This window comes from Sinohyriopsis cumingii, unplaced genomic scaffold, assembly GCF_028554795.1.
Source record: "Sinohyriopsis cumingii isolate HCF-2022 unplaced genomic scaffold, ASM2855479v2 utg002303l, whole genome shotgun sequence".
NCBI lineage: Eukaryota > Metazoa > Mollusca > Bivalvia > Unionida > Unionidae > Sinohyriopsis > Sinohyriopsis cumingii.
Window position 1 is genome coordinate 1,429 of NW_028316182.1, and position 144,179 is coordinate 145,607.

General features: G+C 36.9%; 5 protein-coding genes across 6 annotated transcripts in view; all 5 read left to right on the plus strand.

Annotated features, from left to right (window-relative positions):
- Positions 1–13,578, plus strand: part of LOC149770806 (uncharacterized) — a gene marked incomplete at its 5' end in the record, with an annotated part of 14,883 nt that extends 1,305 nt beyond the window's left edge. Inside the window, 11 exons of the mRNA XM_089949089.1 lie at positions 1–6,741; positions 7,004–7,342; positions 7,632–7,785; positions 8,101–8,288; positions 8,695–8,912; positions 9,431–9,542; positions 9,927–10,035; positions 10,295–10,485; positions 11,164–11,500; positions 12,497–12,690; positions 13,022–13,578. The exon at positions 1–6,741 is cut by the window's left edge and continues 1,305 nt beyond it. Coding sequence (XP_089805215.1) covers positions 1–6,741; positions 7,004–7,342; positions 7,632–7,785; positions 8,101–8,288; positions 8,695–8,912; positions 9,431–9,542; positions 9,927–10,035; positions 10,295–10,485; positions 11,164–11,500; positions 12,497–12,690; positions 13,022–13,318 — 8,880 coding nt within the window. The remainder of the gene's footprint in view (positions 6,742–7,003; positions 7,343–7,631; positions 7,786–8,100; positions 8,289–8,694; positions 8,913–9,430; positions 9,543–9,926; positions 10,036–10,294; positions 10,486–11,163; positions 11,501–12,496; positions 12,691–13,021) is intronic.
- A 7,514-nt stretch (positions 13,579–21,092) lies between these two features.
- On the plus strand, positions 21,093–48,764 carry LOC149770807 (uncharacterized). The gene is made up of 30 exons (XM_089949091.1): positions 21,093–21,166; positions 22,082–22,135; positions 22,453–22,613; positions 23,569–23,811; positions 23,964–24,116; positions 25,472–25,670; positions 25,885–26,140; positions 26,424–26,589; positions 27,310–27,489; positions 27,818–27,967; positions 28,160–28,732; positions 28,976–29,310; positions 29,632–29,814; positions 30,436–30,697; positions 30,982–31,129; positions 31,351–31,608; positions 31,919–32,173; positions 32,643–32,880; positions 33,183–33,402; positions 33,888–41,933; positions 42,196–42,534; positions 42,824–42,977; positions 43,293–43,480; positions 43,887–44,104; positions 44,623–44,734; positions 45,119–45,227; positions 45,487–45,677; positions 46,356–46,692; positions 47,683–47,876; positions 48,208–48,764. Exons 1-30 carry the CDS (start codon positions 21,115–21,117, stop codon positions 48,502–48,504), a joined length of 14,271 nt encoding a protein of 4,756 aa, XP_089805217.1. The 5' UTR covers positions 21,093–21,114; the 3' UTR covers positions 48,505–48,764.
- A 7,529-nt stretch (positions 48,765–56,293) lies between these two features.
- Positions 56,294–83,886, plus strand: LOC149770808 (uncharacterized). Its single transcript, XM_089949090.1, has 30 exons — positions 56,294–56,360; positions 57,276–57,329; positions 57,647–57,807; positions 58,763–59,005; positions 59,158–59,310; positions 60,666–60,864; positions 61,079–61,334; positions 61,618–61,783; positions 62,437–62,616; positions 62,949–63,098; positions 63,291–63,863; positions 64,107–64,441; positions 64,763–64,945; positions 65,567–65,828; positions 66,113–66,260; positions 66,482–66,739; positions 67,050–67,304; positions 67,774–68,011; positions 68,313–68,532; positions 69,018–77,063; positions 77,326–77,664; positions 77,954–78,107; positions 78,423–78,610; positions 79,018–79,235; positions 79,754–79,865; positions 80,254–80,362; positions 80,621–80,811; positions 81,490–81,826; positions 82,805–82,998; positions 83,330–83,886. The coding sequence occupies exons 1-30, from the start codon at positions 56,309–56,311 to the stop codon at positions 83,624–83,626; spliced, it is 14,271 nt and encodes a 4,756-aa protein (XP_089805216.1). The 5' UTR covers positions 56,294–56,308; the 3' UTR covers positions 83,627–83,886.
- A 7,385-nt stretch (positions 83,887–91,271) lies between these two features.
- On the plus strand, positions 91,272–118,900 carry LOC149770809 (uncharacterized). Of its 2 annotated transcripts, none has more exons than XM_089949092.1 (30): positions 91,272–91,370; positions 92,286–92,339; positions 92,657–92,817; positions 93,773–94,015; positions 94,168–94,320; positions 95,675–95,873; positions 96,088–96,343; positions 96,627–96,792; positions 97,466–97,645; positions 97,978–98,127; positions 98,320–98,892; positions 99,136–99,470; positions 99,792–99,974; positions 100,596–100,857; positions 101,133–101,280; positions 101,502–101,759; positions 102,070–102,324; positions 102,791–103,028; positions 103,329–103,548; positions 104,034–112,079; positions 112,342–112,680; positions 112,970–113,123; positions 113,439–113,626; positions 114,034–114,251; positions 114,770–114,881; positions 115,266–115,374; positions 115,633–115,823; positions 116,502–116,838; positions 117,819–118,012; positions 118,344–118,900. In XM_089949092.1, exons 1-30 carry the CDS (start codon positions 91,319–91,321, stop codon positions 118,638–118,640), a joined length of 14,271 nt encoding a protein of 4,756 aa, XP_089805218.1. In that variant the 5' UTR covers positions 91,272–91,318; the 3' UTR covers positions 118,641–118,900. The 2 variants fall into 2 exon arrangements, with proteins under 2 accessions (XP_089805218.1, XP_089805219.1); XM_089949093.1 differs by having other exon boundaries at positions 116,502–116,772.
- A 7,588-nt stretch (positions 118,901–126,488) lies between these two features.
- LOC149770810 (uncharacterized) overlaps positions 126,489–144,179 on the plus strand; it is a 24,669-nt gene continuing 6,978 nt past the window's right edge. Inside the window, exons 1-20 of the mRNA XM_089949094.1 lie at positions 126,489–126,567; positions 127,483–127,536; positions 127,854–128,014; positions 128,970–129,212; positions 129,365–129,517; positions 130,873–131,071; positions 131,286–131,541; positions 131,825–131,990; positions 132,715–132,894; positions 133,223–133,372; positions 133,565–134,137; positions 134,381–134,715; positions 135,037–135,219; positions 135,841–136,102; positions 136,390–136,537; positions 136,759–137,016; positions 137,327–137,581; positions 138,051–138,288; positions 138,591–138,810; positions 139,296–144,179. The exon at positions 139,296–144,179 is cut by the window's right edge and continues 3,162 nt beyond it. Coding sequence (XP_089805220.1) covers positions 126,516–126,567; positions 127,483–127,536; positions 127,854–128,014; positions 128,970–129,212; positions 129,365–129,517; positions 130,873–131,071; positions 131,286–131,541; positions 131,825–131,990; positions 132,715–132,894; positions 133,223–133,372; positions 133,565–134,137; positions 134,381–134,715; positions 135,037–135,219; positions 135,841–136,102; positions 136,390–136,537; positions 136,759–137,016; positions 137,327–137,581; positions 138,051–138,288; positions 138,591–138,810; positions 139,296–144,179 — 8,970 coding nt within the window. The 5' untranslated portion in view covers positions 126,489–126,515. The remainder of the gene's footprint in view (positions 126,568–127,482; positions 127,537–127,853; positions 128,015–128,969; positions 129,213–129,364; positions 129,518–130,872; positions 131,072–131,285; positions 131,542–131,824; positions 131,991–132,714; positions 132,895–133,222; positions 133,373–133,564; positions 134,138–134,380; positions 134,716–135,036; positions 135,220–135,840; positions 136,103–136,389; positions 136,538–136,758; positions 137,017–137,326; positions 137,582–138,050; positions 138,289–138,590; positions 138,811–139,295) is intronic.

A 144,179-nucleotide genomic window follows, 5' to 3' on the forward strand; every position in this document is an offset into this window, starting at 1 on the left:
CAAGGATGGTCCATCCAGAACAATGGCAAAATAAATCTTATTTTGCCATCTTTAAATCTAGAGACCACGTGGGCTCATTCTAACACACCGTCATCAACATCATCGTCTCTTACTAGTACCTGGGGTAAAAGGAAAATATACATCAATTTCAATGGAAAACAAGCGATGTCCTTCCCAAGAGGAACGGCCTCTGCAACGCTAGAGATACAGACTCCTTTTGATCCTATCACGGATCTTTCACTGAAGATGACACATGAGCATAACTCGGGAAGTATCACCTCTAATCTTGTTGTAATGAATCAAAGGTCACGTGTCCTCTATATTGATGTGAACCACCAGTGTGGAAACGGACAAATTACGTCTGCCTTCCAGTTTTCCAATCCAAGGTTAGGTGCCTCACAACTGAATATTGACACACAATACAAAAGTTATCCTGTCAACCTACATGGTGTTCTAGTAATAGCTTCAAATAGCATCATATCCCTCGATGTTTCCATCAATAACAATGGCTATACGTCGCTTGAACTGAAAACACCTATTAGCGGGTACGAAAAGGTATCACTGCAGACCAGCGTGAAATCGGAAAACCAGGAAAACGTGTTCGCTGGAGCTTTATCGTTTAGCTCGAACAATAAATTCACAGCAGAAACACGGTACCGATTTGACTCTATCAAGAGATTTAACATGGTCATCAAAACACCCTATTCATCTCTTCAAAGTGTTCAAATTGATGTCAGAGGGCAAGGATACATTTCATCATTTTCTGCAGATGCTAGCGTTGAGATACTCCCTGTTCTTAACAGGGTTTCACTTTCGGGTAGATTGAATACTCTGAATGGACTGTCATGCAAACTTAGACTCGACACACCTTTCCGTCAACTTCCATACCTTCAGATAACAGCTAATACTGAAAAACCAGGGGAAATGAGAACATCGGTGTTGGAGATAGAATACATGCCAAGGAAAGTTTTGAAACTGGAGTCTGTCTACAACCTGAGTGATCTGCGGAAATTTCAAGGAACATTCACATTGACGACGCCATTTGTAGGATTTGATTACTCCAATTTCAATTTCACACATGAGGGCGAACAAAATAGAAAATACAACCTGGCTATAAATTTTGATACACTCTCAGACTTTAAAGCAGAAATCCTTCTTCAAACACCAATAGATGGCTTTGAACAATCATCAATTTCTCTCGTGCATACAGGCTCCCTAGGAGATTTTGTAAGTCGTGCAGAGGTGTCCTATGGACGAGACAAGAAATATAGCGCTGAGGCAAAGATTAACATGAATCCTTCCACAAATATTGAACTGACTTTATTAACTCCGCTACAGGACTACAGGGTGTCTCAAATATTATTCACAAACAGCGGGGACAGGTCTGATCTCAAATCACATGCTGAAATTCTCATCAGTGAAGATAAATCCACATTGGATTTTACATTATCCTCCAGAGGAAATGTCATGACTAGCCTTGTCATTACAAGTGCATATTTTGCCCCCGTCAAGGCTTCTTTCTCACACCAAGGACCCATGACTAATTTTAATACCAGGATGCAAGCTGAGTATGGACGGCAGAGCATCTTTGTCCAAGCCAAACTGAACGCTGCTTCTGGTGTGACTGGAACATTGATGCTGAGAACACCATTCAGGCGCTTTGAGAATCATCAACTGACGTTTAGCTATGATGGAACACCCACCAATTTCCAGTCCTCAGCAAAATACGTCTTTAATGCTGAGAGTGTTTCAATCGACCTCTCTATTGCAAATGAGCCAGCCACAACTGGTACTGTGACAATCAAAAGTCCATGGTTTAAGCCAATCCTTACGTCCTTTACATTGGAAAGGACACAGAAGAACATCCACGTCGCTGCACTAGTAAACTACGACAAAAAGAAAATACAAGCAGATGCTAGGCTAGACGTTGAAGACAATATCCATGCAAGTGCTTCCCTTACAACTCCATTTGAGGGGCTGGAAGAACTTACCGCAACATTTGATCATTCGGGATCTCTGAAAAACTTTAGATGCCGAGGCGAGCTTGGACGACCTGATGAAAGAATAGAAATCAGCGCTAACTTTGACGCGACCAGAGATTTAAGTGGTTCTTTCTCATTTTCGAGTCCCATTTCTGGCTATGAAAACATCGGAGTTTCCTTCAAACATGTCGGTGGAGTGGACAACTTTAATAGCGAAGCTACTATTATTGTAAATAGAGACAGCATTGAAGGACGATCATCCTTTAATATAAGACCTGCTTATTTGGATACCTCTGTTTCCATAATTTCGACTTTCTCATCTGTACCGAGACTTCAGTTCCGCTTGAAGCATAGTGGATATCCCAGCGACATGATCAGCCATGTGGAAGCAATGATAAATAATGACAAACATGAAGCTGATATCACATTTAATATGAATAAAGGAATAACGGGAATTATCACTGTGAGGTGCCCCTTCATTAATGACATTGATCTTATTATGAACCACGCAGGTGACCTGACTAACTTCAGAAGTCATTTAGACATTACTCTTGCTGGTGTTAAGAAGGTGGACATGAATGCAGCATTGAGCACAGGGCAAGAAATAACTGGTGATCTATCTATTGATTTGCCAATTCGAGACTTCAGAACTTCTCGTGTGTCCTTCAAGCATGCAAAGAGTTCAACAGAGATGAGAAGCCATTTTGAAATCCTTGTAATGAATAAGGAAACTGTAGGAGATATCGCTGTAACAATCTCTCCGAATATAGAAGGGAGTGTTTCGCTAAAGAATCCATTCACCGAGGACATAGCATCATCATTTAAATTCACTGGCAACAGCAAGAAATTCGATTCAAGAGCTGAATTATTGTATGGAGCAGTCCAACAGTTAAATATTGGTGCTTCGATGGCTGTAGCTCAGAGACTTACTGGCAAGCTTTCTGTGCAGTCGGTTTTCTTTAATCCAGTGGAAGTTTCTTTAGAGCATGAAGGTCAACTATCTAACTTTCAATCTGGTCTACAGATGTCCTACGGAAATAATCGACTGACCGGTAAAGTCTCCTGCACAACCAATCCAAACATTGAGGTCGACATTACCATCACAACACCTTTCACAGGGTATGAAAGAATTAAAGCTGCTACTAACTACCGTGGTAAAATTTCCAATTTCAACAGCCACGCAGAAATTAGCGTCGGAAATAATAAACATGAAATGGACATCACCTTCACGACAGAGCCGAGACTTCGTGGATGGATGAGCGTAAAATCCCCATACTTCAGTGATATTGAAGCCAACATAGACCACGCAGGTGAAATAACCAACTTCATGACCAATGCTGGATTGACCTACGGTACCAATACTCCTGTTTTGTTACGGAGCAGTTTTGATACCAGTACAAAGATTGACTTCATGTTCACTCTGAGAGTTCCTTTTGTGCAAGACATAAATGTAGCCATCGAGAAAAACGGAGACCTATCTGATTTATCTTCTCACGGAGAAATATCTGTTGGTGACAGAAAAATAGAGGCTGATATTTCATTCAACAGAAAGGATAAGTTGGCTGGAAGTCTATCGCTTCGATCAACAATGTTCAAACCCTTCCAAGCATCCTTTGAACATGCAGGAGGACTTTCCTCTTTTAAATGTCACGCGGACGCAGGCTTTGGCATGGAAAAGACAGAAGTTGATGTAACATTTGATACCGACGAAAATATCGAGGGCAGTCTAAGCATTACCTCCACACGTTTTGAAACAATTAGTGTCACTTTCACGCACTCTGGACCTCTCAATGCATTCAGAAGCCATGCTGAATCATCTTTTGGAGATAACAAAGTTGAGAGTGATATTCAATTCAGCTGGAGCAAAATTGTAGAAGGACGCTTGTCTCTCCAGTCACCATGGTTTAGTCCAATGAAGGCCTCTTTCGAACACAGTGGATCTGTATCAAACTTCAAAAGCCATGCTGAGGTTACCTTGGGGTCAAAGAAAACATCCGGCGACGTGAGTCTGAACTTGATTGGAAAAATAAGCGGAAGTCTGTCGGTTCAGTCACCAGGTTTCGACAATGTCATTGCTACCCTTGAATACAATGGTGACATTTCTAATATGAGATCGGAGGCATCACTGTCCATTGGAAACAGAAGGTTTAGTGCAATGACTGTGTTCGCTACTCGGCCAAATTTCGACCTTGAAGTAGTTGTAGCAACTCCAATGCAAGGTTATGAGAGAACAAGCATCGTTATTCGCCATGACGGGTATCTGACAAACTTTAAATGCCACGCAGAATGTTTCATTGGAAACAAGAGAAGCGAAGGTGATTTAATTTTCAAAGTACAACCAAAATTGGAAGGGAGCATTGTAGTGAAGACTCCATTTTTCCAGGACACCAGCATCAGATTTGATGCTGCAACCAGTTCAGCAAGCCTTGAAGCTCACGCTACTGTGCTCTACGGTGGAGAGAGAATGTTTCATCTTGATGCTAACTACCAAGCAGACAACGTCATCATCGCAAACATCGAGATGACAACGCCTTTACAAGGCATTCGACAACTAGGGGGCAACTTTAATTTTGATGGAAATCTGAGGCGGTTCCAGACATCGCTTGAATTTAGAAAGGAAAACGAAAAACTGCTTTCCACTAGAGCCATGTTCGAAAATGATAATAAATTGAGCGGACAACTAAGCTTCCTTACGCCTGTCACCTCGCTACTCACTGGAAATTTTAACCACAATGGACACTTGTCAGACTTCAAATCAGACTTCGATTTCAACTATGGAGAGAAGAGAATGTATGCAAACGTAATGTTCAGAGCCTCGCCAACGGAAGGATCCATAGAAATCAAAGCTCCATTCATGAGCGATACATCGGGGTCTTTTAGACTCGATGGTCAGCCATCCAATTTTAAGGTCCATGTTGACGTAAAGGCTTTGGGAGAAACAGGTGCTACTGACATATCTTTCACCACTGATAACGGTATTACTGGGAACGTCAAACTGCAAAGCTCAATTCCATGTCTTGACAATATAGAAGGGTCATTCAGCCATACGATGGGTTATAAAAACATTGAATCCAAAGCTAAACTACAATACTCTCCCGGAAAAGCCTATGAAATAAATGGAAGGGTTAGTTGGAGAAGGATTCTTGAGGGAAACATCATAATCAAAAGCCCAATCGTCAACTGGGAACAGACCAGCATATCATTCAGACACCAGGGTAGCTTTCCGAACATTCAGACCCATGCGGAAATGATTCAGTCTCGGCAGAAATTCGAAATCGATGCCACTCTTGCCTTTGACCAGTCATCTGTAGGTGCAATTTCCATCAAAACGCCCATTGCTGACTTTGAAAACATAGGATTCAGTTTCAGAAGGGTCGGAGATCTCTCCAACCTCGTAGCAGAAGCAAAGGTCACCTATGCTTCACAAAAGACAATTTCAGGGTCATACAATCACAACATTATCGGAAACAAACTGCAGACAAAAGCAGTCTTTTCAACCCCATACACCGAGGACCTCACGCTCAGCTATAATCAAGATGGCGATTTTAACAACTTTGTCTCTACTCTTGAAGCCTACATGGGTAGCATGAATGGACTTTCAACAGAGCTGCTATTCAAAAACAGTCTCCAGACCATCGATTTTACATCTACGGCCACAATTATCCTCGAAGGGACGAGCAAATCCTCTCGACTGGCTTTGCATCACGAAGGACCGTTCAGTAACTTTAAAACCACTGCCTCGGCAAATTTTATCGGTAAGGAAGCAAAAGTCGAGGCCACACTAAAAAGTGATTCCACAATTCAAGGTTCAATATCGATTCAAACTCCTCTTGAAAACTTTAGGGACATTGGAATGTCCTTCGAGCATTCATGGAATCTTGGAAAAATCTCAACTCGTGGTTCCATCAAGTATGACGTGAGTAAAACGATCGGAGGGGACTTCAGCTATTACGGATATAATTGGCAGCAACTTCGGACGTCTCTCGAGGTAAGAACACCTTTTTCTGGTTACGAGTTCAACAAAGTATCATACGAGCACAACGGAAATAGAAACGGCTTCAGATGTAATGCTCAGATTGAGTGCGCACGCCAAAGCATAACAGCGCTGATTCAGGCCTCCAAGGTCCCAATGAATTTTGGGCTTGATGTAAAAACCTCGTTCCCAGGATATGAGGAGTTGGGCATGAAAGGTAAACTAGAATCTAGAACTGGAATGTATTCTGGTGAAGCCAAAGTCTCTTTGAGCAGAAATAGTGCCATATCACTATCTGGAAGCGTTGATCTGACTGTGACACCCATGACTGGCAAATTACAGTTAACTACACCATTCCAAGGATTTGAAACCATGGAAGCCAGAGTCAGCCACAGTGGGGAGTGGCGTAATTTTGAAACGACGATCTATCTGAATACTCCTGTAACCTCGACAATAAGCACTAGCCTCAGTTTTAAACACATAAATACCCGAAACGGTTTTACAAGCCAAGCGAGTTTGAACTGGGGATCTCCGGTATCTCAAATGATGGGCTACGAACTGCTGCTGGACAAGGAGACCTCCCGCTTGAAGGTCAGACTTCCTTCCAGAACGTTGGCACTGATGGGAACCAAAAGGACCAATAGTTATACCAGTCACACTGAAGGTTCCTTCCTCTGGGATGCTGATTCTGATGCAAACAAGAAAATTGCTTTTACAGCTGACATTACACCACAGGATGACTTCCTAAAAGCCGACGTGACCCTGATGATGCCGACCATTGGAAAGGTGAGCATATCTCGAAATGAATACGTCGGTTTAATTAGTGAAGAAGATTAATTTGAAAATTAAAATCTATTCAGTTTCTAATATTTCATTACGTTCTAACTTTTCATTTTCACTGTGTAATGGCAAATGTGTGACTTATTTGCAGTGTAATGCAATCGAATTTTTTATCTGACAAATTTGTTTCAAACATCATTAAATAAAAGATAAATAGCCAAGCAATAGTCGGTATTCATACAATGGTGTGGCTTCGTTTCATTTACAGGACTTTAAACTTGGATCGGAGATGATTTTGAACAGGGGAGCCGTCATTTTCGACGGGAAAACACAACTCTCCTTTTCCACGGATTCTAGAAAGACCCTCTCTGTTTTCACTCGTTTGGTTGATATGTCTTCCGGATATTCCAGCAAGAACTACAGCTTTTCTTTGGGAATAAGTCATCCCTACACCAGTGTCGATATCAGCCTTAAGAGTCATATTGGAAGCTCCAGTGACAGGATGTCAGCTGGTTTCGACCTCTCCTACCTCACAGCTCGCGGTGAAACTAAATCCATTGGCATTAATGGAGAACTCGACAGCGTCCGCAAACAAATGACTTTCAAGGTATGACTGATATTTCAGCTTCGAAATCAAGCTTTAAGAGTAGTTGTTATAAGGACTGGTTTAATATTATGTCAGTCATCTACCTTCAATCGTATGTAGCTAAAAGAAATTCTTCCAATCATTAAGAAGGCAATATTTTCCATTTCAACACATAACGTCTGAGTAGGATAAAGCAAAGATGTCTTCCCAATAACCCTTCAGTTCTGTAATCACGTTTTAGAAGATAATTATTGGACATTGAGGATGAGGTTATCATCATTGACTGAATGAACTATTTACAATATTTCAGGCTGATACCCCACTGAAAAACATCCAAATCTCAGGAAATGTTCGCACAGAGGCTCCTTACACAATTACTCTGAGAAATGCGTTCGATATGACCACAGAGTTGTCTCTTGATCCAGTAAGACGGGCCATCAATTTTCATATGAACTATGATATCGGTAAGAATATACAACGAAATTGTAGTTTTAGGATCTTGAGAAACTTAAATTTAGATTTCAAATTTTTACCATTCATTTAAGCTCTATTACGTACATTTTGATGATCCAAGATATTTTTTCCTTTCTATTTAACAATAGTAAAGGAAAATTCATGTATACCAGACTTACCTCGATAATTCAACAATAATAAACAGATTGGACTCTTTATACACTTGTTTAACTAAAATTGGTAATAAACAGTACGTAGATTGTATTTTCTTGATAGCGTAAACAACATGACGTAGCTTCCCATTTCGCTATTTATTTCTTTTCAAGACAATCCTCGAGATGCCCTCCAAGTCAGTGCCAGGTATATAAACAGTTCGGCTGCGGCAGCTGAGATTTATCACCTGACCAGCGGCGGCGGACGCATGACAGACGGCATGGTGTCTATTCGATTAAACACTTCTACCCTACTCCACAGCCGTATACACTGGAGACCGAGCATCCTCCGAGACCTTCAAGTATATTAATAACACAACCGTACCCATAACATCTAAACCATTCAAAAATCATTGTTTCGAATTATTTGTGAAAAAATTATTTAGCTTTATAGACATACAAATGATAACTCTGGTTCACAGATTTTCATACGAAATCACACCTGCCCGAATTTTCGTCATAAATTATTGATCTTTATAGGACAAACTTCTAAATTCGTGTAACTTACAGGAATCAATTTATTTTAGTATCTTATTTCTTCAAGGATCCTCTCATATAAAGGCGCTATTTTAATTTTATTTAATTGCTCCAGACATGTTCCGAACATGTCATACTCTCGTCTCTCTCAAATATTGATTTCTCAATTTCGTTTTATGTATGTTTGTAATTTGCATGTAAAACTCACAAGAATGTTTCTTTTATTACTAGAGTTTCATTAATGTTAAGTCAAAGAAGTACATCGTTGACTTCCAAAACAGTCTAAAGGAGCTGAGGAAAAATGTTGATGATGAGATTTACCTAAAATCCAGAAGGATCAGTCAAGCATTTGAGGAGGATACTGTGGCTTTCAGAGAGGATCTCAAGGCTCTGAGAACCATGTACGACAACAATGACTACCACCTTAAGGATATTATTGACAGCATTATGTACGTAGTTCCAAACAACACTCGCTTTTTATGATAAATATATGCGACCATCTCAATTAATATTAATTTAATATCCTTATAAATTAATATTAATTTAATATCCTTATCAATTAATATTAATTTAATATCGTTAGAGTCCTATTCAGATTGTTATAACAATCCATATTTCATACCATGTAGTTACGATTGGACACTTTTTAACGTATTCATAGAGTTTAAGCAGCTATGTTCTAACAGAGGAACCATCCCACTACACCCCACCTAATCCCTCATAAATACTACTAGTCTAGAATAATTTCTATCCTGGAAATAATTATAGGACTATCTAGGTAACTATTGTTACGGGATGTATCATAGCATTTGTTGAATCCTGAAACGATCTTGCATATGAGAAGATCAAATAATAACTTGGGACTTTTGAGTTTTTAACAGCGTGCTTCACAAATGTGATATCTTGTCTATTTGTTCGGCAACAGAATTCGTTTTCCACGCCTGTAATTTCTTTTCTTTTGCAACAGAATCAAATATCAGGAGCTAAACCAACTTTCTGTGGATTATCTAGTTTCCAGTAAGGAATGGATGGCTTATAATAGTGAACGAATGATGCATGCCATGGAAGAAAAACTCAATGTACGTTCTTTCTGTGTCCGAAGCAAAATCATAAATAAAAATTCTAAAATGGTCATTTTTAATTTGTTCCCCCTCTTGTCTTCAAATATTCGTAATGGTTTTTTTTGCTCTTCATATTTAATTTATTTTGCTCTTTTCTAGTGTTATTTGTCTTTCATTACTGAAGCTCCTATCTGAAATACGATATATGTGTATCTAAAGCACACCAGTTTGTTAATATTTATTTATGTTTAAGTCTAATTGCTTCTTTGTCGCAAGAACCCCCAAAATATAGATTTTGTTGTCTTTATTATAAAAGTTAATTAAAAGTATATATCTCAGTCAGTTTTCAATAAATTCCAGTTCACGTCGGAAAATATTGTGATGGATATAATCATTTTTCAGGTGATCATGGAAGAAATGCCTTCACTCTACTTTCAACTTCTTGATAAAGTGTCTCCACACCTGAGTCAAACTATTCAGCAACTTCAACTTTACAGAACGAAGCTGACAGGTAAGATATTCATGTATATGACTGATATAAATTGTTTTAAAAACCACCAAGCACAGACAAATAGTGTCAATAGCTTCATTCTCCCATCCTCAAAAATCAGTTTGTTCAATTGTACTGGCAGTTTATACCGAATGCTATAAATATACGGTTTACAGTTTAAATGTACATGTATAGTTCATTATGTATTATCTATTAAGATCTGTGAGTGTGATTTCTTCATTTTATAATAAAAAAGGTAATGTTTAAATATTTTTTGCAGGCCTTACCAAAGATCCACAAATCGGCTCATACCTTCAGAAGTTGCAGAGTTTCCCCATGAAGCAACAATTCACTGACATGGCTCACCAGTACAGCTCTGTTATCTACAACACTCACGAGCTTGTAAACAGTCACCTCACCAATCTGCTGGGAAGAGATAATGTCGACCTTTTGCAAACAACCCTTCAGCATGTGAGTCGGGCAATACACATTATGTTGACATCTTTCAGAACACTCTTCAATATTTGATTAGGTTAATATTGCTCTCATAGAGATAGCTCTTCAATAAGCGAGTAGGATAATAACACCTTATGTTGACCGTATGTTGACCTTGTGCAGGAGAAAAGGATACTTGCAATTATATTGATATCTTCAGCATGGCAGAAGGGCAATAATAATTTATGTTAACCTGCCATAGACCGATCTTCAACATATTGGTAGAGCAATAACAAGTTATGATGGCCTTTTGCACGGCATTCTTAAGCAGAGATGTGGTCTGCCCCATTCGCATGCCGTGGAAACTATCCAAAACCATAGCAACGAAATCAAGCAAACGTACAAAACGTACATTATCTATTTTACTTTCAAATGACTTCACTAGAATTTATTTCGCGATCGCATCTGACAGTTTAACAGCTGAATTTGAACTTACTTTCCTTTTGTTATTCGTATGTGTCAAATTTAAAATATTTCGTTTAGTACAAATCAAATCTTATCAAGTGATCAGACTGTTTTATCATATAATTAACACAATATCAATATTAATTTAAGTAGGATAAAATATTTCTTATTTTCGTTGTAACTTTCCTACCAAAAACCACAATGAATCGCATTCTTATACAATAATAATTGCCAAATCTCCCAATTCAGGGCAAGAACGCATACAAGTACTGGGAGATCGAAGAGCACGTGAAGCTCGTCATTAAGAAAATATATCTCACCATACGTCGAGCTGTGGAAGAGGAACTGACCTTCATGCAGCACTTCGTCAACTTGAGCAACAGTGGTATCACCGTATACGACCCTGTCAATGGTGAAATTCAAGCTGATATTTACCTTCCCATCCCTCTGGAATCACTTGACGCACTTCCTGTGTTCAATATGCGAAAGTATTCTAACAGGATCAACGGTTACCTGCCAGGTTATTTTGACACATCCTCCTACATCCCAGGCAGCGACTACAAAAATTGGCTCCCACCATTTAGAGGTAATTCACGACAAATATTCAATCACGTACATATATATATATATATATATATATATATATATATATATATATATATATATATATATATATATATATATATATATATACGTTACAATTACATTTACCTAGAGATAAGGAACAGTACTTTTTCTACCACATACGAATGATATGACATCAGAACGTTCTTTTCGGGCAAACATATATGTTGCTCTTTGAGTTCTTTAAGTAGCATCGTCTTTTCACCCAAAAACTGACTACGATCATTAAAAACAGAGCAACGAAAGTTCAGCTATTACATAATTATGTTTTCATCTGCACTTTATATAGCATCACAATAAATATAATACTTTGGAACAATAGTTAATATCACATGTATATAACTTAATTTCTAAAGAGTCATGTCTCCGTGAAACTACCTTGTTTCCTCACCGGTATTTGCTCTAAATGTCGGGGCACATGGCTATAATGAATTATAATGAATGTGTATTGCGATATATTTATTTTCAAAAAGCAAATGCTGTGACAGATCTGGATAATCCTCACCGTAATACAAGCTACAAAACATGTATAATTTTCCAGCTCAAATGTTATAATTGAATATTAAGGTAATTGTTTTGTACATTTGCATCAAACTTTATGCTCAGACTTCCAATGTTATCCAGGCTATATTGGCGCAGGTTTGAAAGAACAATACTTTTCCTGTTTTAAAATTATTTTATTTTGGTACAATTCAAGAATTTAGAACAGATCAAAGACTCGGTAGCAGCAATTTGAATATACTTCACAGAAAGCAACGACACTGCACTTTATAATGTTAATTGAAATTTTCGGTATTACTACGGAACTTTTAGTCATCAAATCTTACTTTAAAAAAAATAACTAAAGACGTAATGGTGTAATTGTCAGACCATATATGCCAAAATTTTGTAATTAGCTATCAGTAAGCTATAACATCATCATAAATTTAAATTCTCCCTTTCTCTTATGTTTTCCCAGGTGAAGCCACACTTGAAGGATCTGTAATCACCACCTTTGATGGCAAGACTTATACCTTGAGCAGTTCCTGTACCTACATCCTTGCCAGAGACTTCAAGAATGGAAATTTCTCCATCATTCTCAAAAACGATAATGAGAAAGAGATCATCATCATCTTCCAAGGCAAAACAATAGAGATGCTGAAAGGGGGAAAGGTGAGAAATATAAATCTCCCTGAGAGCAAAATTGTATCTGGTAAAATGTATTACCTTGATTTCAGTAGGAGAGGTTTTCATTAAGCAATGAATAAGAAGATATGGGCTAGAATTTCATGATATAGAAGTTAAATATAACGACCGCGAAATAAAGATCGTCATTGATATGTTATTAACATCATGGCATATAAAGGTCCCATATTATTAAAGAGTATGCCAATATTTGTTTCACATCCAGTTGCATTTTAAATAATAGTTAATTCAATTAAATTATTCTACAATTATTGATTTCTAGTAATGAATGAATTATTTGAAATGATTACTTTTCCAGATCCTTGTTGATGCTGAACCAAAGGATCTGCCCTACAGTTACAACAACGTCCTTATCAGCACCGATGGAAACACGGTCACGCTGGACGCCAAGAACAATTTCCTTATAGACTACAACACCTTACTGGATAGACACACGTTCACCATGAGCGGCTGGTACTACGGTAAAATAGCTGGTCTTCTTGGGTCGTATGACAACGAACCCAGCAACGACTTCGTTACCTCATTCGGCAAGGTCATTGATGACGAAAGACGGTTCAGCAGCACGTGGGAGGTCGGGTCCGGATCATGCCGTTGATCGCTAAAGCAAACCATTGAATGTCAAAACTAACAATCCTTCCTGACATTTGTTTTTCAGGGACACAAATACAAAACTGAAAAACTTGATTGATATTACGATTTTTGATTGAACTGAACGTTCGAAGAGACTTATTTCTCGTGAGATAGACGTCTGTTTTAAAATTGCAATTTCCAAATCCGAGCATTTTGTCATCTCTTGTGCATCAAAATTCATAATCAATAAAAAATAATAAATGTATTAAACTACTTGGAATTTCACTTGAATTTGTCACATTTTTCTTATTTTGATTCCTATTTTCTTTCCGACCTACGTCCTCACTATCAATCTTCTGTCTGGTTCGCACTATGTTGAATAGTGTTGGTAATGGCACACACAGATTCTTAGACATAGCTAACCAAATGGCAACTGGACGTTTTGAATAAAATGTTAACACTGCTAATAACAAATCTGCTCGCCACTGTCAATTTCCAACCTCCTTTAACGAATAAAAGTACTTGTTCCCTCTACGTATTGTATGCAAAGTAATTTATCCTCATGTAAACTTAAAACACATACATACATACATACATACATACATACATTTGCAAACGAGTGACTCTAATCAGGATATTACATTTCCCGAATATAGTTTTGGATTATTCGATTATCTAACTATTAGTCTATCCAAAATTGATTTTCTTTCTTTCTTTAAATCATTACTCAGGATATTAGGAATAGGTTTCTCAATGGTAAACTAATTTTGTTGGAATTATAATCTGCACAAACAATTACCACTTTTGGATTAAAACTGGTTTTGATCAAAACAGACGTTATTGATTTAATTTTAGCAAACGTTCACAACACTATTTTTAGGTGTCAACAATCAACACGTGAATTTGGATTTGTTAATGATCGTCCGATTTATTTTGGCAACTTAAGAAATATTTTAAAGATGACTTGTTTTCCCTCCACATAGTAAGGACAATATATATATATATTTTCGTGCTTGCGTGCCTAGGTCTTTGGCAAGTTAAATCTTTTATTTACTGGGGGTACTTTTCGCACCAACTATTTATTGATTACAATAACGCAGTCCTGCTTTAAACATAAATCAAAATCAATTATAAAATTTTTCAGATGCCTTAAAATATTATATAACGTTTAATTCTATGCTGATTTTTCATTTGTTTCAAAGCAGTTGTGTATTGGGCTTATAGTTCATTTTAAAAATAATTCTTTAAATAATTTATAAAATTGATTATTCAATTTCTTGGAAGTCAAAGGAATACGTTTTCTACTATCGCATTTTCTTATCTCCCAAGCAATTGTATTTCAGTGAAATAAACAGATTTAATACTTTCCAAATATTTCAGTTATAGTCTGTGGCTTGATATGATGAGATTTCCTCCTTTTGCATGAATATGTAAAAACCTGCTTAACCAATCATTGCGTTAGAACAAGCGATTTCACTGATCTGTATTTGATTGTTACAATGTGCTGTTGATGATACTTTGTTCATTGCTCCTAGGCATTGGTGAAAAACGGGGAAATCTCGTCGCAGTTAACCACTGTTGATACAGGAAAATTGTAGATGATTGGCGCCCGTGGCTTGTGAGGATGAGAGACGATAACTACTGAGAACTGAATGCATGCACAAGTCCTCATTTCGCTTATGTCTTCTACACGCCCTATCACAATCGTTATCTCTACGTTCGAAAACTCAGTTCAATCGTGTCTTGTCCTCATCTTTGATAACATCTATACGACTTCGCAACAATGGAAGATTTTGTAGTTGAGAGAGCCGTTTGCATTGGAAGTGATCCCAATTTGTTTGATAAAATAAAGCTGATTGTATAAGTTCTTAATTCTGTTATAATGTGATGGAATAGCTCTGCAAAACATAAAGTTGTGTCACTTCATCTCAGTTCGTTTAAGGTGCTTCTAAAGCGTCAAAAATCAGTCTTGTTTAAACCCGATATGCCACATCCTTCTTTTTTCTAACAGTGAGTTAAATGTTCTGACTGGAACGCTGACTATTCTGATTTTCCGTTTTGTTTTACTTACTTCGTCTTCTCTGAGAGATTTGATTTCCAAAGTAGAATAATTACAACGGCAGGCAATAGACAGAAGATATATTAATATCCAAGCTACTAACATTGGATGATAATTTATTAATTCATTTCCGAGTTCGAACGACGCTACTATCTTGGAATATTGTTTGTCTTGAGTTTTGAACTGTGTTTTGTTCCCTTTAGATATAATTCGACAAAATATCGTTTGTTTAAATTATGCATTAAAATTATAACATGCTCATTAATGTTTTGGACTAAAGTGTTACTCTCGAATTATTTCAGGACTCATACAAAGAGATTCTGGATTATATGATTGTACTACATCAAGACTATTAATACATCAACACATTCAAGACGATATTTAAGATTATTTCAGATTTAATTCACAAAACTGCAAATTCCTTTTCAATTTTCACTTCGTATTCTGAGAAATAAATTGAATTTAAGGATTTACTCAACTTGCTTGTTGCTTGTCTCACTTTGTTGAGTTACTTGGCTTAAGAACATAGAGTCTTAACAGTAGGATTGACTTTTCCCATTGTAAAACATATATACTCGACAGCACTATTCTCCCTCACACGTGACCTTCATCTTAACTCGTGTGCTATTATATGTTATCCTTTAACTACGAGCATAACGCAGCCAGAGTAGGGAAAACATCCTGATTCTCATCCACACTTGAACGTTCGTTCACAATAATCTAGACACGTAGTGACTGCATCACATTTACAGTCTAATTATAGATCTTGTTGAAGTTTTGTTTCTTACAATAAGGCCATTTCACTCTAATTAACCCAGTTAAGTTTATGACTTCTTTAGTTAAGTTACAGGTCGAAAGAGTGCTTGTAATAATTGTTTTGTTGGTTTTGTTTTTAATTCATAGCCTCGTTATTATTTCTGAAATCAATTCTAGATTAAAGCTGAATCGATGACTGTTTCGTTATTTTTTTATCTTAGGTATAACAGTGCATTTGTTGCGACCTCTTCATATTTGTATCACTGCGAAAGCTATCGGTGATACACAAGTCGGATCTGTGTATTGCCGTTAACATAACCGTGTCCACCATTGTTCTATTTCAGCTAACATGTGTCTGGCTCAACATTCTGACCCTCACGTGGATTATCCCCATCGTAAAGCTACGCATGTGAAAGATTACGTTAATCCACCAATAAAGGGTCAGCATGTCAGTATTGCTGGGAATATAGCTTGCATCCAATAGACACATTTAGGGATCACTGTGTCAGTTGTTTAAATATTAAATCTTTAATATACGTATCAAGTAATATATATATATATATATATATATATATATATATATATATATATATATATATATATATATATATATATATATATATATATATATATATGAGTTCTTATATATAACTTAATTGCTACATCAGATGTCGTCTAAGCACTCAACTAAAATGTGAAGACCAAGCTTACATGAAAGTTGACCCCTGTAAAAGACATTGTGCTGTAATTAGAGATGCTTTCTGATCGAAATGGAAAGATTGACACTAAAGCAATCTATTTACCAGCTACACCACTGATATAAAAGACTGGGAAACTTCGAGTGGGATGCCTACATCCGGGCAATAAGAAGAATGACAGTAAACATAAATGGCTGATCAAACAAACGGAAAAATATGTTCTTGACAAGACCTATTGCGTAGCATTCAAATAGAAAGAACCTGCTCTCCTGAAAAGCTTATGATGATTCCGGATTTTATGAAGAAATACATGTGCTGAACACATTAACATACGTTAGTAAATACACATAATAAATTAACATTTGTTTTAATTATTTTTCTTCATTTTTAATATAAAATTACTTTCGAATCATCGAATCCGTCTTCCTTTGTTCCTAATCACCCCTTGGAAGGTACATTAGAAGTCAAGAATGTAAATGGGTTGATATCATGTAATATAGTTGACTTTTACATTGACTTTTATGAACATGATAAACATAACAAGGTCATCAATTAATATATCAGTCAATCTGCATAAGTCTCAAGCTATCGTGCTCCATGAGTAGTAAAGATTGCACTATTTTTTCTACACTGTATGCAATGTTAACGAATTAGTTATTATTTTCTTTGGCTGCAAAGTTCAATTTCCATTGGATTGAACCTATCAAAAAAAATGACAACTAGAAACACAAGAAATGTAGTTTACGTGCTTTTGTAAGAGGGGTTGGGGTGAGAATGCACATGGTGTGCATCAAATAAAATAACATCACCTGGGCATTTACATGTATGCAAACGGCGTGACCAGTAAAACGTTTGTATGAAGAAAGAAAAATAAAAGTTGAAAAGAACAGACACCAAAACAAATTAGAAGAAAATATAAAAAAAATCTAACAGTTTTAAATTCCACATTTAGAGTTTCCATTAAGGTAAGACATATTAGCAGATACGATTTTAGACTTCTCTTGCAGCTTTAATTTGGCACCTAACTCATGCAGACAATTCAATTCTTGTTATCTCTGTTATATTTTATGGAATAATGTTGTCGGTACATTTGTCCGTCCTAGATAAATCCACGAGTTCTTTTTGTTAAAAACTCGAAACCTGCTCAGATGTTATGTGGATTGACATTACATTTATTGTAAATGATGCAACTTCAAAACAACGTTCTCAGTGATTTTCAAAATGATGAATAGTATCTGTATGTATGTATGTATGTTTGTATGTATGTATGTATGTATATATGTATGTATGTATGGATGGATGGATGAATGGATGGATGGACAGATGGATGGATGTTGTTAAGTAGGTGTGTGTGTGTGTGATTTGGATTTATACCGTAACTTTAACAAGTTTCGAGCCATGTCGCTATGATGTCTGCAGTGTGGCAGTTTATAGTGATGTCTAACACTGGGATATCATGCCGCAGACATGTAGCATCAGGTACTACCCAGTCACATTATCCTGATACCAGGCCGACCAGTCCTATCACTAAACTATTAATGCTGAACGCCAAGCGAGGCAGCTGTTAGTACCAAACTTTTTTATTCTTTGGTGACTCAGTCGATGTTCTAACCCGCTACCTCCCGCATCCAAGGCGGACGCTTTCACCCCTTAGGCCAGTGGATCAGTTTGTTTAGTAGGTAATTTCATTCGTATGTATGTATGTATGTATGTATGTATGTATGTATGATGTATGTATGTATGTATGTTTGCTTGCATGCATGCGTGCTTTCGTATGTATGAAAGCCTAATATGAAAGACTTATTTTCCTGGCGATATGTCTCGAGGAATGGAAAAGTGGTCTGAATTTCAAAGGTTAAATTTGTCTTACAATCAAAATAATTAGTCACGACACCCGAATCTGCTGTGACAAGTATGTCTGACTTTGGAGCGATGATAACGACATTTCCCATTGATTATCAGGCATGGTTGGGTGTGTGTGTGTGATTTGGATTTTTTAACGTAGCTTTAACAATTTTTTCAGTCATATCGCTACGATGTCAACAGTGTGGCAGTTTATAGTGATGTCTAGCACTGAGGCACTGATGTCCCACCCAGCCACATTATCCTGACACTAGGCCGCCCAGTCCTAACACTGACCCCTTAATGCTGATCCCCAAGCGTGGCACCTGTTAGTATCATTTTCTTGTTGTTGTTGTTGTTGTTGTTGTAGGGTTTAAATCCATTTTCTCAGCACACGATAGCCTATACATGGCGACCAGTATTAATGGTGGAGGAAGAACCCGGGAAATCCCCTGAAAAAAGCAGCGAACCACGAGATTCTACTGCAAGCTTTCTCACATACCCATATTTCTGAAGCCGAGACTAGAACCCACAAAGACAGAGGTGAGATGACAGTGATCCGTAACGGAGAGCGCTTTGGACCACTTGGCTACTTGGGACCCCCCAGTACCATTTTTGTCAGTCTTTCGTATGACTCAGCCGGCGACCAAGGCAGAAGAGGGGGTAGATATTCGTGTAGATAGAATGAGACATACGTAAGCTGATAGATAGTAAATAACTGTAGGTTAAGATATTCAAGAGGGGACATTTTAAGGAGGTGGTGGATAAGGAGCTAGGTATGTCGATTGAGGTCGTAGTTAGGTAGGTAGGTAAAAGCAACTAGTACTTAGCAATACCAGCGATTTATGTACATTAGATATGCAGACCACGCCAATTTGTATCTCAGCTACACCTCTGATGTGTCATATACAATGTGCCCTATTATTGGAATCATCTTGTATTTCTTTCGGATGGCAACTGACATAACCACTTTTATATAATCTAATCTTTCCAAATTGATCTACAAATGCGACAGCAATATTTTTAGATATTAGTACTATTTTTTGCCAACAACAGTTATAAAAGGAGGGCTGGAACATTTAATTTCACACGTTTATTTATTTCAACGCATCAAACATGACGTGACGTGTTTAATATTCCTGTAAAGACAATTAAGGAAATCAGCACATTTTATCGTACAAAATCTGGCACATAGCAAGGAGCTGCATTCATATATATATATATATATATATATATATATATATATATATATATATATATATATATATATATATCTGTGTGTGTGTGTGTGTGTGTGTGTGTGTGTGATTCTGATTGGAGATCCTATTACAGAGTTTGATTCCGTTGATTTAAATTAAAGCGAAGAACCCGGGTATTTGTCCTTTTATGACTATAATAATCCTCATTTAGTTCCAGGTTATTGAGCCAATCTTCAAAATTCTTGCTTGTTAAATAATCAATGGCTTCCTATAAGTGGCTTAGAAAATGACCTATGTTCGTTCAGCCGAGGACACCACAGAAGCCTGAGGAATCCAAAATATTAAAAATACCTAACATGTTAACACTGCACGCAAGAGAACTTGGGATCCGGCGCAGTACCTCTTGATTGCACTGCACCTATTTGCTTCCACAAATTTGTAACTTATTTATTCAGGCAAAACAGTTTTATATTTACTCGAAATTACATCATAAGGATGTTGGAATGCGGTTTTAAGAAATGAGACAAAGGAATAATTTGTAATTTGTTTCACGCTTGTCTAACGAAATGTTAATATATGATGAATAATCAATGTGTCTACATTTTTTTAAAATTTAAGTACGTAGTACATAAGTATCTTGCGAAATGAAAACTCATTTTATTCTCCATTATCATAAAACATAGTATTAGAAAATAACAAATTAAACAAAAATAAAATATTCTATCATATAAAAACATGGGATATATCCAATAATTTTGATATTTCTCAAAATCCAGCAATGTTTTTTAAACGTCAAGAATATTTTTAACTTTCTGATCCCGAGTACACACTAATTTAATCTTTATATTAAGGTTTTAATGAGCTATTTATACGAATCGTTCATCCATGCATCTCTCTCTCTCTCTCCACTTAAACAAATTGTAAGAAATAAATAAATATATTTTGTTGTTGATACATTTTTTGCTTATTCCTTCTCTGTAAACGGATATATTTTGATAGTTCAATATGGCGGTTAGACTTTGATTTTCATATGTTTAAGTGCGTCGATCACCACATATAATAATGTATGATCTAATATCTAAGTTACAAGGTTCTTTCTAATTATACAGATTATACACTATGATGCTGAATCAGTAAAATAAATAGGGCAGGTACTGGACTTTGATATACCGATTGTGTGCACCTCCACCTCTGGCCGACTATAAATCTAAGTTTTGTAGTAGCTCCTGTCAAACCCGAACGCAACAAGAGGCACCGCTGCTCCGAAATGGAGCTCACGCCAGTTTTCTTCCTCGCCCTTCTGTCGGGATCTTGGGCTGGTAAGTAATATACGATAAATAATATACGCTATTTCCACGCTAATTTATGTTGTTTTTCATTTAGCTAGTTTCTTTCTTTTCTTCGTTAGATGATCCCTGTTTATATGACTGGTAATTGTTTGCTTGGTTCAATAATGAATTTTTCTTCAATTTTAAACACAAAATGTTAGAATTCAAACAACCTTTCAAAGGTTGCAAGCACTGGAATTCCACTTCTTTAATTAATATCGCATGCTATAACTATTATTTAGCCACCTCTATCTAGTTTGTGGGTTTCTTCTTCGATTTGGTGTTTTCCTTTCATATTAGAATATCAAAAGATAACTTTGGAGTTTTATTCTTTTCGGCTTTACAGCACATTTATTTTCATCTTGCCATTAATTCTTTTCTGAATATTTCTCGAGAGACTGTGACAAATCTACTCCTCTTCACACACATAAGAGCTCCTTTTTCATCGTCTACTAAAAAACCGGTGCACAATTATGTTAGAATTAAAATTAATAAAGACCAAACACTGTCTAATACATCTAGTGAGTACACCCTTAATTTGGTAACAATCGGATTTTTTGTTGTTGTTTTTATTCAAGAACTAATTTATATAGAAATATACATAAAAACGTGTTTGTTTAATTTAGGCATTGCATTGTTGATTTCGCATGAAGGATATGGGATAACCTGTACCAATGTAAACTTCATGGCTGTAATAACGTAATATAATTTATCTTTATTGCTACAAATTTACTATTCTTAAACTTAAACTTTTCTAATTCTCGGTTTTGATGTAGCGTTTACTCTCCGAAAAGTACCCTAGTCAGAATGATAAGTTTGACATTTCAATAAAAATCATAATTGCCGCGTTAACTATATAATATAAATATATAAATATATAATAATTTAAAGTTTATTTATTTTCAGGTCCTATTACAGAGACAGTATCAAAACAAGACACATGTGCAATGACGTGTACTGGTAAGGTCCAAAGAATCATTTATAGCTTTTGGTTGCTATGTTACCCTTTATGCTATCATAACGTTTCCTTAAACAGAATAGATCAGTCATAAAATTAATTACCTTCGAAAGCAGACATGTTACTACAATACGGTCATCATTGTGCTACTAATAAATTGCCTAGTCAAATATCACAGACTATAATTTGAATGCTGTGAAACAGTGTATATATATCACACGTAAATTTTACAATCTAGATTTTTGTTTTTATTTAGAATCACGGCATTATACAACCTGAATGCTACCTCACATAAGGTAGTTCAAATTCACTTTTATAGGCTCAAGCAAATTCAGCTACAGATCCGGAACGACTTACATATACCAGTATGATGTGGACACAAAAACTGCAGTGATGGGATCATTTGATCACCACTCCGGACTGCGCATGTCTGCTAAAGTAATCATTGAAGTCCTCAGCCAATGTGAATTTGTCATGAGGGTAAGAATGGTTCAAACGTTAACAACCATCTTTGCATATTCGTTATATGTTATATACGGTAATCTGAAAAGAAAATCTATTATCAACCAAGCTTAAACAAAAACGAGTTCACAGTAAGCAGATACAGAGCTTCAGTTGCTGCACTTCTACAGAAAACTTTGGCTTTAATATTTAAATTTTGAATGGTATTCTCACAAGTGGAGCAGTAATCATGCGTTCTCACAATTTTAATGTATTATAATAGTATCCCTATACTAATCTTGTTTCTTATCATGTGACTTTCTTACGAGGATCCACTAAATGAAATAATGGAACATTTTATACTGTACATACATTATTCTTCCATGACACACAATAATCGTTAAACCTTAACAAAATACAAATTTCTAAACCTCCTTTGTAAAACTGTCTAGAGAAAATGTAATGATAGAACAATAGACAAATGGTTAATTTATCAACGTGAATCAGTTAATGATTAAGCTAATAATTTTCAGTTTATTTCTTCTGCTCGTTTAATATTATCTCTTTCAATTGATATAATATACCATGTTCTTTATTGGGCTCTCAACAAAAACATGAAAAATTATTAAAATGCCATGAAATTCTTTTGTAAATGATATCGTTCTTATCTCGATTTACCTGAAAATCTTCTAGCAATAGGATCTTAAAATGAACGAACATGTCACCACCTTCCCCTATCCACCCAAAGTACATTGAATACAAACATGCCCTGAGGCCATAAAACACAGAAACATATATTATCATAAAATCAGATAATTACGAATGCAAAGTCACTTGTAACAGGATCAATAGAAAATCTTTATCGCAACAATCGCTTATAGGGGCCTAATAAGAATACAGTCTCCCAGCTATGTATGAAAGAATCACCCGTACAATCTGTACAAACTAATTAACGTGGATTTCCGATAATTATGTGTGGGTCTTTTATTTTCAGCTCAGTAATGTAGTGCTATCTGAAACCAATCCAAACTCTCCCTTGGAGATGAGGACCATGGGCAGCGAGTTTTCAAGAGCCATGGAACAGAATCCTCTTCGCTTCTCCTTCCAGGATGGACGTGTTGAAGAACTATGCCCCACTGGTGGGGACGCACCTTGGGTACTCAACGTCAAGAGAGGTTTCCTGTCCACCTTCCAAAACAGCATGGAGGACCTTCAGAGGGACCAGAAAGTCAAAGAGGTACCGTTTAACTCGTCTCTCATCAAGCTTGTTCTTCAAGTCATCATTACAGGAAAATATTCGTTTGTGTTGCTAATATCTTTGCTATGCATCAACCAGATAGCAAACATCAACATTCACACTAGTATAATATATAACGTATATTTTTCCAGACTGACGTATCCGGAGTCTGTGACACAGAATACACAGTTGGAGAGGGAGACCGGTATCGCACAATTGTCAAGAAAAGCAAAAATCTGCTCGGATGCCGTAACCGTCAAGGAGCACAGACATCCATCCAGGGAGTCCCCTACACGACTTCCTCGGTAAACCAGGCATATCCTATTTCGTTTTTGTCAAATACAACTTCATAGGGCTACATAACAAATATTAATTTAAATATGTATTTAACATTTCTAGAAATTGAGTAGCCATTAGTACGTTTTTCTTCATTGCCTACGGTGACTCCTTTTACATAATATTACATTTCAAATAACTTTCATACCAAATCACCCATAGATATTTGATTCCTGCAACATCCGGGTAGGTTACCCAAAACACATTCGTATTGCGGTAATGCCTGTCAGTCCCTCCATATGTTTCCCAAGTGTTGGTTTACATACAGACGTAGTTGTGTAATGTCTTTTACTCCTCCTAAATCCTAAACAATGTTAAGCTAGACAAGATAGACATATGAAACATGTGTTTCTGGGTCGATTGTACCATTATTGTTTGATATTTTAATCCCGCCCCAGCAGTGGAACATAGGTGGGTATCAGTGATTTTGTCTAAATGTCAGATACTTCCTGAGTTGTATGCCTCAAATGTCTGGGAATTGTGCTAAATGAACCAAGTGTCAACACGTATCAGACTAGAATCCATGGACAATGCCCTGAGGTATATACCTACCGTCGGGGACTTAGTTTGTTAGAAATTAAAACTGTTCATTTCCCCAACTAAAACAATATATACACATACTGGACCTAGAATGGCAACTTTGATCTTGCCACTGACATTCAACCATGTTAATCTCTATCTCTCGAGACAGAGACCGGTGCCTGTAATTTTGAAACGATTGAGATCCATATACAAATAATACGTATCTAATGACTCGGGATGACAAAAGGAATATATACGATCCACTGCCATGAACCGCTAAATCACTAAATCCCCAATTCATGAAGACAAAGCATAGAAGCTATTGAGATCTCAACATTAAAACTATATATACATACATACACCCACACACAAACTGTGTACATACATCTGGGTGTATTGTTATTTTCAAAAAAGCTCTGTAGCTAGTTTTAGTTTAAAAATTATCAAGATGCACAACCACTAACTATATACATAATTATTAGGTGCGAAACAAAATACACATACTAATTTATATTTTCCTAACGACAGTCCTTACCATTCAGGGGCCTATATAACAGGGTTGATAATCCTGGTCGAGGTCAGAATGGGAAACAAATTAGTTGCGTATGTGACCTTTCCTCGTCGAATACATTCTTTACTTATTCTAATTGGATTTGAAATTATACTTTTCGAAAGGCATACATTAATATCTAGAACAATAATCTGTACACGTGTTCAAGCAGTTTTCCACATCTACAGAGATAGAACGATTACAAGTATTAAATCTGTACCTCTAATGGATGGCTTGTCTGCTGAATTGCAGGACATTCAGTCACTACCAGTTTTGCATGGAACCCACGAATGTGAGCAGGAAATCAACACCCGGACACAAACAATTAAAAGTGTCATTTGCAGGGAGTCCTACAAATTCCTCCCCTTCTCCAGGGAATCCAGTGGAGCTGTTACAAACAGCACGCAGAAACTGACATACGTAGAGGAAAGATCCGGGGTGTCAACACAAAGTAAGTGCTAATTGACACAATAGAAACAATGGATATACATGTTATTACAGACGTCAAGGCGTTAAATTTGCTATGCATTGGAAGGATTCTAATGCATATATTTTCCGTCCGAATATTGCATTTTATTATTTGTGATAAACATAAGCAAAACTCTAAACGAGCAATTATGTCATTACACATTAAGCATTGAATCACAAATTTTACTTGTCTGCAGGACCAATACAAGACCGAGCGACCTTGCTCTTTGAACACGTTAATGATATCGGTGGGTCTGATAAATTCAGGAAGGAAGTGGAAGGGAGATTGATCGATATCTGCCTAAATACCAAATCCGGAGTTCAACCTGAGACACCTCGCCTCTTCGCTGATATTGTCTACTCTATGAGAAAATTGGACGCAACATCAATCAGCCAGGTATATCAGGAAATTCAAAGAGGTTCCATATGTCCAGACAACAAAGAACGACTAAGGTGAGTTACCAATTTAGTCCCTGTTTTCATTTCAAGGTGAAAAAATTAACTTAGCACTGATATGATGTCCCATGAAGTTGATTCCTGCGTGTTATATTCCCTCTCCATGACATTGATTCAAACAATTCTTATTTGACTTCCTGTCTTGCATAAAAGAGACATTTTCTCTCAGTAAATTTTTGGTTCAACATTATCATCTGAACGATTACACAGCATTATCTGACATCACAAGCCAATGGCAATATGCCGTTCTTTTAATATTTTAATCTTTTATTCATCACAGTAAATATTTCCTTGATGCAATTCCTATGGTTGGAACAAGTTCGTCTCTTCAAATGCTTACTAGACTCATTTTGAACAAAGAAGTAACGGGAATTGAGGCAGAGATGTGGATGACTACCCTGGCATTCATCCAGAAGCCAACAAAGGAAATGCTGACCGAAATTAAGGTAGGTTAGACACCGAACAACATAACACCTAAATTATCAACCAAAATATTATATTAATATGCATAACACCTAAATTATCACCCAAAATATTATATTAATATTCATAAATAGTTGCTTCTGGTATTCACTTTCAGACAAGAATTGTAACCACAGTCCATGTTTGTTTTTATAACAATGCATTCTAGATTAAAACGGATGGCGTTTATCCAGACGATAAGTAGCCATGTTCCTAAATTTATGTTGAAAGCATATGATCTCTAATGAATGACTTCATACCTTGATGATAACATTTATGTTTCATGACATTCAATGAACTGCGGCAAACTCAAATTACCAGAGTTAGTTCAGCTTCAACACAGTTTCAATTTCTGGCTGATTATTATTAAGTGATTTAACGCTGTTCAAAAAGGGCCATTTGTGTAGGAATTTGATGCGATAGCGGTATTTGCGATTCATCAATACATGAAATTAGATTTACAACCAATTTTGACTTTCAGATTTACCTATAACGATTCTTGTTACAGATAAATCTGAAGATTAACAGTGGTATCCCTTTTGTTTGAATTTTATCTGAGAGAAAATGTGATTTTTATTCTGAATGTACTGACAAGTGTTATATATATATATATATATATATATATATATATATATATATATATATATATATATATATATATATATATATATATATATATATGTTTGCTTTCCAACTATCTTTAGCCTCTTCTGACAATGGAAGATGACAGTGGTAAAGCCATGCTTGCAGTGAGTTCCCTAGTTAATAGCCTCTGTCGCTTCAACGATGACTGCGACAATGATCCAGCGGTAAACGAGATTATTTCAACCCTCGAAAGCAAAATCGGACCTAGCTGTAGGGTCAACGAAGCTACGATGAAAACCGTAAGAAATACAATCATCAAAGCAATTTTTTGGAAATGTTTCAAAATATAGTTCTTCGTTTTTATCCCAAAAAAAATTCTTCTGGTTTCCTCCATCTGCTGGATAACACATTCGCATGTCATCTACATGTTCCCGTATATATTGTATCTTGATATGAAATCCGATGACGTGAACCTTCTTTTTCAAAACTATTCTGGTAAATGCAAATTCGAAAGGGTCTAATAAAGAGATTCTGTTCAAATTTTGATTCTCATTCCGAAAATAATACTATTTTTGCTATTCTTTTGCAAGTTAGAGGTTCTTATGAACAATTCAAATTTCATTCCAGATTCTACTGAGTCTGCGAGCCATTGGAAATGCTGGGCATGCACATAGAGCGATTCCGACCCTAATTAAATGCTTCACGCCGACAACCAATCCTATGGAGATCCGTCTATCTGCAGTTGAGGCCTTCCGTCGCATCTCCTGCAATGCAGATGTATGTTACCAACTCCATCTATATATAGATTATTTTCATAGAAACAGTACAAGTAATATAATTAAACTGGAGAAATCTTTTTCTTAACATCTCGTTATTTTTGTCTATAAGAGGAAAATTGGGACAATCTGGATGTTTCTTGCTCATCTATGAACATTATTTTTCCTAAAGAAAGTTATATACTTCTTTCAGTGGACAGCTATAGAAGCGTTGTACCAAAACAAAGAGGAAGACTCAGAACTGCGCATAGCTGCATATCAATCGCTGATGGAATGCCCATCAACAGACAGACTGGGCATAATCAAGAAGACACTTCAGACTGAGGAAGTCAACCAGGTTGGTTCTTACATATGGTCCCACTTGACCAATCTGATGGAGACCTCTGACCGCCACAAACAGGATATCCGCTCTATCCTGGAAGATGAAGCTCTTCAGAAGGAGTTTGATTTAGACAAAAGGAAGTTCTCCAGAAACTATGAGAAGTCTTTCTTCATTGAGAGGATGAACGCTGGTGCTAAGGTCGAGGGCGACCTCATCTGGTCAAGCAAGTCTTTCATCCCAAGATCTGGGATGGTCAATCTGACGGTCGATCTCTTCGGAAATACTTTAAACCTCCTGCAGCTTGGAGGAAGACTGGAAGGTCTGGAATACTTCATCGAGTCCTATTTTGGACCAAATGGTTATTTCGGTGAAAACCAGCAAGCCGCTGAGACTACTGCTATCAAATCGATCCGACCCGACAAGATCAGCAAAATTGACAGAAGGGTAAGTTTAACATCGTATCAAATTTTGCATCTTTTATCTATTTCAGACACCAAATAAATCAGTAAGTGATTGATTGAACAGAAGCCTTACTGATCAGATCTACGAAATGTATTGTCTGACAAGAGTGTTAGTAAATAGGCATTGAATATTATTTACCTTTTTTTTCCTCTTATATTAATACCACATATGTTCATAAACCATCGGCTCTATATATCACTTAAATTTGCTTCAATATCCAAACAGCTGAAGAGCACATTGGACGAATTGAAGGGATCTATATACATGCGGGTCTTTGGAAATGAATTACGCTACATGAACTTCAATGGGCAACAAACAACTGGTACCGGTCAAGATTTCGACCTTTTTGACATGATCAAGAAGTTTTCCAAAGGTGGCGACTATACCCTGAGCCAAAGCTTCATGTTCCTTGACAGCAGTGTTATCATTCCCACCAGTGCAGGATTCCCTCTAAACTTCACCGTGAATGGCACAGCAACAATCGAACTTAAGGCCAACGGAAAGTTCGAAATCCGAAAATTGTCCTCCGACTTGGAAATAAGCGGCCTTATACAGCCAAGGTAAATTAAGTAGAGCAAGCATATAAATCCGATCTTTGAATAATAACCCCTATCTTGTTCGGATTATTTCATTGATAATTAAAAATGTAATGAATTTCATTTAGTCTTCATCCTCAAACACAAAGTGAAAATGTATTCTCTCAATACCCGTGATCCGTATAATTCGAAGAAATTTACGAAAACACTAATCAATTCACTTATGATGATTTTCAAATGAAATGTACATTTATGAACGACATGCTATAATCATTAACGTTGCAAATAGCACTGAGGCAATTATGAATTTGCTAATGAATTGTTTCTCAAATTCAATTTGCATAGTGGAGCCATCGAACTTTCGAGCACGATGAGTGTTGATGCCTTTGTTACCAAAAGTGGTCTGAAGATGGTGTCTACTCTGCACACAAGCAGTGCCCTTCAAGGAAAGGTTCAGTTGTCTAATGGACGTGTTTTCGTTGCTGAGTTGGATATGCCTCAAGAGAAAATGAACATCATCAGTGTCAAGTAAGATTTCACTTTAAGTACGTATGTTATTTTGCAATATTGACATTGTCATGTTATATCACGACTGAGAAATGGGATCTCTCTTTTGCAAAATGTTTATCTACGGATGCGTGCCATTTCATTCATTAGTTCTTCTCGCCAATTAGTCAGTCATTGCATGTTGATTTAAACTACTTTTACCTCCTTTGCTAGATTTAGTATCAGTTTCACCGTACGTGCATTTTGGGACGATATGCATGCATGCTTAGACAACTAATTTTGTAATCTAGAATTTAACTTTTAATTGTAGTTTCTAAAGCTGCCTGATGGAAACTGAATTTTGAATAATTATCTGATGCTAAAAAAATTCTCATGAAAATTTCGTTACATTCTACACATATTTACCTATATATCATCGCCAAACTTCGTCTGGTGAAATCACTGCTAGTATGCTTCCGGGTTTTATGAGTGACACTCTCCGCCAAAAGCTTAAACTTATTATTGCAAATAACTTGTTGAATGTCCAAATTGAGACATTCATAATGATGATAGCTGTTTATGAAACCATCTAATTGAATGTAAATTACAATGTATTTACAATCTTTCGAGCTAAAGTCAATCGTTTCCTTTTTACTTCACCAGGACTGCATTTTTCTCTGTTCACCGTGATGTAGAGAAGGAGCAGCAGATGATAACCAATAATAGGCAAGCCAGAAGTCTTTGCTCCGGAGCCGATCTGTCAAAGGTCGTTGGTCTAGAACTATGCGGAGAGCTTGAGTTCCCTAATGCTTCCCTGGAGGCAAATGCTCCCTACTTCCCTCTCACTGGACCCGTTAGCATGGGACTGACCCTGTACAAGAGAGATGCACATACTGGGTACAGATTTCAGGCCAAATCAATACATGTAAGTACGGTGAAGCGAACGTAATTGTTTGACTCTTCTAAACCAGGATTTCAGCAACACGGAAATATAGTTGTCCAATTCCAATTAAATCAGTTTAGGTCATGCCATTATTCTAGTCAAAATGTATTATTATTATTATTATTATTATTATTATTATTATTCGCAACTATAGTGAAATTATAGTCAAAATGGAAGGTTACGTCGTCTACGAATTTCAGATCCAATCTGTAAAGTCTCCTGTTAGTAATATTATAACTTTCTCATCACTGCTTTTATTATTTCAGACAGGAAATGTCAATCTAATACATCTAAGTTTCGACACCCCAAGATCCAAAGTTAATAGAGCTCTGACTGCTGATTTCAGCTTGAACAAGAACGACATGACCCTCGACATGAGCTTTATAACTCCATGGAAAGGCGCTGATTTCAAAGGTAGATCAATCTTTCTTTGAAAACACTTCGATTCAGTTGTTTGCCTCGTGTCTTCCTTCATGTTTATTTCCAGTCACAGGTCCTTGTATTATGCAACTCAGAGGTGAAGTGTTTTGCAGAAAAATTTAATCATTCATACGCGATAATATACGTGTTTATTTCGGATTATGGATAATTTAATATCCTTAGGTGACCTAATTCTCTTTTCATAATTTAATTAGGAGCGATCACCAATGATGAAAACACAAAATCTCTTAATGGAAAATTGGTTTGGGATAACAACATGCGGTACCTGATAAACAGCCGCGTCCAGATCGATCGCAATGGAAATCAAGTGACTTACACCCCATCCCTTGAAATCCGTGTGCCAAACAGAGACACCGTCAGTCTGAATGGCGTCGTAAAATATAACCCATGGACTCTGTTGGACCTTGATCTTGCATTTTCCGGAATCACCATCCGACCATCCAACATAAAGGGTAATTAAATTGTTATTATTGGCAAATATAATTAGCAAAGTTCTTTTATACGTAGAGTACATATTCATGACTTACATAAATTACTGCATACCACATACCAAGAGAAACCATTGTGACTTCAGTATTTACCTGTAATGTTTACTTTCTCGATCTTAGTCACCATTTCAATCTATTTACAAAGCAATATAAATGTATTAAATTTAATTCTAGTCTCTATATTTTGAGTATAAGAGACACATGAAATCCACAGACGCCGTACATTTTGTAGCCCCTTAAATCATAATCAGAGACACCGGTTATTATTCTTTAGCCAACCTTGAGAGTAATTCTGGCATGGCGGGCATAAAAGGTAGCATCAGCGTCGGTAAAGAAGAATATTCCTTGGAAACCCGTATGCAGACAGAACGAAACAAAAAGGATCTGATTTACAGTCCCATTCTCTCTATCCGGACACCAAAAGGAGAGCTTGTTGCATTGGGAGGCTCCGTTTCATACCTAAAGGGGAAGGGATACAACGTCAACTTGGTTCTAGACAAAGCATTTGAGAAACAAGTCGCACTAAAAGGTATGCATTGCTGAAAGGCATTCAGCTCATGCTGACTGAAACGATTGTCTTTTGCTTAGAATTTATATGATTGAAAACTTCCATTGTGCTATTACAGACCGTGTGAAATAAAATCCACAAATTGTATACCGTGTTGCAAGGTCGCCGATATGACTTTGTCATACAGTTAAACCATGTAAGATCTATTGTGCTTAAGGTACCTCCAGCCATATGTTTATTGAATAATGCGACCTGCGTCACGGTATCAGGCACTTAATGCACAAGTACTGAATGTATGTGAAAAATATGCAGTTATGTTTCTAAAAATGTCACGGAGCGGTTGACCCCTGTGAAATGCCTCATAGTTTTAAGATTTTATATGGAAACCATTGTCATGATTCATAGCTAACTCTAAGCAAAATATCAAACATTTACCATCTAATTAACCCGAAAAATGTCGATTTCATAGAATATTGCTTATTCGTTTCAGGAAGGTTTTCAACAGATACTAATAAGAAGGGATCGTCAATAACTGCCAATATTGATGTCAAGTCAAGCCCCCTGGAAATGATCCTCAAAAGCAAATTTGATAAGAAGCCAGAGGGAAGTCTTTCCACTGATATTGACCTAACATATGTCATCAAACAATACACACGTAATAACATCAAATTTGTGTCCAAAATCATCAACATGAGTACAAAGACGCTGACTAAGGCACGAACTACAGCGTAAGTATGAACATTCAAGAAGGAAACCCTAATAAATTATCTTTATGCACTCTCTCCATTCGATATATTTTTTACTAAAAAGCAAATGAATAATTTGTGATAAAACTTTAACTCTCAGAGTATTTGCAATAATGTATCGAAAATAATAATTGATAAACAGTCCATTCATATGAAGTCCACCAGATTCAGGATAGTTTTCATATTGCCTCAGCATTTCAATCTCACATACGCCAATGTACACTGGCTGAACATTTTTGTTTTATGTCTTATTCATTATTTCCTTCTTTTTTTTTGTTTCTTAGAAACCTGAATGTCAAGAAAAATCCAGAACTGAACTTCAAGGCTTTAGTTGAAATGAACCACAACTATAAGCATAGTGAATTCGATGCAGATATAAATTACGGTCCAGACTTCAAGGATCCAAACCGAAGTATTGAGATGTCTGCTCAACTGAACCACGATATCAAAGGCTGGGCAAGCGCATCAGCAGATGTCAGTTTAAATTTCAAACACGTTGGGCAGGTCTGTTCATTTAGGAAAACAATCACTTTAAGCTACCTCTTACCTTCCTTACTATTTTTAAGTATTCATATTCCGACATTGTTAGTATGAAGTAAATGCTATCTAATTCATGAGTGGTTAAAATACAATAACTTGCTCAGTGGTCAATTTGTGGTTCTTCGCAAAGATACATGCAATCAAGGAATAGGAGCAACAAAAGCTATCAAGGAATTCGTAAGGTATTGTAATACAGATTTCGCAAGTGACGTACTCATATTACCAAACCACCTTTGACATCTTCGCATGAATAATGTTTTCAGTTAGGGTTAGTTTAGTTATATCAAAAACTTTTGATACGACAAAAATAACGTACAATTTGCATGGAAACCGTAACATTCATCAATGCGTAACTTTTCAAATATGTTACATCAATCGCTCAGTCTCTTTATGCATGTAATTGAAGTCAGTGTTATCTAGATATTTACTCATTAAATAATCTGTTACAGGGACTTAATTACCTCCTGAAAGGCAGCCACAAACACGACAGGCGTGATTTGGACTCGAGTGTGTACCTTCGAAGGGGAAAATCAACTATCGAAAGTAGCCTGCGCCTCAGCGACAAGACAAAAGACTTGATGAGCGTAACAGGTGAATTTGCATTGTCAATTCCTGGAACAGATCTGAAGCTTACAAACACCCTAACGCAGCCAGATAAATCAACCTATACCAACGACATGAATATCGATCTGGGTAAGACGTCCAAAAACAGCATTATTACGACTGTGCGACAACCTGATGACAAATCCATGCAAATATCGTCAGACGTCCAAATCAATGGAATGCAACCAGTGAAAGTTAGCGGTGAATATAATCTGAATCAAGGAGACCAACGAGTACAACTGGAGATGACAAAAGATCAATTGAAATATATTGTAAAGGTTACAGGACAAACAAGTCCACAGTATAGCATAGTAATGGACATGCAGTACCCAACTCGACACGTTATTGCAACTCTTGACGGATTACGCATGGGGGATTCCTACAATGGCAGCTTCGATTTGAAATGGGACGTTGACAGAGACGATAGTCGTTCAATTACATTGATTGGGAAAGGCCGTTTCACATCGATCAAAGGGTTTGAAGGCTCACTGACAACGAGATATCCATCCAGAGAGCTCATACTCAATGTGCGACATCTTGCTGACAACAAATACATCTCAAGCATAGACTTCCAGTGGGAGCCAAAGAAAGTGGTATCTCTCCAAGGAAGTTTAACTCAGCGTACTGCAGCAAAGAAATATCAGCTTGTCGGAGCTATTGGATTCTCCAGCCCCTTCAAAGGATATCGTGATGTATCACTGAAAGTGGGCCATAAAAGCGACCCATCCCAGATCACTTCTGATATAGACTTTGCCTGGAACCCGTCAAACAAGATCTCAACAACCATGTCACTAAAAGTTCCAGTGTCCGCTAAAAACATTGATGTAAATATCTTTGCCAAGACACCATTTGATGGATTCCAACAGATCAAGGCTAGTCTGGTACATTCCTTCAGCAATTCCTCGCAGACTAGTGCCCAGGTCTCCTGGGATAAAGAATTTGTCCAAGCCGATCTATCTCTCATCAGTAATGGGGACACTTCCAGTCGAGACTTGAAGGGACAAGTGGATGTCAAAACATCATCAAAATACTTCAAGATAATATCTCTCTCAGCTACACACAAAGACGATGGCCGGGCATATGATGATTCCTTGAGGTTGAATTGGAACAAAGATTCCTATGGTTTGGATAGTTCAATGATCCATGAGTGGCAAGGATGGTCCATCCAGAACAATGGCAAAATAAATCTTATTTTGCCATCTTTAAATCTAGAGACCACGTGGGCTCATTCTAACACACCGTCATCAACATCATCGTCTCTTACTAGTACCTGGGGTAAAAGGAAAATATACATCAATTTCAATGGAAAACAAGCGATGTCCTTCCCAAGAGGAACGGCCTCTGCAACGCTAGAGATACAGACTCCTTTTGATCCTATCACGGATCTTTCACTGAAGATGACACATGAGCATAACTCGGGAAGTATCACCTCTAATCTTGTTGTAATGAATCAAAGGTCACGTGTCCTCTATATTGATGTGAACCACCAGTGTGGAAACGGACAAATTACGTCTGCCTTCCAGTTTTCCAATCCAAGGTTAGGTGCCTCACAACTGAATATTGACACACAATACAAAAGTTATCCTGTCAACCTACATGGTGTTCTAGTAATAGCTTCAAATAGCATCATATCCCTCGATGTTTCCATCAATAACAATGGCTATACGTCGCTTGAACTGAAAACACCTATTAGCGGGTACGAAAAGGTATCACTGCAGACCAGCGTGAAATCGGAAAACCAGGAAAACGTGTTCGCTGGAGCTTTATCGTTTAGCTCGAACAATAAATTCACAGCAGAAACACGGTACCGATTTGACTCTATCAAGAGATTTAACATGGTCATCAAAACACCCTATTCATCTCTTCAAAGTGTTCAAATTGATGTCAGAGGGCAAGGATACATTTCATCATTTTCTGCAGATGCTAGCGTTGAGATACTCCCTGTTCTTAACAGGGTTTCACTTTCGGGTAGATTGAATACTCTGAATGGACTGTCATGCAAACTTAGACTCGACACACCTTTCCGTCAACTTCCATACCTTCAGATAACAGCTAATACTGAAAAACCAGGGGAAATGAGAACATCGGTGTTGGAGATAGAATACATGCCAAGGAAAGTTTTGAAACTGGAGTCTGTCTACAACCTGAGTGATCTGCGGAAATTTCAAGGAACATTCACATTGACGACGCCATTTGTAGGATTTGATTACTCCAATTTCAATTTCACACATGAGGGCGAACAAAATAGAAAATACAACCTGGCTATAAATTTTGATACACTCTCAGACTTTAAAGCAGAAATCCTTCTTCAAACACCAATAGATGGCTTTGAACAATCATCAATTTCTCTCGTGCATACAGGCTCCCTAGGAGATTTTGTAAGTCGTGCAGAGGTGTCCTATGGACGAGACAAGAAATATAGCGCTGAGGCAAAGATTAACATGAATCCTTCCACAAATATTGAACTGACTTTATTAACTCCGCTACAGGACTACAGGGTGTCTCAAATATTATTCACAAACAGCGGGGACAGGTCTGATCTCAAATCACATGCTGAAATTCTCATCAGTGAAGATAAATCCACATTGGATTTTACATTATCCTCCAGAGGAAATGTCATGACTAGCCTTGTCATTACAAGTGCATATTTTGCCCCCGTCAAGGCTTCTTTCTCACACCAAGGACCCATGACTAATTTTAATACCAGGATGCAAGCTGAGTATGGACGGCAGAGCATCTTTGTCCAAGCCAAACTGAACGCTGCTTCTGGTGTGACTGGAACATTGATGCTGAGAACACCATTCAGGCGCTTTGAGAATCATCAACTGACGTTTAGCTATGATGGAACACCCACCAATTTCCAGTCCTCAGCAAAATACGTCTTTAATGCTGAGAGTGTTTCAATCGACCTCTCTATTGCAAATGAGCCAGCCACAACTGGTACTGTGACAATCAAAAGTCCATGGTTTAAGCCAATCCTTACGTCCTTTACATTGGAAAGGACACAGAAGAACATCCACGTCGCTGCACTAGTAAACTACGACAAAAAGAAAATACAAGCAGATGCTAGGCTAGACGTTGAAGACAATATCCATGCAAGTGCTTCCCTTACAACTCCATTTGAGGGGCTGGAAGAACTTACCGCAACATTTGATCATTCGGGATCTCTGAAAAACTTTAGATGCCGAGGCGAGCTTGGACGACCTGATGAAAGAATAGAAATCAGCGCTAACTTTGACGCGACCAGAGATTTAAGTGGTTCTTTCTCATTTTCGAGTCCCATTTCTGGCTATGAAAACATCGGAGTTTCCTTCAAACATGTCGGTGGAGTGGACAACTTTAATAGCGAAGCTACTATTATTGTAAATAGAGACAGCATTGAAGGACGATCATCCTTTAATATAAGACCTGCTTATTTGGATACCTCTGTTTCCATAATTTCGACTTTCTCATCTGTACCGAGACTTCAGTTCCGCTTGAAGCATAGTGGATATCCCAGCGACATGATCAGCCATGTGGAAGCAATGATAAATAATGACAAACATGAAGCTGATATCACATTTAATATGAATAAAGGAATAACGGGAATTATCACTGTGAGGTGCCCCTTCATTAATGACATTGATCTTATTATGAACCACGCAGGTGACCTGACTAACTTCAGAAGTCATTTAGACATTACTCTTGCTGGTGTTAAGAAGGTGGACATGAATGCAGCATTGAGCACAGGGCAAGAAATAACTGGTGATCTATCTATTGATTTGCCAATTCGAGACTTCAGAACTTCTCGTGTGTCCTTCAAGCATGCAAAGAGTTCAACAGAGATGAGAAGCCATTTTGAAATCCTTGTAATGAATAAGGAAACTGTAGGAGATATCGCTGTAACAATCTCTCCGAATATAGAAGGGAGTGTTTCGCTAAAGAATCCATTCACCGAGGACATAGCATCATCATTTAAATTCACTGGCAACAGCAAGAAATTCGATTCAAGAGCTGAATTATTGTATGGAGCAGTCCAACAGTTAAATATTGGTGCTTCGATGGCTGTAGCTCAGAGACTTACTGGCAAGCTTTCTGTGCAGTCGGTTTTCTTTAATCCAGTGGAAGTTTCTTTAGAGCATGAAGGTCAACTATCTAACTTTCAATCTGGTCTACAGATGTCCTACGGAAATAATCGACTGACCGGTAAAGTCTCCTGCACAACCAATCCAAACATTGAGGTCGACATTACCATCACAACACCTTTCACAGGGTATGAAAGAATTAAAGCTGCTACTAACTACCGTGGTAAAATTTCCAATTTCAACAGCCACGCAGAAATTAGCGTCGGAAATAATAAACATGAAATGGACATCACCTTCACGACAGAGCCGAGACTTCGTGGATGGATGAGCGTAAAATCCCCATACTTCAGTGATATTGAAGCCAACATAGACCACGCAGGTGAAATAACCAACTTCATGACCAATGCTGGATTGACCTACGGTACCAATACTCCTGTTTTGTTACGGAGCAGTTTTGATACCAGTACAAAGATTGACTTCATGTTCACTCTGAGAGTTCCTTTTGTGCAAGACATAAATGTAGCCATCGAGAAAAACGGAGACCTATCTGATTTATCTTCTCACGGAGAAATATCTGTTGGTGACAGAAAAATAGAGGCTGATATTTCATTCAACAGAAAGGATAAGTTGGCTGGAAGTCTATCGCTTCGATCAACAATGTTCAAACCCTTCCAAGCATCCTTTGAACATGCAGGAGGACTTTCCTCTTTTAAATGTCACGCGGACGCAGGCTTTGGCATGGAAAAGACAGAAGTTGATGTAACATTTGATACCGACGAAAATATCGAGGGCAGTCTAAGCATTACCTCCACACGTTTTGAAACAATTAGTGTCACTTTCACGCACTCTGGACCTCTCAATGCATTCAGAAGCCATGCTGAATCATCTTTTGGAGATAACAAAGTTGAGAGTGATATTCAATTCAGCTGGAGCAAAATTGTAGAAGGACGCTTGTCTCTCCAGTCACCATGGTTTAGTCCAATGAAGGCCTCTTTCGAACACAATGGATCTGTATCAAACTTCAAAAGCCATGCTGAGGTTACCTTGGGGTCAAAGAAAACATCCGGCGACGTGAGTCTGAACTTGATTGGAAAAATGAGCGGAAGTCTGTCGGTTCAGTCACCAGGTTTCGACAATGTCATTGCTACCCTTGAATACAATGGTGACATTTCTAATATGAGATCGGAGGCATCACTGTCCATTGGAAACAGAAGGTTTAGTGCAATGACTGTGTTCGCTACTCGGCCAAATTTCGACCTTGAAGTAGTTGTAGCAACTCCAATGCAAGGTTATGAGAGAACAAGCATCGTTATTCGCCATGACGGGTATCTGACAAACTTTAAATGCCACGCAGAATGTTTCATTGGAAACAAGAGAAGCGAAGGTGATTTAATTTTCAAAGTACAACCAAAATTGGAAGGGAGCATTGTAGTGAAGACTCCATTTTTCCAGGACACCAGCATCAGATTTGATGCTGCAACCAGTTCAGCAAGCCTTGAAGCTCACGCTACTGTGCTCTACGGTGGAGAGAGAATGTTTCATCTTGATGCTAACTACCAAGCAGACAACGTCATCATCGCAAACATCGAGATGACAACGCCTTTACAAGGCATTCGACAACTAGGGGGCAACTTTAATTTTGATGGAAATCTGAGGCGGTTCCAGACATCGCTTGAATTTAGAAAGGAAAACGAAAAACTGCTTTCCACTAGAGCCATGTTCGAAAATGATAATAAATTGAGCGGACAACTAAGCTTCCTTACGCCTGTCACCTCGCTACTCACTGGAAATTTTAACCACAATGGACACTTGTCAGACTTCAAATCAGACTTCGATTTCAACTATGGAGAGAAGAGAATGTATGCAAACGTAATGTTCAGAGCCTCGCCAACGGAAGGATCCATAGAAATCAAAGCTCCATTCATGAGCGATACATCGGGGTCTTTTAGACTCGATGGTCAGCCATCCAATTTTAAGGTCCATGTTGACGTAAAGGCTTTGGGAGAAACAGGTGCTACTGACATATCTTTCACCACTGATAACGGTATTACTGGGAACGTCAAACTGCAAAGCTCAATTCCATGTCTTGACAATATAGAAGGGTCATTCAGCCATACGATGGGTTATAAAAACATTGAATCCAAAGCTAAACTACAATACTCTCCCGGAAAAGCCTATGAAATAAATGGAAGGGTTAGTTGGAGAAGGATTCTTGAGGGAAACATCATAATCAAAAGCCCAATCGTCAACTGGGAACAGACCAGCATATCATTCAGACACCAGGGTAGCTTTCCGAACATTCAGACCCATGCGGAAATGATTCAGTCTCGGCAGAAATTCGAAATCGATGCCACTCTTGCCTTTGACCAGTCATCTGTAGGTGCAATTTCCATCAAAACGCCCATTGCTGACTTTGAAAACATAGGATTCAGTTTCAGAAGGGTCGGAGATCTCTCCAACCTCGTAGCAGAAGCAAAGGTCACCTATGCTTCACAAAAGACAATTTCAGGGTCATACAATCACAACATTATCGGAAACAAACTGCAGACAAAAGCAGTCTTTTCAACCCCATACACCGAGGACCTCACGCTCAGCTATAATCAAGATGGCGATTTTAACAACTTTGTCTCTACTCTTGAAGCCTACATGGGTAGCATGAATGGACTTTCAACAGAGCTGCTATTCAAAAACAGTCTCCAGACCATCGATTTTACATCTACGGCCACAATTATCCTCGAAGGGACGAGCAAATCCTCTCGACTGGCTTTGCATCACGAAGGACCGTTCAGTAACTTTAAAACCACTGCCTCGGCAAATTTTATCGGTAAGGAAGCAAAAGTCGAGGCCACACTAAAAAGTGATTCCACAATTCAAGGTTCAATATCGATTCAAACTCCTCTTGAAAACTTTAGGGACATTGGAATGTCCTTCGAGCATTCATGGAATCTTGGAAAAATCTCAACTCGTGGTTCCATCAAGTATGACGTGAGTAAAACGATCGGAGGGGACTTCAGCTATTACGGATATAATTGGCAGCAACTTCGGACGTCTCTCGAGGTAAGAACACCTTTTTCTGGTTACGAGTTCAACAAAGTATCATACGAGCACAACGGAAATAGAAACGGCTTCAGATGTAATGCTCAGATTGAGTGCGCACGCCAAAGCATAACAGCGCTGATTCAGGCCTCCAAGGTCCCAATGAATTTTGGGCTTGATGTAAAAACCTCGTTCCCAGGATATGAGGAGTTGGGCATGAAAGGTAAACTAGAATCTAGAACTGGAATGTATTCTGGTGAAGCCAAAGTCTCTTTGAGCAGAAATAGTGCCATATCACTATCTGGAAGCGTTGATCTGACTGTGACACCCATGACTGGCAAATTACAGTTAACTACACCATTCCAAGGATTTGAAACCATGGAAGCCAGAGTCAGCCACAGTGGGGAGTGGCGTAATTTTGAAACGACGATCTATCTGAATACTCCTGTAACCTCGACAATAAGCACTAGCCTCAGTTTTAAACACATAAATACCCGAAACGGTTTTACAAGCCAAGCGAGTTTGAACTGGGGATCTCCGGTATCTCAAATGATGGGCTACGAACTGCTGCTGGACAAGGAGACCTCCCGCTTGAAGGTCAGACTTCCTTCCAGAACGTTGGCACTGATGGGAACCAAAAGGACCAATAGTTATACCAGTCACACTGAAGGTTCCTTCCTCTGGGATGCTGATTCTGATGCAAACAAGAAAATTGCTTTTACAGCTGACATTACACCACAGGATGACTTCCTAAAAGCCGACGTGACCCTGATGATGCCGACCATTGGAAAGGTGAGCATATCTCGAAATGAATACGTCGGTTTAATTAGTGAAGAAGATTAATTTGAAAATTAAAATCTATTCAGTTTCTAATATTTCATTACGTTCTAACTTTTCATTTTCACTGTGTAATGGCAAATGTGTGACTTATTTGCAGTGTAATGCAATCGAATTTTTTATCTGACAAATTTGTTTCAAACATCATTAAATAAAAGATAAATAGCCAAGCAATAGTCGGTATTCATACAATGGTGTGGCTTCGTTTCATTTACAGGACTTTAAACTTGGATCGGAGATGATTTTGAACAGGGGAGCCGTCATTTTCGACGGGAAAACACAACTCTCCTTTTCCACGGATTCTAGAAAGACCCTCTCTGTTTTCACTCGTTTGGTTGATATGTCTTCCGGATATTCCAGCAAGAACTACAGCTTTTCTTTGGGAATAAGTCATCCCTACACCAGTGTCGATATCAGCCTTAAGAGTCATATTGGAAGCTCCAGTGACAGGATGTCAGCTGGTTTCGACCTCTCCTACCTCACAGCTCGCGGTGAAACTAAATCCATTGGCATTAATGGAGAACTCGACAGCGTCCGCAAACAAATGACTTTCAAGGTATGACTGATATTTCAGCTTCGAAATCAAGCTTTAAGAGTAGTTGTTATAAGGACTGGTTTAATATTATGTCAGTCATCTACCTTCAATCGTATGTAGCTAAAAGAAATTCTTCCAATCATTAAGAAGGCAATATTTTCCATTTCAACACATAACGTCTGAGTAGGATAAAGCAAAGATGTCTTCCCAATAACCCTTCAGTTCTGTAATCACGTTTTAGAAGATAATTATTGGACATTGAGGATGAGGTTATCATCATTGACTGAATGAACTATTTACAATATTTCAGGCTGATACCCCACTGAAAAACATCCAAATCTCAGGAAATGTTCGCACAGAGGCTCCTTACACAATTACTCTGAGAAATGCGTTCGATATGACCACAGAGTTGTCTCTTGATCCAGTAAGACGGGCCATCAATTTTCATATGAACTATGATATCGGTAAGAATATACAACGAAATTGTAGTTTTAGGATCTTGAGAAACTTAAATTTAGATTTCAAATTTTTACCATTCATTTAAGCTCTATTACGTACATTTTGATGATCCAAGATATTTTTTCCTTTCTATTTAACAATAGTAAAGGAAAATTCATGTATACCAGACTTACCTCGATAATTCAACAATAATAAACAGATTGGACTCTTTATACACTTGTTTAACTAAAATTGGTAATAAACAGTACGTAGATTGTATTTTCTTGATAGCGTAAACAACATGACGTAGCTTCCCATTTCGCTATTTATTTCTTTTCAAGACAATCCTCGAGATGCCCTCCAAGTCAGTGCCAGGTATATAAACAGTTCGGCTGCGGCAGCTGAGATTTATCACCTGACCAGCGGCGGCGGACGCATGACAGACGGCATGGTGTCTATTCGATTAAACACTTCTACCCTACTCCACAGCCGTATACACTGGAGACCGAGCATCCTCCGAGACCTTCAAGTATATTAATAACACAACCGTACCCATAACATCTAAACCATTCAAAAATCATTGTTTCGAATTATTTGTGAAAAAATTATTTAGCTTTATAGACATACAAATGATAACTCTGGTTCACAGATTTTCATACGAAATCACACCTGCCCGAATTTTCGTCATAAATTATTGATCTTTATAGGACAAACTTCTAAATTCGTGTAACTTACAGGAATCAATTTATTTTAGTATCTTATTTCTTCAAGGATCCTCTCATATAAAGGCGCTATTTTAATTTTATTTAATTGCTCCAGACATGTTCCGAACATGTCATACTCTCGTCTCTCTCAAATATTGATTTCTCAATTTCGTTTTATGTATGTTTGTAATTTGCATGTAAAACTCACAAGAATGTTTCTTTTATTACTAGAGTTTCATTAATGTTAAGTCAAAGAAGTACATCGTTGACTTCCAAAACAGTCTAAAGGAGCTGAGGAAAAATGTTGATGATGAGATTTACCTAAAATCCAGAAGGATCAGTCAAGCATTTGAGGAGGATACTGTGGCTTTCAGAGAGGATCTCAAGGCTCTGAGAACCATGTACGACAACAATGACTACCACCTTAAGGATATTATTGACAGCATTATGTACGTAGTTCCAAACAACACTCGCTTTTTATGATAAATATATGCGACCATCTCAATTAATATTAATTTAATATCCTTATAAATTAATATTAATTTAATATCCTTATCAATTAATATTAATTTAATATCGTTAGAGTCCTATTCAGATTGTTATAACAATCCATATTTCATACCGTGTAGTTACGATTGGACACTTTTTAACGTATTCATAGAGTTTAAGCAGCTATGTTCTAACAGAGGAACCATCCCACTACACTCCACCTAATCCCTCATAAATACTACTAGTCTAGAATAATTTCTATCCTGGAAATAATTATAGGACTATCTAGGTAACTATTGTTACGGGATGTATCATAGCATTTGTTGAATCCTGAAACGATCTTGCATATGAGAAGATCAAATAATAACTTGGGACTTTTGAGTTTTTAACAGCGTGCTTCACAAATGTGATATCTTGTCTATTTGTTCGGCAACAGAATTCGTTTTCCACGCCTGTAATTTCTTTTCTTTTGCAACAGAATCAAATATCAGGAGCTAAACCAACTTTCTGTGGATTATCTAGTTTCCAGTAAGGAATGGATGGCTTATAATAGTGAACGAATGATGCATGCCATGGAAGAAAAACTCAATGTACGTTCTTTCTGTGTCCGAAGCAAAATCATAAATAAAAATTCTAAAATGGTCATTTTTAATTTGTTCCCCCTCTTGTCTTCAAATATTCGTAATGGTTTTTTTTGCTCTTCATATTTAATTTATTTTGCTCTTTTCTAGTGTTATTTGTCTTTCATTACTGAAGCTCCTATCTGAAATACGATATATGTGTATCTAAAGCACACCAGTTTGTTAATATTTATTTATGTTTAAGTCTAATTGCTTCTTTGTCGCAAGAACCCCCAAAATATAGATTTTGTTGTCTTTATTATAAAAGTTAATTAAAAGTATATATCTCAGTCAGTTTTCAATAAATTCCAGTTCACGTCGGAAAATATTGTGATGGATATAATCATTTTTCAGGTGATCATGGAAGAAATGCCTTCACTCTACTTTCAACTTCTTGATAAAGTGTCTCCACACCTGAGTCAAACTATTCAGCAACTTCAACTTTACAGAACGAAGCTGACAGGTAAGATATTCATGTATATGACTGATATAAATTGTTTTAAAAACCACCAAGCACAGACAAATAGTGTCAATAGCTTCATTCTCCCATCCTCAAAAATCAGTTTGTTCAATTGTACTGGCAGTTTATACCGAATGCTATAAATATACGGTTTACAGTTTAAATGTACATGTATAGTTCATTATGTATTATCTATTAAGATCTGTGAGTGTGATTTCTTCATTTTATAATAAAAAAGGTAATGTTTAAATATTTTTTGCAGGCCTTGCCAAAGATCCACAAATCGGCTCATACCTTCAGAAGTTGCAGAGTTTCCCCATGAAGCAACAATTCACTGACATGGCTCACCAGTACAGCTCTGTTATCTACAACACTCACGAGCTTGTAAACAGTCACCTCACCAATCTGCTGGGAAGAGATAATGTCGACCTTTTGCAAACAACCCTTCAGCATGTGAGTCGGGCAATACACATTATGTTGACATCTTTCAGAACACTCTTCAATATTTGATTAGGTTAATATTGCTCTCATAGAGATAGCTCTTCAATAAGCGAGTAGGATAATAACACCTTATGTTGACCGTATGTTGACCTTGTGCAGGAGAAAAGGATACTTGCAATTATATTGATATCTTCAGCATGGCAGAAGGGCAATAATAATTTATGTTAACCTGCCATAGACCGATCTTCAACATATTGGTAGAGCAATAACAAGTTATGATGGCCTTTTGCACGGCATTCTTAAGCAGAGATGTGGTCTGCCCCATTCGCATGCCGTGGAAACTATCCAAAACCATAGCAACGAAATCAAGCAAACGTACAAAACGTACATTATCTATTTTACTTTCAAATGACTTCACTAGAATTTATTTCGCGATCGCATCTGACAGTTTAACAGCTGAATTTGAACTTACTTTCCTTTTGTTATTCGTATGTGTCAAATTTAAAATATTTCGTTTAGTACAAATCAAATCTTATCAAGTGATCAGACTGTTTTATCATATAATTAACACAATATCAATATTAATTTAAGTAGGATAAAATATTTCTTATTTTCGTTGTAACTTTCCTACCAAAAACCACAATGAATCGCATTCTTATACAATAATAATTGCCAAATCTCCCAATTCAGGGCAAGAACGCATACAAGTACTGGGAGATCGAAGAGCACGTGAAGCTCGTCATTAAGAAAATATATCTCACCATACGTCGAGCTGTGGAAGAGGAACTGACCTTCATGCAGCACTTCGTCAACTTGAGCAACAGTGGTATCACCGTATACGACCCTGTCAATGGTGAAATTCAAGCTGATATTTACCTTCCCATCCCTCTGGAATCACTTGACGCACTTCCTGTGTTCAATATGCGAAAGTATTCTAACAGGATCAACGGTTACCTGCCAGGTTATTTTGACACATCCTCCTACATCCCAGGCAGCGACTACAAAAATTGGCTCCCACCATTTAGAGGTAATTCACGACAAATATTCAATCACGTACATATATATATATATATATATATATATATATATATATATATATATATATATATATATATATATATATATATACGTTACAATTACATTTACCTAGAGATAAGGAACAGTACTTTTTCTACCACATACGAATGATATGACATCAGAACGTTCTTTTCGGGCAAACATATATGTTGCTCTTTGAGTTCTTTAAGTAGCATCGTCTTTTCACCCAAAAACTGACTACGATCATTAAAAACAGAGCAACGAAAGTTCAGCTATTACATAATTATGTTTTCATCTGCACTTTATATAGCATCACAATAAATATAATACTTTGGAACAATAGTTAATATCACATGTATATAACTTAATTTCTAAAGAGTCATGTCTCCGTGAAACTACCTTGTTTCCTCACCGGTATTTGCTCTAAATGTCGGGGCACATGGCTATAATGAATTATAATGAATGTGTATTGCGATATATTTATTTTCAAAAAGCAAATGCTGTGACAGATCTGGATAATCCTCACCGTAATACAAGCTACAAAACATGTATAATTTTCCAGCTCAAATGTTATAATTGAATATTAAGGTAATTGTTTTGTACATTTGCATCAAACTTTATGCTCAGACTTCCAATGTTATCCAGGCTATATTGGCGCAGGTTTGAAAGAACAATACTTTTCCTGTTTTAAAATTATTTTATTTTGGTACAATTCAAGAATTTAGAACAGATCAAAGACTCGGTAGCAGCAATTTGAATATACTTCACAGAAAGCAACGACACTGCACTTTATAATGTTAATTGAAATTTTCGGTATTACTACGGAACTTTTAGTCATCAAATCTTACTTTAAAAAAAATAACTAAAGACGTAATGGTGTAATTGTCAGACCATATATGCCAAAATTTTGTAATTAGCTATCAGTAAGCTATAACATCATCATAAATTTAAATTCTCCCTTTCTCTTATGTTTTCCCAGGTGAAGCCACACTTGAAGGATCTGTAATCACCACCTTTGATGGCAAGACTTATACCTTGAGCAGTTCCTGTACCTACATCCTTGCCAGAGACTTCAAGAATGGAAATTTCTCCATCATTCTCAAAAACGATAATGAGAAAGAGATCATCATCATCTTCCAAGGCAAAACAATAGAGATGCTGAAAGGGGGAAAGGTGAGAAATATAAATCTCCCTGAGAGCAAAATTGTATCTGGTAAAATGTATTACCTTGATTTCAGTAGGAGAGGTTTTCATTAAGCAATGAATAAGAAGATATGGGCTAGAATTTCATGATATAGAAGTTAAATATAACGACCGCGAAATAAAGATCGTCATTGATATGTTATTAACATCATGGCATATAAAGGTCCCATATTATTAAAGAGTATGCCAATATTTGTTTCACATCCAGTTGCATTTTAAATAATAGTTAATTCAATTAAATTATTCTACAATTATTGATTTCTAGTAATGAATGAATTATTTGAAATGATTACTTTTCCAGATCCTTGTTGATGCTGAACCAAAGGATCTGCCCTACAGTTACAACAACGTCCTTATCAGCACCGATGGAAACACGGTCACGCTGGACGCCAAGAACAATTTCCTTATAGACTACAACACCTTACTGGATAGACACACGTTCACCATGAGCGGCTGGTACTACGGTAAAATAGCTGGTCTTCTTGGGTCGTATGACAACGAACCCAGCAACGACTTCGTTACCTCATTCGGCAAGGTCATTGATGACGAAAGACGGTTCAGCAGCACGTGGGAGGTCGGGTCCGGATCATGCCGTTGATCGCTAAAGCAAACCATTGAATGTCAAAACTAACAATCCTTCCTGACATTTGTTTTTCAGGGACACAAATACAAAACTGAAAAACTTGATTGATATTACGATTTTTGATTGAACTGAACGTTCGAAGAGACTTATTTCTCGTGAGATAGACGTCTGTTTTAAAATTGCAATTTCCAAATCCGAGCATTTTGTCATCTCTTGTGCATCAAAATTCATAATCAATAAAAAATAATAAATGTATTAAACTACTTGGAATTTCACTTGAATTTGTCACATTTTTCTTATTTTGATTCCTATTTTCTTTCCGACCTACGTCCTCACTATCAATCTTCTGTCTGGTTCGCACTATGTTGAATAGTGTTGGTAATGGCACACACAGATTCTTAGACATAGCTAACCAAATGGCAACTGGACGTTTTGAATAAAATGTTAACACTGCTAATAACAAATCTGCTCGCCACTGTCAATTTCCAACCTCCTTTAACGAATAAAAGTACTTGTTCCCTCTACGTATTGTATGCAAAGTAATTTATCCTCATGTAAACTTAAAACACATACATACATACATACATACATACATACATTTGCAAACGAGTGACTCTAATCAGGATATTACATTTCCCGAATATAGTTTTGGATTATTCGATTATCTAACTATTAGTCTATCCAAAATTGATTTTCTTTCTTTCTTTAAATCATTACTCAGGATATTAGGAATAGGTTTCTCAATGGTAAACTAATTTTGTTGGAATTATAATCTGCACAAACAATTACCACTTTTGGATTAAAACTGGTTTTGATCAAAACAGACGTTATTGATTTAATTTTAGCAAACGTTCACAACACTATTTTTAGGTGTCAACAATCAACACGTGAATTTGGATTTGTTAATGATCGTCCGATTTATTTTGGCAACTTAAGAAATATTTTAAAGATGACTTGTTTTCCCTCCACATAGTAAGGACAATATATATATATATTTTCGTGCTTGCGTGCCTAGGTCTTTGGCAAGTTAAATCTTTTATTTACTGGGGGTACTTTTCGCACCAACTATTTATTGATTACAATAACGCAGTCCTGCTTTAAACATAAATCAAAATCAATTATAAAATTTTTCAGATGCCTTAAAATATTATATAACGTTTAATTCTATGCTGATTTTTCATTTGTTTCAAAGCAGTTGTGTATTGGGCTTATAGTTCATTTTAAAAATAATTCTTTAAATAATTTATAAAATTGATTATTCAATTTCTTGGAAGTCAAAGGAATACGTTTTCTACTATCGCATTTTCTTATCTCCCAAGCAATTGTATTTCAGTGAAATAAACAGATTTAATACTTTCCAAATATTTCAGTTATAGTCTGTGGCTTGATATGATGAGATTTCCTCCTTTTGCATGAATATGTAAAAACCTGCTTAACCAATCATTGCGTTAGAACAAGCGATTTCACTGATCTGTATTTGATTGTTACAATGTGCTGTTGATGATACTTTGTTCATTGCTCCTAGGCATTGGTGAAAAACGGGGAAATCTCGTCGCAGTTAACCACTGTTGATACAGGAAAATTGTAGATGATTGGCGCCCGTGGCTTGTGAGGATGAGAGACGATAACTACTGAGAACTGAATGCATGCACAAGTCCTCATTTCGCTTATGTCTTCTACACGCCCTATCACAATCGTTATCTCTACGTTCGAAAACTCAGTTCAATCGTGTCTTGTCCTCATCTTTGATAACATCTATACGACTTCGCAACAATGGAAGATTTTGTAGTTGAGAGAGCCGTTTGCATTGGAAGTGATCCCAATTTGTTTGATAAAATAAAGCTGATTGTATAAGTTCTTAATTCTGTTATAATGTGATGGAATAGCTCTGCAAAACATAAAGTTGTGTCACTTCATCTCAGTTCGTTTAAGGTGCTTCTAAAGCGTCAAAAATCAGTCTTGTTTAAACCCGATATGCCACATCCTTCTTTTTTCTAACAGTGAGTTAAATGTTCTGACTGGAACGCTGACTATTCTGATTTTCCGTTTTGTTTTACTTACTTCGTCTTCTCTGAGAGATTTGATTTCCAAAGTAGAATAATTACAACGGCAGGCAATAGACAGAAGATATATTAATATCCAAGCTACTAACATTGGATGATAATTTATTAATTCATTTCCGAGTTCGAACGACGCTACTATCTTGGAATATTGTTTGTCTTGAGTTTTGAACTGTGTTTTGTTCCCTTTAGATATAATTCGACAAAATATCGTTTGTTTAAATTATGCATTAAAATTATAACATGCTCATTAATGTTTTGGACTAAAGTGTTACTCTCGAATTATTTCAGGACTCATACAAAGAGATTCTGGATTATATGATTGTACTACATCAAGACTATTAATACATCAACACATTCAAGACGATATTTAAGATTATTTCAGATTTAATTCACAAAACTGCAAATTCCTTTTCAATTTTCACTTCGTATTCTGAGAAATAAATTGAATTTAAGGATTTACTCAACTTGCTTGTTGCTTGTCTCACTTTGTTGAGTTACTTGGCTTAAGAACATAGAGTCTTAACAGTAGGATTGACTTTTCCCATTGTAAAACATATATACTCGACAGCACTATTCTCCCTCACACGTGACCTTCATCTTAACTCGTGTGCTATTATATGTTATCCTTTAACTACGAGCATAACGCAGCCAGAGTAGGGAAAACATCCTGATTCTCATCCACACTTGAACGTTCGTTCACAATAATCTAGACACGTAGTGACTGCATCACATTTACAGTCTAATTATAGATCTTGTTGAAGTTTTGTTTCTTACAATAAGGCCATTTCACTCTAATTAACCCAGTTAAGTTTATGACTTCTTTAGTTAAGTTACAGGTCGAAAGAGTGCTTGTAATAATTGTTTTGTTGGTTTTGTTTTTAATTCATAGCCTCGTTATTATTTCTGAAATCAATTCTAGATTAAAGCTGAATCGATGACTGTTTCGTTATTTTTTTATCTTAGGTATAACAGTGCATTTGTTGCGACCTCTTCATATTTGTATCACTGCGAAAGCTATCGGTGATACACAAGTCGGATCTGTGTATTGCCGTTAACATAACCGTGTCCACCATTGTTCTATTTCAGCTAACATGTGTCTGGCTCAACATTCTGACCCTCACGTGGATTATCCCCATCGTAAAGCTACGCATGTGAAAGATTACGTTAATCCACCAATAAAGGGTCAGCATGTCAGTATTGCTGGGAATATAGCTTGCATCCAATAGACACATTTAGGGATCACTGTGTCAGTTGTTTAAATATTAAATCTTTAATATACGTATCAAGTAATATATATATATATATATATATATATATATATATATATATATATATATATATATATATATATATATATATATATATATATATATATATATATGAGTTCTTATATATAACTTAATTGCTACATCAGATGTCGTCTAAGCACTCAACTAAAATGTGAAGACCAAGCTTACATGAAAGTTGACCCCTGTAAAAGACATTGTGCTGTAATTAGAGATGCTTTCTGATCGAAATGGAAAGATTGACACTAAAGCAATCTATTTACCAGCTACACCACTGATATAAAAGACTGGGAAACTTCGAGTGGGATGCCTACATCCGGGCAATAAGAAGAATGACAGTAAACATAAATGGCTGATCAAACAAACGGAAAAATATGTTCTTGACAAGACCTATTGCGTAGCATTCAAATAGAAAGAACCTGCTCTCCTGAAAAGCTTATGATGATTCCGGATTTTATGAAGAAATACATGTGCTGAACACATTAACATACGTTAGTAAATACACATAATAAATTAACATTTGTTTTAATTATTTTTCTTCATTTTTAATATAAAATTACTTTCGAATCATCGAATCCGTCTTCCTTTGTTCCTAATCACCCCTTGGAAGGTACATTAGAAGTCAAGAATGTAAATGGGTTGATATCATGTAATATAGTTGACTTTTACATTGACTTTTATGAACATGATAAACATAACAAGGTCATCAATTAATATATCAGTCAATCTGCATAAGTCTCAAGCTATCGTGCTCCATGAGTAGTAAAGATTGCACTATTTTTTCTACACTGTATGCAATGTTAACGAATTAGTTATTATTTTCTTTGGCTGCAAAGTTCAATTTCCATTGGATTGAACCTATCAAAAAAAATGACAACTAGAAACACAAGAAATGTAGTTTACGTGCTTTTGTAAGAGGGGTTGGGGTGAGAATGCACATGGTGTGCATCAAATAAAATAACATCACCTGGGCATTTACATGTATGCAAACGGCGTGACCAGTAAAACGTTTGTATGAAGAAAGAAAAATAAAAGTTGAAAAGAACAGACACCAAAACAAATTAGAAGAAAATATAAAAAAAATCTAACAGTTTTAAATTCCACATTTAGAGTTTCCATTAAGGTAAGACATATTAGCAGATACGATTTTAGACTTCTCTTGCAGCTTTAATTTGGCACCTAACTCATGCAGACAATTCAATTCTTGTTATCTCTGTTATATTTTATGGAATAATGTTGTCGGTACATTTGTCCGTCCTAGATAAATCCACGAGTTCTTTTTGTTAAAAACTCGAAACCTGCTCAGATGTTATGTGGATTGACATTACATTTATTGTAAATGATGCAACTTCAAAACAACGTTCTCAGTGATTTTCAAAATGATGAATAGTATCTGTATGTATGTATGTATGTTTGTATGTATGTATGTATGTATATATGTATGTATGTATGGATGGATGGATGAATGGATGGATGGACAGATGGATGGATGTTGTTAAGTAGGTGTGTGTGTGTGTGATTTGGATTTATACCGTAACTTTAACAAGTTTCGAGCCATGTCGCTATGATGTCTGCAGTGTGGCAGTTTATAGTGATGTCTAACACTGGGATATCATGCCGCAGACATGTAGCATCAGGTACTACCCAGTCACATTATCCTGATACCAGGCCGACCAGTCCTATCACTAAACTATTAATGCTGAACGCCAAGCGAGGCAGCTGTTAGTACCAAACTTTTTTATTCTTTGGTGACTCAGTCGATGTTCTAACCCGCTACCTCCCGCATCCAAGGCGGACGCTTTCACCCCTTAGGCCAGTGGATCAGTTTGTTTAGTAGGTAATTTCATTCGTATGTATGTATGTATGTATGTATGTATGTATGTATGATGTATGTATGTATGTATGTTTGCTTGCATGCATGCGTGCTTTCGTATGTATGAAAGCCTAATATGAAAGACTTATTTTCCTGGCGATATGTCTCGAGGAATGGAAAAGTGGTCTGAATTTCAAAGGTTAAATTTGTCTTACAATCAAAATAATTAGTCACGACACCCGAATCTGCTGTGACAAGTATGTCTGACTTTGGAGCGATGATAACGACATTTCCCATTGATTATCAGGCATGGTTGGGTGTGTGTGTGTGATTTGGATTTTTTAACGTAGCTTTAACAATTTTTTCAGTCATATCGCTACGATGTCAACAGTGTGGCAGTTTATAGTGATGTCTAGCACTGAGGCACTGATGTCCCACCCAGCCACATTATCCTGACACTAGGCCGCCCAGTCCTAACACTGACCCCTTAATGCTGATCCCCAAGCGTGGCACCTGTTAGTACCATTTTCTTGTTGTTGTTGTTGTTGTTGTTGTAGGGTTTAAATCCATTTTCTCAGCACACGATAGCCTATACATGGCGACCAGTATTAATGGTGGAGGAAGAACCCGGGAAATCCCCTGAAAAAAGCAGCGAACCACGAGATTCTACTGCAAGCTTTCTCACATACCCATATTTCTGAAGCCGAGACTAGAACCCACAAAGACAGAGGTGAGATGACAGTGATCCGTAACGGAGAGCGCTTTGGACCACTTGGCTACTTGGGACCCCCCAGTACCATTTTTGTCAGTCTTTCGTATGACTCAGCCGGCGACCAAGGCAGAAGAGGGGGTAGATATTCGTGTAGATAGAATGAGACATACGTAAGCTGATAGATAGTAAATAACTGTAGGTTAAGATATTCAAGAGGAGACATTTTAAGGAGGTGGTGGATAAGGAGCTAGGTATGTCGATTGAGGTCGTAGTTAGGTAGGTAGGTAAAAGCAACTAGTACTTAGCAATACCAGCGATTTATGTACATTAGATATGCAGACCACGCCAATTTGTATCTCAGCTACACCTCTGATGTGTCATATACAATGTGCCCTATTATTGGAATCATCTTGTATTTCTTTCGGATGGCAACTGACATAACCACTTTTATATAATCTAATCTTTCCAAATTGATCTACAAATGCGACAGCAATATTTTTAGATATTAGTACTATTTTTTGCCAACAACAGTTATAAAAGGAGGGCTGGAACATTTAATTTCACACGTTTATTTATTTCAACGCATCAAACATGACGTGACGTGTTTAATATTCCTGTAAAGACAATTAAGGAAATATCAGCACATTTTATCGTACAAAATCTGGCACATAGCAAGGAGCTGCATTCATATATATATATATATATATATATATATATATATATATATATATATATATATATATATATATATATATATATATATCTGTGTGTGTGTGTGTGTGTGTGATTCTGATTGGAGATCCTATTACAGAGTTTGATTCCGTTGATTTAAATTAAAGCGAAGAACCCGGGTATTTGTCCTTTTATGACTATAATAATCCTCATTTAGTTCCAGGTTATTGAGCCAATCTTCAAAATTCTTGCTTGTTAAATAATCAATGGCTTCCTATAAGTGGCTTAGAAAATGACCTATGTTCGTTCAGCCGAGGACACCACAGAAGCCTGAGGAATCCAAAATATTAAAAATACCTAACATGTTAACACTGCACGCAAGAGAACTTGGGATCCGGCGCAGTACCTCTTGATTGCACTGCACCTATTTGCTTCCACAAATTTGTAACTTATTTATTCAGGCAAAACAGTTTTATATTTACTCGAAATTACATCATAAGGATGTTGGAATGCGGTTTTAAGAAATGAGACAAAGGAATAATTTGTAATTTGTTTCACGCTTGTCTAACGAAATGTTAATATATGATGAATAATCAATGTGTCTACATTTTTTTAAAATTTAAGTACGTAGTACATAAGTATCTTGCGAAATGAAAACTCATTTTATTCTCCATTATCATAAAACATAGTATTAGAAAATAACAAATTAAACAAAAATAAAATATTCTATCATATAAAAACATGGGATATATCCAATAATTTTGATATTTCTCAAAATCCAGCAATGTTTTTTAAACGTCAAGAATATTTTTAACTTTCTGATCCCGAGTACACACTAATTTAATCTTTATATTAAGGTTTTAATGAGCTATTTATACGAATCGTTCATCCATGCATCTCTCTCTCTCTCTCCACTTAAACAAATTGTAAGAAATAAATAAATATATTTTGTTGTTGATACATTTTTTGCTTATTCCTTCTCTGTAAACGGATATATTTTGATAGTTCAATATGGCGGTTAGACTTTGATTTTCATATGTTTAAGTGCGTCGATCACCACATATAATAATGTATGATCTAATATCTAAGTTACAAGGTTCTTTCTAATTATACAGATTATACACTATGATGCTGAATCAGTAAAATAAATAGGGCAGGTACTGGACTTTGATATACCGATTGTGTGCACCTCCACCTCTGGCCGACTATAAATCTAAGTTTTGTAGTAGCTCCTGTCAAACCCGAACGCAACAAGAGGCACCGCTGCTCCGAAATGGAGCTCACGCCAGTTTTCTTCCTCGCCCTTCTGTCGGGATCTTGGGCTGGTAAGTAATATACGATAAATAATATACGCTATTTCCACGCTAATTTATGTTGTTTTTCATTTAGCTAGTTTCTTTCTTTTCTTCGTTAGATGATCCCTGTTTATATGACTGGTAATTGTTTGCTTGGTTCAATAATGAATTTTTCTTCAATTTTAAACACAAAATGTTAGAATTCAAACAACCTTTCAAAGGTTGCAAGCACTGGAATTCCACTTCTTTAATTAATATCGCATGCTATAACTATTATTTAGCCACCTCTATCTAGTTTGTGGGTTTCTTCTTCGATTTGGTGTTTTCCTTTCATATTAGAATATCAAAAGATAACTTTGGAGTTTTATTCTTTTCGGCTTTACAGCACATTTATTTTCATCTTGCCATTAATTCTTTTCTGAATATTTCTCGAGAGACTGTGACAAATCTACTCCTCTTCACACACATAAGAGCTCCTTTTTCATCGTCTACTAAAAAACCGGTGCACAATTATGTTAGAATTAAAATTAATAAAGACCAAACACTGTCTAATACATCTAGTGAGTACACCCTTAATTTGGTAACAATCGGATTTTTTGTTGTTGTTTTTATTCAAGAACTAATTTATATAGAAATATACATAAAAACGTGTTTGTTTAATTTAGGCATTGCATTGTTGATTTCGCATGAAGGATATGGGATAACCTGTACCAATGTAAACTTCATGGCTGTAATAACGTAATATAATTTATCTTTATTGCTACAAATTTACTATTCTTAAACTTAAACTTTTCTAATTCTCGGTTTTGATGTAGCGTTTACTCTCCGAAAAGTACCCTAGTCAGAATGATAAGTTTGACATTTCAATAAAAATCATAATTGCCGCGTTAACTATATAATATAAATATATAAATATATAATAATTTAAAGTTTATTTATTTTCAGGTCCTATTACAGAGACAGTATCAAAACAAGACACATGTGCAATGACGTGTACTGGTAAGGTCCAAAGAATCATTTATAGCTTTTGGTTGCTATGTTACCCTTTATGCTATCATAACGTTTCCTTAAACAGAATAGATCAGTCATAAAATTAATTACCTTCGAAAGCAGACATGTTACTACAATACGGTCATCATTGTGCTACTAATAAATTGCCTAGTCAAATATCACAGACTATAATTTGAATGCTGTGAAACAGTGTATATATATCACACGTAAATTTTACAATCTAGATTTTTGTTTTTATTTAGAATCACGGCATTATACAACCTGAATGCTACCTCACATAAGGTAGTTCAAATTCACTTTTATAGGCTCAAGCAAATTCAGCTACAGATCCGGAACGACTTACATATACCAGTATGATGTGGACACAAAAACTGCAGTGATGGGATCATTTGATCACCACTCCGGACTGCGCATGTCTGCTAAAGTAATCATTGAAGTCCTCAGCCAATGTGAATTTGTCATGAGGGTAAGAATGGTTCAAACGTTAACAACCATCTTTGCATATTCGTTATATGTTATATACGGTAATCTGAAAAGAAAATCTATTATCAACCAAGCTTAAACAAAAACGAGTTCACAGTAAGCAGATACAGAGCTTCAGTTGCTGCACTTCTACAGAAAACTTTGGCTTTAATATTTAAATTTTGAATGGTATTCTCACAAGTGGAGCAGTAATCATGCGTTCTCACAATTTTAATGTATTATAATAGTATCCCTATACTAATCTTGTTTCTTATCATGTGACTTTCTTACGAGGATCCACTAAATGAAATAATGGAACATTTTATACTGTACATACATTATTCTTCCATGACACACAATAATCGTTAAACCTTAACAAAATACAAATTTCTAAACCTCCTTTGTAAAACTGTCTAGAGAAAATGTAATGATAGAACAATAGACAAATGGTTAATTTATCAACGTGAATCAGTTAATGATTAAGCTAATAATTTTCAGTTTATTTCTTCTGCTCGTTTAATATTATCTCTTTCAATTGATATAATATACCATGTTCTTTATTGGGCTCTCAACAAAAACATGAAAAATTATTAAAATGCCATGAAATTCTTTTGTAAATGATATTGTTCTTATCTCGATTTACCTGAAAATCTTCTAGCAATAGGATCTTAAAATGAACGAACATGTCACCACCTTCCCCTACCCACCCAAAGTACATTGAATACAAACATGCCCTGAGGCCATAAAACACAGAAACATATATTATCATAAAATCAGATAATTACGAATGCAAAGTCACTTGTAACAGGATCAATAGAAAATCTTTATCGCAACAATCGCTTATAGGGGCCTAATAAGAATACAGTCTCCCAGCTATGTATGAAAGAATCACCCGTACAATCTGTACAAACTAATTAACGTGGATTTCCGATAATTATGTGTGGGTCTTTTATTTTCAGCTCAGTAATGTAGTGCTATCTGAAACCAATCCAAACTCTCCCTTGGAGATGAGGACCATGGGCAGCGAGTTTTCAAGAGCCATGGAACAGAATCCTCTTCGCTTCTCCTTCCAGGATGGACGTGTTGAAGAACTATGCCCCACTGGTGGGGACGCACCTTGGGTACTCAACGTCAAGAGAGGTTTCCTGTCCACCTTCCAAAACAGCATGGAGGACCTTCAGAGGGACCAGAAAGTCAAAGAGGTACCGTTTAACTCGTCTCTCATCAAGCTTGTTCTTCAAGTCATCATTACAGGAAAATATTCGTTTGTGTTGCTAATATCTTTGCTATGCATCAACCAGATAGCAAACATCAACATTCACACTAGTATAATATATAACGTATATTTTTCCAGACTGACGTATCCGGAGTCTGTGACACAGAATACACAGTTGGAGAGGGAGACCGGTATCGCACAATTGTCAAGAAAAGCAAAAATCTGCTCGGATGCCGTAACCGTCAAGGAGCACAGACATCCATCCAGGGAGTCCCCTACACGTCTTCCTCGGTAAACCAGGCATATCCTATTTCGTTTTTGTCAAATACAACTTCATAGGGCTACATAACAAATATTAATTTAAATATGTATTTAACATTTCTAGGAATTGAGTAGCCATTAGTACGTTTTTCTTCATTGCCTACGGTGACTCCTTTTACATAATATTACATTTCAAATAACTTTCATACCAAATCACCCATAGATATTTGATTCCTGCAACATCCGGGTAGGTTACCCAAAACACATTCGTATTGCGGTAATGCCTGTCAGTCCCTCCATATGTTTCCCAAGTGTTGGTTTACATACAGACGTAGTTGTGTAATGTCTTTTACTCCTCCTAAATCCTAAACAATGTTAAGCTAGACAAGATAGACATATGAAACATGTGTTTCTGGGTCGATTGTACCATTATTGTTTGATATTTTAATCCCGCCCCAGCAGTGGAACATAGGTGGGTATCAGCGATTTTGTCTAAATGTCAAATACTTCCTGAGTTGTATGCCTCAAATGTCTGGGAATTGTGCTAAATGAACCAAGTGTCAACACGTATCAGACTAGAATCCATGGACAATGCCCTGAGGTATATACCTACCGTCGGGGACTTAGTTTGTTAGAAATTAAAACTGTTCATTTCCCCAACTAAAACAATATATACACATACTGGACCTAGAATGGCAACTTTGATCTTGCCACTGACATTCAACCATGTTAATCTCTATCTCTCGAGACAGAGACCCGTGCCTGTAATTTTGAAACGATTGAGATCCATATACAAATAATACGTATCTAATGACTCGGGATGACAAAAGGAATATATACGATCCACTGCCATGAACCGCTAAATCACTAAATCCCCAATTCATGAAGACAAAGCATAGAAGCTATTGAGATCTCAACATTAAAACTATATATACATACATACACCCACACACAAACTGTGTACATACATCTGGGTGTATTGTTATTTTCAAAAAAGCTCTGTAGCTAGTTTTAGTTTAAAAATTATCAAGATGCACAACCACTAACTATATACATAATTATTAGGTGCGAAACAAAATACACATACTAATTTATATTTTCCTAACGACAGTCCTTACCATTCAGGGGCCTATATAACAGGGTTGATAATCCTGGTCGAGGTCAGAATGGGAAACAAATTAGTTGCGTATGTGACCTTTCCTCGTCGAATACATTCTTTACTTATTCTAACTGGATTTGAAATTATACTTATCGAAAGGCATACATTAATATCTAGAACAATAATCTGTACACGTGTTCAAGCAGTTTTCCACATCTACAGAGATAGAACGATTACAAGTATTAAATCTGTACCTCTAATGGATGGCCTGTCTGCTGAATTGCAGGACATTCAGTCACTACCAGTTTTGCATGGAACCCACGAATGTGAGCAGGAAATCAACACCCGGACACAAACAATTAAAAGTGTCATTTGCAGGGAGTCCTACAAATTCCTCCCCTTCTCCAGGGAATCCAGTGGAGCTGTTACAAACAGCACGCAGAAACTGACATACGTAGAGGAAAGATCCGGGGTGTCAACACAAAGTAAGTGCTAATTGACACAATAGAAACAATGGATATACATGTTATTACAGACGTCAAGGCGTTAAATTTGCTATGCATTGGAAGGATTCTAATGCATATATTTTTCGTCCGAATATTGCATTTTATTATTTGTGATAAACATAAGCAAAACTCTAAACGAGCAATTATGTCATTACACATTAAGCATTGAATCACAAATTTTACTTGTCTGCAGGACCAATACAAGACCGAGCGACCTTGCTCTTTGAACACGTTAATGATATCGGTGGGTCTGATAAATTCAGGAAGGAAGTGGAAGGGAGATTGATCGATATCTGCCTAAATACCAAATCCGGAGTTCAACCTGAGACACCTCGCCTCTTCGCTGATCTTGTCTACTCTATGAGAAAATTGGACGCAACATCAATCAGCCAGGTATATCAGGAAATTCAAAGAGGTTCCATATGTCCAGACAACAAAGAACGACTAAGGTGAGTTACCAATTTAGTCCCTGTTTTCATTTCAAGGTGAAAACATAAACTTAGCACTGATATGATGTCCCATGAAGTTGATTCCTGCGTGTTATATTCCCTCTCCATGACATTGATTCAAACAATTCTTATTCGACTTCCTGTCTTGCATAAAAGAGACATTTTCTCTCAGTAAATTTTTGGTTCAACATTATCATCTGAACGATTACACAGCATTATCTGACATCACAAGCCAATGGCAATATGCCGTTCATTTAATATTTTAATCTTTTAATCATCACAGCAAACATTTCCTTGATGCAATTCCTATGGTTGGAACAAGTTCGTCTCTTCAAATGCTTACTAGACTCATTTTGAACAAAGAAGTAACGGGAATTGAGGCAGAGATGTGGATGACTACCCTGGCATTCATCCAGAAGCCAACAAAGGAAATGCTGACCGAAATTAAGGTAGGTTAGACACCGAACACCTAAATTATCAACCAAAATATTATATTAATATTCATAAATAGTTGCTTCTGGTATTCACTTTCAGACAAGAATTATAACCACAGTCTATGTTTGTTTTTATAACAATGCATTCTAGATTAAAACGGATGGCGTTTATCCAGACGATAAGTAACCATGTTCCTAAATTTATGTTGAAAGCATATGATATCTAATGAATGACTTCATACCTTGATGATAACATTTATGTTTCATGACATTCAATGAACTGCGGCAAACTCAAATTACCAGAGTTAGTTCAGCTTCAACACAGTTTCAATTTCTGGCTGATTATTATTAAGTGATTTAACGCTGTTCAAAAAGGGCCATTTGTGTAGGAATTTGATGCGATAGCGGTATTTGCGATTCATCAATACATGAAATTAGATTTACAACCAATTTTGACTTTCAGATTTACCTATAACGATTCTTGTTACAGATAAATCTGAAGATTAACAGTGGTATCCCTTTTGTTTGAATTTTATCTGAGAGAAAATGTGATTTTTATTCTGAATGTACTGACAAGTGTTATATATATATATATATATATATATATATATATATATATATATATATATATATATATATATATATGTTTGCTTTCCAACTATCTTTAGCCTCTTCTGACAATGGAAGATGACAGTGGTAAAGCCATGCTTGCAGTGAGTTCCCTAGTTAATAGCCTCTGTCGCTTCAACGATGACTGCGACAATGATCCAGCGGTAAACGAGATTATTTCAACCCTCGAAAGCAAAATCGGACCTAGCTGTAGGGTCAACGAAGCTACGATGAAAACCGTAAGAAATACAATCATCAAAGCAATTTTTTGGAAATGTTTCAAAATATAGTTCTACGTTTTTATCCCAAAAAAAATTGTTCTGGTTTCCTCCATCTGCTGGATAACACATTCGCATGTCATCTACATGTTCCCGTACATATTGTATCTTGATATGAAATCCGATGACGTGAACCTTCTTTTTCAAAACTATTCTGGTAAATGAAAATTCGAAAGGGTCTAATAAAGAGATTCTGTTCAAATTTTGATTCTCATTCCGAAAATAATACTATCTATTTTTGCTATTCTTTTGCAAGTTAGAGGTTCTTATGAACAATTCAAATTTCATTCCAGATTCTACTGAGTCTGCGAGCCATTGGAAATGCTGGGCATGCACATAGAGCGATTCCGACCCTAATTAAATGCTTCACGCCGACAACCAATCCTATGGAGATCCGTCTATCTGCAGTTGAGGCCTTCCGTCGCATCTCCTGCAATGCAGATGTATGTTACCAACTCCATCTATGTATAGATTATTTTCGTAGAAACAGTACAAGTAATATAATTAAACTGGAGAAATCTTTTTCTTAACATCTCGTTATTTTTGTCTATAAGAGGAAAATTGGGACAATCTGGATGTTTCTTGCTCATCTATGAAAATTATTTTTCCTAAAGAAAGTTATATACTTCTTTCAGTGGACAGCTATAGAAGCGTTGTACCAAAACAAAGAGGAAGACTCAGAATTGCGCATAGCTGCATATCAATCGCTGATGGAATGCCCATCAACAGACAGACTGGGCATAATCAAGAAGACACTTCAGACTGAGGAAGTCAACCAGGTTGGTTCTTACATATGGTCCCACTTGACCAATCTGATGGAGACCTCTGACCGCCACAAACAGGATATCCGCTCTATCCTGGAAGATGATGCTCTTCAGAAGGAGTTTGATTTAGACAAAAGGAAGTTCTCCAGAAACTATGAGAAGTCTTTCTTCATTGAGAGGATGAACGCTGGTGCTAAGGTCGAGGGCGACCTCATCTGGTCAAGCAAGTCTTTCATCCCAAGATCTGGGATGGTCAATCTGACGGTCGATCTCTTCGGAAATACTTTAAACCTCCTGCAGCTTGGAGGAAGACTGGAAGGTCTGGAATACTTCATCGAGTCCTATTTTGGACCAAATGGTTATTTCGGTGAAAACCAGCAAGCCGCTGAGACTACTGCTATCAAATCGATCCGACCCGACAAGATCAGCAAAATTGACAGAAGGGTAAGTTTAACATCGTATCAAATTTTGCATCTTTTATCTATTTCAGACGCCAAATAAATCAGTAACTGATTGATTGAACAGAAGCCTTACTGATCAGATCTACGAAATATATTGTCTGACAAGAGTGTTAGTAAATAGGCATTGAATATTATTTACCTTTTTTTTCCTCTTATATTAATACCACATATGTTCATAAACCATCGGCTCTATATATCACTTAAATTTGCTTCAATATCCAAACAGCTGAAGAGCACATTGGACGAATTGAAGGGATCTATATACATGCGGGTCTTTGGAAATGAATTACGCTACATGAACTTCAATGGGCAACAAACGACTGGTACCGGTCAAGATTTCGACCTTTTTGACATGATCAAGAAGTTTTCCAAAGGTGGCGACTATACCCTGAGCCAAAGCTTCATGTTCCTTGACAGCAGTGTTATCATTCCCACCAGTGCAGGATTCCCTCTAAACTTCACCGTGAATGGCACAGCAACAATCGAACTTAAGGCCAATGGAAAGTTCGAAATCCGAAAAATGTCCTCCGACTTGGAAATAAGCGGCCTTATACAGCCAAGGTAAATTAAGTAGAGCAAGCATATAAATCCGATCTTTGAATAATAACCCCTATCTTGTTCGGATTATTTCATTGATAATTAAAAATGTAATGAATTTCATTTAGTCTTCATCCTCAAACACAAAGTGAAAATGTATTCTCTCAATACCCGTGATCCGTATAATTCGAAGAAATTTACGAAAACACTAATCAATTCACTTATGATGATTTTCAAATGAAATGTACATTTATGAACGACATACTATAATCATTAACGTTGCAAATAGCACTGAGGCAATTATGAATTTGCTAATGAATTGTTTCTCAAATTCAATTTGCATAGTGGAGCCATCGAACTTTCGAGCACGATGAGTGTTGATGCCTTTGTTACCAAAAGTGGTCTGAAGATGGTGTCTACTCTGCACACAAGCAGTGCCCTTCAAGGAAAGGTTCAGTTGTCTAATGGACGTGTTTTCGTTGCTGAGTTGGATATGCCTCAAGAGAAAATGAACATCATCAGTGTCAAGTAAGATTTCACTTTCAGTACGTATGTTATTTTGCAATATTGACATTGTCATATTATATCACGACTGAGAAATGGGATCTCTCTTTTGCAAAAAGTTAATCTACGGATGCGTGCCATTTCATTCATTAGTTCTTCTCGCCAATTAGTCAGTCATTGCATGTTGATTTAAACTACTTTTACCTCCTTTGCTAGATTTAGTATCAGTTTCACCGTACGTGCATTTTGGGACGATATGCATGCATGCTTAGACAACTAATTTTGTAATCTAGAATTTAACTTTTAATTGTAGTTTCTAAAGCTGCCTGATGGAAACTGAATTTTGAATAATTATCTGATGCTAAAAAAATTCTCATGAAAATTTCGTTACATTCTACACATATTTACCTATATATCATCGCCAAACTTCGTCTGGTGAAATCACTGCTAGTATGCTTCCGGGTTTTATGAGTGACACTCTCCGCCAAAAGCTTAAACTTATTATTGCAAATAACTTGTTGAATGTCCAAATTGAGACATTCATAATGATGATAGCTGTTTATGAAACCATCTAATTGAATGTAAATTACAATGTATTTACAATCTTTCGAGCTAAAGTCAATCGTTTCCTTTTTACTTCACCAGGACTGCATTTTTCTCTGTTCACCGTGATGTAGAGAAGGAGCAGCAGATGATAACCAATAATAGGCAAGCCAGAAGTCTTTGCTCCGGAGCCGATCTGTCAAAGGTCGTTGGTCTAGAACTATGCGGAGAGCTTGAGTTCCCTAATGCTTCCCTGGAGGCAAATGCTCCCTACTTCCCTCTCACTGGACCCGTTAGCATGGGACTGACCCTGTACAAGAGAGATGCACATACTGGGTACAGATTTCAGGCCAAATCAATACATGTAAGTACGGTGAAGTGAACGTAATTGTTTGACTCTTCTAAAACAGGATTTCAGCAACACGGAAATATAGTTGTCCAATTCCAATTAAATCAGTTTAGATCATGCCATAATTCTAGTCAAAATGTATTATTATTATTATTATTATTATTATTATTATTATTGGCAACTATAGTGAAATTATAGTCAAAATGGAAGGTTACGTCGTCTACGAATTTCAGATCCAATCTGTAAAGTCTCCTGTTAGTAATATTATAACTTTCTCATCACTGCTTTTATTATTTCAGACAGGAAATGTCAATCTAATACATCTAAGTTTCGACACTCCAGGATCCAAAGTTAATAGAGCTCTGACTGCTGATTTCAGCTTGAACAAGAACGACATGACCCTCGACATGAGCTTTATAACTCCATGGAAAGGCGCTGATTTCAAAGGTAGATCAATCTTTCTTTGAAAACACTTCGATTCAGTTGTTTGCCTCGTGTCTTCCTTCATGTTTATTTCCAGTCACAGGTCCTTGTATTATGCAACTCAGAGGTGAAGTGTTTTGCAGAAAAATTTAATCATTCATACGCGATAATATACGTTTTTATTTCGGATTATGGATAATTTAATATCCTTAGGTGACCTAATTCTCTTTTCATAATTTAATTAGGAGCGATCACCAATGATGAAAACACAAAATCTCTTAATGGAAAATTGGTTTGGGATAACAACATGCGGTACCTGATAAACAGCCGCGTCCAGATCGATCGCAATGGAAACCAAGTGACTTACACCCCATCCCTTGAAATCCGTGTGCCAAACAGAGACACCGTCAGCCTGAATGGCGTCGTAAAATATAACCCATGGACTCTGTTGGACCTTGATCTTGCATTTTCCGGAATCACCATCCGACCATCCAACATAAAGGGTAATTAAATTATTATTATTGGCAAATATAATTAGCAAAGTTCTTTTATACGTAGAGTACATATTCATGACTTACATAAATTACTGCATACCACATACCAAGAGAAACCATTGTGACTTCAGTATTTACCTGTAATGTTTACTTTTTCGATCTTAGTCACCATTTCAATCTATTTACAAAGCAATATAAATGTATTAAATTTAATTCTAGTCTCTATATTTTGAGTATAAGAGACACATGAAATCCACAGACGCCGTACATTTTGTAGCCCCTTAAATCATAATCAGAGACACCGGTTATTATTCTTTAGCCAACCTTGAGAGTAATTCTGGCATGGCGGGCATAAAAGGTAGCATCAGCGTCGGTAAAGAAGAATATTCCTTGGAAACCCGTATGCAGACAGAACGAAACAAAAAGGATCTGATTTACAGTCCCATTCTCTCTATCCGGACACCAAAAGGAGAGCTTGTTGCATTGGGAGGCTCCGTTTCATACCTAAAGGGGAAGGGATACAACGTCAACTTGGTTCTAGACAAAGCATTTGAGAAACAAGTCGCACTAAAAGGTATGCATTGCTGAAAGGCATTCAGCTCATGCTGACTGAAACGATTGTCTTTTGCTTAGAATTTATATGATTGAAAACTTCCATTGTGCTATTACAGACCGTGTGAAATAAAATCCACAAATTGTATACCGTGTTGCAAGGTCGCCGATATGACTTTGTCATACAGTTAAACCATGTAAGATCTATTGTGCTTAAGGTACCTCCAGCCATATGTTTATTGAATAATGCGACCTGTGTCACGGTATCAGGCACTTAATGCACAAGTACTGAATGTATGTGAAAAATATGCAGTTATGTTTCTAAAAATGTCACGGAGCGGTTGACCCCTGTGAAATGCCTCATAGTTTTAAGATTTTATATGGAAACCATTGTCATGATTCATAGCTAACTCTAAGCAAAATATCAAACATTTACCATCTAATTAACCCGGAAAATGTCGATTTCATAGAATATTGCTTATTCGTTTCAGGAAGGTTTTCAACAGATACTAATAAGAAGGGATCGTCAATAACTGCCAATATTGATGTCAAGTCAAGCCCCCTGGAAATGATCCTCAAAAGCAAATTTGATAAGAAGCCAGAGGGAAGTCTTTCCACTGATATTGACCTAACATATGTCATCAAACAATACACACGTAATAACATCAAATTTGTGTCCAAAATCATCAACATGAGTACAAAGACGCTGACTAAGGCACGAACTACAGCGTAAGTATGAACATTCAAGAAGGAAACCCTAATAAATTATCTTTATGCACTCTCTCCATTCGATATATTTTTTTACTAAAAAGCAAATGAATAATTTCTGATAAAACTTTAACTCTCAGAGTATTTGCAATAATGTATCGAAAATAATAATTGATAAACAGTCCATTCATATAAAGTCCACCAGATTCAGGATAGTTTTCATATTGCCTCAGCATTTCAATCTCACATACGCCAATGTACACTGGCTGAACATTTTTGTTTTATGTCTTATTCATTATTTCCTTCTTTTTTTGTTTCTTAGAAACCTGAATGTCAAGAAAAATCCAGAACTGAACTTCAAGGCTTTAGTTGAAATGAACCACAACTATAAGCATAGTGAATTCGATGCAGATATAAATTACGGTCCAGACTTCAAGGATCCAAACCGAAGTATTGAGATGTCTGCTCAACTGAACCACGATATCAAAGGCTGGGCAAGCGCATCAGCAGATGTCAGTTTAAATTTCAAACACGTTGGGCAGGTCTGTTCATTTAGGAAAACAATCACTTTAAGCTACCTCTTACCTTCCTTACTATTTTTAAGTATTCCTATTCCGACATTGTTAGTATGAAGTAAATGCTATCTAATTCATGAGTGGTTAAAATACAATAACTTGCTCAGTGGTCAATTTGTGGTTCTTCGCAAAGATACATGCAATCAAGGAATAGGAGCAACAAAAGCTATCAAGGAATTCGTAAGGTATTGTAATACAGATTTCGCAAGTGACGTACTCATATTACCAAACCACCTTTGACATCTTCGCATGAATAATGTTTTCAGTTAGGGTTAGTTTAGTTATATCAAAAACTTTTGATACGACTAAAATAACGTACAATTTGCATGGAAACCGTAACATTCATCAATGCGTAACTTTTCAAATATATTACATCAATCGCTCAGTCTCTTTATGCATGTAATTGAAGTCAGTGTTATCTAGATATTTACTCATTAAATAATCTGTTACAGGGACTTAATTACCTCCTGAAAGGCAGCCACAAACACGACAGGCGTGATTTGGACTCGAGTGTGTACCTTCGAAGGGGAAAATCAACTATCGAAAGTAGCCTGCGCCTCAGCGACAAGACAAAAGACTTGATGAGCGTAACAGGTGAATTTGCATTGTCAATTCCTGGAACAGATCTGAAGCTTACAAACACCCTAACGCAGCCAGATAAATCAACCTATACCAACGACATGAATATCGATCTGGGTAAGACGTCCAAAAACAGCATTATTACGACTGTGCGACAACCTGACGACAAATCCATGCAAATATCGTCAGACGTCCAAATCAATGGAATGCAACCAGTGAAAGTTAGCGGTGAATATAATCTGAATCAAGGAGACCAACGAGTACAACTGGAGATGACAAAAGATCAATTGAAATATATTGTAAAGGTTACAGGACAAACAAGTCCACAGTATAGCATAGTAATGGACATGCAGTACCCAACTCGACACGTTATTGCAACTCTTGACGGATTACGCATGGGGGATTCCTACAATGGCAGCTTCGATTTGAAATGGGACGTTGACAGAGACGATAGTCGTTCAATTACATTGATTGGGAAAGGCCGTTTCACATCGATCAAAGGGTTTGAAGGCTCACTGACAACGAGATATCCATCCAGAGAGCTCATACTCAATGTGCGACATCTTGCTGACAACAAATACATCTCAAGCATAGACTTCCAGTGGGAGCCAAAGAAAGTGGTATCTCTCCAAGGAAGTTTAACTCAGCGTACTGCAGCAAAGAAATATCAGCTTGTCGGAGCTATTGGATTCTCCAGCCCCTTCAAAGGATATCGTGATGTATCATTGAAAGTGGGCCATAAAAGCGACCCATCCCAGATCACTTCTGATATAGACTTTGCCTGGAACCCGTCAAACAAGATCTCAACAACCATGTCACTAAAAGTTCCAGTGTCCGCTAAAAACATTGATGTAAATATCTTTGCCAAGACACCATTTGATGGATTCCAACAGATCAAGGCTAGTCTGGTACATTCCTTCAGCAATTTCTCGCAGACTAGTGCCCAGGTCTCCTGGGATAAAGAATTTGTCCAAGCCGATCTATCTCTCATCAGTAATGGGGACACTTCCAGTCGAGACTTGAAGGGACAAGTGGATGTCAAAACATCATCAAAATACTTCAAGATAATATCTCTCTCAGCTACACACAAAGACGATGGCCGGGCATATGATGATTCCTTGAGGTTGAATTGGAACAAAGATTCCTATGGTTTGGATAGTTCAATGATCCATGAGTGGCAAGGATGGTCCATCCAGAACAATGGTAAAATAAATCTTATTTTGCCATCTTTAAATCTAGAGACCACGTGGGCTCATTCTAACACACCGTCATCAACATCATCGTCTCTTACTAGTACCTGGGGTAAAAGGAAAATATACATCAATTTCAATGGAAAACAAGCGATGTCCTTCCCAAGAGGAACGGCCTCTGCAACGCTAGAGATACAGACTCCTTTTGATCCTATCACGGATCTTTCACTGAAGATGACACATGAGCATAACTCGGGAAGTATCACCTCTAATCTTGTTGTAATGAATCAAAGGTCACGTGTCCTCTATATTGATGTGAACCACCAGTGTGGAAACGGACAAATTACGTCTGCCTTCCAGTTTTCCAATCCAAGGTTAGGTGCCTCACAACTGAATATTGACACACAATACAAAAGTTATCCTGTCAACCTACATGGTGTTCTAGTAATAGCTTCAAATAGCATCATATCCCTCGATGTTTCCATCAATAACAATGGCTATACGTCGCTTGAACTGAAAACACCTATTAGCGGGTACGAAAAGGTATCACTGCAGACCAGCGTGAAATCGGAAAACCAGGAAAACGTGTTCGCTGGAGCTTTATCGTTTAGCTCGAACAATAAATTCACAGCAGAAACACGGTACCGATTTGACTCTATCAAGAGATTTAACATGGTCATCAAAACACCCTATTCATCTCTTCAAAGTGTTCAAATTGATGTCAGAGGGCAAGGATACATTTCATCATTTTCTGCAGATGCTAGCGTTGAGATACTCCCTGTTCTTAACAGGGTTTCACTTTCGGGTAGATTGAATACTCTGAATGGACTGTCATGCAAACTTAGACTCGACACACCTTTCCGTCAACTTCCATACCTTCAGATAACAGCTAATACTGAAAAACCAGGGGAAATGAGAACATCGGTGTTGGAGATAGAATACATGCCAAGGAAAGTTTTGAAACTGGAGTCTGTCTACAACCTGAGTGATCTGCGGAAATTTCAAGGAACATTCACATTGACGACGCCATTTGTAGGATTTGATTACTCCAATTTCAATTTCACACATGAGGGCGAACAAAATAGAAAATACAACCTGGCTATAAATTTTGATACACTCTCAGACTTTAAAGCAGAAATCCTTCTTCAAACACCAATAGATGGCTTTGAACAATCATCAATTTCTCTCGTGCATACAGGCTCCTTAGGAGATTTTCTAAGTCGTGCAGAGGTGTCCTATGGACGAGACAAGAAATATAGCGCTGAGGCAAAGATTAACATGAATCCTTCCACAAATATTGAACTGACTTTATTAACTCCGCTACAGGACTACAGGGTGTCTCAAATATTATTCACAAACAGCGGGGACAGGTCTGATCTCAAATCACATGCTGAAATTCTCATCAGTGAAGATAAATCCACATTAGATTTTACATTATCCTCCAGAGGAAATGTCATGACTAGCCTTGTCATTACAAGTGCATATTTTGCCCCCGTCAAGGCTTCTTTCTCACACCAAGGACCCATGACTAATTTTAATACCAGGATGCAAGCTGAGTATGGACGGCAGAGCATCTTTGTCCAAGCCAAACTGAACGCTGCTTCTGGTGTGACTGGAACATTGATGCTGAGAACACCATTCAGGCGCTTTGAGAATCATCAACTGACGTTTAGCTATGATGGAACACCCACCAATTTCCAGTCCTCAGCAAAATACGTCTTTAATGCAGAGAGTGTTTCAATCGACCTCTCTATTGCAAATGAGCCAGCCACAACTGGTACTGTGACAATCAAAAGTCCATGGTTTAAGCCAATCCTTACGTCCTTTACATTGGAAAGGACACAGAAGAACATCCACGTCGCTGCACTAGTAAACTACGACAAAAAGAAAATACAAGCAGATGCTAGGCTAGACGTTGAAGACAATATCCATGCAAGTGCTTCCCTTACAACTCCATTTGAGGGGCTGGAAGAACTTACCGCAACATTTGATCATTCGGGATCTCTGAAAAACTTTAGATGCCGAGGCGAGCTTGGACGACCTGATGAAAGAATAGAAATCAGCGCTAACTTTGACGCGACCAGAGATTTAAGTGGTTCTTTATCATTTTCGAGTCCCATTTCTGGCTATGAAAACATCGGAGTTTCCTTCAAACATGTCGGTGGAGTGGACAACTTTAATAGCGAAGCTACTATTATTGTAAATAGAGACAGCATTGAAGGACGATCATCCTTTAATATAAGACCTGCTTATTTGGATACCTCTGTTTCCATAATTTCGACTTTCTCATCTGTACCGAGACTTCAGTTCCGCTTGAAGCATAGTGGATATCCCAGCGACATGATCAGCCATGTGGAAGCAATGATAAATAATGACAAACATGAAGCTGATATCACATTTAATATGAATAAAGGAATAACGGGAATTATCACTGTGAGGTGCCCCTTCATTAATGACATTGATCTTATTATGAACCACGCAGGTGACCTGACTAACTTCAGAAGTCATTTAGACATTACTCTTGCTGGTGTTAAGAAGGTGGACATGAATGCAGCATTGAGCACAGGGCAAGAAATAACTGGTGATCTATCTATTGATTTGCCAATTCGAGACTTCAGAACTTCTCGTGTGTCCTTCAAGCATGCAAAGAGTTCAACAGAGATGAGAAGCCATTTTGAATTCCTTGTAATGAATAAGGAAACTGTAGGAGATATCGCTGTAACAATCTCTCCGAATATAGAAGGGAGTGTTTCGATAAAGAATCCATTCACCGAGGACATATCATCATCATTTAAATTCATTGGCAACAGCAAGAAATTCGATTCAAGAGCTGAATTATTGTATGGAGCAGTCCAACAGTTAAATATTGGTGCTTCGATGGCTGTAGCTCAGAGACTTACTGGCAAGCTTTCTGTGCAGTCGGTTTTCTTTAATCCAGTGGAAGTTTCTTTAGAGCATGAAGGTCAACTATCTAACTTTCAATCTGGTCTACAGATGTCCTACGGAAATAATCGACTGACCGGTAAAGTCTCCTGCACAACCAATCCAAACATTGAGGTCGACATTACCATCACAACACCTTTCACAGGGTATGAAAGAATTAAAGCTGCTACTAACTACCGTGGTAAAATTTCCAATTTCAACAGCCACGCAGAAATTAGCGTCGGAAATAATAAACATGAAATGGACATCACCTTCACGACAGAGCCGAGACTTCGTGGATGGATGAGCGTAAAATCCCCATACTTCAGTGATATTGAAGCCAACATAGACCACGCAGGTGAAATAACCAACTTCATGACCAATGCTGGATTGACCTACGGTACCAATACTCCTGTTTTGTTACGGAGCAGTTTTGATACCAGTACAAAGATTGACTTCATGTTCACTCTGAGAGTTCCTTTTGTGCAAGACATAAATGTAGCCATCGAGAAAAACGGAGACCTATCTGATTTATCTTCTCACGGAGAAATATCTGTTGGTGACAGAAAAATAGAGGCTGATGTTTCATTCAACAGAAAGGATAAGTTGGCTGGAAGTCTATCGCTTCGATCAACAATGTTCAAACCCTTCCAAGCATCCTTTGAACATGCAGGAGGACTTTCCTCTTTTAAATGTCACGCGGACGCAGGCTTTGGCATGGAAAAGACAGAAGTTGATGTAACATTTGATACCGACGAAAATATCGAGGGCAGTCTAAGCATTACCTCCACACGTTTTGAAACAATTAGTGTCACTTTCACGCACTCTGGACCTCTCAATGCATTCAGAAGCCATGCTGAATCATCTTTTGGAGGTAACAAAGTTGAGAGTGATATTCAATTCAGCTGGAGCAAAATTGTAGAAGGACGCTTGTCTCTCCAGTCACCATGGTTTAGTCCAATGAAGGCCTCTTTCGAACACAATGGATCTGTATCAAACTTCAAAAGCCATGCTGAGGTTACCTTGGGGTCAAAGAAAACATCCGGCGACGTGAGTCTGAACTTGATTGGAAAAATAAGCGGAAGTCTGTCGGTTCAGTCACCAGGTTTCGACAATGTCATTGCTACCCTTGAATACAATGGTGACATTTCTAATATGAGATCGGAGGCATCACTGTCCATTGGAAACAGAAGGTTTAGTGCAATGACTGTGTTCGCTACTCGGCCAAATTTCGACCTTGAAGTAGTTGTAGCAACTCCAATGCAAGGTTATGAGAGAACAAGCATCGCTATTCGCCATGACGGGTATCTGACAAACTTTAAATGCCACGCAGAATGTTTCATTGGAAACAAGAGAAGCGAAGGTGATTTAATTTTCAAAGTACAACCAAAATTGGAAGGGAGCATTGTAGTGAAGACTCCATTTTTCCAGGATACCAGCATCAGATTCGATGCTTCAACCAGTTCAGCAAGCCTTGAAGCTCACGCTACTGTGCTCTACGGTGGAGAGAGAATGTTTCATCTTGATGCTAACTACCAAGCAGACAACGTCATCATCGCAAACATCGAGATGACAACGCCTTTACAAGGCATTCGACAACTAGGGGGCAACTTTAATTTTGATGGAAATCTGAGGCGGTTCCAGACATCGCTTGAATTTAGAAAGGAAAACGAAAAACTGCTTTCCACTAGAGCCATGTTCGAAAATGATAATAAATTGAGCGGACAACTAAGCTTCCTTACCCCTGTCACCTCGCTACTCACTGGAAATTTTAACCACATTGGACACTTGTCAGACTTCAAATTAGACTTCGATTTCAACTATGGAGAGAAGAGAATGTATGCAAACGTAATGTTCAGAGCCTCGCCAACGGAAGGATCCATAGAAATCAAAGCTCCATTCATGAGCGATACATCGGGGTCTTTTAGACTCGATGGTCAGCCATCCAATTTTAAGGTCCATGTTGACGTAAAGGCTTTGGGAGAAACAGGTGCTACTGACATATCTTTCACCACTGATAACGGTATTACTGGGAACGTCAAACTGCAAAGCTCAATTCCATGTCTTGACAATATAGAAGGGTCATTCAGCCATACGATGGGTTATAAAAACATTGAATCCAAAGCTAAACTACAATACTCTCCCGGAAAAGCCTATGAAATAAATGGAAGGGTTAGTTGGAGAAGGATTCTTGAGGGAAACATCATAATCAAAAGCCCAATCGTCAACTGGGAACAGACCAGCATATCATTCAGACACCAGGGTAGCTTTCCGAACATTCAGACCCATGCGGAAATGATTCAGTCTCGGCAGAAATTCGAAATTGATGCCACTCTTGCCTTTGACCAGTCATCTGTAGGTGCAATTTCCATCAAAACGCCCATTGCTGACTTTGAAAACATAGGATTCAATTTCAGAAGGGTCGGAGATCTCTCCAACCTCGTAGCAGAAGCAAAGGTCACCTATGCTTCACAAAAGACAATTTCAGGGTCATACAATCACAACATTATCGGAAACAAACTGCAGACAAAAGCAGTCTTTTCAACCCCATACACCGAGGACCTCACGCTCAGCTATAATCAAGATGGCGATTTAAACAACTTTGTCTCTACTCTTGAAGCCTACATGGGTAGCATGAATGGACTTTCAACAGAGCTGCTATTCAAAAACAGTCTCCAGAACATCGATTTTACATCTACGGCCACAATTATCCTCGAAGGGACGAGCAAATCCTCTCGACTGGCTTTGCATCACGAAGGACCGTTCAGTAACTTTAAAACCACTGCCTCGGCAAATTTTATCGGTAAGGAAGCAAAAGTCGAGGCCACACTAAAAAGTGATTCCACAATTCAAGGTTCAATATCGATTCAAACTCCTCTTGAAAACTTTAGGGACATTGGAATGTCCTTCGAGCATTCATGGAATCTTGGAAAAATCTCAACTCATGGTTCCATCAAGTATGACGTGAGTAAAACGATCGGAGGGGACTTCAGCTATTACGGATATAATTGGCAGCAACTTCGGACGTCTCTCGAGGTAAGAACACCTTTTTCTGGTTACGAGTTCAACAAAGTATCATACGAGCACAACGGAAATAAAAACGGCTTCAGATGTAATGCTCAGATTGAGTGCGCACGCCAAAGCATAACAGCGCTGATTCAGGCCTCCAAGGTCCCAATGAATTTTGGACTTGATGTAAAAACCTCGTTCCCAGGATATGAGGAGTTGGGCATGAAAGGTAAACTAGAATCTAGAACTGGAATGTATTCTGGTGAAGCCAAAGTCTCTTTGAGCAGAAATAGTGCCATATCACTATCTGGAAGCGTTGATCTGACTGTGACACCCATGACTGGCAAATTACAGTTAACTACACCATTCCAAGGATTTGAAACCATGGAAGCCAGAGTCAGCCACAGTGGGGAGTGGCGTAATTTTGAAACGACGATCTATCTGAATACTCCTGTAACCTCGACAATAAGCACTAGCCTCAGTTTTAAACACATAAATACCCGAAACGGTTTTACAAGCCAAGCGAGTTTGAACTGGGGATCTCCGGTATCTCAAATGATGGGCTACGAACTGCTGCTGGACAAGGAGACCTCCCGCTTGAAGGTCAGACTTCCTTCCAGAACGTTGGCACTGATGGGAACCAAAAGGACCAATAGTTATACCAGTCACACTGAAGGTTCCTTCCTCTGGGATGCTGATTCTGATGCAAACAAGAAAATTGCTTTTACAGCTGACATTACACCACAGGATGACTTCCTAAAAGCCGACGTGACCCTGATGATGCCGACCATTGGAAAGGTGAGCATATCTCGAAATGAATACGTCGGTTTAATTAGTGAAGAAGATTAATTTGAAAATTAAAATCTATTCAGTTTCTAATATTTCATTACGTTCTAACTTTTCATTTTCACTGTGTAATGGCAAATGTGTGACTTATTTGCAGTGTAATGCAATCGAATTTTTTATCTGACAAATTTGTTTCAAACATCATTAAATAAAAGATAAATAGCCAAGCAATAGTCGGTATTCATACAATGGTGTGGCTTCGTTTCATTTACAGGACTTTAAACTTGGATCGGAGATGATTTTGAACAGGGGAGCCGTCATTTTCGACGGGAAAACACAACTCTCCTTTTCCACGGATTCTAGAAAGACCCTCTCTGTTTTCACTCGTTTGGTTGATATGTCTTCCGGATATTCCAGCAAGAACTACAGCTTTTCTTTGGGAATAAGTCATCCCTACACCAGTGTCGATATCAGCCTTAAGAGTCATATTGGAAGCTCCAGTGACAGGATGTCAGCTGGTTTCGACCTCTCCTACCTCACAGCTCGCGGTGAAACTAAATCCATTGGCATTAATGGAGAACTCGACAGCGTCCGCAAACAAATGACTTTCAAGGTATGACTGATATTTCAGCTTCGAAATCAAGCTTTAAGAGTAGTTGTTATAAGGACTGGTTTAATATTATGTCAGTCATCTACCTTCAATCGTATGTAGCTAAAAGAAATTCTTCCAATCATTAAGAAGGCAATATTTTCCATTTCAACACATAACGTCTGAGTAGGATAAAGCAAAGATGTCTTCCCAATAACCCTTCAGTTCTGTAATCACGTTTTAGAAGATAATTATTGGACATTGAGGATGGGGTTATCATCATTGACTGAATGAACTATTTACAATATTTCAGGCTGATACCCCACTGAAAAACATCCAAATCTCAGGAAATGTTCGCACAGAGGCTCCTTACACAATTACTCTGAGAAATGCATTCGATATGACCACAGAGTTGTCTCTTGATCCAGTAAGACGGGCCATCAATTTTCATATGAACTATGATATCGGTAAGAATATACAACGAAATTGTAGTTTTAGGATCTTGAGAAACTTAAATTTAGATTTCAAATTTTTACCATTCATTTAAGCTCTATTACGTACATTTTGATGATCCAAGATATTTTTTCCTTTCTATTTAACAATAGTAAAGGAAAATTCATGTATACCAGACTTACCTGGATAATTCAACAATAATAAACAGATTGGACTCTTTATACACTTGTTTAACTAAAATTGGTAATAAACAGTACGTAGATTGTATTTTCTTGATAGCGTAAACAACATGACGTAGCTTCCCATTTCGCTATTTATTTCTTTTCAAGACAATCCTCGAGATGCCCTCCAAGTCAGTGCCAGGTATATAAACAGTTCGGCTGCGGCAGCTGAGATTTATCACCTGACCAGCGGCGGCGGACGCATGACAGACGGCATGGTGTCTATTCGATTAAACACTTCTACCCTACTCCACAGCCGTATACACTGGAGACCGAGCATCCTCCGAGACCTTCAAGTATATTAATAACACAACCGTACCCATAACATCTAAACCATTCAAAAATCATTGTTTCGAATTATTTGTGAAAAAATTATTTAGCTTTATAGACATACAAATGATAACTCTGGTTCACAGATTTTCATACGAAATCACACCTGCCCGAATTTTCGTCATAAATTATTGATCTTTATAGGACAAACTTCTAAATTCGTGTAACTTAACAGGAATCAATTTATTTTAGTATCTTATTTCTTCAAGGATCCTCTCATATAAAGGCGCTATTTTAATTTTATTTAATTGCTCCAGACATGTTCCGAACATGTCATACTCTCGTCTCTCTCAAATATTGATTTCTCAATTTCGTTTGATGTATGTTCGTAATTTGCAAGTAAAACTCACAAGAATGTTTCTTTTATTACTAGAGTTTCATTAATGTGAAGTCAAAGAAGTACATGGTTGACTTCCAAAACAGTCTAAAGGAGCTGAGGAAAAATGTTGATGATGAGATTTACCTAAAATCCAGAAGGATCAGTCAAGCATTTGAGGAGGATACTGTGGCTTTCAGAGAGGATCTCAAGGCTCTGAGAACCATGTACGACAACAATGACTACCACCTTAAGGATATTATTGACAGCATTATGTACGTAGTTCCAAACAACACTCGCTTTTTATGATAAATATATGCGACCATCTCAATTAATATTAATTTAATATCCTTATAAATTAATATTAATTTAATATCCTTATCAATTAATATTAATTTAATATCGTTAGAGTCCTATTCAGATTGTTATAACAATCCATATTTCATACCATGTAGTTACGATTGGACACTTTTTAACGTATTCATAGAGTTTAAGCAGCTATGTTCTAACAGAGGAACCATCCCACTACACTCCACCTAATCCCTCATAAATACTACTAGTCTAGAATAATTTCTATCCTGGAAATAATTATAGGACTATCTAGGTAACTATAGTTACGGGATGTATCATAGCATTTGTTGAATCCTGAAACGATCTTGCATATGAGATGATCAAATAATAACTTGGGACTTTTGAGTTTTTAACAGCGTGCTTCACAAATGTGATATCTTGTCTATTTGTTCGGCAACAGAATTCGTTTTCCACGCCTGTAATTTCTTTTCTTTTGCAACAGAATCAAATATCAGGAGCTAAACCAACTTTCTGTGGATTATCTAGTTTCCAGTAAGGAATGGATGGCTTATAATAGTGAACGAATGATGCATGCCATGGAAGAAAAACTCAATGTACGTTCTTTCTGTGTCCGAAGCAAAATCATAAATAAAAATTCTAAAATGGTCATTTTTAATTTGTTCCCCCTCTTGTCTTCAAATATTCGTAATGGTTTTTTTTTTTTGCTCTTCATATTTAATTTATTTTGCTCTTTTCTAGTGTTATTTGTCTTTCATTACTGAAGCTCCTATCTGAAATACGATATATGTGTATCTAAAGCACACCAGTTTGTTAATATTTATTTATGTTTAAGTCTAATTGCTTCTTTGTCGCAAGAACCCCCAAAATATAGATTTTGTTGTCTTTATTATAAAAGTTAATTAAAAGTATATATCTCAGTCAGTTTTCAATAAATTCCAGTTCACGTCGGAAAATATTGTGATGGATATAATCATTTTTCAGGTGATCATGGAAGAAATGCCTTCACTCTACTTTCAACTTCTTGATAAAGTGTCTCCACACCTGAGTCAAACTATTCAGCAACTTCAACTTTACAGAACGAAGCTGACAGGTAAGATATTCATGTATATGACTGATATAAATTGTTTTAAAAACCACCAAGCACAGACAAATAGTGTCAATAGCTTCATTCTCCCATCCTCAAAAATCAGTTTGTTCAATTGTACTGGCAGTTTATACCGAATGCTATAAATATACGGTTTACAGTTTAAATGTACATGTATAGTTCATTATGTATTATCTATAAGATCTGTGAGTGTGATTTCTTCATTTTATAATAAAAAAGATAATGTTTAAATATTTTTTGCAGGCTTTACCAAAGATCCACAAATCGGCTCATACCTTCAGAAGTTGCAGAGTTTCCCCATGAAGCAACAATTCACTGACATGGCTCACCAGTACAGCTCTGTTATCTACAACACTCACGAGCTTGTAAACAGTCACCTCACCAATCTGCTGGGAAGAGATAATGTCGACCTTTTGCAAACAACCCTTCAGCATGTGAGTCGGGCAATACACATTATGTTGACATCTTTCAGAACACTCTTCAATATTTGATTAGGTTAATATTGCTCTCATAGAGATAGCTCTTCAATAAGCGAGTAGGATAATAACACCTTATGTTGACCTTATGTTGACCTTCTGCAGGAGAAAAGGATACTTGCAATTATATTGATATCTTCAGCATGGCAGAAGGGCAATAATAATTTATGTTAACCTGCCATAGACCGATCTTCAACATATTGGTAGAGCAATAACAAGTTATGATGGCCTTTTGCACGGCATTCTTAAGCAGAGATGTGGTCTGCCCCATTCGCATGCCGTGGAAACTATCCAAAACCATAGCAACGAAATCAAGCAAACGTACAAAACGTACATTATCTATTTTACTTTCAAATGACTTCACTAGAATTTATTTCGCGATCGCATCTGACAGTTTAACAGCTGAATTTGAACTTACTTTCCTTTTGTTATTCGTATGTTTCAAATTTAAAATATTTCGTTTAGTACAAATCAAATCTTATCAAGTGATCAGACTGTTTTATCATATAATTAACACAATATCAATATTAATTTAAGTAGGATAAAATATTTCTTATTTTCGTTGTAACTTTCCTACCAAAAACCACAATGAATCGCATTCTTATAGAATAATAATTGCCAAATCTCCCAATTCAGGGCAAGAACGCATACAAGTACTGGGAGATCGAAGAGCACGTGAAGCTCGTCCTAAAGAAAATATATCTCACCATACGTCGAGCTGTGGAAGAGGAACTGACCTTCATGCAGCACTTCGTCAACTTGAGCAACAGTGGTATCACCGTATACGACCCTGTCAATGGTGAAATTCAAGCTGATATTTACCTTCCCATCCCTCTGGAATCACTTGACGCACTTCCTGTGTTCAATATGCGAAAGTATTCTAACAGGATCAACGGTTACCTGCCAGGTTATTTTGACACATCCTCCTACATCCCAGGCAGCGACTACAAAAATTGGCTCCCACCATTTAGAGGTAATTCACGACAAATATTCAATCACGTATATATATATATATATATATATATATATATATATATATATATATATATATATATATATATACGTTACAATTACATTTACCTAGAGATAAGGAACAGTACTTTTTCTACGACATACGAATGATATGACATCAGAACGTTCTTTTCGGGCAAACATATATGTTGCTCTTTGAGTTCTTTAAGTAGCATCGTCTTTTCATCCAAAAACTGACTACGATCATTAAAAACAGCGCAACGAAAGTTCAGCTATTACATAATTATGTTTTCATCTGCACTTTATATAGCATCACAATAAATATAATACTTTGGAACAATAGTTAATATCACATGTATATAACTTAATTTCTAAAGAGTCATGTCTCCGTGAAACTACCTTGTTTCCTCACCGATATTTGCTCTAAATGTCGGGGCACATGGCTATAATGAATTATAATGAATGTGTATTGCGATATATTTATTTTCAAAAAGCAAATGCTGTGACAGATCTGGATAATCCTCACCGTAATACAAGCTACAAAACATGTATAATTTTCCAGCTCAAATGTTATAATTGAATATTAAGGTAATTGTTTTGTACATTTGCATCAAACTTTATGCCCAGACTTCCAATGTTATCCAGGCTATATTGGCGCAGGTTTGAAAGAACAATACTTTTCCTGTTTTAAAATTATTTTATTTTGGTACAATTCAAGAATTTAGAACAGATCAAAGACTCGGTAGCAGCAATTTGAATATACTTCACAGAAAGCAACGACACTGCACTTTATAATGTTAATTGAAATTTTCGGTATTACTACGGAACTTTTAGTCATCAAATCTTACTTTAAAATAAATAACTAAAGACGTAATGGTGTAATTGTCAGACCATATATGCCAAAATTTTGTAATTAGCTATCAGTAAGCTATAACATCATCATAAATTTAAATTCTCCCTTTCTCTTATGTTTTCCCAGGTGAAGCCACACTTGAAGGATCTGTAATCACCACCTTTGATGGCAAGACTTATACCTTGAGCAGTTCCTGTACCTACATCCTTGCCAGAGACTTCAAGAATGGAAACTTCTCCATCATTCTCAAAAACGATAATGAGAAAGAGATCATCATCATCTTCCAAGGCAAAACAATAGAGATGCTGAAAGGGGGAAAGGTGAGAAATATAAATCTCCCTGAGAGCAAAATTGTATCTGGTAAAATGTATTACCTTGATTTCAGTAGGAGAGGTTTTCATTAAGCAATGAATAAGAAGATATGGACTAGAATTTCATGATATAGAAGTTAAATATAACGACCGCGAAATAAAGATCGTCATTGATATGTTATTAACATCATGGCATATAAAGGTCCCATATTATTAAAGAGTATGCCAATATTTGTTTCACATCCAGTTGCATTTTAAATAACAGTTAATTCAATTAAATTATTCTACAATTATTGATTTCTAGTAATGAATGAATTATTTGAAATGACTACTTTTCCAGATCCTTGTTGATGCTGAACCAAAGGATCTGCCCTACAGTTACAACAACGTCCTTATCAGCACCGATGGAAACACGGTCACGCTGGACGCCAAGAACAATTTCCTTATAGACTACAACACCTTACTGGATAGACACACGTTCACCATGAGCGGCTGGTACTACGGTAAAATAGCTGGTCTTCTTGGGTCGTATGACAACGAACCCAGCAACGACTTCGTTACCTCATTCGGCAAGGTCATTGATGACGAAAGACGGTTCAGCAGCACGTGGGAGGTCGGGTCCGGATCATGCCGTTGATCGCTAAAGCAAACCATTGAATGTCAAAACTAACAATCCTTCCTGACATTTGTTTTTCAGGGACACAAATACAAAACTGAAAAACTTGATTGATATTACGATTTTTGATTGAACTGAACGTTCGAAGAGACTTATTTCTCGTGAGATAGACGTCTGTTTTAAAATTGCAATTTCCAAATCCGAGCATTTTGTCATCTCTTGTGCATCAAAATTCATAATCAATAAAAAATAATAAATGTATTAAACTACTTGGAATTTCACTTGAATTTGTCACATTTTTCTTTTTTTGATTCCTATTTTCTTTCCGACCTACGTCCTCACTATCAATCTTCTGTCTGGTTCGCACTATGTTGAATAGTGTTGGTAATGGCACACACAGATTCTTAGACATAGCTAACCAAATGGCAACTGGACGTTTTGAATAAAAAGTTAACACTGCTAATAACAAATCTGCTCGCCACTGTCAATTTCCAACCTCCTTTAACGAATAAAAGTACTTGTTCCCTCTAAGTATTGTATGCAAAGTAATTTATCCTCATGTAAACTTAAAACACATACATACATACATACATACATACATACATACATACATACATTTGCAAACGAGTGACTCTAATCAGGATATTACATTTCCCGAATATAGTTTTGGATTATTCGATTATCTAACTATTAGTCTATCCAAAATTGATTTTCTTTCTTTCTTTAAATCATTGCTCAGGATATTAGGAATAGGTTTCTCAATGGTAAACTAATTTTGTTGGAATTATAATCTGCACAAACAATTACCACTTTTGGATTAAAACTGGTTTTGATCAAAACAGACGTTATTGATTTAATTTTAGCAAACGTTCACAACACTATTTTTAGGTGTCAACAATCAACACGTGATTTTGGATTTGTTAATGATCGTCCGATTTATTTTGGCAACTTAAGAAATATTTTAAAGATGACTTGTTTTCCCTCCACATAGTAAGGACAATATATATATAGTTTTGTGCTTGCGTGCCTAGGTCTTTGGCAAGTTAAATCTTTTATTTACTGGGGGTACTTTTCGCAAAAAATATTTATTGATTACAATAACGCAGTCCTGCTTTAAACATAAATCAAAATCAATTATAAAAATTTTCAGATGCCTTAAAATATTATATAACGTTTAATTCTATGCTGATTTTTCATTTGTTTCAAAACAGTTGTGTATTGGGATTATAATTCATTTTAAAAATAATTCTTTAAATAATTTATAAAATTGATTATTCAATTTCTTGGAAGTCAAAGGAATACGTTTTCTACTATCGCATTTTCTTATCTCCCAAGCAATTGTATCTCAATGAAATAAACAGTTTTAATACTTTCCAAATATTTCCGTTATAGTCTGTGGTTTGATATGATGAGATTTCCTCCTTTTGCATGAATATGTAAAAACCTGCTTAACCAATCGTTGCGTTAGAACAAGCGATTTCACTGATCTGTATTTGATTGTTACAATGTGCTGTTGATGATACTTTGTTCATTGCTCCTAGGCATTGGTGAAAAAGGGGGAAATCTCGCCGCAGTTAACCACTGTTGATACAGGATAATTGTAGATGATTGGCGCCCGTGGCTTGTGAGGATGAGAGACGATAACTACTGAGAACTGAATGCATGCACAAGTCCTCATTTCGCTTATGTCTTCTACACGCCCTATCACAATCGTTATCTCTACGTTCGAAAACTCAGTTCAATCGTGTCTTGTCCTCATCTTTGATAACATCTATACGACTTCGCAACAATGGAAGATTTTGTAGTTGAGAGAGCCGTTTGCATTGGAAGTGATCCCAATTTGTTTGATAAAATAAAGCTGATTGTATAAGTTCTTAATTCTGTTATAATGTGATGGAATAGCTCTGCAAAACATAAAGTTGTGTCACTTCATCTCAGTTCGTTTAAGGTGCTTCTAAAGCGTCAAGAATCAGTCTTGTTTAAACCCGATATGCCACATCCTTCTTTTTTCTAACAGTGAGTTAAGTGTTCTGACTGGAACGCTGACTATTCTGATTTTCCGTTTTGTTTTACTTACTTAGTCTTCTCTGAGAGATTTGATTTGCAAAGTAGAATAATTACAAAAACGGCAGGCAATAGACAGAAGATATATTAATATCCAAGCTACTAACATTGGATGATAATTTATTAATTCATTTCCGAGTTCGAACGACGCTACTATCTTGGAATATTGTTTATCTTGAAATTTGAACTGTGTTTTGTTCCCGTTAGATATAATTCGACAAAATATCGTTTGTTTAAATTATGCATTAAAATTATAACATGCTCATTAATGTTTTGGACTAAAGTATTACTCTCGAATTATTTCAGGACTCATACAAAGAGATTCTGGATTATATGATTGTACTACATCAAGACTATTAATACATCAACACATTCAAGACGATATTTAAGATTATTTCAGATTTAATTCACAAAACTGCAAATTCCTTTTCAATTTTCACTTCGTATTCTGAGAAATAAATTGAATTTAAGGATTTACTCAACTTGCTTGTTGCTTGTCTCACTTTGTTGAGTTACTTGGTTTAAGAACATAGAGTCTTAACAGTAGGATTGACTTTTCCCATTGTAAAACATATATACTCGACAGCACTATTCTCCCCCACACGTGACCTTCATCTTAACTCGTGTGCTATTATATGTTATCCTTTAACTACGAGCATAACGCAGCCAGAGTAGGGAAAACATCCTGATTGTCATCAACACTTGAACGTTCGTTCACAATAATCTAGACACGTAGTGACTGCATCACATTTACAGTCTAATTATAGATCTTGTTGAAGTTTTGTTTCTTACAATAAGGCCATTTCACTCTAATTAACCCAGTTAAGTTTATGACTTCTTTAGTTAAGTTACAGGTCGAAAGAGTGCTTGTAATAATTGTTTTGTTGGTTTTGTTTTTAATTCATAGCCTCGTTATTATTTCTGAAATCAATTCTAGATTAAAGCTGAATCGATGACTGTTTCGTTATTTTTTTATCTTAGGTATAACAGTGCATTTGTTGCGACCTCTTCATATTTGTATCACTGCGAAAGCTATCGGTGATACACAAGTCGGATCTGTGTATTGCCGTTAACATAACCGTGTCCACCATTGTTCTATTTCAGCTAACATGTGTCTGGCTCAACATTCTGACCCTCACGTGGATTATCCCCATCGTAAAGCTACGCGTGTGAAAGATTACGTTAATCCACCAATAAAGGGTCAGCATGTCAGTATTGCTGGGAATATAGCTTGCATCCAATAGACACATTTAGGGATCACTGTGTCAGTTGTTTAAATATCAAATCTTTAATATACGTATCAAGTAATATATATATATATATATATATATATATATATATATGAGTTCTTGTATATAATTTAATTGCTACATCAGATGTCGTCTAAGCACTCAACTAAAATGTGAAGACCAAGCTTACATGAAAGTTGACCCCTGTAAAAGACATTGTGCTGTAATTAGAGATGCTTTCTGATCGAAATGGAAAGATTGACACTAAATCAATCTATTTACCAGCTACACCACTGATATAAAAGACTGGGAAACTTTGAGTGGGATGCCTACATCCGGGCAATAAGAAGAATGACAGTAAACATAAATGGCTGATCAAACAAACGGAAAAATATGTTCTTGACAAGACCTATTGCGTAGCATTCAAATAGAAAGAACCTGCTCTCCTGAAAAGCTTATGATGATTCCGGATTTTATGAAGAAATACATGTGCTGAACACATTAACATACGTTAGTAAATACACATAATAAATTAACATTTGTTTTAATTATTTTTCTTCATTTTTAATATAAAATTACTTTCGAATCATCGAATCCGTCTTCCTTTGTTCCTAATCACCCCTTGGAAGGTACATTAGAAGTCAGGAATGTAAATGGGTTGATATCATGTAATATAGTTGACTTTTACATTGACTTTTATGAACATGATAAACATAACAAGGTCATCAATTAATATATCAGTCAATCTGCATAAGTCTCAAGCTATCGTGCTCCATGAGTAGTAAAGATTGCACTATTTTTTCTACACTGTATGCAATGTTAACGAATTAGTTATTATTTTCTTTGGCTGCAAAGTTCAATTTCCATTGGATTGAACCTATCAAAAAAAATGACAACTAGAAACACAAGAAATGTAGTTTACGTGCTTTTGTAAGAGGGGTTGGGGTGAGAATGCACATGGTGTGCATCAAATAAAATAACATCACCTGGGCATTTACATGTATGCAAACGGCGTGACCAGTAAAACGTTTGTATGAAGAAAGAAAAATAAAAGTTGAAAAGAACAGACACCAAAACAAATTAGAAGAAAATATAAAAAAAATCTAACAGTTTTAAATTCCACATTTAGAGTTTCCATTAAGGTAAGACATATTAGCAGATACGATTTTAGACTTCTCTTGCAGCTTTAATTTGGCACCTAACTCATGCAGACAATTCAATTCTTGTTATCTCTGTTATATTTTATGGAATAATGTTGTCGGTACATTTGTCCGTCCTAGATAAATCCACGAGTTCTTTTTGTTAAAAACTCGAAACCTGCTCAGATGTTATGTGGATTGACATTACATTTATTGTAAATGATGCAACTTCAAAACAACGTTCTCAGTGATTTTCAAAATGATGAATAGTATATGTATGTATGTATGTATGTATGTATGTATGTATCTATGTATGGATGGATGGATAGATGGATGGATGTTGTTAAGTAGGTGTGTGTGTGTGTGTGATTTGGATTTCTAACGTAACTTTAACAAGTTTCGAGCCATGTCGCTATGATGTCTGCAGTGTGGCAGTTTATAGTGATGTCTAACACTGGGATATCATGCCGCAGACATGTAGCATCAGGTACTACCCAGTCACATTATCCTGATACCAGGCCGACCAGTCCTATCACTAAACTATTAATGCTGAACGCCAAGCGAGGCAGCTGTTAGTACCAAACTTTTTTAGTCTTTGGTGACTCAGTCGATGTTCTAACCCGCTACCTCCCGCATCCAAGGCGGACGCTTTCACCCCTTAGGCCAGTGGATCAGTTTGTTTAGTAGGTAATTTCATTCGTATGTATGTATGTATGTATGTATGTATGTATGTATGTATGTATGTATGATGTATGTATATATGTATGTTTGCTTGCATGCATGCGTGCTTTCGTATGTATGAAAGCCTAATATGAAAGACTTATTTTCCTGGCGATATGTGTCGAGGAATGGAAAAGTGGTCTGAATTTCAAAGCTTAAATTTGTCTTACAATCAAAATAATTAGTCACGACACCCGCATCTGCTGTGACAAGTATGTCTGACTTTGGAGCGATGATAAGGACATTTCCCATTGATTATCAGGCATGATTGGGTGTGTGTGTGTGATTTGGATTTTTTAACGTAGCTTTAACAATTTTTTCAGTCATATCGCTACGATGTCTACAGTGTGGCAGTTTATAGTGATGTCTAGCACTGAGGCACTGATGTCCCACCCAGCCACATTATCCTGACACCAGGCCGCCCAGTCCTAACACTGACCCCTTAATGCTGATCCCCAAGCGTGGCACCTGTTAGTACCATTTTCTTGTTGTTGTTGTTGTTGTTGTTGTTGTAGGGTTTAAATCCATTTTCTCAGCACACGATAGCCTATACATGGCGACCAGTATTAATGGTGGAGGAAGAACCCAGGAAATCCCCTGAAAAAAGCAGCGAACCACGAGATTCTACTGCAAGCTTTCTCACATACCCATATTTCTGAAGCCGAGACTAGAACCCACAAAGACAGAGGTGAGATGACAGTGATCCGTAACGGAGAGCGCTTTGGACCACTTGGCTACTTGGGACCCCCCAGTACCATTTTTGTCAGTCTTTCGTATGACTCAGCCGGGGACCAAGGCAGAAGAGGGGGTAGATATTCGTGTAGACAGAATGAGACATACGTAAGCTGATAGATAGTAAATAACTGTAGGTTAAGATATTCAAGAGGAGACATTTTAAGGAGGTGGTGGATAAGGAGCTAGGTATGTCGATTGAGGTCGTAGTTAGGTAGGTAGGTAAAAGCAACTAGTACTTAGCAATACCAGCGATTTATGTACATTAGATATGCAGACCACGCCAATTTGTATCTCAGCTACACCTCTGATGTGTCATATACAATGTGGCCTATTATTGGAATCATCTTGTATTTCTTTCGGATGGCAACTGACATAACCACTGTTATATAATCTAATCTTTCCAAATTGATCTACAAATGCGACAGCAATATTTTTAGATATTAGTACTATTTTTTGCCAACAACACTTATAAAAGGAGGGCTGGAACATTTAATTTCACACGTTTATTTATTTCAACGCATCCAACATGACGTGACGTGTTTAATATTCCTGTAAAGACAATTAAGGAAATCAGCACATTTTATCGTACAAAATCTGGCACATAGCAAGGAGCTGCATTCATATATATATATAAATATATATATGTGTGGGTGTGTGTGTGTGTGTGATTCTGATTGGAGATCCTATTACAGAGTTTGATTCCGTTGATTTAAATTAAAGCGAAGAACCCGGGTATTTGTCCTTTTATGACTATAATAATCCTCATTTAGTTCCAGGTTATTGAGCCAATCTTCAAAATTCTTGCTTGTTAAATAATCAATGGCTTCCTATAAGTGGCTTAGAAAATGACCTATGTTCGTTCAGCCGAGGACACCACAGAAGCCTGAGGAATCCAAAATATTAAAAATACCTAACATGTTAACACTGCACGCAAGAGAACTTGGGATCCGGCGCAGTACCTCTTGATTGCACTGCACCTATTTGCTTCCACAAATTTGTAACTTATTTATTCAGGCAAAACAGTTTTATATTTACTCGAAATTACATCATAAGGATGTTGGAATGCGGCTTTAAGAAATGAGACAAAGGAATAATTTGTAATTTGTTTCACGCTTGTCTAACGAAATGTTAATATATGATGAATAATCAATGTGTCTACATTTTTTTTAAATTTAAGTACGTAGTACATAAGTATCTTGCGAAATGAAAACTCATTTTATTCTCCATTATCATAAAACATAGTATTAGAAAATAACAAATTAAACAAAAATAAAATATTCTATCATATAAAAACATGGGATTAATCCAATAATTTTGATATTTCTCAAAATCCAGCAATGTTTTTTAAACGTCAAGAATATTTTTAACTTTCTGATCCCGAGTACACACTAATTTAATCTTTATATTAAGGTTTTAATGAGCTATTTATACGAATCGTTCATCCATGCATCTCTCTCTCTCTCTCCACTTAAACAAATTGTAAGAAATAAATAAATATATTTTGTTGTTGATACATTTTTTGCTTATTCCTTCTCTGTAAACGGATATATTTTGATAGTTCAATATGGCGGTTAGACTTTGATTTTCATATGTTTAAGTGCGTCGATCACCACATATAATAATGTATGATCTAATATCTAAGTTACAAGGTTTTTTCTAATTATACAGATTATACACTATGATGCTGAATCAGTAAAATAAATAGGGCAGGTACTGGACTTTGATATACCGATTGTGTGCACCTCCACCTCTGGCCGACTATAAATCTAAGTTTTGTAGTAGCTCCTGTCAAACCCGAACGCAACAAGAGGCACCGCTGCTCCGAAATGGAGCTCACGCCAGTTTTCTTCCTCGCCCTTGTGTCGGGATCTTGGGCTGGTAAGTAATATACGATAAATAATATACGCTATTTCCACGCTAATTTATGTTGTTTTTCATTTAGCTAGTTTCTTTCTTTTCTTCGTTAGATGATCCCTGTTTATATGACTGGTAATTGTTTGCTTGGTTCAATAATGAATTTTTCTTCAATTTTAAACACAAAATGTTAGAATTCAAACAACCTTTCAAAGGTTGCAAGCACTGGAATTCCACTTCTTTAATTAATATCGCATGCTATAACTATTATTTAGCCACCTCTATCTAGTTTGTGGGTTTCTTCTTCGATTTGGTGTTTTCCTTTCATATTAGAATATCAAAAGATAACTTTGGAGTTTTATTCTTTTCGGCTTTACAGCACATTTATTTTCATCTTGCCATTAATTCTTTTCTGAATATTTCTCGAGAGACTGTTACAAATCTACTCCTCTTCACACACATAAGAGCACCTTTTTCATCGTCTACTAAAAAACCGGTGCACAATTATGTTAGAATTAAAATTAATTAAGACCAAACACTGTCTAATACATCTAGTGAGTACACCCTTAATTTGGTAACAATCGGATTTTTTGTTGTTGTTTTTATTCAAGAACTAATTTATATAGAAATATACATAAAAACGTGTTTGTTTAATTTAGGCATTGCATTGTTGATTTCGCATGAAGGATATGGGATAACCTGTACCAATGTAAACTTCATGGCTGTAATAACGTAATATAATTTATCTTTATTGCTACAAATTTACTATTCTTAAACTTAAACTTTTCTAATTCTCGGTTTTGATGTAGCGTTTACTCTCCGAAAAGTACCCTAGTCAGAATGATAAGTTTGACATTTCAATAAAAATCATAATTGCCGCGTTAATTATATAATATAAATATATAAATATATAATAATTTAAAGTTTATTTATTTTCAGGTCCTATTACAGAGACAGTATCAAAACAAGACACATGTGCAATGATGTGTACTGGTAAGGTCCAAAGAATCATTTATAGCTTTTGGTTGCTATGTTACCCTTTATGCTATCATAACGTTTCCTTAAACAGAATAGATCAGTCATAAAATGAATTACCTTCGAAAGCAGACATGTTACTACAATACGGTCATCATTGTGCTACTAATAAATTGCCTAGTCAAATATCACAGACTATAATTTGAATGCTGTGAAACAGTGTATATATATCACACGTAAATTTTACAATCTAGATTTTTGTTTTTATTTAGAATCACGGCATTATACAACCTGAATGCTACCTCACATAAGGTAGTTCAAATTCACTTTTATAGGCTCAAGCAAATTCAGCTACAGATCCGGAACGACTTACATATACCAGTATGATGTGGACACAAAAACTGCAGTGATGGGATCATTTGATCACCACTCCGGACTGCGCATGTCTGCTAAAGTAATCATTGAAGTCCTCAGCCAATGTGAATTTGTCATGAGGGTAAGAATGGTTCAAACGTTAACAACCATCTTTTCATATTCGTTATATGTTATATACGGTAATCTGAAAAGAAAATCTATTATCAACCAAGCTTAAACAAAAACGAGTTCACAGTAAGCAGATACAGAGCTTCAGTTGCTGCACTTCTACAGAAAACTTTGGCTTTAATATTTAAATTTTGAATGGTATTCTCACAAGTGGAGCAGTAATCATGCGTTCTCACAATTTTAATGTATTATAATAGTATCCCTATACTAATCTTGTTTCTTATCATGTGACTTTCTTACGAGGATCCACTAAATGAAATAATGGAACATTTTATACTGTACATACATTATTCTTCCATGACACACAATAATCGTTAAACCTTAACAAAATACAAATTTCTAAACCTCCTTTGTAAAACTGTCTAGAGAAAATGTAATGATAGAACAATAGACAAATGGTTAATTTATCAACGTGAATCAGTTAATGATTAAGCTAATAATTTTCAGTTTATTTCTTCTGCTCGTTTAATATTGTCTGTTTCAATTGATATAATATACCATGTTCTTTATTGGGCTCTCAACAAAAACATGAAAAATTATTAAAATGCCATGAAATTCTTTTGTAAATGATATCGTTCTTATCTCGATTTACCTGAAAATCTTCTAGCAATAGGATCTTAAAATGAACGAACATGTCACCACCTTCCCCTATCCACCCAAAGTACATTGAATACAAACATGCCCTGAGGCCATAAAACACAGAAACATATATTATCATAAAATCAAATAATTACGAATGCAAAGTCACTTGTAACAGGATCAATAGAAAATCTGTATCGCAACAATCGCTTATAGGGGCCTAATAAGAATACAGTCTCCCAGCTATGTATGAAAGAATCACCCGTACAATCTGTACAAACTAATTAACGTGGATTTCCGATAATTATGTGTGGGTCTTTTATTTTCAGCTCAGTAATGTAGTGCTATCTGAAACCAATCCAAACTCTCCCTTGGAGATGAGGACCATGGGCAGCGAGTTTTCAAGAGCCATGGAACAAAATCCTCTTCGCTTCTCCTTCCAGGATGGACGTGTTGAAGAACTATGCCCCACTGGTGGGGACGCACCTTGGGTACTCAACGTCAAGAGAGGTTTCCTGTCCACCTTCCAAAACAGCATGGAGGACCTTCAGAGGGACCAGAAAGTCAAAGAGGTACCGTTTAACTCGTCTCTCATCAAGCTTGTTCTTCAAGTCATCATTACAGGAAAATATTCGTTTGTGTTGCTAATATCTTTGCTATGCATCAACCAGATAGCAAACATCAACATTCACACTAGTATAATATATAACGTATATTTTTCCAGACTGACGTATCCGGAGTCTGTGACACAGAATACACAGTTGGAGAGGGAGACCGGTATCGCACAATTGTCAAGAAAAGCAAAAATCTGCTCGGATGCCGTAACCGTCAAGGAGCACAGACATCCATCCAGGGAGTCCCCTACACGTCTTCCTCGGTAAACCAGGCATATCCTATTTCGTTTTTGTCAAATACAACTTCATAGGGCTACATAACAAATATTAATTTAAATATGTATTTAACATTTCTAGGAATTGAGTAGCCATTAGTACGTTTTTCTTCATTGCCTACGGTGACTCCTTTTACATAATATTACATTTCAAATAACTTTCATACCAAATCACCCATAGATATTTGATTCCTGCAACATCCGGGTAGGTTACCCAAAACACATTCGTATTGCGGTAATGCCTGTCAGTCCCTCCATATGTTTCCCAAGTGTTGGTTTACATACAGACGTAGTTGTGTAATGTCTTTTACTCCTCCTAAATCCTAAACAATGTTAAGCTAGACAAGATAGACATATGAAACATGTGTTTCTGGGTCGATTGTACCATTATTGTTTGATATTTTAATCCCGCCCCAGCAGTGGAACATAGGTGGGTATCAGCGATTTTGTCTAAATGTCAAATACTTCCTGAGTTGTATGCCTCAAATGTCTGGGAATTGTGCTAAATGAACCAAGTGTCAACACGTATCAGACTAGAATCCATGGACAATGCCCTGAGGTATATACCTACCGTCGGGGACTTAGTTTGTTAGAAATTAAAACTGTTCATTTCCCCAACTAAAACAATATATACACATACTGGACCTAGAATGGCAACTTTGATCTTGCCACTGACATTCAACCATGTTAATCTCTATCTCTCGAGACAGAGACCCGTGCCTGTAATTTTGAAACGATTGAGATCCATATACAAATAATACGTGTCTAATGACTCGGGATGACAAAAGGAATATATACGATCCACTGCCATGAACCGCTAAATCACTAAATCCCCAATTCATGAAGACAAAGCATAGAAGCTATTGAGATCTCAACATTAAAACTATATATACATACATACATCCACACACAAACTGTGTACATACATCTGGGTGTATTGTTATTTTCAAAAAGCTCTGTAGCTAGTTTTAGTTTAAAAATTATCAAGATGCACAACCACTAACTATATACATAATTATTAGGTGCGAAACAAAATACACATACTAATTTATATTTTCCTAACGACAGTCCTTACCATTCAGGGGCCTATATAACAGGGTTGATAATCCTGGTCGAGGTCAGAATGGGAAACAAATTAGTTGCGTATGTGACCTTTCCTCGTCGAATACATTCTTTACTTATTCTAATTGGATTTGAAATTATACTTATCGAAAGGCATACATTAATATCTAGAACAATAATCTGTACACGTGTTCAAGCAGTTTTCCACATCTACAGAGATAGAACGATTACAAGTATTAAATCTGTACCTCTAATGGATGGCCTGTCTGCTGAATTGCAGGACATTCAGTCACTACCAGTTTTGCATGGAACCCACGAATGTGAGCAGGAAATCAACACCCGGACACAAACAATTAAAAGTGTCATTTGCAGGGAGTCCTACAAATTCCTCCCCTTCTCCAGGGAATCCAGTGGAGCTGTTACAAACAGCACGCAGAAACTGACATACGTAGAGGAAAGATCCGGGGTGTCAACACAAAGTAAGTGCTAATTGACACAATAGAAACAATGGATATACATGTTATTACAGACGTCAAGGCGTTAAATTTGCTATGCATTGGAAGGATTCTAATGCATATATTTTTCGTCCGAATATTGCATTTTATTATTTGTGATAAACATAAGCAAAACTCTAAACGAGCAATTATGTCATTACACATTAAGCATTGAATCACAAATTTTACTTGTCTGCAGGACCAATACAAGACCGAGCGACCTTGCTCTTTGAACACGTTAATGATATCGGTGGGTCTGATAAATTCAGGAAGGAAGTGGAAGGGAGATTGATCGATATCTGCCTAAATACCAAATCCGGAGTTCAACCTGAGGCACCTCGCCTCTTCGCTGATCTTGTCTACTCTATGAGAAAATTGGACGCAACATCAATCAGCCAGGTATATCAGGAAATTCAAAGAGGTTCCATATGTCCAGACAACAAAGAACGACTAAGGTGAGTTACCAATTTAGTCCCTGTTTTCATTTCAAGGTGAAAACATAAACTTAGCACTGATATGATGTCCCATGAAGTTGATTCCTGCGTGTTATATTCCCTCTCCATGACATTGATTCAAACAATTCTTATTCGACTTCCTGTCTTGCATAAAAGAGACATTTTCTCTCAGTAAATTTTTGGTTCAACATTATCATCTGAACGATTACACAGCATTATCTGACATCACAAGCCAATGGCAATATGCCGTTCTTTTAATATTTTAATCTTTTAATCATCACAGCAAACATTTCCTTGATGCAATTCCTATGGTTGGAACAAGTTCGTCTCTTCAAATGCTTACTAGACTCATTTTGAACAAAGAAGTAACGGGAATTGAGGCAGAGATGTGGATGACTACCCTGGCATTCATCCAGAAGCCAACAAAGGAAATGCTGACCGAAATTAAGGTAGGTTAGACACCGAACACCTAAATTATCAACCAAAATATTATATTAATATTCATAAATAGTTGCTTCTGGTATTCACTTTCAGACAAGAATTGTAACCACAGTCTATGTTTGTTTTTATAACAATGCATTCTAGATTAAAACGGATGGCGTTTATCCAGACGATAAGTAACCATGTTCCTAAATTTATGTTGAAAGCATATGATATCTAATGAATGACTTCATACCTTGATGATAACATTTATGTTTCATGACATTCAATGAACTGCGGCAAACTCAAATTACCAGAGTTAGTTCAGCTTCAACACAGTTTCAATTTCTGGCTGATTATTATTAAGTGATTTAACGCTGTTCAAAAAGGGCCATTTGTGTAGGAATTTGATGCGATAGCGGTATTTGCGATTCATCAATACATGAAATTAGATTTACAACCAATTTTGACTTTCAGATTTACCTATAACGATTCTTGTTACAGATAAATCTGAAGATTAACAGTGGTATCCCTTTTGTTTGAATTTTATCTGAGAGAAAATGTGATTTTTATTCTGAATGTACTGACAAGTGTTATATATATATATATATATATATATATATATATATATATATATATATATATATATATATATATATATATATATATATATATATATGTTTGCTTTCCAACTATCTTTAGCCTCTTCTGACAATGGAAGATGACAGTGGTAAAGCCATGCTTGCAGTGAGTTCCCTAGTTAATAGCCTCTGTCGCTTCAACGATGACTGCGACAATGATCCAGCGGTAAACGAGATTATTTCAACCCTCGAAAGCAAAATCGGACCTAGCTGTAGGGTCAACGAAGCTACGATGAAAACCGTAAGAAATACAATCATCAAAGCAATTTTTTGGAAATGTTTCAAAATATAGTTCTACGTTTTTGTCCCAAAAAAAATTGTTCTGGTTTCCTCCATCTGCTGGATAACACATTCGCATGTCATCTACATGTTCCCGTACATATTGTATCTTGATATGAAATCCGATGACGTGAACCTTCTTTTTCAAAACTATTCTGGTAAATGAAAATTCGAAAGGGTCTAATAAAGAGATTCTGTTCAAATTTTGATTCTCATTCCGAAAATAATACTATCTATTTTTGCTATTCTTTTGCAAGTTAGAGGTTCTTATGAACAATTCAAATTTCATTCCAGATTCGACTGAGTCTGCGAGCCATTGGAAATGCTGGGCATGCACATAGAGCGATTCCGACCCTAATTAAATGCTTCACGCCGACAACCAATCCTATGGAGATCCGTCTATCTGCAGTTGAGGCCTTCCGTCGCATCTCCTGCAATGCAGATGTATGTTACCAACTCCATCTATATATAGATTATTTTCGTAGAAACAGTACAAGTAATATAATTAAACTGGAGAAATCTTTTTCTTAACATCTCGTTATTTTTGTCTATAAGAGGAAAATTGGGACAATCTGGATGTTTCTTGCTCATCTATGAAAATTATTTTTCCTAAAGAAAGTTATATACTTCTTTCAGTGGACAGCTATAGAAGCGTTGTACCAAAACAAAGAGGAAGACTCAGAATTGCGCATAGCTGCATATCAATCGCTGATGGAATGCCCATCAACAGACAGACTGGGCATAATCAAGAAGACACTTCAGACTGAGGAAGTCAACCAGGTTGGTTCTTACATATGGTCCCACTTGACCAATCTGATGGAGACCTCTGACCGCCACAAACAGGATATCCGCTCTATCCTGGAAGATGATGCTCTTCAGAAGGAGTTTGATTTAGACAAAAGGAAGTTCTCCAGAAACTATGAGAAGTCTTTCTTCATTGAGAGGATGAACGCTGGTGCTAAGGTCGAGGGCGACCTCATCTGGTCAAGCAAGTCTTTCATCCCAAGATCTGGGATGGTCAATCTGACGGTCGATCTCTTCGGAAATACTTTAAACCTCCTGCAGCTTGGAGGAAGACTGGAAGGTCTGGAATACTTCATCGAGTCCTATTTTGGACCAAATGGTTATTTCGGTGAAAACCAGCAAGCCGCTGAGACTACTGCTATCAAATCGATCCGACCCGACAAGATCAGCAAAATTGACAGAAGGGTAAGTTTAACATCGTATCAAATTTTGCATCTTTTATCTATTTCAGACGCCAAATAAATCAGTAACTGATTGATTGAACAGAAGCCTTACTGATCAGATCTACGAAATGTATTGTCTGACAAGAGTGTTAGTAAATAGGCATTGAATATTATTTACCTTTTTTTTCCTCTTATATTAATACCACATATGTTCATAAACCATCGGCTCTATATATCACTTAAATTTGCTTCAATATCCAAACAGCTGAAGAGCACATTGGACGAATTGAAGGGATCTATATACATGCGGGTCTTTGGAAATGAATTACGCTACATGAACTTCAATGGGCAACAAACGACTGGTACCGGTCAAGATTTCGACCTTTTTGACATGATCAAGAAGTTTTCCAAAGGTGGCGACTATACCCTGAGCCAAAGCTTCATGTTCCTTGACAGCAGTGTTATCATTCCCACCAGTGCAGGATTCCCTCTAAACTTCACCGTGAATGGCACAGCAACAATCGAACTTAAGGCCAATGGAAAGTTCGAAATCCGAAAATTGTCCTCCGACTTGGAAATAAGCGGCCTTATACAGCCAAGGTAAATTAAGTAGAGCAAGCATATAAATCCGATCTTTGAATAATAACCCCTATCTTGTTCGGATTATTTCATTGATAATTAAAAATGTAATGAATTTCATTTAGTCTTCATCCTCAAACACAAAGTGAAAATGTATTCTCTCAATACCCGTGATCCGTATAATTCGAAGAAATTTACGAAAACACTAATCAATTCACTTATGATGATTTTCAAATGAAATGTACATTTATGAACGACATACTATAATCATTAACGTTGCAAATAGCACTGAGGCAATTATGAATTTGCTAATGAATTGTTTCTCAAATTCAATTTGCATAGTGGAGCCATCGAACTTTCGAGCACGATGAGTGTTGATGCCTTTGTTACCAAAAGTGGTCTGAAGATGGTGTCTACTCTGCACACAAGCAGTGCCCTTCAAGGAAAGGTTCAGTTGTCTAATGGACGTGTTTTCGTTGCTGAGTTGGATATGCCTCAAGAGAAAATGAACATCATCAGTGTCAAGTAAGATTTCACTTTCAGTACGTATGTTATTTTGCAATATTGACATTGTCATATTATATCACGACTGAGAAATGGGATCTCTCTTTTGCAAAAAGTTAATCTACGGATGCGTGCCATTTCATTCATTAGTTCTTCTCGCCAATTAGTCAGTCATTGCATGTTGATTTAAACTACTTTTACCTCCTTTGCTAGATTTAGTATCAGTTTCACCGTACGTGCATTTTGGGACGATATGCATGCATGCTTAGACAACTAATTTTGTAATCTAGAATTTAACTTTTAATTGTAGTTTCTAAAGCTGCCTGATGGAAACTGAATTTTGAATAATTATCTGATGCTAAAAAAATTCTCATGAAAATTTCTTTACATTCTACACATATTTACCTATATATCATCGCCAAACTTCGTCTGGTGAAATCACTGCTAGTATGCTTCCGGGTTTTATGAGTGACACTCTCCGCCAAAAGCTTAAACTTATTATTGCAAATAACTTGTTGAATGTCCAAATTGAGACATTCATAATGATGATAGCTGTTTATGAAACCATCTAATTGAATGTAAATTACAATGTATTTACAATCTTTCGAGCTAAAGTCAATCGTTTCCTTTTTACTTCACCAGGACTGCATTTTTCTCTGTTCACCGTGATGTAGAGAAGGAGCAGCAGATGATAACCAATAATAGGCAAGCCAGAAGTCTTTGCTCCGGAGCCGATCTGTCAAAGGTCGTTGGTCTAGAACTATGCGGAGAGCTTGAGTTCCCTAATGCTTCCCTGGAGGCAAATGCTCCCTACTTCCCTCTCACTGGACCCGTTAGCATGGGACTGACCCTGTACAAGAGAGATGCACATACTGGGTACAGATTTCAGGCCAAATCAATACATGTAAGTACGGTGAAGTGAACGTAATTGTTTGACTCTTCTAAACCAGGATTTCAGCAACACGGAAATATAGTTGTCCAATTCCAATTAAATCAGTTTAGATCATGCCATAATTCTAGTCAAAATGTATTATTATTATTATTATTATTATTATTGGCAACTATAGTGAAATTATAGTCAAAATGGAAGGTTACGTCGTCTACGAATTTCAGATCCAATCTGTAAAGTCTCCTGTTAGTAATATTATAACTTTCTCATCACTGCTTTTATTATTTCAGACAGGAAATGTCAATCTAATACATCTAAGTTTCGACACTCCAGGATCCAAAGTTAATAGAGCTCTGACTGCTGATTTCAGCTTGAACAAGAACGACATGACCCTCGACATGAGCTTTATAACTCCATGGAAAGGCGCTGATTTCAAAGGTAGATCAATCTTTCTTTGAAAACACTTCGATTCAGTTGTTTGCCTCGTGTCTTCCTTCATGTTTATTTCCAGTCACAGGTCCTTGTATTATGCAACTCAGAGGTGAAGTGTTTTGCAGAAAAATTTAATCATTCATACGCGATAATATACGTTTTTATTTCGGATTATGGATAATTTAATATCCTTAGGTGACCTAATTCTCTTTTCATAATTTAATTAGGAGCGATCACCAATGATGAAAACACAAAATCTCTTAATGGAAAATTGGTTTGGGATAACAACATGCGGTACCTGATAAACAGCCGCGTCCAGATCGATCGCAATGGAAACCAAGTGACTTACACCCCATCCCTTGAAATCCGTGTGCCAAACAGAGACACCGTCAGCCTGAATGGCGTCGTAAAATATAACCCATGGACTCTGTTGGACCTTGATCTTGCATTTTCCGGAATCACCATCCGACCATCCAACATAAAGGGTAATTAAATTATTATTATTGGCAAATATAATTAGCAAAGTTCTTTTATACGTAGAGTACATATTCATGACTTACATAAATTACTGCATACCACATACCAAGAGAAACCACTGTGACTTCAGTATTTACCTGTAATGTTTACTTTTTCGATCTTAGTCACCATTTCAATCTATTTACAAAGCAATATAAATGTATTAAATTTAATTCTAGTCTCTGTATTTTGAGTATAAGAGACACATGAAATCCACAGACGCCGTACATTTTGTAGCCCCTTAAATCATAATCAGAGACACCGGTTATTATTCTTTAGCCAACCTTGAGAGTAATTCTGGCATGGCGGGCATAAAAGGTAGCATCAGCGTCGGTAAAGAAGAATATTCCTTGGAAACCCGTATGCAGACAGAACGAAACAAAAAGGATCTGATTTACAGTCCCATTCTCTCTATCCGGACACCAAAAGGAGAGCTTGTTGCATTGGGAGGCTCCGTTTCATACCTAAAGGGGAAGGGATACAACGTCAACTTGGTTCTAGACAAAGCATTTGAGAAACAAGTCGCACTAAAAGGTATGCATTCCTGAGAGGCATTCAGCTCATGCTGACTGAAACGATTGTCTTTTGCTTAGAATTTATATGATTGAAAACTTCCATTGTGCTATTACAGACCGTGTGAAATAAAATCCACAAATTGTATACCGTGTTGCAAGGTCGCCGATATGACTTTGTCATATTAAACCATGTAAGATCTATTGTGCTTAAGGTACCTCCAGCCATATGTTTATTGAATAATGCGACCTGCGTCACGGTATCAGGCACTTAATGCACAAGTACTGAATGTATGTGAAAAATATGCAGTTATGTTTCTAAAAATGTCACGGAGCGGTTGACCCCTGTGAAATGCCTCATAGTTTTAAGATTTTATATGGAAACCATTGTCATGATTCATAGCTAACTCTAAGCAAAATATCAAACATTTACCATCTAATTAACCCGAAAAATGTCGATTTCATAGAATATTGCTTATTCGTTTCAGGAAGGTTTTCAACAGATACTAATAAGAAGGGATCGTCAATAACTGCCAATATTGATGTCAAGTCAAGCCCCCTGGAAATGATCCTCAAAAGCAAATTTGATAAGAAGCCAGAGGGAAGTCTTTCCACTGATATTGACCTAACATATGTCATCAAACAATACACACGTAATAACATCAAATTTGTGTCCAAAATCATCAACATGAGTACAAAGACGCTGACTAAGGCACGAACTACAGCGTAAGTATGAACATTCAAGAAGGAAACCCTAATAAATTATCTTTATGCACTCTCTCCATTCGATATATTTTTTACTAAAAAGCAAATGAATAATTTGTGATAAAACTTTAACTCTCAGAGTATTTGCAATACTGTATCGAAAATAATAATTGTTAAACAGTCCATTCATATAAAGTCCACCAGATTCAGGATAGTTTTCATATTGCCTCAGAATTTCAATCTCACATACGCCAATGTACACTGGCTGAACATTTTTGTTTTATGTCTTATTCATTATTTCCTTCTTTTTTTGTTTCTTAGAAACCTGAATGTCAAGAAAAATCCAGAACTGAACTTCAAGGCTTTAGTTGAAATGAACCACAACTATAAGCATAGTGAATTCGATGCAGATATAAATTACGGTCCAGACTTCAAGGATCCAAACCGAAGTATTGAGATGTCTGCTCAACTGAACCACGATATCAAAGGCTGGGCAAGCGCATCAGCAGATGTCAGTTTAAATTTCAAACACGTTGGGCAGGTCTGTTCATTTAGGAAAACAATCACTTTAAGCTACCTCTTACCTTCCTTACTATTTTTAAGTATTCCTATTCCGACATTGTTAGTATGAAGTAAATGCTATCTAATTCATGAGTGGTTAAAATACAATAACTTGCTCAGTGGTCAATTTGTGGTTCTTCGCAAAGATACATGCAATCAAGGAATAGGAGCAACAAAAGCTATCAAGGAATTCGTAAGGTATTGTAATACAGATTTCGCAAGTGACGTACTCATATTACCAAACCACCTTTGACATCTTCGCATGAATAATGTTTTCAGTTAGGGTTAGTTTAGTTATATCAAAAACTTTTGATACGACAAAAATAACGTACAATTTGCATGGAAACCGTAACATTCATCAATGCGTAACTTTTCAAATATGTTACATCAATCGCTCAGTCTCTTTATGCATGTAATTGAAGTCAGTGTTATCTAGATATTTACTCATTAAATAATCTGTTACAGGGACTTAACTACCTCCTGAAAGGCAGCCACAAACACGACAGGCGTGATTTGGACTCGAGTGTGTACCTTCGAAGGGGAAAATCAACTATCGAAAGTAGCCTGCGCCTCAGCGACAAGACAAAAGACTTGATGAGCGTAACAGGTGAATTTGCATTGTCAATTCCTGGAACAGATCTGAAGCTTACAAACACCCTAACGCAGCCAGATAAATCAACCTATACCAACGACATGAATATCGATCTGGGTAAGACGTCCAAAAACAGCATTATTACGACTGTGCGACAACCTGACGACAAATCCATGCAAATATCGTCAGACGTCCAAATCAATGGAATGCAACCAGTGAAAGTTAGCGGTGAATATAATCTGAATCAAGGAGACCAACGAGTACAACTGGAGATGACAAAAGATCAATTGAAATATATTGTAAAGGTTACAGGACAAACAAGTCCACAGTATAGCATAGTAATGGACATGCAGTACCCAACTCGACACGTTATTGCAACTCTTGACGGATTACGCATGGGGGATTCCTACAATGGCAGCTTCGATTTGAAATGGGACGTTGACAGAGACGATAGTCGTTCAATTACATTGATTGGGAAAGGCCGTTTCACATCGATCAAAGGGTTTGAAGGCTCACTGACAACGAGATATCCATCCAGAGAGCTCATACTCAATGTGCGACATCTTGCTGACAACAAATACATCTCAAGCATAGACTTCCAGTGGGAGCCAAAGAAAGTGGTATCTCTCCAAGGAAGTTTAACTCAGCGTACTGCAGCAAAGAAATATCAGCTTGTCGGAGCTATTGGATTCTCCAGCCCCTTCAAAGGATATCGTGATGTATCACTGAAAGTGGGCCATAAAAGCGACCCATCCCAGATCACTTCTGATATAGACTTTGCCTGGAACCCGTCAAACAAGATCTCAACAACCATGTCACTAAAAGTTCCAGTGTCCGCTAAAAACATTGATGTAAATATCTTTGCCAAGACACCATTTGATGGATTCCAACAGATCAAGGCTAGTCTGGTACATTCCTTCAGCAATTCCTCGCAGACTAGTGCCCAGGTCTCCTGGGATAAAGAATTTGTCCAAGCCGATCTATCTCTCATCAGTAATGGGGACACTTCCAGTCGAGACTTGAAGGGACAAGTGGATGTCAAAACATCATCAAAATACTTCAAGATAATATCTCTCTCAGCTACACACAAAGACGATGGCCGGGCATATGATGATTCCTTGAGGTTGAATTGGAACAAAGATTCCTATGGTTTGGATAGTTCAATGATCCATGAGTGGCAAGGATGGTCCATCCAGAACAATGGCAAAATAAATCTTATTTTGCCATCTTTAAATCTAGAGACCACGTGGGCTCATTCTAACACACCGTCATCAACATCATCGTCTCTTACTAGTACCTGGGGTAAAAGGAAAATATACATCAATTTCAATGGAAAACAAGCGATGTCCTTCCCAAGAGGAACGGCCTCTGCAACGCTAGAGATACAGACTCCTTTTGATCCTATCACGGATCTTTCATTGAAGATGACACATGAGCATAACTCGGGAAGTATCACCTCTAATCTTGTTGTAATGAATCAAAGGTCACGTGTCCTCTATATTGATGTGACCCACCAGTGTGGAAACGGACAAATTACGTCTGCCTTCCAGTTTTCCAATCCAAGGTTAGGTGCCTCACAACTGAATATTGACACACAATACAAAAGGTATCCTGTCAACCTACATGGTGTTCTAGTAATAGCTTCAAATAGCATCATATCCCTCGATGTTTCCATCAATAACAATGGCTATACATCGCTTGAACTGAAAACACCTATTAGCGGGTACGAAAAGGTATCACTGCAGACCAGCGTGAAATCGGAAAACCAGGAAAACGTGTTCGCTGGAGCTTTATCGTTTAGCTCGAACAATAAATTCACAGCAGAAACACGGTACCGATTTGACTCTATCAAGAGATTTAACATGGTCATCAAAACACCCTATTCATCTCTTCAAAGTGTTCAAATTGATGTCAGAGGGCAAGGATACATTTCATCATTTTCTGCAGATGCTAGCGTTGAGATACTCCCTGTTCTTAACAGGGTTTCACTTTCGGGTAGATTGAATACTCTGAATGGACTGTCATGCAAACTTAGACTCGACACACCTTTCCGTCAACTTCCATACCTTCAGATAACAGCTAATACTGAAAAACCAGGGGAAATGAGAACATCGGTGTTGGAGATAGAATACATGCCAAGGAAAGTTTTGAAACTGGAGTCTGTCTACAGCCTGAGTGATCTGCGGAAATTTCAAGGAACATTCACATTGACGACGCCATTTGTAGGATTTGATTACTCCAATTTCAATTTCACACATGAGGGCGAACAAAATAGAAAATACAACCTGGCTATAAATTTTGATACACTCTCAGACTTTAAAGCAGAAATCCTTCTTCAAACACCAATAGATGGCTTTGAACAATCATCAATTTCTCTCGTGCATACAGGCTCCCTAGGAGATTTTGTAAGTCGTGCAGAGGTGTCCTATGGACGAGACAAGAAATATAGCGCTGAGGCAAAGATTAACATGAATCCTTCCACAAATATTGAACTGACTTTATTAACTCCGCTACAGGACTACAGGGTGTCTCAAATATTATTCACAAACAGCGGGAACAGGTCTGATCTCAAATCACATGCTGAAATTCTCATCAGTGAAGATAAATCCACATTGGATTTTACATTATCCTCCAGAGGAAATGTCATGACTAGCCTTGTCATTACAAGTGCATATTTTGCCCCCGTCAAGGCTTCTTTCTCACACCAAGGACCCATGACTAATTTTAATACCAGGATGCAAGCTGAGTATGGACGGCAGAGCATCTTTGTCCAAGCCAAACTGAACGCTGCTTCTGGTGTGACTGGAACATTGATGCTGAGAACACCATTCAGGCGCTTTGAGAATCATCAACTGACGTTTAGCTATGATGGAACACCCACCAATTTCCAGTCCTCAGCAAAATACGTCTTTAATGCTGAGAGTGTTTCAATCGACCTCTCTATTGCAAATGAGCCAGCCACAACTGGTACTGTGACAATCAAAAGTCCATGGTTTAAGCCAATCCTTACGTCCTTTACATTGGAAAGGACACAGAAGAACATCCACGTCGCTGCACTAGTAAACTACGACAAAAAGAAAATACAAGCAGATGCTAGGCTAGACGTTGAAGACAATATCCATGCAAGTGCTTCCCTTACAACTCCATTTGAGGGGCTGGAAGAACTTACCGCAACATTTGATCATTCGGGATCTCTGAAAAACTTTAGATGCCGAGGCGAGCTTGGACGACCTGATGAAAGAATAGAATTCAGCGCTAACTTTGACGCGACCAGTGATTTAAGTGGTTCTTTCTCATTTTCGAGTCCCATTTCTGGTTATGAAAATATCGGAGTTTCCTTCAAACATGTCGGTGGAGTGGACAACTTTAGTAGCGAAGCTACTATTATTGTAAATAGAGACAGCATTGAAGGACGATCATCCTTTAATATAAGACCTGCTTATTTGGATACCTCTGTTTCCATAATTTCGACTTTTTCATCTGTACCGAGACTTCAGTTCCGCTTGAAGCATAGTGGATATCCCAGCGACATGATCAGCCATGTGGAAGCAATGATAAATAATGACAAACATGAAGCTGATATCACATTTAATATGAATAAAGGAATAACGGGAATTATCACTGTGAGGTGCCCCTTCATTAATGACATTGATCTTATTATGAACCACGCAGGTGACCTGACTAACTTCAGAAGTCATTTAGACATTGCTCTTGCTGATGTTAAGAAGGTGGACATGAATGCAGCATTGAGCACAGGGCAAGAAATAACTGGTGATCTATCTATTGATTTGCCAATTCGAGACTTCAGAACTTCTCGTGTGTCCTTCAAGCATGCAAAGAGTTCAACAGAGATGAGAAGCCATTTTGAAATCCTTGTAATGAATAAGGAAACTGTAGGAGATATCGCTGTAACAATCTCTCCGAATATAGAAGGGAGTGTTTCGCTAAAGAATCCATTCACCGAGGACATAGCATCATCATTTAAATTCATTGGCAACAGCAAGAAATTCGATTCAAGAGCTGAATTATTGTACGGAGCAGTCCAACACTTAAATATTGGTGCTTCGATGGCTGTAGCTCAGAGACTTACTGGCAAGCTTTCTGTGCAGTCGGTTTTCTTTAATCCAGTGGAAGTTTCTTTAGAGCATGAAGGTCAACTATCTAACTTTCAATCTGGTCTACAGATGTCCTACGGAAATAATCGACTGACCGGTAAAGTCTCCTGCACAACCAATCCAAACATTGAGGTCGACATTACCATCACAACACCTTTCACAGGGTATGAAAGAATTAATGCTGCTACTAACTACCGTGGTAAAATTTCCAATTTCAACAGCCACGCAGAAATTAGCGTCGGAAATAATAAACATGAAATGGACATCACCTTCACGACAGAGCCGAGACTTCGTGGATGGATGAGCGTAAAATCCCCATACTTCAGTGATATTGAAGCCAACATAGACCACGCAGGTGAAATAACCAACTTCATGACCAATGCTGGATTGACCTACGGTACCAATACTCCTGTTTTGTTACGGAGCAGTTTTGATACCAGTACAAAGATTGACTTCATGTTCACTCTGAGAGTTCCTTTTGTGCAAGACATAAATGTAGCCATCGAGAAAAACGGAGACCTATCTGATTTATCTTCTCACGGAGAAATATCTGTTGGTGACAGAAAAATAGAGGCTGATATTTCATTCAACAGAAAGGATAAGTTGGCTGGAAGTCTATCGCTTCGATCAACAATGTTCAAACCCTTCCAAGCATCCTTTGAACATGCAGGAGGACTTTCCTCTTTTAAATGTCACGCGGACGCAGGCTTTGGCATGGAAAAGACAGAAGTTGATGTAACATTTGATACCGACGAAAATATCGAGGGCAGTCTAAGCATTACCTCCACACGTTTTGAAACAATTAGTGTCACTTTCACGCACTCTGGACCTCTCAATGCATTCAGAAGCCATGCTGAATCATCTTTTGGAGATAACAAAGTTGAGAGTGATATTCAATTCAGCTGGAGCAAAATTGTAGAAGGACGCTTGTCTCTCCAGTCACCATGGTTTAGTCCAATGAAGGCCTCTTTCGAACACAATGGATCTGTATCAAACTTCAGAAGCCATGCTGAGGTTACCTTGGGGTCAAAGAAAACATCCGGCGACGTGAGTCTGAACTTGATTGGAAAAATAAGCGGAAGTCTGTCGGTTCAGTCACCAGGTTTCGACAATGTCATTGCTACCCTTGAATACAATGGTGACATTTCTAATATGAGATCGGAGGCATCACTGTCCATTGGAAACAGAAGGTTTAGTGCAATGACTGTGTTCGCTACTCGGCCAAATTTCGACCTTGAAGTAGTTGTAGCAACTCCAATGCAAGGTTATGAGAGAACAAGCATCGCTATTCGCCATGACGGGTATCTGACAAACTTTAAATGCCAAGCAGAATGTTTCATTGGAAACAAGAGAAGCGAAGGTGATTTAATTTTCAAAGTACAACCAAAATTGGAAGGGAGCATTGTAGTGAAGACTCCATTTTTCCAGGACACCAGCATCAGATTTGATGCTGCAACCAGTTCAGCAAGCCTTGAAGCTCACGCTACTGTGCTCTACGGTGGAGAGAGAATGTTTCATCTTGATGCTAACTACCAAGCAGACAACGTCATCATCGCAAACATCGAGATGACAACGCCTTTACAAGGCATTCGACAACTAGGGGGCAACTTTAATTTTGATGGAAATCTGAGGCGGTTCCAGACATCGCTTGAATTTAGAAAGGAAAACGAAAAACTGCTTTCCACTAGAGCCATGTTCGAAAATGATAATAAATTGAGCGGACAACTAAGCTTCCTTACGCCTGTCACCTCGCTACTCACTGGAAATTTTAACCACAATGGACACTTGTCAGACTTCAAATCAGACTTCGATTTCAACTATGGAGAGAAGAGAATGTATGCAAACGTAATGTTCAGAGCCTCGCCAACGGAAGGATCCATAGAAATCAAAGCTCCATTCATGAGCGATACATCGGGGTCTTTTAGACTCGATGGTCAGACATCCAATTTTAAGGTCCATGTTGACGTAAAGGCTTTGGGAGAAACAGGTGCTACTGACATATCTTTCACCACTGATAACGGTATTACTGGGAACGTCAAACTGCAAAGCTCAATTCCATGTCTTGACAATATAGAAGGGTCATTCAGCCATACGATGGGTTATAAAAACATTGAATCCAAAGCTAAACTACAATACTCTCCCGGAAAAGCCTATGAAATAAATGGAAGGGTTAGTTGGAGAAGGATTCTTGAGGGAAACATCATAATCAAAAGCCCAATCGTCAACTGGGAACAGACCAGCATATCATTCAGACACCAGGGTAGCTTTCCGAACATTCAGACCCATGCGGAAATGATTCAGTCTCGGCAGAAATTCGAAATCGATGCCACTCTTGCCTTTGACCAGTCATCTGTAGGTGCAATTTCCATCAAAACGCCCATTGCTGACTTTGAAAACATAGGATTCAGTTTCAGAAGGGTCGGAGATCTCTCCAACCTCGTAGCAGAAGCAAAGGTCAACTATGCTTCACAAAAGACAATTTCAGGGTCATACAATCACAACATTATCGGAAACAAACTGCAGACAAAAGCAGTCTTTTCAACCCCATACACCGAGGACCTCACGCTCAGCTATAATCAAGATGGCGATTTTAACAACTTTGTCTCTACTCTTGAAGCCTACATGGGTAGCATGAATGGACTTTCAACAGAGCTGCTATTCAAAAACAGTCTCCAGACCATCGATTTTACATCTACGGCCACAATTATCCTCGAAGGGACGAGCAAATCCTCTCGACTGGCTTTGCATCACGAAGGACCGTTCAGTAACTTTAAAACCACTGCCTCGGCAAATTTTATCGGTAAGGAAGCAAAAGTCGAGGCCACACTAAAAAGTGATTCCACAATTCAAGGTTCAATATCGATTCAAACTCCTCTTGAAAACTTTAGGGACATTGGAATGTCCTTCGAGCATTCATGGAATCTTGGAAAAATCTCAACTCGTGGTTCCATCAAGTATAACGTGAGTAAAACGATCGGAGGGGACTTCAGCTATTACGGATATAATTGGCAGCAACTTCGGACGTCTCTCGAGGTAAGAACACCTTTTTCTGGTTACGAGTTCAACAAAGTATCATACGAGCACAACGGAAATAGAAACGGCTTCAGATGTAATGCTCAGATTGAGTGCGCACGCCAAAGCATAACAGCGCTGATTCAGGCCTCCAAGGTCCCAATGAATTTTGGGCTTGATGTAAAAACCTCGTTCCCAGGATATGAGGAGTTGGGCATGAAAGGTAAACTAGAATCTAGAACTGGAATGTATTCTGGTGAAGCCAAAGTCTCTTTGAGCAGAAATAGTGCCATATCACTATCTGGAAGCGTTGATCTGACTGTGACACCCATGACTGGCAAATTACAGTTAACTACACCATTCCAAGGATTTGAAACCATGGAAGCCAGAGTCAGCCACAGTGGGGAGTGGCGTAATTTTGAAACGACGATCTATCTGAATACTCCTGTAACCTCGACAATAAGCACTAGCCTCAGTTTTAAACACATAAATACCCGAAACGGTTTTACAAGCCAAGCGAGTTTGAACTGGGGATCTCCGGTATCTCAAATGATGGGCTACGAACTGCTGCTGGACAAGGAGACCTCCCGCTTGAAGGTCAGACTTCCTTCCAGAACGTTGGCACTGATGGGAACCAAAAGGACCAATAGTTATACCAGTCACACTGAAGGTTCCTTCCTCTGGGATGCTGATTCTGATGCAAACAAGAAAATTGCTTTTACAGCTGACATTACACCACAGGATGACTTCCTAAAAGCCGACGTGACCCTGATGATGCCGACCATTGGAAAGGTGAGCATATCTCGAAATGAATACGTCGGTTTAATTAGTGAAGAAGATTAATTTGAAAATTAAAATCTATTCAGTTTCTAATATTTCATTACGTTCTAACTTTTCATTTTCACTGTGTAATGGCAAATGTGTGACTTATTTGCAGTGTAATGCAATCGAATTTTTTATCTGACAAATTTGTTTCAAACATCATTAAATAAAAGATAAATAGCCAAGCAATAGTCGGTATTCATACAATGGTGTGGCTTCGTTTCATTTACAGGACTTTAAACTTGGATCGGAGATGATTTTGAACAGGGGAGCCGTCATTTTCGACGGGAAAACACAACTCTCCTTTTCCACGGATTCTAGAAAGACCCTCTCTGTTTTCACTCGTTTGGTTGATATGTCTTCCGGATATTCCAGCAAGAACTACAGCTTTTCTTTGGGAATAAGTCATCCCTACACCAGTGTCGATATCAGCCTTAAGAGTCATATTGGAAGCTCCAGTGACAGGATGTCAGCTGGTTTCGACCTCTCCTACCTCACAGCTCGCGGTGAAACTAAATCCATTGGCATTAATGGAGAACTCGACAGCGTCCGCAAGCAAATGACTTTCAAGGTATGACTGATATTTCAGCTTCGAAATCAAGCTTTAAGAGTAGTTGTTATAAGGACTGGTTTAATATTATGTCAGTCATCTACTTTCAATCGTATGTAGCTAAAAGAAATTCTTCCAATCATTAAGAAGGCAATATTTTCCATTTCAACACATAACGTCTGAGTAGGATAAAGCAAAGATGTCTTCCCAATAACCCTTCAGTTCTGTAATCACGTTTTAGAAGATAATTATTGGACATTGAGGATGAGGTTATCATCATTGACTGAATGAACTATTTACAATATTTCAGGCTGATACCCCACTGAAAAACATCCAAATCTCAGGAAATGTTCGCACAGAGGCTCCTTACACAATTACTCTGAGAAATGCGTTCGATATGACCACAGAGTTGTCTCTTGATCCAGTAAGACGGGCCATCAATTTTCATATGAACTATGATATCGGTAAGAATATACAACGAAATTGTAGTTTTAGGATCTTGAGAAACTTAAATTTAGATTTCAAATTTTTACCATTCATTTAAGCTCTATTACGTACATTTTGATGATCCAAGATATTTTTTCCTTTCTATTTAACAATAGTAAAGGAAAATTCATGTATACCAGACTTACCTGGATAATTCAACAATAATAAACAGATTGGACTCTTTATACACTTGTTTAACTAAAATTGGTAATAAACAGTACGTAGATTGTATTTTCTTGATAGCGTAAACAACATGACGTAGCTTCCCATTTCGCTATTTATTTCTTTTCAAGACAATCCTCGAGATGCCCTCCAAGTCAGTGCCAGGTATATAAACAGTTCGGCTGCGGCAGCTGAGATTTATCACCTGACCAGCGGCGGCGGACGCATGACAGACGGCATGGTGTCTATTCGATTAAACACTTCTACCCTACTCCACAGCCGTATACACTGGAGACCGAGCATAATCCGAGACCTTCAAGTATATTAACAACACAACCGTACCCATAGCATCGAAACCATTTATAGAATCATTGTTTCGAATTATTTGTGAAAATATTATTTAGCTTTATAAAAATACAAATGATAACTCTGGTTCACAGATTTTCATACGAAATCACACCTGCCAGAATTTTCGTCATAAATTATTGATCTTTATAGGACAAACTTCTAAATTCGTGTAACTTACAGGAATCAATTGTTTTTAGTATCTTATTTCTTCAAGGATCCTCTCATATAAAGGCGCTATTTTAATTTTATTTAATTGCTCCAGACATGTTCCGAACATGTCATACTCTCGTCTCTCTCAAATATTGATTTCTCAATTTCGTTTTATGTATGTTTGTAATTTGCATGTAAAACTCACAAGAATGTTTCTTTTATTACTAGAGTTTCATTAATGTTAAGTCAAAGAAGTACATCGTTGACTTCCAAAACAGTCTAAAGGAGCTGAGGAAAAATGTTGATGATGAGATTTACCTAAAATCCAGAAGGATCAGTCAAGCATTTGAGGAGGATACTGTGGCTTTCAGAGAGGATCTCAAGGCTCTGAGAACCATGTACGACAACAATGACTACCACCTTAAGGATATTATTGACAGCATTATGTACGTAGTTCCAAACAACACTCGCTTTTTATGATAAATATATACGACCATCTCAATTAATATTAATTTAATATCCTTATAAATTAATATTAATTTAATATCCTTATCAATTAATATTAATTTAATATCGTTAGAGTCCTATTCAGATTGTTATAACAATCCATATTTCATGCCATGTAGTTACGATTGGACACTTTTTAACGTATTCATAGAGTTTAAGCAGCTATGTTCTAACAGAGGAACCATCCCACTACACCCCACCTAATCCCTCATAAATACTACTAGTCTAGAATAATTTCTATCCTGGAAATAATTATAGGACTATCTAGGTAACTATTGTTACGGGATGTATCATAGCATTTGTTGAATCCTGAAACGATCTTGCATATGAGAAGATCAAATAATAACTTGGGACTTTTGAGTTTTTAACAGCGTGCTTCACAAATGTGATATCTTGTCTATTTGTTCGGCAACAGAATTCGTTTTCCACGCCTGTAATTTCTTTTCTTTTGCAACAGAATCAAATATCAGGAGCTAAACCAACTTTCTGTGGATTATCTAGTTTCCAGTAAGGAATGGATGGCTTATAATAGTGAACGAATGATGCATGCCATGGAAGAAAAACTCAATGTACGTTCTTTCTGTGTCCGAAGCAAAATCATAAATAAAAATTCTAAAATGGTCATTTTTAATTTGTTCCCCCTCTTGTCTTCAAATATTCGTAATGGTTTTTTTTGCTCTTCATATTTAATTTATCTTGCTCTTTTCTAGTGTTATTTGTCTTTCATTACTGAAGCTCCTATCTGAAATACGATATATGTGTATCTAAAGCACACCAGTTTGTTAATATTTATTTATGTTTAAGTCTAATTGCTTCTTTGTCGCAAGAACCCCCAAAATATAGATTTTGTTGTCTTTATTATAAAAGTTAATTAAAAGTATATATCTCAGTCAGTTTTCAATAAATTCCAGTTCACGTCGGAAAATATTGTGATGGATATAATCATTTTTCAGGTGATCATGGAAGAAATGCCTTCACTCTACTTTCAACTTCTTGATAAAGTGTCTCCACACCTGAGTCAAACTATTCAGCAACTTCAACTTTACAGAACGAAGCTGACAGGTAAGATATTCATGTATATGACTGATATAAATTGTTTTAAAAACCACCAAGCACAGACAAATAGTGTCAATAGCTTCATTCTCCCATCCTCAAAAATCAGTTTGTTCAATTGTACTGGCAGTTTATACCGAATGCTATAAATATACGGTTTACAGTATAAATGTACATGTATAGTTCATTATGTATTATCTATAAGATCTGTGAGTGTGATTTCTTCATTTTATAATAAAAAAGGTAATGTTTAAATATTTTTTGCAGGCCTTACCAAAGATCCACAAATCGGCTCATACCTTCAGAAGTTGCAGAGTTTCCCCATGAAGCAACAATTCACTGACATGGCTCACCAGTACAGCTCTGTTATCTACAACACTCACGAGCTTGTAAACAGTCACCTCACCAATCTGCTGGGAAGAGATAATGTCGACCTTTTGCAAACAACCCTTCAGCATGTGAGTCGGGCAATACACATTATGTTGACATCTTTCAGAACACTCTTCAATATTTGATTAGGTTAATATTGCTCTCATAGAGATAGCTCTTCAATAAGCGAGTAGGATAATAACACCTTATGTTGACCGTATGTTGACCTTGTGCAGGAGAAAAGGATACTTGCAATTATATTGATATCTTCAGCATGGCAGAAGGGCAATAATAATTTATGTTAACCTGCCATAGACCGATCTTCAACATATTGGTAGAGCAATAACAAGTTATGATGGCCTTTTGCACGGCATTCTTAAGCAAAGATGTGGTCTGCCTCATTCGCATGCCGTGGAAACTATCCAAAACCATAGCAACGAAATCAAGCAAACGTACAAAACGTACATTATCTATTTTACTTTCAAATGACTTCACTAGAATTTATTTCGCGATCGCATCTGATAGTTTAACAGCTGAATTTGAACTTACTTTCCTTTTGTTATTCGTATGTGTCAAATTTAAAATATTTCGTTTAGTACAAATCAAATCTTATCAAGTGATCAGACTGTTTTATCATATAATTAACACAATATCAATATTAATTTAAGTAGGATAAAATATTTCTTATTTTCGTTGTAACTTTCCTACCAAAAACCACAATGAATCGCATTCTTATAGAATAATAATTGCCAAATCTCCCAATTCAGGGCAAGAACGCATACAAGTACTGGGAGATCGAAGAGCACGTGAAGCTCGTCATTAAGAAAATATATCTCACCATACGTCGAGCCGTGGAAGAGGAACTGACCTTCATGCAGCACTTCGTCAACTTGAGCAACAGTGGTATCACCGTATACGACCCTGTCAATGGTGAAATTCAAGCTGATATTTACCTTCCCATCCCTCTAGAATCACTTGACGCACTTCCTGTGTTCAATATGCGAAAGTATTCTAACAGGATCAACGGTTACCTGCCAGGTTATTTTGACACATCCTCCTACATCCCAGGCAGCGACTACAAAAATTGGCTCCCACCATTTAGACGTAATTCACGACAAATATTCAATCACGTATATATATATATATATATATATATATATATATATATATATATATATATATATATATATATATACGTTACAATTACATTTACCTAGAGATAAGGAACAGTACTTTTTCTACCACATACGAATGATATGACATCAGAACGTTCTTTTCGGGCAAACATATATGTTGCTCTTTGAGTTCTTTAAGTAGTATCGTCTTTTCACCCAAAAACTGACTACGATCATTAAAAACAGAGCAACGAAAGTTCAGCTATTACATAATTATGTTTTCATCTGCACTTTATATAGCATCACAATAAATATAATACTTTGGAACAATAGTTAATATCACATGTATATAACTTAATTTCTAAAGAGTCATGTCTCCGTGAAACTACCTTGTTTCCTCACCGATATTTGCTCTAAATGTCGGGGCACATGGCTATAATGAATTATAATGAATGTGTATTGCGATATATTTATTTTCAAAAAGCAAATGCTGTGACAGATCTGGATAATCCTCACCGTAATACAAGCTACAAAACATGTATAATTTTCCAGCTCAAATGTTATAATTGAATATTAAGGTAATTGTTTTGTACATTTGCATCAAACTTTATGCTCAGACTTCCAATGTTATCCAGGCTATATTGGCGCAGGTTTGAAAAAACAATACTTTTCCTGTTTTAAAATTATTTTATTTTGGTACAATTCAAGAATTTAGAACAGATCAAAGACTCGGTAGCAGCAATTTGAATATACTTCACAGAAAGCAACGACACTGCACTTTATAATGTTAATTGAAATTTTCGGTATTACTACGGAACTTTTAGTCATCAAATCTTACTTTAAAATAAATAACTAAAGACGTAATGGTGTAATTGTCAGACCATATATGCCAAAATTTTGTAATTAGCTATCAGTAAGCTATAACATCATCATAAATTTAAATTCTCCCTTTCTCTTATGTTTTCCCAGGTGAAGCCACACTTGAAGGATCTGTAATCACCACCTTTGATGGCAAGACTTATACCTTGAGCAGTTCCTGTACCTACATCCTTGCCAGAGACTTCAAGAATGGAAATTTCTCCATCATTCTCAAAAACGATAATGAGAAAGAGATCATCATCATCTTCCAAGGCAAAACAATAGAGATGCTGAAAGGGGGAAAGGTGAGAAATATAAATCTCCCTGAGAGCAAAATTGTATCTGGTAAAATGTATTACCTTGATTTCAGTAGGAGAGGTTTTCATTAAGCAATGAATAAGAAGATATGGGCTAGAATTTCATGATATAGAAGTTAAATATAACGACCGCGAAATAAAGATCGTCATTGATATGTTATTAACATCATGGCATATAAAGGTCCCATATTATTAAAGAGTATGCCAATATTTGTTTCACATCCAGTTGCATTTTAAATAATAGTTAATTCAATTAAATTATTCTACAATTATTGATTTCTAGTAATGAATGAATTATTTGAAATGATTACTTTTCCAGATCCTTGTTGATGCTGAACCAAAGGATCTGCCCTACAGTTACAACAACGTCCTTATCAGCACCGATGGAAACACGGTCACGCTGGACGCCAAGAACAATTTCCTTATAGACTACAACACCTTACTGGATAGACACACGTTCACCATGAGCGGCTGGTACTACGGTAAAATAGCTGGTCTTCTTGGGTCGTATGACAACGAACCCAGCAACGACTTCGTTACCTCATTCGGCAAGGTCATTGATGACGAAAGACGGTTCAGCAGCACGTGGGAGGTCGGGTCCGGATCATGCCGTTGATCGCTAAAGCAAACCATTGAATGTCAAAACTAACAATCCTTCCTGACATTTGTTTTTCAGGGACACAAATACAAAACTGAAAAACTTGATTGATATTACGATTTTTGATTGAACTGAACGTTCGAAGAGACTTATTTCTCGTGAGATAGACGTCTGTTTTAAAATTGCAATTTCCAAATCCGAGCATTTTGTCATCTCTTGTGCATCAAAATTCATAATCAATAAAAAATAATAAATGTATTAAACTACTTGGAATTTCACTTGAATTTGTCACATTTTTCTTATTTTGATTCCTATTTTCTTTCCGACCTACGTCCTCACTATCAATCTTCTGTCTGGTTCGCACTATGTTGAATAGTGTTGGTAATGGCACACACAGATTCTTAGACATAGCTAACCAAATGGCAACTGGACGTTTTGAATAAAATGTTAACACTGCTAATAACAAATCTGCTCGCCACTGTCAATTTCCAACCTCCTTTAACGAATAAAAGTACTTGTTCCCTCTAAGTATTGTATGCAAAGTAATTTATCCTCATGTAAACTTAAAACACATACATACATACATACATACATACATACATACATACATACATACATACATACATTTGCAAACGAGTGACTCTAATCAGGATATTACATTTCCCGAATATAGTTTTGGATTATTCGGTTATCTAACTATTAGTCTATCCAAAATTGATTTTCTTTCTTTCTTTAAATCATTACTCAGGATATTAGGAATAGGTTTCTCAATGGTAAACTAATTTTGTTGGAATTATAATCTGCACAAACAATTACCACTTTTGGATTAAAACTGGTTTTGATCAAAACAGACGTTATTGATTTAATTTTAGCAAACGTTCACAACACTATTTTTAGGTGTCAACAATCAACACGTGATTTTGGATTTGTTAATGATCGTCCGATTTATTTTGGCAACTTAAGAAATATTTTAAAGATGACTTGTTTTCCCTCCACATAGTAAGGACAATATATATATATTTTTGTGCTTGCGTGCCTAGGTCTTTGGCAAGTTAAATCTTTTATTTACTGGGGGTACTTTTCGCAAAAAATATTTATTGATTACAATAACGCAGTCCTGCTTTAAACATAAATCAAAATCAATTATAAAAATTTTCAGATGCCTTAAAATATTATATAACGTTTAATTCTATGCTGATTTTTCATTTGTTTCAAAACAGTTGTGTATTGGGATTATAATTCATTTTAAAAATAATTCTTTAAATAATTTATAAAATTGATTATTCAATTTCTTGGAAGTCAAAGGAATACGTTTTCTCCTATCGCATTTTCTTATCTCCCAAGCAATTGTATCTCAATGAAATAAACAGTTTTAGTACTTTCCAAATATTTCCGTTATAGTCTGTGGTTTGATATGATGAGATTTCCTCCTTTTGCATGAATATGTAAAAACCTGCTTAACCAATCGTTGCGTTAGAACAAGCGATTTCACTGATCTGTATTTGATTGTTACAATGTGCTGTTGATGATACTTTGTTCATTGCTCCTAGGCATTGGTGAAAAAGGGGGAAATCTCGCCGCAGTTAACCACTGTTGATACAGGATAATTGTAGATGATTGGCGCCCGTGGCTTGTGAGGATGAGAGACGATAACTACTGAGAACTGAATGCATGCACAAGTCCTCATTTCGCTTATGTCTTCTACACGCCCTATCACAATCGTTATCTCTACGTTCGAAAACTCAGTTCAATCGTGTCTTGTCCTCATCTTTGATAACATCTATACGACTTCGCAACAATGGAAGATTTTGTAGTTGAGAGAGCCGTTTGCATTGGAAGTGATCCCAATTTGTTTGATAAAATAAAGCTGATTGTATAAGTTCTTAATTCTGTTATAATGTGATGGAATAGCTCTGCAAAACATAAAGTTGTGTCACTTCATCTCAGTTCGTTTAAGGTGCTTCTAAAGCGTCCAAAATCAGTCTTGTTTAAACACGATATGCCACATCCTTCTTTTTTCTAACAGTGAGTTAAGTGTTCTGACTGGAACGCTGACTATTCTGATTTTCCGTTTTGTTTTACTTACTTCGTCTTCTCTGAGAGATTTGATTTGCAAAGTAGAATAATTACAACGGCAGGCAATAGACAGAAGATATATTAATATCCAAGCTACTAACATTGGATGATAATTTATTAATTCATTTCCGAGTTCGAACGACGCTACTATCTTGGAATATTGTTTATCTTGAAATTTGAACTGTGTTTTGTTCCCGTTAGATATAATTCGACAAAATATCGTTTGTTTAAATTATGCATTAAAATTATAACATGCTCATTAATGTTTTGGACTAAAGTATTACTCTCGAATTATTTCAGGACTCATACAAAGAGATTCTGGATTATATGATTGTACTACATCAAGACTATTAATACATCAACACATTCAAGACGATATTTAAGATTATTTCAGATTTAATTCACAAAACTGCAAATTCCTTTTCAATTTTCACTTCGTATTCTGAGAAATAAATTGAATTTAAGGATTTACTCAACTTGCTTGTTGCTTGTCTCACTTTGTTGAGTTACTTGGTTTAAGAACATAGAGTCTTAACAGTAGGATTGACTTTTCCCATTGTAAAACATATATCCTCGACAGCACTATTCTCCCCCACACGTGACCTTCATCTTAACTCGTGTGCTATTATATGTTATCCTTTAACTACGAGCATAACGCAGCCAGAGTAGGGAAAACATCCTGATTGTCATCAACACTTGAACGTTCGTTCACAATAATCTAGACACGTAGTGACTGCATCACATTTACAGTCTAATTATAGATCTTGTTGAAGTTTTGTTTCTTACAATAAGGCCATTTCACTCTAATTAACCCAGTTAAGTTTATGACTTCTTTAGTTAAGTTACAGGTCGAAAGAGTGCTTGTAATAATTGTTTTGTTGGTTTTGTTTTTAATTCATAGCCTCGTTATTATTTCTGAAATCAATTGTAGATTAAAGCTGAATCGATGACTGTTTCGTTATTTTTTTATCTTAGGTATAACAGTGCATTTGTTGCGACCTCTTCATATTTGTATCACTGCGAAAGCTATCGGTGATACACAAGTCGGATCTGTGTATTGCCGTTAACATAACCGTGTCCACCATTGTTCTATTTCAGCTAACATGTGTCTGGCTCAACATTCTGACCCTCACGTGGATTATCCCCATCGTAAAGCTACGCGTGTGAAAGATTACGTTAATCCACCAATAAAGGGTCAGCATGTCAGTATTGCTGGGAATATAGCTTGCATCCAATAGACACATTCAGGGATCACTGTGTCAGTTGTTTAAATATTAAATCTTTAATATACGTATCAAGTAATATATATATATATATATATATATATATATATATATATATATATATATATATATATATATATATATATATATATATATATATATATATATATATATATGAGTTCTTATATATAACTTAATTGCTACATCAGATGTCGTCTAAGCACTCAACTAAAATGTGAAGACCAAGCTTACATGAAAGTTGACCCCTGTAAAAGACATTGTGCTGTAATTAGAGATGCTTTCTGATCGACATGGAAAGATTGACACTACAGCAATCTATTTACCAGCTACACCACTGATATAAAAGACTGGGAAACTTTGAGTGGGATGCCTACATCCGGGCAATAAGAAGAATGACAGTAAACATAAATGGCTGATCAAACAAACGGAAAAATATGTTCTTGACAAGACCTATTGCGTAGCATTCAAATAGAAAGAACCTGCTCTCCTGAAAAGCTTATGATGATTCCGGATTTTATGAAGAAATACATGTGCTGAACACATTAACATACGTTAGTAAATACACATAATAAATTAACATTTGTTTTAATTATTTTTCTTCATTTTTAATATAAAATTACTTTCGAATCATCGAATCCGTCTTCCTTTGTTCCTAATCACCCCTTGGAAGGTACATTAGAAGTCAGGAATGTAAATGGGTTGATATCATGTAATATAGTTGACTTTTACATTGACTTTTATGAACATGATAAACATAACAAGGTCATCAATTAATATATCAGTCAATCTGCATAAGTCTCAAGCTATCGTGCTCCATGAGTAGTAAAGATTGCACTATTTTTTCTACACTGTATGCAATGTTAACGAATTAGTTATTATTTTCTTTGGCTGCAAAGTTCAATTTCCATTGGATTGAACCTATCAAAAAAAATGACAACTAGAAACACAAGAAATGTAGTTTACGTGCTTTTGTAAGAGGGGTTGGGGTGAGAATGCACATGGTGTGCATCAAATAAAATAACATCACCTGGGCATTTACATGTATGCAAACGGCGTGACCAGTAAAACGTTTGTATGAAGAAAGAAAAATAAAAGTTGAAAAGAACAGACACCAAAACAAATTAGAAGAAAATATAAAAAAATCTAACAGTTTTAAATTCCACATTTAGAGTTTCCATTAAGGTAAGACATATTAGCAGATACGATTTTAGACTTCTCTTGCAGCTTTAATTTGGCACCTAACTCATGCAGACAATTCAATTCTTGTTATCTCTGTTATATTTTATGGAATAATGTTGTCGGTACATTTGTCCGTCCTAGATAAATCCACGAGTTCTTTTTGTTAAAAACTCGAAACCTGCTCAGATGTTATGTGGATTGACATTACATTTATTGTAAATGATGCAACTTCAAAACAACGTTCTCAGTGATTTTCAAAATGATGAATAGTATATGTATGTATGTATGTATGTATGTTTGTATGTATGTATGTATGTATGTATATATGTATGTATGTATGGATGGATGGATGGATGGATGGATGGACAGATGGATGGATGTTGTTAAGTAGGTGTGTGTGTGTGTGATTTGGATTTATACCGTAACTTTAACAAGTTTCGAGCCATGTCGCTATGATGTCTGCAGTGTGGCAGTTTATAGTGATGTCTAACACTGGGATATCATGCCGCAGACATGTAGCATCAGGTACTACCCAGTCACATTATCCTGATACCAGGCCGACCAGTCCTATCACTAAACTATTAATGCTGAACGCCAAGCGAGGCAGCTGTTAGTACCAAACTTTTTTAGTCTTTGGTGACTCAGTCGATGTTCTAACCCGCTACCTCCCGCATCCAAGGCGGACGCTTTCACCCCTTAGGCCAGTGGATCAGTTTGTTTAGTAGGTAATTTCATTCGTATGTATGTATGTATGTATGTATGTATGATGTATGTATGTATGTATGTTTGCTTGCATGCATGCGTGCTTTCGTATGTATGAAAGCCTAATATTAAAGACTTATTTTCCTGGCGATATGTGTCGAGGAATGGAAAAGTGGTCTGAATTTCAAAGGTTAAATTTGTCTTACAATCAAAATAATTAGTCACGACACCCGCATCTGCTGTGACAAGTATGTCTGACTTTGGAACGATGATAAGGACATTTCCCATTGATTATCAGGCATGATTCGGTGTGTGTGTGTGATTTGGACTTTTTAACGTAGCTTTAACAATTTTTTCAGTCATATCGCTACGATGTCTACAGTGTGGCAGTTTATAGTGATGTCTAGCACTGAGGCACTGATGTCCCACCCAGCCACATTATCCTGACACTAGGCCGCCCAGTCCTAACACTGACCCCTTAATGCTGATCCCCAAGCGTGGCACCTGTTAGTACCATTTTCTTGTTGTTGTTGTTGTTGTTGTTGTTGTAGGGTTTAAATCCATTTTCTCAGCACACGATAGCCTATACATGGCGACCAGTATTAATGGTGGAGGAAGAACCCGGGAAATCCCCTGAAAAAAGCAGCGAACCACGAGATTCTACTGCAAGCTTTCTCACATACCCATATTTCTGAAGCCGAGACTAGAACCCACAAAGACAGAGGTGAGATGACAGTGATCCGTAACGGAGAGCGCTTTGGACCACTTGGCTACTTGGGACCCCCCAGTACCATTTTTGTCAGTCTTTCGTATGACTCAGCCGGGGGCCAAGGCAGAAGAGGGGGTAGATATTCGTGTAGATAGAATGAGACATACGTAAGCTGATAGATAGTAAATAACTGTAGGTTAAGATATTCAAGAGGAGACATTTTAAGGAGGTGGTGGATAAGGAGCTAGGTATGTCGATTGAGGTCGTAGTTAGGTAGGTAGGTAAAAGCAACTAGTACTTAGCAATACCAGCGATTTATGTACATTAGATATGCAGACCACGCCAATTTGTATCTCAGCTACACCTCTGATGTGTCATATACAATGTGGCCTATTATTGGAATCATCTTGTATTTCTTTCGGATGGCAACTGACATAACCACTGTTATATAATCTAATCTTTCCAAATTGATCTACAAATGCGACAGCAATATTTTTAGATATTAGTACTATTTTTTGCCAACAACACTTATAAAAGGAGGGCTGGAACATTTAATTTCACACGTTTATTTATTTCAACGCATCAAACATGACGTGACGTGTTTAATATTCCTGTAAAGACAATTAAGGAAATCAGCACATTTTATCGTACAAAATCTGGCACATAGCAAGGAGCTGCATTCATATATATATATATATATATATATATATATATATATATATATATATATATATATATATATATATATATATATATATATATATATATATATATATGTGTGTGTGTGTGTGTGTATGTGTGTGTGTGTGTGTGTGTGTGTGTGTGATTCTGATTGGAGATCCTATTACAGAGTTTGATTCCGTTGATTTAAATTAAAGCGAAGAACCCGGGTATTTGTCCTTTTATGACTATAATAATCCTCATTTAGTTCCAGGTTATTGAGCCAATCTTCAAAATTCTTGCTTGTTAAATAATCAATGGCTTCCTATAAGTGGCTTAGAAAATGACCTATGTTCGTTCAGCCGAGGACACCACAGAAGCCTGAGGAATCCAAAATATTAAAAATACCTAACATGTTAACACTGCACGCAAGAGAACTTGGGATCCGGCGCAGTACCTCTTGATTGCACTGCACCTATTTGCTTCCACAAATTTGTAACTTATTTATTCAGGCAAAACAGTTTTATATTTACTCGAAATTACATCATAAGGATGTTGGAATGCGGCTTTAAGAAATGAGACAAAGGAATAATTTGTAATTTGTTTCACGCTTGTCTAACGAAATGTTAATATATGATGAATAATCAATGTGTCTACATTTTTTTTAAATTTAAGTACGTAGTACATAAGTATCTTGCGAAATGAAAACTCATTTTATTCTCCATTATCATAAAACATAGTATTAGAAAATAACAAATTAAACAAAAATAAAATATTCTATCATATAAAAACATGGGATTAATCCAATAATTTTGATATTTCTCAAAATCCAGCAATGTTTTTTAAACGTCAAGAATATTTTTAACTTTCTGATCCCGAGTACACACTAATTTAATCTTTATATTAAGGTTTTAATGAGCTATTTATACGAATCGTTCATCCATGCATCTCTCTCTCTCTCTCCACTTAAACAAATTGTAAGAAATAAATAAATATATTTTGTTGTTGATACATTTTTTGCTTATTCCTTCTCTGTAAACGGATATATTTTGATAGTTCAATATGGCGGTTAGACTTTGATTTTCATATGTTTAAGTGCGTCGATCACCACATATAATAATGTATGATCTAATATCTAAGTTACAAGGTTCTTTCTAATTATACAGATTATACACTATGATGCTGAATCAGTAAAATAAATAGGGCAGGTACTGGACTTTGATATACCGATTATGTGCACCTCCACTCTGGCCGACTATAAATCTAAGTTTTGTAGTAGCTCCTGTCAAACCCGAACGCAACAAGAGGCACCGCTGCTCCGAAATGGAGCTCACGCCAGTTTTCTTCCTCGCCCTTGTGTCGGGATCTTGGGCTGGTAAGTAATATACGATAAATAATATACGCTATTTCCACGCTAATTTATGTTGTTTTTCATTTAGCTAGTTTCTTTCTTTTCTTCGTTATATGATCCCTGTTTATATGACTGGTAATTGTTTGCTTGGTTCAATAATGAATTTTTCTTCAATTTTAAACACAAAATGTTAGAATTCAAACAACCTTTCAAAGGTTGCAAGCACTGGAATTCCACTTCTTTAATTAATATCGCATGCTATAACTATTATTTAGCCACCTCTATCTAGTTTGTGGGTTTCTTCTTCGATTTGGTGTTTTCCTTTCATATTAGAATATCAAAAGATAACTTTGGAGTTTTATCCTTTTCGGCTTTACAGCACATTTATTTTCATCTTGCCATTAATTCTTTTCTGAATATTTCTCGAGAGACTGTGACAAATCTACTCCTCTTCACACACATAAGAGCTCCTTTTTCATCGTCTACTAAAAAACCGGTGCACAATTATGTTAGAATTAAAATTAATTAAGACCAAACACTGTCTAATACATCTAGTGAGTACACCCTTAATTTGGTAACAATCGGATTTTTTGTTGTTGTTTTTATTCAAGAACTAATTTATATAGAAATATACATAAAAACGTGTTTGTTTAATTTAGGCATTGCATTGTTGATTTCGCATGAAGGATATGGGATAACCTGTACCAATATCAACTTCATGGCTGTAATAACGTAATATAATTTATCTTTATTGCTACAAATTTACTATTCTTAAACTTAAACTTTTCTAATTCTCGGTTTTGATGTAGCGTTTACTCTCCGAAAAGTAACCTAGTCAGAATGATAAGTTTGACATTTCAATAAAAATCATAATTGCCGCGTTAACTATATAATATAAATATATAAATATATAATAATTTAAAGTTTATTTATTTTCAGGTCCTATTACAGAGACAGTATCAAAACAAGACACATGTGCAATGACGTGTACTGGTAAGGTCCAAAGAATCATTTATAGCTTTTGGTTGCTATGTTACCCTTTATGCTATCATAACGTTTCCTTAAACAGAATAGATCAGTCATAAAATGAATTACCTTCGAAAGCAGACATGTTACTACAATACGGTCATCATTGTGCTACTAATAAATTGCCTAGTCAAATATCACAGACTATAATTTGAATGCTGTGAAACAGTGTATATATATCACACGTAAATTTTACAATCTAGATTTTTGTTTTTATTTAGAATCACGGCATTATACAACCTGAATGCTACCTCACATAAGGTAGTTCAAATTCACTTTTATAGGCTCAAGCAAATTCAGCTACAGATCCGGAACGACTTACATATACCAGTATGATGTGGACACAAAAACTGCAGTGATGGGATCATTTGATCACCACTCCGGACTGCGCATGTCTGCTAAAGTAATCATTGAAGTCCTCAGCCAATGTGAATTTGTCATGAGGGTAAGAATGGTTCAAACGTTAACAACCATCTTTGCATATTCGTTATATGTTATATACGGTAATCTGAAAAGAAAATCTATTATCAACCAAGCTTAAACAAAAACGAGTTCACAGTAAGCAGATACAGAGCTTCAGTTGCTGCACTTCTACAGAAAACTTTGGCTTTAATATTTAAATTTTGAATGGTATTCTCACAAGTGGAGCAGTAATCATGCGTTCTCACAATTTTAATGTATTATAATAGTATCCCTATACTAATCTTGTTTCTTATCATGTGACTTTCTTACGAGGATCCACTAAATGAAATAATGGAACATTTTATACTGTACATACATTATTCTTCCATGACACACAATAATCGTTAAACCTTAACAAAATACAAATTTCTAAACCTCCTTTGTAAAACTGTCTAGAGAAAATGTAATGATAGAACAATAGACAAATGGTTAATTTATCAACGTGAATCAGTTAATGATTAAGCTAATAATTTTCAGTTTATTTCTTCTGCTCGTTTAATATTATCTCTTTCAATTGATATAATATACCATGTTCTTTATTGGGCTCTCAACAAAAACATGAAAAATTATTAAAATGCCATGAAATTCTTTTGTAAATGATATTGTTCTTATCTCGATTTACCTGAAAATCTTCTAGCAATAGGATCTTAAAATGAACGAACATGTCACCACCTTCCCCTATCCACCCAAAGTACATTGAATACAAACATGCCCTGAGGCCATAAAACACAGAAACATATATTATCATAAAATCAGATAATTACGAATGCAAAGTCACTTGTAACAGGATCAATAGAAAATCTTTATCGCAACAATCGCTTATAGGGGCCTAATAAGAATACAGTCTCCCAGCTATGTATGAAAGAATCACCCGTACAATCTGTACAAACTAATTAACGTGGATTTCCGATAATTATGTGTGGGTCTTTTATTTTCAGCTCAGTAATGTAGTGCTATCTGAAACCAATCCAAACTCTCCCTTGGAGATGAGGACCATGGGCAGCGAGTTTTCAAGAGCCATGGAACAGAATCCTCTTCGCTTCTCCTTCCAGGATGGACGTGTTGAAGAACTATGCCCCACTGGTGGGGACGCACCTTGGGTACTCAACGTCAAGAGAGGTTTCCTGTCCACCTTCCAAAACAGCATGGAGGACCTTCAGAGGGACCAGAAAGTCAAAGAGGTACCGTTTAACTCGTCTCTCATCAAGCTTGTTCTTCAAGTCATCATTACAGGAAAATATTCGTTTGTGTTGCTAATATCTTTGCTATGCATCAACCAGATAGCAAACATCAACATTCACACTAGTATAATATATAACGTATATTTTTCCAGACTGACGTATCCGGAGTCTGTGACACAGAATACACAGTTGGAGAGGGAGACCGGTATCGCACAATTGTCAAGAAAAGCAAAAATCTGCTCGGATGCCGTAACCGTCAAGGAGCACAGACATCCATCCAGGGAGTCCCCTACACGACTTCCTCGGTAAACCAGGCATATCCTATTTCGTTTTTGTCAAATACAACTTCATAGGGCTACATAACAAATATTAATTTAAATATGTATTTAACATTTCTAGAAATTGAGTAGCCATTAGTACGTTTTTCTTCATTGCCTACGGTGACTCCTTTTACATAATATTACATTTCAAATAACTTTCATACCAAATCACCCATAGATATTTGATTCCTGCAACATCCGGGTAGGTTACCCAAAACACATTCGTATTGCGGTAATGCCTGTCAGTCCCTCCATATGTTTCCCAAGTGTTGGTTTACATACAGACGTAGTTGTGTAATGTCTTTTACTCCTCCTAAATCCTAAACAATGTTAAGCTAGACAAGATAGACATATGAAACATGTGTTTCTGGGTCGATTGTACCATTATTGTTTGATATTTTAATCCCGCCCCAGCAGTGGAACATAGGTGGGTATCAGTGATTTTGTCTAAATGTCAGATACTTCCTGAGTTGTATGCCTCAAATGTCTGGGAATTGTGCTAAATGAACCAAGTGTCAACACGTATCAGACTAGAATCCATGGACAATGCCCTGAGGTATATACCTACCGTCGGGGACTTAGTTTGTTAGAAATTAAAACTGTTCATTTCCCCAACTAAAACAATATATACACATACTGGACCTAGAATGGCAACTTTGATCTTGCCACTGACATTCAACCATGTTAATCTCTATCTCTCGAGACAGAGACCGGTGCCTGTAATTTTGAAACGATTGAGATCCATATACAAATAATACGTATCTAATGACTCGGGATGACAAAAGGAATATATACGATCCACTGCCATGAACCGCTAAATCACTAAATCCCCAATTCATGAAGACAAAGCATAGAAGCTATTGAGATCTCAACATTAAAACTATATATACATACATACACCCACACACAAACTGTGTACATACATCTGGGTGTATTGTTATTTTCAAAAAAGCTCTGTAGCTAGTTTTAGTTTAAAAATTATCAAGATGCACAACCACTAACTATATACATAATTATTAGGTGCGAAACAAAATACACATACTAATTTATATTTTCCTAACGACAGTCCTTACCATTCAGGGGCCTATATAACAGGGTTGATAATCCTGGTCGAGGTCAGAATGGGAAACAAATTAGTTGCGTATGTGACCTTTCCTCGTCGAATACATTCTTTACTTATTCTAATTGGATTTGAAATTATACTTTTCGAAAGGCATACATTAATATCTAGAACAATAATCTGTACACGTGTTCAAGCAGTTTTCCACATCTACAGAGATAGAACGATTACAAGTATTAAATCTGTACCTCTAATGGATGGCTTGTCTGCTGAATTGCAGGACATTCAGTCACTACCAGTTTTGCATGGAACCCACGAATGTGAGCAGGAAATCAACACCCGGACACAAACAATTAAAAGTGTCATTTGCAGGGAGTCCTACAAATTCCTCCCCTTCTCCAGGGAATCCAGTGGAGCTGTTACAAACAGCACGCAGAAACTGACATACGTAGAGGAAAGATCCGGGGTGTCAACACAAAGTAAGTGCTAATTGACACAATAGAAACAATGGATATACATGTTATTACAGACGTCAAGGCGTTAAATTTGCTATGCATTGGAAGGATTCTAATGCATATATTTTCCGTCCGAATATTGCATTTTATTATTTGTGATAAACATAAGCAAAACTCTAAACGAGCAATTATGTCATTACACATTAAGCATTGAATCACAAATTTTACTTGTCTGCAGGACCAATACAAGACCGAGCGACCTTGCTCTTTGAACACGTTAATGATATCGGTGGGTCTGATAAATTCAGGAAGGAAGTGGAAGGGAGATTGATCGATATCTGCCTAAATACCAAATCCGGAGTTCAACCTGAGACACCTCGCCTCTTCGCTGATATTGTCTACTCTATGAGAAAATTGGACGCAACATCAATCAGCCAGGTATATCAGGAAATTCAAAGAGGTTCCATATGTCCAGACAACAAAGAACGACTAAGGTGAGTTACCAATTTAGTCCCTGTTTTCATTTCAAGGTGAAAAAATTAACTTAGCACTGATATGATGTCCCATGAAGTTGATTCCTGCGTGTTATATTCCCTCTCCATGACATTGATTCAAACAATTCTTATTTGACTTCCTGTCTTGCATAAAAGAGACATTTTCTCTCAGTAAATTTTTGGTTCAACATTATCATCTGAACGATTACACAGCATTATCTGACATCACAAGCCAATGGCAATATGCCGTTCTTTTAATATTTTAATCTTTTATTCATCACAGTAAATATTTCCTTGATGCAATTCCTATGGTTGGAACAAGTTCGTCTCTTCAAATGCTTACTAGACTCATTTTGAACAAAGAAGTAACGGGAATTGAGGCAGAGATGTGGATGACTACCCTGGCATTCATCCAGAAGCCAACAAAGGAAATGCTGACCGAAATTAAGGTAGGTTAGACACCGAACAACATAACACCTAAATTATCAACCAAAATATTATATTAATATGCATAACACCTAAATTATCACCCAAAATATTATATTAATATTCATAAATAGTTGCTTCTGGTATTCACTTTCAGACAAGAATTGTAACCACAGTCCATGTTTGTTTTTATAACAATGCATTCTAGATTAAAACGGATGGCGTTTATCCAGACGATAAGTAGCCATGTTCCTAAATTTATGTTGAAAGCATATGATCTCTAATGAATGACTTCATACCTTGATGATAACATTTATGTTTCATGACATTCAATGAACTGCGGCAAACTCAAATTACCAGAGTTAGTTCAGCTTCAACACAGTTTCAATTTCTGGCTGATTATTATTAAGTGATTTAACGCTGTTCAAAAAGGGCCATTTGTGTAGGAATTTGATGCGATAGCGGTATTTGCGATTCATCAATACATGAAATTAGATTTACAACCAATTTTGACTTTCAGATTTACCTATAACGATTCTTGTTACAGATAAATCTGAAGATTAACAGTGGTATCCCTTTTGTTTGAATTTTATCTGAGAGAAAATGTGATTTTTATTCTGAATGTACTGACAAGTGTTATATATATATATATATATATATATATATATATATATATATATATATATATATATATATATATATATATATATATATATATATATATGTTTGCTTTCCAACTATCTTTAGCCTCTTCTGACAATGGAAGATGACAGTGGTAAAGCCATGCTTGCAGTGAGTTCCCTAGTTAATAGCCTCTGTCGCTTCAACGATGACTGCGACAATGATCCAGCGGTAAACGAGATTATTTCAACCCTCGAAAGCAAAATCGGACCTAGCTGTAGGGTCAACGAAGCTACGATGAAAACCGTAAGAAATACAATCATCAAAGCAATTTTTTGGAAATGTTTCAAAATATAGTTCTTCGTTTTTATCCCAAAAAAAATTCTTCTGGTTTCCTCCATCTGCTGGATAACACATTCGCATGTCATCTACATGTTCCCGTATATATTGTATCTTGATATGAAATCCGATGATGTGAACCTTCTTTTTCAAAACTATTCTGGTAAATGCAAATTCGAAAGGGTCTAATAAAGAGATTCTGTTCAAATTTTGATTCTCATTCCGAAAATAATACTATTTTTGCTATTCTTTTGCAAGTTAGAGGTTCTTATGAACAATTCAAATTTCATTCCAGATTCTACTGAGTCTGCGAGCCATTGGAAATGCTGGGCATGCACATAGAGCGATTCCGACCCTAATTAAATGCTTCACGCCGACAACCAATCCTATGGAGATCCGTCTATCTGCAGTTGAGGCCTTCCGTCGCATCTCCTGCAATGCAGATGTATGTTACCAACTCCATCTATATATAGATTATTTTCATAGAAACAGTACAAGTAATATAATTAAACTGGAGAAATCTTTTTCTTAACATCTCGTTATTTTTGTCTATAAGAGGAAAATTGGGACAATCTGGATGTTTCGTGCTCATCTATGAACATTATTTTTCCTAAAGAAAGTTATATACTTCTTTCAGTGGACAGCTATAGAAGCGTTGTACCAAAACAAAGAGGAAGACTCAGAACTGCGCATAGCTGCATATCAATCGCTGATGGAATGCCCATCAACAGACAGACTGGGCATAATCAAGAAGACACTTCAGACTGAGGAAGTCAACCAGGTTGGTTCTTACATATGGTCCCACTTGACCAATCTGATGGAGACCTCTGACCGCCACAAACAGGATATCCGCTCTATCCTGGAAGATGAAGCTCTTCAGAAGGAGTTTGATTTAGACAAAAGGAAGTTCTCCAGAAACTATGAGAAGTCTTTCTTCATTGAGAGGATGAACGCTGGTGCTAAGGTCGAGGGCGACCTCATCTGGTCAAGCAAGTCTTTCATCCCAAGATCTGGGATGGTCAATCTGACGGTCGATCTCTTCGGAAATACTTTAAACCTCCTGCAGCTTGGAGGAAGACTGGAAGGTCTGGAATACTTCATCGAGTCCTATTTTGGACCAAATGGTTATTTCGGTGAAAACCAGCAAGCCGCTGAGACTACTGCTATCAAATCGATCCGACCCGACAAGATCAGCAAAATTGACAGAAGGGTAAGTTTAACATCGTATCAAATTTTGCATCTTTTATCTATTTCAGACACCAAATAAATCAGTAAGTGATTGATTGAACAGAAGCCTTACTGATCAGATCTACGAAATGTATTGTCTGACAAGAGTGTTAGTAAATAGGCATTGAATATTATTTACCTTTTTTTTCCTCTTATATTAATACCACATATGTTCATAAACCATCGGCTCTATATATCACTTAAATTTGCTTCAATATCCAAACAGCTGAAGAGCACATTGGACGAATTGAAGGGATCTATATACATGCGGGTCTTTGGAAATGAATTACGCTACATGAACTTCAATGGGCAACAAACAACTGGTACCGGTCAAGATTTCGACCTTTTTGACATGATCAAGAAGTTTTCCAAAGGTGGCGACTATACCCTGAGCCAAAGCTTCATGTTCCTTGACAGCAGTGTTATCATTCCCACCAGTGCAGGATTCCCTCTAAACTTCACCGTGAATGGCACAGCAACAATCGAACTTAAGGCCAACGGAAAGTTCGAAATCCGAAAATTGTCCTCCGACTTGGAAATAAGCGGCCTTATACAGCCAAGGTAAATTAAGTAGAGCAAGCATATAAATCCGATCTTTGAATAATAACCCCTATCTTGTTCGGATTATTTCATTGATAATTAAAAATGTAATGAATTTCATTTAGTCTTCATCCTCAAACACAAAGTGAAAATGTATTCTCTCAATACCCGTGATCCGTATAATTCGAAGAAATTTACGAAAACACTAATCAATTCACTTATGATGATTTTCAAATGAAATGTACATTTATGAACGACATGCTATAATCATTAACGTTGCAAATAGCACTGAGGCAATTATGAATTTGCTAATGAATTGTTTCTCAAATTCAATTTGCATAGTGGAGCCATCGAACTTTCGAGCACGATGAGTGTTGATGCCTTTGTTACCAAAAGTGGTCTGAAGATGGTGTCTACTCTGCACACAAGCAGTGCCCTTCAAGGAAAGGTTCAGTTGTCTAATGGACGTGTTTTCGTTGCTGAGTTGGATATGCCTCAAGAGAAAATGAACATCATCAGTGTCAAGTAAGATTTCACTTTCAGTACGTATGTTATTTTGCAATATTGACATTGTCATGTTATATCACGACTGAGAAATGGGATCTCTCTTTTGCAAAATGTTTATCTACGGATGCGTGCCATTTCATTCATTAGTTCTTCTCGCCAATTAGTCAGTCATTGCATGTTGATTTAAACTACTTTTACCTCCTTTGCTAGATTTAGTATCAGTTTCACCGTACGTGCATTTTGGGACGATATGCATGCATGCTTAGACAACTAATTTTGTAATCTAGAATTTAACTTTTAATTGTAGTTTCTAAAGCTGCCTGATGGAAACTGAATTTTGAATAATTATCTGATGCTAAAAAAATTCTCATGAAAATTTCGTTACATTCTACACATATTTACCTATATATCATCGCCAAACTTCGTCTGGTGAAATCACTGCTAGTATGCTTCCGGGTTTTATGAGTGACACTCTCCGCCAAAAGCTTAAACTTATTATTGCAAATAACTTGTTGAATGTCCAAATTGAGACATTCATAATGATGATAGCTGTTTATGAAACCATCTAATTGAATGTAAATTACAATGTATTTACAATCTTTCGAGCTAAAGTCAATCGTTTCCTTTTTACTTCACCAGGACTGCATTTTTCTCTGTTCACCGTGATGTAGAGAAGGAGCAGCAGATGATAACCAATAATAGGCAAGCCAGAAGTCTTTGCTCCGGAGCCGATCTGTCAAAGGTCGTTGGTCTAGAACTATGCGGAGAGCTTGAGTTCCCTAATGCTTCCCTGGAGGCAAATGCTCCCTACTTCCCTCTCACTGGACCCGTTAGCATGGGACTGACCCTGTACAAGAGAGATGTACATACTGGGTACAGATTTCAGGCCAAATCAATACATGTAAGTACGGTGAAGCGAACGTAATTGTTTGACTCTTCTAAACCAGGATTTCAGCAACACGGAAATATAGTTGTCCAATTCCAATTAAATCAGTTTAGGTCATGCCATTATTCTAGTCAAAATGTATTATTATTATTATTATTATTATTATTATTATTATTATTCGCAAATATAGTGAAATTATAGTCAAAATGGAAGGTTACGTCGTCTACGAATTTCAGATCCAATCTGTAAAGTCTCCTGTTAGTAATATTATAACTTTCTCATCACTGCTTTTATTATTTCAGACAGGAAATGTCAATCTAATACATCTAAGTTTCGACACCCCAAGATCCAAAGTAAATAGAGCTCTGACTGCTGATTTCAGCTTGAACAAGAACGACATGACCCTCGACATGAGCTTTATAACTCCATGGAAAGGCGCTGATTTCAAAGGTAGATCAATCTTTCTTTGAAAACACTTCGATTCAGTTGTTTGCCTCGTGTCTTCCTTCATGTTTATTTCCAGTCACAGGTCCTTGTATTATGCAACTCAGAGGTGAAGTGTTTTGCAGAAAAATTTAATCATTCATACGCGATAATATACGTGTTTATTTCGGATTATGGATAATTTAATATCCTTAGGTGACCTAATTCTCTTTTCATAATTTAATTAGGAGCGATCACCAATGATGAAAACACAAAATCTCTTAATGGAAAATTGGTTTGGGATAACAACATGCGGTACCTGATAAACAGCCGCGTCCAGATCGATCGCAATGGAAATAAAGTGACTTACACCCCATCCCTTGAAATCCGTGTGCCAAACAGAGACACCGTCAGTCTGAATGGCGTCGTAAAATATAACCCATGGACTCTGTTGGACCTTGATCTTGCATTTTCCGGAATCACCATCCGACCATCCAACATAAAGGGTAATTAAATTGTTATTATTGGCAAATATAATTAGCAAAGTTCTTTTATACGTAGAGTACATATTCATGACTTACATAAATTACTGCATACCACATACCAAGAGAAACCATTGTGACTTCAGTATTTACCTGTAATGTTTACTTTCTCGATCTTAGTCACCATTTCAATCTATTTACAAAGCAATATAAATGTATTAAATTTAATTCTAGTCTCTATATTTTGAGTATAAGAGACACATGAAATCCACAGACGCCGTACATTTTGTAGCCCCTTAAATCATAATCAGAGACACCGGTTATTATTCTTTAGCCAACCTTGAGAGTAATTCTGGCATGGCGGGCATAAAAGGTAGCATCAGCGTCGGTAAAGAAGAATATTCCTTGGAAACCCGTATGCAGACAGAACGAAACAAAAAGGATCTGATTTACAGTCCCATTCTCTCTATCCGGACACCAAAAGGAGAGCTTGTTGCATTGGGAGGCTCCGTTTCATACCTAAAGGGGAAGGGATACAACGTCAACTTGGTTCTAGACAAAGCATTTGAGAAACAAGTCGCACTAAAAGGTATGCATTGCTGAAAGGCATTCAGCTCATGCTGACTGAAACGATTGTCTTTTGCTTAGAATTTATATGATTGAAAACTTCCATTGTGCTATTACAGACCGTGTGAAATAAAATCCACAAATTGTATACCGTGTTGCAAGGTCGCCGATATGACTTTGTCATACAGTTAAACCATGTAAGATCTATTGTGCTTAAGGTACCTCCAGCCATATGTTTATTGAATAATGCGACCTGCGTCACGGTATCAGGCACTTAATGCACAAGTACTGAATGTATGTGAAAAATATGCAGTTATGTTTCTAAAAATGTCACGGAGCGGTTGACCCCTGTGAAATGCCTCATAGTTTTAAGATTTTATATGGAAACCATTGTCATGATTCATAGCTAACTCTAAGCAAAATATCAAACATTTACCATCTAATTAACCCGAAAAATGTCGATTTCATAGAATATTGCTTATTCGTTTCAGGAAGGTTTTCAACAGATACTAATAAGAAGGGATCGTCAATAACTGCCAATATTGATGTCAAGTCAAGCCCCCTGGAAATGATCCTCAAAAGCAAATTTGATAAGAAGCCAGAGGGAAGTCTTTCCACTGATATTGACCTAACATATGTCATCAAACAATACACACGTAATAACATCAAATTTGTGTCCAAAATCATCAACATGAGTACAAAGACGCTGACTAAGGCACGAACTACAGCGTAAGTATGAACATTCAAGAAGGAAACCCTAATAAATTATCTTTATGCACTCTCTCCATTCGATATATTTTTTACTAAAAAGCAAATGAATAATTTGTGATAAAACTTTAACTCTCAGAGTATTTGCAATAATGTATCGAAAATAATAATTGATAAACAGTCCATTCATATGAAGTCCACCAGATTCAGGATAGTTTTCATATTGCCTCAGCATTTCAATCTCACATACGCCAATGTACACTGGCTGAACATTTTTGTTTTATGTCTTATTCATTATTTCCTTCTTTTTTTTTGTTTCTTAGAAACCTGAATGTCAAGAAAAATCCAGAACTGAACTTCAAGGCTTTAGTTGAAATGAACCACAACTATAAGCATAGTGAATTCGATGCAGATATAAATTACGGTCCAGACTTCAAGGATCCAAACCGAAGTATTGAGATGTCTGCTCAACTGAACCACGATATCAAAGGCTGGGCAAGCGCATCAGCAGATGTCAGTTTAAATTTCAAACACGTTGGGCAGGTCTGTTCATTTAGGAAAACAATCACTTTAAGCTACCTCTTACCTTCCTTACTATTTTTAAGTATTCATATTCCGACATTGTTAGTATGAAGTAAATGCTATCTAATTCATGAGTGGTTAAAATACAATAACTTGCTCAGTGGTCAATTTGTGGTTCTTCGCAAAGATACATGCAATCAAGGAATAGGAGCAACAAAAGCTATCAAGGAATTCGTAAGGTATTGTAATACAGATTTCGCAAGTGACGTACTCATATTACCAAACCACCTTTGACATCTTCGCATGAATAATGTTTTCAGTTAGGGTTAGTTTAGTTATATCAAAAACTTTTGATACGACAAAAATAACGTACAATTTGCATGGAAACCGTAACATTCATCAATGCGTAACTTTTCAAATATGTTACATCAATCGCTCAGTCTCTTTATGCATGTAATTGAAGTCAGTGTTATCTAGATATTTACTCATTAAATAATCTGTTACAGGGACTTAATTACCTCCTGAAAGGCAGCCACAAACACGACAGGCGTGATTTGGACTCGAGTGTGTACCTTCGAAGGGGAAAATCAACTATCGAAAGTAGCCTGCGCCTCAGCGACAAGACAAAAGACTTGATGAGCGTAACAGGTGAATTTGCATTGTCAATTCCTGGAACAGATCTGAAGCTTACAAACACCCTAACGCAGCCAGATAAATCAACCTATACCAACGACATGAATATCGATCTGGGTAAGACGTCCAAAAACAGCATTATTACGACTGTGCGACAACCTGATGACAAATCCATGCAAATATCGTCAGACGTCCAAATCAATGGAATGCAACCAGTGAAAGTTAGCGGTGAATATAATCTGAATCAAGGAGACCAACGAGTACAACTGGAGATGACAAAAGATCAATTGAAATATATTGTAAAGGTTACAGGACAAACAAGTCCACAGTATAGCATAGTAATGGACATGCAGTACCCAACTCGACACGTTATTGCAACTCTTGACGGATTACGCATGGGGGATTCCTACAATGGCAGCTTCGATTTGAAATGGGACGTTGACAGAGACGATAGTCGTTCAATTACATTGATTGGGAAAGGCCGTTTCACATCGATCAAAGGGTTTGAAGGCTCACTGACAACGAGATATCCATCCAGAGAGCTCATACTCAATGTGCGACATCTTGCTGACAACAAATACATCTCAAGCATAGACTTCCAGTGGGAGCCAAAGAAAGTGGTATCTCTCCAAGGAAGTTTAACTCAGCGTACTGCAGCAAAGAAATATCAGCTTGTCGGAGCTATTGGATTCTCCAGCCCCTTCAAAGGATATCGTGATGTATCACTGAAAGTGGGCCATAAAAGCGACCCATCCCAGATCACTTCTGATATAGACTTTGCCTGGAACCCGTCAAACAAGATCTCAACAACCATGTCACTAAAAGTTCCAGTGTCCGCTAAAAACATTGATGTAAATATCTTTGCCAAGACACCATTTGATGGATTCCAACAGATCAAGGCTAGTCTGGTACATTCCTTCAGCAATTCCTCGCAGACTAGTGCCCAGGTCTCCTGGGATAAAGAATTTGTCCAAGCCGATCTATCTCTCATCAGTAATGGGGACACTTCCAGTCGAGACTTGAAGGGACAAGTGGATGTCAAAACATCATCAAAATACTTCAAGATAATATCTCTCTCAGCTACACACAAAGACGATGGCCGGGCATATGATGATTCCTTGAGGTTGAATTGGAACAAAGATTCCTATGGTTTGGATAGTTCAATGATCCATGAGTGGCAAGGATGGTCCATCCAGAACAATGGCAAAATAAATCTTATTTTGCCATCTTTAAATCTAGAGACCACGTGGGCTCATTCTAACACACCGTCATCAACATCATCGTCTCTTACTAGTACCTGGGGTAAAAGGAAAATATACATCAATTTCAATGGAAAACAAGCGATGTCCTTCCCAAGAGGAACGGCCTCTGCAACGCTAGAGATACAGACTCCTTTTGATCCTATCACGGATCTTTCACTGAAGATGACACATGAGCATAACTCGGGAAGTATCACCTCTAATCTTGTTGTAATGAATCAAAGGTCACGTGTCCTCTATATTGATGTGAACCACCAGTGTGGAAACGGACAAATTACGTCTGCCTTCCAGTTTTCCAATCCAAGGTTAGGTGCCTCACAACTGAATATTGACACACAATACAAAAGTTATCCTGTCAACCTACATGGTGTTCTAGTAATAGCTTCAAATAGCATCATATCCCTCGATGTTTCCATCAATAACAATGGCTATACGTCGCTTGAACTGAAAACACCTATTAGCGGGTACGAAAAGGTATCACTGCAGACCAGCGTGAAATCGGAAAACCAGGAAAACGTGTTCGCTGGAGCTTTATCGTTTAGCTCGAACAATAAATTCACAGCAGAAACACGGTACCGATTTGACTCTATCAAGAGATTTAACATGGTCATCAAAACACCCTATTCATCTCTTCAAAGTGTTCAAATTGATGTCAGAGGGCAAGGATACATTTCATCATTTTCTGCAGATGCTAGCGTTGAGATACTCCCTGTTCTTAACAGGGTTTCACTTTCGGGTAGATTGAATACTCTGAATGGACTGTCATGCAAACTTAGACTCGACACACCTTTCCGTCAACTTCCATACCTTCAGATAACAGCTAATACTGAAAAACCAGGGGAAATGAGAACATCGGTGTTGGAGATAGAATACATGCCAAGGAAAGTTTTGAAACTGGAGTCTGTCTACAACCTGAGTGATCTGCGGAAATTTCAAGGAACATTCACATTGACGACGCCATTTGTAGGATTTGATTACTCCAATTTCAATTTCACACATGAGGGCGAACAAAATAGAAAATACAACCTGGCTATAAATTTTGATACACTCTCAGACTTTAAAGCAGAAATCCTTCTTCAAACACCAATAGATGGCTTTGAACAATCATCAATTTCTCTCGTGCATACAGGCTCCCTAGGAGATTTTGTAAGTCGTGCAGAGGTGTCCTATGGACGAGACAAGAAATATAGCGCTGAGGCAAAGATTAACATGAATCCTTCCACAAATATTGAACTGACTTTATTAACTCCGCTACAGGACTACAGGGTGTCTCAAATATTATTCACAAACAGCGGGGACAGGTCTGATCTCAAATCACATGCTGAAATTCTCATCAGTGAAGATAAATCCACATTGGATTTTACATTATCCTCCAGAGGAAATGTCATGACTAGCCTTGTCATTACAAGTGCATATTTTGCCCCCGTCAAGGCTTCTTTCTCACACCAAGGACCCATGACTAATTTTAATACCAGGATGCAAGCTGAGTATGGACGGCAGAGCATCTTTGTCCAAGCCAAACTGAACGCTGCTTCTGGTGTGACTGGAACATTGATGCTGAGAACACCATTCAGGCGCTTTGAGAATCATCAACTGACGTTTAGCTATGATGGAACACCCACCAATTTCCAGTCCTCAGCAAAATACGTCTTTAATGCTGAGAGTGTTTCAATCGACCTCTCTATTGCAAATGAGCCAGCCACAACTGGTACTGTGACAATCAAAAGTCCATGGTTTAAGCCAATCCTTACGTCCTTTACATTGGAAAGGACACAGAAGAACATCCACGTCGCTGCACTAGTAAACTACGACAAAAAGAAAATACAAGCAGATGCTAGGCTAGACGTTGAAGACAATATCCATGCAAGTGCTTCCCTTACAACTCCATTTGAGGGGCTGGAAGAACTTACCGCAACATTTGATCATTCGGGATCTCTGAAAAACTTTAGATGCCGAGGCGAGCTTGGACGACCTGATGAAAGAATAGAAATCAGCGCTAACTTTGACGCGACCAGAGATTTAAGTGGTTCTTTCTCATTTTCGAGTCCCATTTCTGGCTATGAAAACATCGGAGTTTCCTTCAAACATGTCGGTGGAGTGGACAACTTTAATAGCGAAGCTACTATTATTGTAAATAGAGACAGCATTGAAGGACGATCATCCTTTAATATAAGACCTGCTTATTTGGATACCTCTGTTTCCATAATTTCGACTTTCTCATCTGTACCGAGACTTCAGTTCCGCTTGAAGCATAGTGGATATCCCAGCGACATGATCAGCCATGTGGAAGCAATGATAAATAATGACAAACATGAAGCTGATATCACATTTAATATGAATAAAGGAATAACGGGAATTATCACTGTGAGGTGCCCCTTCATTAATGACATTGATCTTATTATGAACCACGCAGGTGACCTGACTAACTTCAGAAGTCATTTAGACATTACTCTTGCTGGTGTTAAGAAGGTGGACATGAATGCAGCATTGAGCACAGGGCAAGAAATAACTGGTGATCTATCTATTGATTTGCCAATTCGAGACTTCAGAACTTCTCGTGTGTCCTTCAAGCATGCAAAGAGTTCAACAGAGATGAGAAGCCATTTTGAAATCCTTGTAATGAATAAGGAAACTGTAGGAGATATCGCTGTAACAATCTCTCCGAATATAGAAGGGAGTGTTTCGCTAAAGAATCCATTCACCGAGGACATAGCATCATCATTTAAATTCACTGGCAACAGCAAGAAATTCGATTCAAGAGCTGAATTATTGTATGGAGCAGTCCAACAGTTAAATATTGGTGCTTCGATGGCTGTAGCTCAGAGACTTACTGGCAAGCTTTCTGTGCAGTCGGTTTTCTTTAATCCAGTGGAAGTTTCTTTAGAGCATGAAGGTCAACTATCTAACTTTCAATCTGGTCTACAGATGTCCTACGGAAATAATCGACTGACCGGTAAAGTCTCCTGCACAACCAATCCAAACATTGAGGTCGACATTACCATCACAACACCTTTCACAGGGTATGAAAGAATTAAAGCTGCTACTAACTACCGTGGTAAAATTTCCAATTTCAACAGCCACGCAGAAATTAGCGTCGGAAATAATAAACATGAAATGGACATCACCTTCACGACAGAGCCGAGACTTCGTGGATGGATGAGCGTAAAATCCCCATACTTCAGTGATATTGAAGCCAACATAGACCACGCAGGTGAAATAACCAACTTCATGACCAATGCTGGATTGACCTACGGTACCAATACTCCTGTTTTGTTACGGAGCAGTTTTGATACCAGTACAAAGATTGACTTCATGTTCACTCTGAGAGTTCCTTTTGTGCAAGACATAAATGTAGCCATCGAGAAAAACGGAGACCTATCTGATTTATCTTCTCACGGAGAAATATCTGTTGGTGACAGAAAAATAGAGGCTGATATTTCATTCAACAGAAAGGATAAGTTGGCTGGAAGTCTATCGCTTCGATCAACAATGTTCAAA

What these genes read in the sequence shown, in the direction of transcription:
- LOC149770808 (XM_089949090.1), top strand. Translation starts at nt 56,309, where the DNA reads ATGGAGCTCACGCCAGTTTTCTTCCTCGCCCTTCTGTCGGGATCTTGG. An exon ending in GAAACAAGTCGCACTAAAAG is followed by an intron (nt 67,305 to 67,773) that starts GTATGCATTGCT and finishes TATTCGTTTCAG; the next exon opens with GAAGGTTTTCAACAGATACT. An exon ending in TGCAAACAACCCTTCAGCAT is followed by an intron (nt 80,812 to 81,489) that starts GTGAGTCGGGCA and finishes CTCCCAATTCAG; the next exon opens with GGCAAGAACGCATACAAGTA.
- LOC149770809 (XM_089949092.1), top strand. Translation starts at nt 91,319, where the DNA reads ATGGAGCTCACGCCAGTTTTCTTCCTCGCCCTTGTGTCGGGATCTTGG. An exon ending in GCATCTCCTGCAATGCAGAT is followed by an intron (nt 98,128 to 98,319) that starts GTATGTTACCAA and finishes TACTTCTTTCAG; the next exon opens with TGGACAGCTATAGAAGCGTT. An exon ending in ATGAACATCATCAGTGTCAA is followed by an intron (nt 99,975 to 100,595) that starts GTAAGATTTCAC and finishes TTACTTCACCAG; the next exon opens with GACTGCATTTTTCTCTGTTC.
- LOC149770807 (XM_089949091.1), top strand. Translation starts at nt 21,115, where the DNA reads ATGGAGCTCACGCCAGTTTTCTTCCTCGCCCTTCTGTCGGGATCTTGG. An exon ending in TCCCCTACACGACTTCCTCG is followed by an intron (nt 24,117 to 25,471) that starts GTAAACCAGGCA and finishes GCTGAATTGCAG; the next exon opens with GACATTCAGTCACTACCAGT. An exon ending in CCGACCATCCAACATAAAGG is followed by an intron (nt 31,609 to 31,918) that starts GTAATTAAATTG and finishes ATTATTCTTTAG; the next exon opens with CCAACCTTGAGAGTAATTCT.